The 144,179-nt window shown below is 36.8% G+C and overlaps 1 protein-coding gene across 1 annotated transcript; it reads right to left on the bottom strand.

The window, feature by feature from the left end:
• Window positions 1-48,735: 48,735 nt before the first annotated feature.
• On the bottom strand, window positions 48,736-124,778 carry SATB1 (SATB homeobox 1). Its single transcript, XM_033133067.1, is given in 14 exon segments — window positions 48,736-49,830; window positions 51,529-51,624; window positions 52,200-52,403; window positions 78,582-78,737; window positions 86,611-86,823; window positions 94,424-94,513; window positions 94,515-94,648; window positions 94,651-94,878; window positions 97,202-97,313; window positions 115,200-115,323; window positions 116,087-116,213; window positions 116,982-117,158; window positions 120,914-121,148; window positions 123,810-124,778. Coding segments are annotated over 13 exon segments (2,373 nt in total). The 5' UTR covers window positions 121,125-121,148; window positions 123,810-124,778; the 3' UTR covers window positions 48,736-49,329.
• Between the last annotated feature and the right edge of the window lie 19,401 nt (window positions 124,779-144,179).

Below are 144,179 nucleotides of genomic sequence, written 5' to 3'. Positions count from 1 at the left end.
TTTCCCATCCCTCCTTAAATGACTGTAGAGTTATCCAAATCCTGACAAGTTGTACATTGAACATTGCGGATTCTCCTTCCTTCATGCACCGGTACCTTTAAAAAAGAAAAAAGAAAAATATACAGTTATTAAAACAAATTTAAAAACTAAGCTTATTTTTAGAGCAGTTTTAGGTTCACAGCAAAATTGAGCGGAAGGTTCTGAGATTTGCCATGCTGGCTGCCCCCACAGACACACAGCCTCCCTCCCTATCAACATCCTGTACCAAGTGTTGCATTTGTTACAATTGATAAAACTGCATTGCCACCTCACTGTCACCCAAGGCCATAGTTTACCATAGGCTTTACTCTTGGTGTTACACGTTCTATAGGTTTGAACAAATGCAGAATGACACGTATTCATCATTTTCACAACCCCCCAAATCCTCTGTGCTGGGCTTGTTCATCCCGTCCCCTCCCCCAATCCCTGCAACCACTGATCTTTTTACTGTCTTCACGTGCCAGTACCTTTTACTCCTGTCCGTTAATGAAATGGAAATGGTAACGAAAGTCATTATAATGTAGCATTGACTCTGATTTTTGTGAGGATACTATTTCTGCCATATTCGGCTGATAATTTTCGAATAAAAATGTCATATTGCCAAGTAACAGAAGAAGGGTTGTTGTGTTTTTTTCTTCTTTTGTAGTCCTCTGACCACCAAAGAAATCAAACTGAATTGGATTAAGCCTCTAATATGCACAATATACTGTATGTACTAAATACTAATATACATTTTAAAAGAGGACATAAGAACATGTTCAAGGACACTACAGGGATGCAATTAGCAAAATCCAGACTGTGGGAACCTCTATACAATAAATAACCATGCAAGGAATAAATAGAAAGGAAATAGCAATGTGTGAATCATATTTGGATTCTGATTCAAATAAATAAACTTTAAAAAATCGTGAGACAATTGGAAACATTAAAAATGAATGGATACTTGAAGATATTTTTGAGAGAAATAATGGTATTATGATTATGTTTAAAAAATGCAACCAATTCCATATTAGGCAGTTGGATTTGAGCTGAAGAACAAAAGGATTTATGGAAAGTGCAAAGGAAAGATATGCTAAGGATGCTTTATTTTTTTAAGTTTGCAGGAGGGATATCTATAGAATAACAGCAGATGTCCTAGGGAAGAATGCAAAACCTCATTCTCTCTCAAGATTCTAGGGCTATTCATAAAGTGTTCAACTATTTTATGTCATCAGCAGAGTTCCTCCAGTGAATTACAGCCCTCTATCCACTTTGGGACCATTTATTATAAGATATAACTAGCAGCCAAGATGCAGTTGGCTCATTTCACTAAGTGTTTTCATAAACAGATTTATAATGAGAGGGAAATGCGTTTTTATCCATACGAAGCCGGGCTGCAGAGAACTCCCCCAAATTATTAGGGAGCTACAACTAATACAGGGGCAATTTGCAGAGCCTTCTTCCTACCAGATAGTAAAACAACCTCCAACCCTGCTAGCTTTTTAAAATCTACTAAACAATGTGAAGCCACAGTTTCATTTTTTTCTTTCTGGCTGGAGATGGTGGAAATGTTCATCACCCAGTGTGAAGTAATATGTGAAACAGGTGTTTTATTCCCTAGCAGGTAAAATGGGTTTGATTCCTGTGAGATGTAGACATTTCAAGGCTACCAGCAAGAGGTCCAGATGGTGTGTATTTTCATATCTAATATTATATAAAAGATTTCAAATGTATCCTGACTCTTAACAAAACCATAAATTTACAGCTTATTGCCATGCTGAACAGCTCTGGTAGCTACTAATTAGTATTACTGTTTTTGCTTTGCTCTTCCAGGGATCACTAGCATATCTGAGCCTTTCATTTTTAGCTTCCGGTAAAAAGACAAAGAATTCCAGGATAGGAGCCCATCTCACTTCAGGGCCAGCTGTGTGTAGAACAGTAGAACCTTAGGGGATACCCAAATGTTGACAGAGCCATGCAGGGAAATGTGGGTCAAGCTTGTAAGGAAAAGCACTTTCAACTTGGAGGGCAGAGGCCTTTGCCTAGTTGTTCCCTGTTTGGTCATGTAACTATTCCAAAAACATTACTGAACATATTTTAAGAATAATGATACCGATAGCAAACATTATTGCAAGTTTATCGTGAGCCAGGCATTTTTCGGATTATGCTGCCATATACTCTCTCCTTCAACATTCCTAATCAGCCTTAGAGATAGCAGTGGTAGCTCCATGGTACACAGGAGTCAGCTGCGGCTGAGAACTGCAGCCTCTTGCTCAAGAGCCAACTCAGGTCTAACAAGTAGCAGAGCCCCCTCTCTTAAACAGAACAGTTTGCTTCCTCTTTTCTAGGTTGCATGGCCGTCTAGAAGGCACAGTGTACATGCTGCCCATAAGGGAGCCCCTCGGTAAGAGTTCTGTGGGATTTGTAGGTAACACCATTATGAAGAGGGAAGTCAAGTTAGCGAAATAGTCGGTCAGAGTTGTCTCCAGTGTAGATAGCAGCAATCTGGGTCTAGGTGAAGGGTAATGAGACAGGGCATGGTTCCTACCAGCCGTGGACAGTGTTTAACCTCCTGATCTGGTTATCTTGCCTCCCACTCTGATGTGCTCATCAGTGTATCAATCACAGCTCTGAGAATGGAACACTTTGCTTCTTCTTGAGAATGTTTATTATGCTCTACAGAGTGGGGAGAAAGAGAAAATATAGGAGCTAGTATTCCAAGGGGAAACTCCATGAGCTCACGTGGTTCATTTCATGAACAAGCTCTTGTTTTCTTTTGAGAAGAATTTCTTCCATCCTGATACCTCAAGGTTTAAGCTTCCTTGACACCAATCTATGCAAATATCCCAGTTCTGCTTTCTCCCTGAGACCACAGAGAGGATGGAATGTGGAAAGGATCCAGGCTGCTATTTCTGCCTGTGGGTTTGGCCCTAAAATTGCTTTTGCGCTTTTTAGTCAGTCCTTTCACCTCAGTGGGGCTCAGCGTTCTCATCTCCAGAAATCTTTGTGTAAAATATGTCTGGGGGTTCATAAAACTTTGAAAATCAGAAACTTATGCACATGCCCATAGCTTGAAAGAGTGGGTTTATGAGAATAATATAATGATTATTTGGGGGGCATGATTGATTGGATAGAAATACTTTAAAACAAGGATTTTGGAATCCTTCTAAAAATAAAAACATGGGTACAATTCATCATAATCTTACCTGCAAGGCAGACCCTGATGTGGCAAGTTAACATAAGAGAATCCTAAAGAAATCTGACCACACGTCTCTGTGAGTTTTGTGGAATGAAGTTAATTGTTTTATACTCATGCTAGTTAAGCCTTCGAGGTAATAGAAGCATTGGCACCTTAAATTTCTAGAAAAGCCAAGGGGCCATCGCACGAAAAACCAAAGCCCTTAATTTTTAACCCTTACAGTGACTCTTACAGACAAATAAAGCTTGGCTTTTACTTACCTTTCCAGTCTGGTAATTTTTTTGACAAGTGAGAAAGAACTTGACCAACAAGGGTCTAAATAGCTTTTCCACCTTCATGCTCCACTGAATTCTGAGGGAATTCCCGTCTTCCATGTTTAGATGCACAGAAGTCAGCTGTGAACCAGATGGATGAGAGTGAGTTGCCCTCCACGAAGAACAAGCGATCTCCTGACATCCACTCAGTGTATGGCTCCAGATTCTGCTTCTATTTCTCAGTGATTCTGAGGGGTTTTTCTTGTTTTTGGTTTTTTGGCTTTTTTTTTTTTTTTTTTTTTGCCATATCTTCTCCCCCTTCGTTCCTGCAATATTTGTATTTCATGCTCTTATTCTCTTAATGCCTGAGCAATTTGAAACTCTCATAATATAGGCAATTCCCAATTCTCGTTCCTGAAGTATTGTGATTCCCTTTCAGCTTTTCAGAGGCACGTGTGCTGGGGAACGAACAGAGCCCTCCCTGTCAATCCAATTTGTGATAAGGATTTCCCCAGGTGCACCCATTCCATGGTCCCGGTGTTGCTTTGCGCCTGGTTGGCATCCTTTTGGAGTGCGTTTGTATTGCTTTTTCATCTCAGAAAAAATACTCTAGTCACAAACCAGTCATCTGCCTGTTAAGCTGTATTTAGAACAAATCACTCTGAAGCAAAACAATGACGATGACAACAAAAGAGCTACACTTATTTTTTTCTAGATTTTTAACAAAATGTTTGATGTTGTGGAGATTTCCAAACAATTAATGTGAAATTGGGGACTGTTGTTCACATGATTTATTTACCATATAGAGAGAACTCAGCTGGAGTGCTGCTGTCAATGACACTCCCAATGAAATTTTAGCAGAGTTGGAAAATCAGTGAACTCTCCTAAGAAGCAGTACATTTTTGTGGGATAAAAGTTAACAGGAATCGTAACGCTTAAAAATCACAAGGTACAGGAAAGTCTACGCCAGACCACCAAAGGGTATATATTTCTTTGAACACTTGATTTCATATTCACAATTGGTCAGTCATTTAAAACAGGTTGAGAAATAGCGGGTTGAGAAATAGCCCTGTGTTTTTCATCGCCTTTCATGTTATAAATCAGGGTTATATACTTGTGCACACATGTGCACATACACAAAACAAGGGAAAGAGAGAATGGTGAACAGCAAGCACATTTTATAAAAGTAAGACTCCAGACCTAGACAATCCCTAACTATCATAAATGTTACAAATCCAAAATGGAATACTTAAAAAGAGCCCAACCTGTTTCTCATGAGCAGTTTTTCAGATGCTCAGTACAGACCACATGAGGTCTGCTAGGTTTCCATTCCACAGGGTAGTGCAAAAATAGGCCAGGAATAAAAGAGAGCAATGGTACACACACAAAATAGTAAAAATGAAATAGAGAAGGTGTGAAGTTAGATGCTTGATTAATCTGTGGAAAACCAGCGCCAGGACTATTGTTATGGGCCTGGCTCCTAGAGGCAAGATTTGTTAGCAAAAACTGTCTCTAAATATTTATGCTCAGCTAAATAATTGCTAAATAATTCCAGTTCTCAGCTAGAAATCTAGGATCAGGACTAGCCTAAATTAGTAGATCTGTGAGATGGTATATTGGTATTTTATTCAGCAGTACTCTTGCTCAATGATACTTTTAACTTTCAGCATATAATTCACATCCTTTTATAAAAAAGCTTTTCATGTCCCCACATAGGAAGCCTTCCTTTGGAAATATTTCCCTAAAACAAACAAAGCACTTAAAACAGTCCATTCAATAGCATTTGTTTTAGGATTATTAAAGACATACAGAGTTTTGGCTTTCACACTGTGTACTAACATGGATTCTTTCATTTGCTGATCCTCGCATGTGGAGTGGATATGGTGGTGGCAGTGGCATACTTCTTCATCATCTTGGACATTAGTTTCCTGAGAATCAGCGTAAGTTTCTAGCATTCTTTTTATGGCCCTGACTGGTGCTTAGTGAACCCAAGATTAAAAGCAGAACTTCAATCTGCAGGGACTCTCTAGAAGAAATTATTTTGTGTGAACCAAGGGACACAGAAGAGGCGTCATCATTTAATTCAACTGCCAGAGAAACACCAAAATATTCTCACATTCTTCTCATATCAGAACAGGAGATCGTTGCTGGTTTTGACCAAAAATTGAAATACTCATTTAAAAGGAGTTAGTTGAAATGGAAGCCTATCCTTCTCTTTTTTGATTTTTCTCTTGGACACTGTAAATGTGTTTAAAAATCAACATAAAGGAAGCCTAGAGTCTAAAGTGGACTCTGCCATAAACAAGATCTGTGTTAAGGCACTTCTTCTCTTTGAGCTTCAGTTTCCTCATTCATCTTGAATAGGAGATTGGATGCGACATCTTGTGAGCCTTTCCAGTTGGTTCTACCCTTCAACAATTCATCTCTGACTTTTAAAAATCATGATGCAGAAACAAAGAATATAACAGAGAAAAGGAACTGATGAAAGGAGCAAATTCAGTTGGAGACTGGGAGGGGTTAATGTAAATGTATTATTGTCCTGGTGTATAGAAGAAACTTTGACCTTGGCCTTTGATGTAACTATCCAGAAGCCACATCATGAAATTTTGGTAAACAGCAAGAACCCCAGAGCCCCCTGCTGACTTCATAGCCCATCTCACCTGCTCGTTTTCTGGGCAAGTTTGTCAACCTCTCTTTGCCTCTGTTTCCTCATCTGCATAAATGGAGATAATAAATAAAGAGATCTACCTCTAAAGCTCATTTGAAGGTTAAACAAAGTAACATATATGGAAGACAGTACCTGTGACAAAGTAAAAACTCAATTCATGTTATCTGTTGTTATCGTTCTTTGGCTGAACTACAGGAAAACAATGTATTGATGTTACTCAAAGACATTTTGAAGAAAGGAAAAGAAAGAAATTATTTTGCTGCAGCAAATAAATGTATATGGTTTCCTGTGTTGTTTGGGGTTTTGTAAAAGACTAAAAAAGGAGGAGGTTTTCCTCTCCCTAACAGATAAGAGCTACAGAGATGGAGCTTGGCAATCTAAAACAGATCTATTTTGTCCACTAATGGAGAAATAACATCATGTGCATTTCCAAAGCTCTGGATCTGTTTAAATCAATTAAAGTATCGTTAATGTATTTTAATATCTGAGCTCTTTCCTTATCAAGATAACTCTGCAATGTTTTCTCCTCAGAGCCCAAGGTGATGAAAAATAGACTCATTTACTCTGTTACATCTTATAACTGCGGCTTCAGGAATTTTGTTTGTTTGTTTTAGTTGTGAAGCCACAAGAAGACTTTATGTGGCTCTAGAACTGCTGTCGATTTTCATACCACAATACACAAGGGCATTTCTCTCCTTCAGGCTGCTATTGTTTCCAATCTCGAGATAAATGTGCACTTGATAAAACCATTTTAATGATGCTAATATTAATACTTCAGTAGAATACTTTATCTGCTAGTAATAGCTTTAAAGAGTTTGTTGAGATTTTATCATCTCATACATTTTAATAGAGTATTAGGTTTGTAAATAACAAGAAAAATACAGTAGATCCACCTCTCACTTCCTTTCCATCCCATGTAATGATCACCAGTGGAATATGTGCTGTTTTGTACCCTTCGTAGACCAATCAATATTTTGGTGAATGAAGAAGTCTGAAGCACAGAATTATAGTGTAAACAAATGAGAAACATTAAAAGTATGCTAAATATGATAGCCAGTTGATTATGTAAATTTAAACAGTGGAGGGGAAAGAAATTGCTTATTAAATTAGTCTGTTTTTAGTTCATTCTGGCATTGTTGATTACACACGATCGCCAGATATTTCATAAATAGATTCCTTCGGAACCTGGAGGTTTGGGAATGCCAGCTGATTAATGGAGGGGTGCCCGGGTTTGGAGGCCGTAGTGGAGACAGCATGTCGTATGACCATTGCCATTGTACAGCTCAGGCCTTCTGTGGGGGTGCAAACAATGGAGAGGGAGGGAGGGAGAGAAAGAGAGAATGATAAGAGGCTTTGGTGGACTGTTCATCTCAATAAGCGCTCCTCATCCATCCGTCTGGGAATTGGTCGATTTTCAGCTACATCCTGTTAATGGTCTTCATAGAAGCAACAGTCTAACGTTTTCAACTAAGAAGTAAATGAATACATTCCACACACAGTAGATTTGATTATGTAACTGTAGGAATATCCACAAGTTTAGAAATACCTAAAGAAATCTCAAAGCGACAGAGTGACCTGGGAAACGTCTTAGAATGATAGATCGGAAACTCAGCTGCAGTGGAGGAAAGAGAGACCTGATCTGGTGTGCTGTTTCCTGTTTGAGAACTGATACTATATGGAGAATAACTAAAGAACAATAAATGGGCACTTCTGTTTTGTGAAAGTCAAGAAGGGTGGCCCCTAATTGGCTCTTGGGAAAATCCATCTTCTAGACAGAGAAATCCTAATTTTGAAGACTTCTCTGTCTACCAAGCGGGATGCCGTTAAACCTGAACATCCCATTGCTAAATATCTCAGATTTCCTATAATTCTGATTTGCATTTGGCATTCACTCCTCTGCTTCTTCTCTACTTAGAGGCCATACCACCCAACAGGCTGATCCCTTGCACTCCCATTCCTTCCTTGCCATCTGTCTATAAGAACAGAAATTTATCTGTGTTTTCAAAGTTCTAACTCCAAGCCGGCCCTGTGATACATTGCTCCTGTTCACACCGGCAATCTCGCTTGGGGTAATTACTTCCCATCTGCTTACGGCTCCCTTTCCTTCATATGAAAAGAGGGCCTTCCCTGGTTCCAACTCTGCTCTTACCTGTTTTTCTTACTTCACCCCTGAAACTATTGAAAAGGACGTCACAGTACGGGCCTTCGTTTTCTCGCTGCTCACTTATACTCAAACCCCATACATTCTGATTTGGGTGCCTACGGTGTCAGAGAAACCATAATGTTGAAGGTCACCAGTGGCATTTTTGTGAGCAAATCCAGTGCCTTTTCTCATCTGGACTCTCCAGTATCTTTCTGAATCACGTGAGTTTATGTCCCACTTCCTATTCTGGAAATTCCCTCCTTCCTTGAGATTCATGATACTGTGCCCTTCTTGTTCCTCAATCTCTGATTGCAGTCTCTGATTGCTGCTTTTATGTTTCCTTTGCTTGTCTTTTCAAAAGTACTTCATATGTATATATGCTTTGTATATATTATCCAGAACTGCAGCGGGCTAAGTATGTGATAATTGCCATTTTACAGATGAAGAGGCAGAGGCTGAAAGAATTTAAATAACGTGCTCTAAGTCACATGCCTCATAACAGATGGAGTCAGGATTTGATACCAAAGCCCTGTCCTATGCATCCTCAGCTGATAACCTCAGAGGACTCCCAAATGTTTTCTTTCCAGAGCCCGAGATGATAAAAGAAGAGATGCATTTGCTCTATTGTATTTTATAACGGCGGCTTTGAGAATTCTTTTTTTTAATTTGTGAAGCTGTGACACCACCGGCAGTGTCACCAGAGCTCTTTCACCTTCCGAGCCACTTCATCTACAAATCTGCATCTGGACACACATTTTTGGCTCTTCCTCCCCTTGTACAATAAAAGAACAACTCCTTCCACTTATACTCTGTATTCCTCTTATGTTGCTTTCTTACGATCTTCCTTTCTATCTCCTAGTTCCATCATTCTTTTCCCTTGCTATTACATCAGTTTCATTCTAGAAGAGGTCCTCTTTTGTGTGTATGTCCCATTGCAGCTTCTGCCCCATTTCTCAAAAGATTATGCACTTAACTGTCTCCATTTCTTCACATCTCATTTATGTTTCAACCTTTCCTGTTCTTATTTATGTCCCCAGGACTCAACTGAAACTACACTTGACAAGGTCTTCAAAGACCTGCTGAAAATAGCTTCAGTGACACCTTCCTGTCCTCATTTTACTCGACTGCTCAGCAGTTTTCTTACTCCTTACTTTGCTTGCATGCTGCCACTCTCCTGGTCTTCCTCTGACCTCCCTGGCTACTCCTTCGCAGTCCCCTGTGTTGGCTCCCCTCCCTCTCTGCCACTATTCAATGGTGGAGTGTCCCAGGGCTTGGTCTTTGGCCCTCTTTTATTCCTCTTTACCTCCATTCATCATTGATGATCTCGTCCAGTCTTGTGGATTGAAATACTATCTATTTGACGATCATTTCAAATACATCTGATCTTAATTTCTCTGCTCCAGATTTATCTATCCAACTATCTATCGTTTAACTTTCTGATTCAGAAATTTAACATAGCCAAATAAGAAATCACATTAATTTACCTCAAACTTGACCTTTGCTAATCTCAGTCTCGGGATATCAATCTCCTTCAGCAACTCAATGCAGAAATTCAGGAGTCATCTTTGCCTTTTCCCTTTTCATCACTCCAGTCATTTCTCCTCCAAATCGTATTTCAATTTCAGCCTAATTTACAATTGCATCGCCACATTTCTAGTTCCAGTGAACTCATTTACTTTCTTAATATCCTACTTTTAAACAGGCATCTTGCCTCCCATTCTTGCCCCCATCCAATCTCTGCCTCACACAGAGGCCTGTGTTTTAAAACATTAATCAGAACATATTATTTCTTTTGAATCCTTTCAGTGATTTCCCATGGAACTTGGCATAAAACCCTACTTTTTACCAAGGCCTTTTCCCCTATTCCATTTTGTGCCCCTTCCGCCCTCTCTCACATTCCTCCAGCCACACTCATCTCTTTTCTTTCCCTTGTACACATATAGTTCTTTCATGCCTCAGAGCCTTTGCACATGCTGTTCCCTTTTCTTTGACAGCTTTTGACAGAGTTGAATTCTTTAAGTTGCAATTAAAATGCTCTCTCCTCAGAGATGTCTATCGGATCATCTTATAAAACATGGCCATCCCAGTCTCCAGTTGGTCTCTATCACATCCTCTTATTCATTTCCCTCAGTGTTTTTAATCAGAGTCTAAAAATGTCTTCTTTATTCATCATTGGTTCTCTGTCTCCGCCTTCTAGAATAGCACTTCTGAGAAACTTTCTGCAACGTTGAAAATGTTCTTCTATGCTGTCCCATATAGTAACTACTAGCCACATGTGGTTATTGGTCACTTGAAATATGACTAGTGAGACTGAGGAACTGAATTTCTAATCTTGATTAATTTAAATTTAAATACAAATCGCAACTTGTGGCTAGTGGTTACCGTAACGAACAGAATAGCTCTCAAATGTGTATTCTATACAAGTCAGGGATCTTTGTTTAATTCGTTCATTGCTATTATCACTAATGCTTACGAAAGTACTTGAAACACAGACAATGCTCAGTAATATTTGGTTAATGATAAAGAAATAATAAGTGATTTCCGGTTGGGATGAAAATCTGGGAGAAAACAGAATGATTCCTAATTGTGGCCTGATTTGTAAGGGGTACATTCCTTTTAGAAATGTGCTTAGACTATATATGGCTTTCCTGAGATCTTTAATTAGGATTCTGAGAGAGGAACCTGATATTGTAAATTAAATTTTTGACCATGTTCAAAACATGCTTGATTCTTTGGCTGTGTTTTGTTAAGCGGTGATACAATTATGCTATCTATGGAGTTATCATATGTAATTAATGAATTAATCAATTTACTTAATTCACGGGCAGAAAGATATTCTGTTTTCTAGTGTTGTCTACTAATTATGCAGTAAATCAAGGCTTTGAAGAGTTTCAACAACCATTCATTTTTCATGAATTAATCTTTCTTTGGCTTTCTTCTCAAGGGGTGAACAAATAATGCAAACATAGACCCAAGGATACATGAAGTCTGAATGCTAAGAGCATGCAGAAGGGATAACTGAATATAAAAAATATATGGAATTAATTTTCAAGTGGTGTACTAATGTCGCTGGGCGCAGACAGGGTCAGTCTGTGTCAAGAGCAGGTAAGACCCTGTGGTGCAAATAAGTAAGGCCTTGCTTCCTTAGCAAAAGATGCTAAATGAAATGTATAATCAGTTAAAAAAAAAAAAAAAGAAAGAATAAGAATATGCAAGCAATGCATATAATAAAAAAATGGCTAAAGTATAATTTTGCCAATTTTGATATTAATACCAATCTAAGAATAACTACAACTATTGCTATTGCTATGCTACCATTTTTTGAGAGCCAACTACGTACCAGGAACTATACTAAACATTTCACATACATGGTACTAGTTACTAATCAGGTCAATTCTGTACGCAGACTATTTATTTCTCCATTTTTTAGCTAATAAAACAGGCTCAGTTTAGACTCATAGTTTGTGAGTGGTGGAGCTGCAATCTGGCCCCAAATAAATCTGACTCCAAAGCTTGAGCTCTTAAAAAGAAAAAAAAGTTAAAAGTCTGATATTCTTTATGGCATTTAAACATAGACACGTGGGAGTTTCTTAGGTGTATGGAATAGGATCCAGTTTTTAATACGACATTTTTATAAAGTTGTTTCTCTTTTTGTGATCCAATTGTCAATTAATACTTATGGTCTAGAGCAAAAGAAAAGCAGGTCATAGAGATTAATAAAGTAAGTTAGGTGTGAGACAATATGGAGTGGTGGGACCTGTGGCAAAATGAAAAACATGTGCCTATCCAAAGGCAGTGCAATTCATTTTAAGATGCTGTTATGGGTTGAATTCTATCTCCCCCCAAAAAGATGTTTTAAAGTCCTAACTCCTAGTACCTCAGAATGTGACTTTATTGGGAAATAGGATCACTGCAGATATAATTAATTAATGTGAGGTCATGAGAGGAAGTATGATCATGACGGAAAATGAAGTATGGGGGGCCCCTTATTGAATAGGGCTGGTGTACATATAAGAGAAGAAGAGACAGATAGAGACACAGGGAGAATGCCATGTGAAGACAGAGGCTTGGAGTGATGCATCTATAAGCCAAGAAACACCAAATGTTTCTGGCAAACCACTAGAAGCTAGGAAGAGCCAAGGAAAGATTTCTTACAAGTGTCAGATGGAATACGCCCTGGCTGACACCTTGATTTTGTACTTGTAGCCTCCAGAACTATGAGAAAATAAATTTCTGTTGTTTCATGCCACTGAGTCTGTGATACTTTGTGACAGCAGCCCTAGGAAACTAATACAGATGCACTGAAAGGACCATCCATTGTCTAGATGAGCACAGTTGATCTGAACCAACTTAAACCCTTGACACAATGATCTATAGGACAAATACAGCCATTGACCATGAATAAATAAAAGCAAACGAAGGAAGAACTCTGAATTTCTCTGATTTCGAATAACAACTTATAGAGCACTTAGTATGTGCTATATACTGTACTAAGTACTTCATAAATATTATCTCCTTCATTCTTCATAATAATCCTATTCGTTAGGAATTAGTACTACCATCTCCATTTTATACAGGGGAAATTTATACACATAGAGGTTCAGTGACACCCACAGTCACACAGCTAGTAAGTGGCAGAGCTGGGATCAAATCCAGGTATAGTCTGATGCTGGAGTCCATGCTCTTGACCACTGTGCCATGCCAAGGTACCTAAAGATGGACATCTTCATCATCAATGCTCTAACTCCACCCTTGGTTTTAGTGACTGGCAGGTGAATGTTACACTTCCCCTACATTCATCAAGTCTGATACAGAGGCTCTGATTACCATACTCTCTTCAGGGATGCTCAGTGCCTTTTGATTTGCTTCTTTGATATAGAGAGGGTGGAGCATCAGTTCAACTGGTCCCTTTCTGTCATAGCTATGACTTACTCAAAAATCAAGGGAAGGAATTCTGGTGGATGCTCACAACCTCTATTCCAACTGTATATTAAAAATCTGAGGAATTAACTCTTGGATATATTCAAGATCCTATTGGATTTATCAAGAGGCAGGTTGAGTCAAACACTCCCTAAATGTTTCCTTTTCACAGTGCAGTTACCTTGATATACAGGTGCAGAGCCCTTGCTGGAAAGGTTACATGGGAAGTATGTAATAAGCACCAAAAGTGTAATAGCAGAATTTCTCTTCCTGAGTTTCTACCTTTCTTTAATCCTTCGGACTCTGGGTCCATTATTGACTCAGGTCTGGAATCTGATGAAGGCTGTTGGTCCTAGGATGATGGCTCAAGTTGGACTTTTAGTCACCAGACGTGGAGTGTTTTTGATTGTTTATTAAATAAATCAAGAAAGACTTAAGGGTGGTTGCTGATTAATTTAATCGTTGCAGCCCATGTTTAATTAAGCACATCCAGAAATACCTGTGGGTTGAAGTAGCCTCAGAAGTTTAGATTGTCTAACCAGCCTTGATACCTGTGTCCAGTTGACCTCTGGTCTCTCTGCCACTATAGGATCATGCCCACTAAAGTTCGGGGGAGTTCCTTCTTATAGTCCTTTCTAGGAATGCCATCCCCAAGAGAAGAGCCAAGAGAGTTCTTGCTATGATTTTGTGCTCAAAGCCTTCCTGAATGAGAGACTCTTCTGGGCTCTCTAGCAGAGCATAGATAGGGAGTGAGTGAGCAGAAAGTACTTGGTAGAAACAAACCAGCATTTCAGCCTCCCCTACATTTGTGGTTCTTAAACCTGAACATGCCTCAGAATCTCCTGGATGAAAGATTAAAAGACAGTTTGTTGTTCCCCATCCCTAGAGTTTCTGATTCCGCATGTCTGGGATAAATCCTGAGAGTCTGCCTGTCTAACAAGTTCCTAAATGATGCTGATGATGCTGGTCTGGGAGCCACACTTTGAGAATCGTTGTTCTGCATCATGTCCCAGGGTTTCTGACCGTTCAATATAACTTACGGAGGAAAGCATTAGATCTATGTTTGCGTTAACCAACCTAGAGAGCTTTTAGAACCATAGCCAGCTATCTGAGCTAACACATTGAGGGCAAACATTCTTAAGGCACATTTATATCAAAGAATTCAGACCAAACATGCTTTCAGATCAAGTACCTTCAAAATCTATCCCCATGGATGAGCCACAGATTTTTATGATGCATGTAAGCAAGTTGTACAACTCCTTTCTTGGCTCTGACTCCATATTTTTCACCCCAGTGCATGCTGAAATCAGATCTGAATACTGGCCTATAACAATTGAAGGGGTTGGTGTGGAGGTGGATACGAGGTAGCAATTTATTATTAGTCTGCTCTCTGCTTCTTCAGGCAATGGTGGAAGTAAGGGAATATTTCATGGGAGTTTTTTCAGATGACGTTGATGGGTTCAGGGTATTGCAATCACTCTAAATTCTCTCCAAATATCACCACTCCTGTTGTCAGGAGTCAGGCCACTCCCTAACATTCATATAAAAAGCTTTATTTGGCTGTGAATTCAACTGTCACTCTAATTTGGCAACCTTGTGAATCTTACTTGGGGCTTTGTAGTTTGGTGATCTTAGCCCTTATCTATATGAGGCAAGAGATTTTTTCAGCATGGTCAGGACAGTCTCTGAATTTCATCTGGAGACTTGTGGCAAGAATTTATGTATTGCAATTTGTCATCCCTTCACCTTAAAGATAGCCAATGCTAATTTTACTCTGGTCCCAGAATTCCTCATGCCATTTTAAGTTGTTCCGTGACACTGAAACATGTATTGGAGGTTTTTGTTTTCGATGTGAATATGATGCCAAGTATTCAGAGATGATGACAAACTTGTTATTTTGCCATTGTGTCTCAGTGTCTTTTGCCTAATTACCAATTCCAAATATTACACATTTTCTTGGTGGTGTTAGCCGTCCCCTACACCGTTCCGATTTTTTGCATCGGGGTTCTTTGATTGCAAACAAAAGATCCTAAGTAAAAAGAATGTGTGGTTTTCCTAAATGGATATCAAAGTTACCTAAATGGATATTTAAGTCATTTTTGCCTTAAAATGAGAGGAATAGCTCATACTCAAGCTTTGGGAAGTACTAGACCCAGAACTTCTCTGGATAGCTAGGTAACAAAAATGAACATGCAGTCTCTTTAGGGGTGCACGGTCAGAATGAATGGCCTGCAGCTGCTCTTGATCTTTGAGGAATTAGGCTCAATATTCACACTCCAGAAGGAAGGAGACTAATGTCTCCTTAATCATGTGTCCATCCTTTTGCCATGAGGCATCATGTCTCCTTGATTAAGGCTCACCAATGTTGTATTCAATTAGGAAGGAGGCATTTCCCAAGGCAAAATTAGGATGTTATTGCCAGAAGAAAAAGGAAAATATGCTGGACAAGTAAAAGCCTGCAGTATCTACCCAATGACTGGTTACATTAAATATCTCTGTGGTATATATAGGTGAATGGGCTTTGTAAGTAATGATTTTACATCTACCGGAGTGCCAAAAACTATGTATACAAGTGGACACTTTGGTCAACGTTGCTCAAGCAGTAGTTCCCCACAATCAGAAGTGTCTGGATGCTGATGGTAACCACTCTGAGCACCTCTTATAGTTGAAGAAGTCAAACTTGACTTGTATTCATTTTTTTGTTATTGGTATGTATTGAGTATTACAATTTTAATACAATTTTCCTTTCTCAAAATGTGTATACATGTTTTTGGCACCTTCTGTATTTGGGATCTTTATTTTACTAACATTTTTGGCTTTGGTAGAGCCTAGTTTCTGGACTGTCTTTGTTCTTATTTTGGCTACTGTTAGCGCAAAGTTATACATACTTTCTTAATAAATCACAACATCTTTTAAGGACAGCAAAATGTAGATGGACACAAGTGGGTTTTAATATCCAAGAGTGTAATAGTGTAAATCTCCCTTTAAATTTCAACCATATGGGTTTACAGAGCAGTTAAACATAAGTCTGAAGGCATTAATGGCCTTGACTAAATAGAAACAGACATCAGGCTAAGCCCATGAACAGCCAGAAAACCAATGGGATGATAGAGACATACAATAAATACAATCAAAAAGACTCAGTCAAATGTGGAATGCAGCACATCAAAGGTAAAACCTTTACCTATTATTAATTATGACAGTAATTTCTATCTCATAACATTTCACATAGCAACTGTAACCAAGAACATCTGCATTTTAAACTGAAGGTGCCTCGTATGCTAACAGGAGGCAGGATAGAAGCTAAGGAAAATGGCAACATCCAAGGTTTCTTGCAAACCACCAATTGCCTTATTTGATGGCAGAAAAACAACATCTTTTGTATTACACAATGGTATATAATTCTAAATAGAGTGTAAACAAGAAGGGCCCTCAGGGAACTGTAAGGGTCCTAAGTTTCTTTAGTTACATATTCTATGTTTTATATTTCAACAGTGTCATTAAAAATAATATCCTCTTTTCATAACTACACTTCAACCAAAGTATAAATAATCAAAAATACCTTTTATCTAGAAGTAAGAGAACAGAAACAGTTACAAAAGGCCAAGAATTCTTTCATAAGCAGGATTTTATTTGCATTCAAAGCTCTCATGATTTCTTCATGTCTATTCAATCAAATTTCTCCTTCCAAGGCTTACCCTGCGTCTCTTCACATGAATTTACAGAATCCTTGTACCTGCTTTTCAAGTATTTAGCCCCATATCTAGGCTCGTGGTCTTCATGTTCATGATTAATGCCTTCTTCTTGATCTTTTCAATGTAAATACTGAGTTAGTCATATGAGCTAATTTTCTCTGACAAACCATTAGTTGGTGCTTAGTTTGCATATCTGAGTCTATACCCAGCTTTCTATAGCAATTATTAATAAAACTGCTCCTTTCGTTAGGGTGTTATTGGAGGCCGACCACCTACTAAACATTTTATGTACATCACTTCAGGCGTCCCTTACTCCAAGTATATTTGGTACTGGCAGTGGACCTCTATTGCTTTGATAAGTCCCTATATGAGTCCCAACTTCCCAAGGTATACACAAACAGTGGTTTTCCCAGGCTCCTTTGCAGCTGTGATGGATATGTATCATAAATTCAACCTAACTGATCGACCCATGCAGGTCTTCATTCAGGATTGAGTTACCTGAGCTTAGAGGCTCTGCATGGGTGAGAAAGGGGCATTTATTTTTCTGGTCTGGTGGAAGCAGAAACAGGTGGCACTGGTGAATTCAGAAGAGTTTCTTTCAACCTGGGCACAGGAGGCAGCTGTAGTGGTAGCCTCCTCATTAATCTAATTCTGCCTCATGCTTTAGGGTATTGTTCATTGTTCCTGAAACTTTAGAATTGAGCCTGTTACTTGATTGCTCCTACTGATTCTGTGAACCGCCTAATATCCTTAAAATTAATTTCGCTTTAAAATAGCCAAAGTAGATTCTGTTCACTGCAACTGAAAAAACCCGAGCAACACAGTACTGCTAGTATTATCCTCCTTTTAAACATGAAATAAATTGAAGCTAAGTAATTTGTCTAATATACTGCAAAAAGGATAACTAAGTATTGGAGGTAGAATTGAAATCACTGGCTCTTTGCTACTTCACACCTTTAAACCTCTCCCCAGAAAAGGCAGCATTTTGAATTGTTAACAATCATATATTCTTCAGGACATATTTGTGCCTGATCCTTTATAATGACATATTTTTTAAAACCTGAGAACATGATATGTCGAGACAAGAGAAAATATGTCATAAAAAAGACAGTGCCTTCATGGTCTCAAGAATTACACCACCACAGCCTGAGAAGAGAGGGAAAATCTGAAGTAGGCTGGGGAGGGCTCGAAGAAGGAGAATCAATGTGCAAAGCAAAGTTTTATAGGTTAAACTATTTTTCATAGAAATTTCCCTTCGAGGCATATTTATTCTGGTCATGTCTTTTGCAAAGCATAGTCTGAAAATCAGAGGATACCATAGAAAGGTGACATTAAAAGTCTTTAAGCTCCTGTATTTTCATGAAAGAGATTCTGGTCTACGTCTTACGGTATTTGGTTCAGATAAACTTTTCAAAGAATGTGTTGTCTAATTGTTTCCAGTTTCCTCATGACATTGTCCCACCCTCACACACACCCCCCCCCACACCATTGTAGCTGCTGTTGCCTAATGGAACCCACAACCCTACTACCTGGTATGATGAGGGACTTTGGGGGCTTGTATCATTAGTGAAGCCTTCCGAATCCCTTCTGCTTGTCTTCCCCACATATTGTTTGCAGTTATATAGCTCTCTCTCTGTTTTGTTCAATGTCATTTGACTTAGAATTTGGCTTGTTTTCAAGGTTCAATAAAATGAGTTTAGAGATGTCCACACGCTGTGAAGAGGCGAACATTCTTCGTTGCTCAGAAAGCTGTTTCTGTTCGTGCTCTCGGGGAATTGCTTTGTGTTGCGCCTTCTATGGCGCTTCCTTGTTCCTGTAGTAATTAGATACTTAAATGGGTCTTTTAAAAACCAAAGTTGCCATTATTAAATTTAAATCATGCTTTCATTATTATTATGTATGAATTATCTCACATTCTTAAACTTCAATTACTTTTTTTCAATGGAGAGTAATCATTAAGTGCCTGGAAAGAATATGGTCCAAGTTGGTGGAGATGGGTTTTCTTTTTCTTGAAGCGTCTTGAAAGATCATAGGTTCAGAAATTAAAAATAAAAAATTCCCAAACGAATATCTACTAGGCTATTATAACAATAAGCGTCTACTCAGGACGAGAGGACTCGCTCCAGATCTTTCAACAGAGGGAAGTTTATACAGATGGTCCCTGACTTATGACGGTTCAACTTACAATTTTTTTGACTTTACAACGGTGTGAATGTGAGGCACATCATAAATTACATGAAATATTTAACACTTTATTATAAAATAGGCTTTCTGTTAGATAAGCTTGTCCAACTCTAAGCTAATGTCAGTGTTCTGAGCACATTTAAGGTAGGCTAAGCTAAGCTATGACGTTTATTAGGTTAGGTGTTTTAAATGCATTTTCAACTTAGGCTATTTTCAATTTATGATGGATTTATCGGGACATAACCCCATTATAAGTAGAGGAGCACCTGTATTAGGAAATAATTAGGAAGATATTGTGAGAACAAAAAGAGAAAGAGGAGATGGTGAAGTAGCCTTGATAGTAACAACAGCAGAAAGTTGCTCTCATCTCTGGGGCTCTAAGGACAAATGGAAGAGTTGGTGTACCCAGAGCCCAGATGCCAGAGCTTCCCTCCAGATGGCTGGACCAGAGAGAACATGCAGCCACTGATGGAAACACAGCTCAAAGCAGAGAAACATGGGGAGAAATACACTGCATTTTCCCCTTCTACCATATCCTGCCAGGACCTCCCGTTGATGGAGTCTAACTGAAAGCCAGTTGGCAAGGGAACCTGGAAAATACACGTTTCAGTCCTTTGTGACACATGGCAGGTTAGGGTAAGTGTGGGAAATCCATTGCAGAGCAAATAGTCTGATGACTGCCACAGCAATCTAAGGAAAAGTTTGAAAGTAGAGCAGGATTATGTCTGAAACTGCTTCCACTTATTCTTCTGCCTGTAAGTTATTTAATGGGGCTTTCTGGAGGCAACTGTTCCATGAGGGCTCTCATTGTAGAAAAAGCTCTTCTGATAATACACACAAAATATTCTTTTATGTCATCAGATTATGGTTATTTTAAAAATATTAGTTTATTTGCCTTGCCTTATGATGAGCTATTTATTTTTCTGTCTACTATATATAGAACCAAGATAATATCAGTGCTAATGAAGTCTTATAATAATAACAATTATTATTAGCGTACTCTTATTCCAGAAACTGGCAAGTTTCCGGTATGTCTTCAACTTCATTCCCATTATTATAATCCTGTAATGTCTAGCAATAACATCACATTAAAATTTCAAAGATTTTTTTCTCTGTTCCCTGATAAAATGAAATCTTTACTTGTTTATAGATTACAATTCCTATTTTTAGTCATAAAATGGGGCAGATACAAGGAACTTTCTGATTGCTAATGCTGAAGATAGGGAAAAATAAAGTGTGGTAGAGGATTATTTCATGAAAGTGCTGAGTGATGGTCAGTGACCAAGGTGAGCCAAAGCCAAAGGGGAGAAAATGGTGGAGAATATTTAACAAGCACCTACCACATCCCACGCACTGTCCCAGCTGCTGGCAATAAAGGGAAAAAAAGTGAGAAACACTTTGTGCTTCTGCAGCTCTTATATTCTAGTGGGAAAGAAAAACAAAACAAGTTTAAAATTTATGATCAATTCAGGTAGTGGCGTTATAAGGAGGAGACAGTATTTGCTGAATAGGTGACTTGGAGGGAGTGGCCAAGAGATTCATCTCTGAGATGGTGGCTTTGATACTGAGACCTGAATGAGGACCTCAGGAAAAAGCATTCCAGGCAGGACATACCCCTGGAAGCCATACGAAATTTGGCATATTTGAGGAATCAAAAGGCAGCCACGTGAGGGAGGGAGAGATGATTTTATTAAATCCGCAAATTAGGATGAAACAATTATTCCAGGATGACTGTTAAACAAATAACACTGGGATTGTAAAGAAGGGATTCCATTCTGCATGGCATGGTGTTCGGTACCTCAAGGACACAAAGATGAATAAAGCAGAGTTCCTGCCTGTCAGGATGCTCAGCTAGAGAGGGAGAGACCAAAATCAAAAATGATTCAGGACAAGAAAGACACGTACAAAGTACAATGGTTGCATAGAAGAAAAATGTTCAAGTAAGGCAGCAAACCATTAAAGAAGACATTATTTTCATTATGAAATTTAAGATGGATTGCAATGCTTCAACTGTGCAACAAGTAATTCAACTTTGGGCCATTGTTACAAGGGACCATTTCATGTCTTCAGCCAAACCAGAATTTGGATCATAGAGTTTTAGAGCTAGAAGAGACGTTAATTATCATTGAGTTTAAACCCTTTACTTTTCTTAGGAGGAAGTAAAAGAAGCTAAATTACTAGCCCAAGGTAAGTCAGTAAACTGACACCTTCCCATGGATGTTTCTAGAAACATATCTTGCTTTTTTTGCATATAATAATAACACGGTCATAGGTGTCAGCTTCAATCAATGCCCACACTTCTGAAATGCAATTTAAAAGTATGGTTCAGCTGATTTTGTTCATTCATTCATTCATTCATTCATTCAACAAATATTTATTGAAAATATGCCTGTAATATGCTGTTGAACACCTACTATATGCTGAGCACCTACATGCTATTGAACATTTTATGCTAATCATTGCGCTCCTAAGAGAGAATCAAAAAACGAAGTTAAAAGTGTACAGTTGTTATTTCCCACTAGCTGGGTGGAATGGAGAGTAAAAAGTCATTAAATGTAGAACCATAATTTTCCCCAAGTCTGACAGTAATTCTGGGCTTCCTGTCTATAAATAGGTTGGTCTACTCTAAATGGACCCCACTGTACTTCTTTAAATCACAATTACTAAGTAACCGTCCACAAACAGCTGATGTTGGAATTGAATGATCTAGATAAGCAAACTTCATCTGAGGGCATTTAAAGATATGTCTGTGGGATGACTAATAGCCTATGTGGAGAGTGAAATGCTCAGCTGCTCAAAATTCTTAGCAGGTCTCTGAATTCTGTCTAAAAATATTGGCAGCAACATCTGCCCTCATTGTCAACACATGCTGAGAAGGCTTTAATATTCACCCAGAACAGGTAGGCTCTTGGTTTTCAGGAGGTTGAATAAAGATCTTCTACCCAGCAATTTATGTAGACTGCATTTAAGCTTCCTTGGAGATACTAAAAACTGCTAGAAATTTAAATTTTAGTTTCAGAGTGATTGGTATTTGTTAAAGAAATCATTCGTTGGAAGTCAACAGACAGGTTCTGACACCTCCTGTGCTATGATCAAGTCCGTGGCTTTGAATATCTTCCTGTCCATCCACTATGTACTCTTTACTATGCACTAGGGTTCACCTATGGACCATATATGAATGATGCTCTGATCCCTGAACATATCATATATTTTCTAATCCCTGTGCCTTTGCTCATGCTATTCCCTCTGTCTGGAATCTCATTCCCTGTTTCTGTGCCTAAAATAAAACAAAACAAACCTCTGCTCATCCTTTAAGGCCCAGCTCAAAATTTACTTTCAGTGTTCATCGGGAAAAGTGATCATATCTTCCCCAGTATTTTATAATGTTGTCATGCACAACATCTTACTATGTGCCATATGCTTTATATGATTTACCTAAGTTAATTCTCACAACTATTTTCCCTCGTTTATAAAGGAGGGAAATGAGAACAAAAGTCAAGTTGCTGGCAATTAATAGAACTAAGATTCAAACCCATGAACATTTGATGCAAGACACCATGGCTTAACTATTTTATTTTCTAGCTATTGGGCCTCTGTCCGTCAAGCATATCAGAACTAGTTTTGTAGATTTCTAATTATGCTATGGAATGTGAACTCTGAATGGAAAGACCAAGATCAAATGGGGCCAGGGGTTTGAGGACAAAGATCAGCTCATCCTACAAACTTGAGTTGATGTTCTCCCATGTTGATGACACAATTGAGATCTATTACAATAAAATAAAATTAATTGGGCAGATTTGGAACTAGAAAGCAGTTTCTGTTATGGGCACACAATTTTCTGTACTTCTGTTCCTTAGTTTTTCTATTTCTAATCCATAGAGCACACGTAGAAAGCAACAGATCTGTGAATGATTATCTCCCATTTTTCTAGAATTATTCATTTATCCAGTTAATGCTTAGTGAACATAACATCTTGAATATAACATCTGTTATGTTCAAGGCACTGTAGAGGGTTCATAGAAGTATCAGGTAAAATCCATGTTCTCAAAAACACACATAAGTGAGAAAAGACATGTACACATGTAACTATAATGGAACTTTGTGAAAATATTCAATTTTAGGAGAAATACCATTTATATTTCATTAATCCACATTCACAATTTTAAGCTGTCATCAGTTTGAATACATTCTGACTCTCATGCCTAAGAGGAAGTAGATTGAAAATGGAGGGAAGGGAAAGGTACAAAGGGAGGGGATGATAATGTATACAAAGAAAAACAGACATAAGACATCCTGATAGTTCTGAATAATATCTCAAAAACTCATTTTCACTTTGTTGCAAATGACAAGTTTTAAGTCAGCGTAGATATAGTCAAATGGAACCCTATCCAAAACATTGCCCCAAACAATAATAATATAAATACGCCATGTTTCCTCCTCCCACATACATATATAACTACAACTTGCATATAGTTGAGGTCATTGGTATATCACCAGTCTGGGAGATTTTTCTATTCTTATAGCTCTTAACTTTAGGCAAATTAGCAGAGCTCCATCAAAATGCATTCTTAATTCATGAGCAGATAATACTTTGAGCTGGCAAGCCTCATAGCTGTGTACAGTGCTGGCATCCATTCGTTATCCAACACACCAGCAACTGCTCCATAGCCAAATCCCCTGTTAAATCCTTCACCACACTGTGTATGTCTCCTGTAAGGGACTCCAGAATATATTTTGTACATCTCATCTTTGTAAGTCCAGAACTAGAAGCCCAATAATATTAGTTAGAACAAATGCTAGTTTGTTAATGAGCTATTTCTTCTCATATTCCATATACGTATTTATTCCTGACAATGCTTGCCTTGTCGTACCATCTAGAAACATTTGGTGAGTTAGTCTTCAATTGTCATTCCTGCACTAGCTGAAAATGACACCTTTGTTCTTTTTCAAAAGGAATTTAGAGGTAAAGAATTACAATTTCATGAATCTTTATGTTTCATCTCTTAGTTGTAAATGATATTATAGATTTCAAACTGAATTCATATTAAAAATGATCCCCAAGACTATAAGACCCTCAGGAGAAGAAAACTATGTTTATTCCTTGCACCTCACATAAAGCTTCCAGAATGGGTGCTTGGTGCATTTGTGTTGAATTCAACCAAATAAAAAATTGTGGTTCATTTTGTTTACAGTTCAGATGGAAATCTGATGATAATGTTACTAAAGTTCAGGGGAAAATTCTTGGATTTTAAAGACCCTAGGTAGCAAGACAAACAGTATGTGGAATGGTTGAAAGAGTTTTGCCCCAAATTCCCAAATTTGTGGGAAATCCTTCAATCAACCAATTCTGCTTTGCATGTCTCCCAGTGCTATGAATTCTACCCAATACAAACACTTACCTATTAAGGGGACACTTGGATAAATAAACCATCTGATGGAGAAATAGGCAGAGGACATGAAAAGACATTTCTCCAAAGAAGACACACAGATGGTCAATAGACAAATGAAAAGATGCTCGACATCACTAATCATCAAGGAAATAAAAACCACAATGAGATACCACCTCAACCAGACAGAATGGCTATTATCGAAAAGTCAACAAATAACATGTGTTGGCAAGGATGTGGAGAAAAAGGAACCTTTGTGCACCATTTTGTGGGACTGCAAACTAGTGCAGCCATTATGAAAACACTGTGGAGATTCCTCAAAAAACTAAAAATGGATATACCATACAACTCAGTAATTCTACTTCTGGGTATTTATCCAAAGAAAATAAAAACACTAATTCAAAAAGGTATATTCCCTGCTATGTTCATTGCAGCATTATATAGCCAAGATATGGAAGCAACCTATGTGTCCTTTGGTAGATGAATGGATAAAGAAGATGTGGTATACGAAGTTGTGGAGCACTTACACAGTGGAAAGTTCACGAACTTAATCGTGTGTGTGTGTGTGTGTGTGTGTGTGTGTGTGTGTGTGTGTGTGTGAAATGAAATATTATACAGCAATAAATAAAAATAAAATTTTGCCATTAGGGATAACATGGAGGGACCTAGAGGGTAATATGCTAAGTGAAATAAGTCAGACAGAGAAAGACAAATACTGTATGGTTTCACTTGCATGTGGAATCTAGAAACAAAACAAAAACAGACTCACAGAAACAGAGACCAAAGCAATCGTTACCAGAAGGGAGGGAGTGGGCGATGGGTGAAAACAGGAAATGGCGTATTGTCAATAATATTGTGATAAATTTGCGTGGTGACAGATGACTAGTAGAATTAATGGGGTGATCACATTTTAAAGTAAAAACATGTCGTCAGTATTTTGTACACATGAATATAACCAATATAAAACTGTATACCAACTATACTTAAATAAAAAAAGACAAGTAAAAGTAAATACATATATATATATATAATGGAAAATGTTGCTGCCTCTTTTACTCTCTTTATAGTGGAGCATTTGACCTTTGCTTATACTCCCTTCCTTAGTCTTATGATTTAAATGCATACTTTAGAGTTAGCTTGTTTTGTCAAGAATATGATAACTGCAGGAAGATACAGCAATTGTGTTGAGTGCGGAAAGGGTGAGGTCCTGCTGTTCCTTTATGTATTCACTTTATCAGCCAGAGGAGTAAGTTTTCCCCTGTGGCTCCCTTCAGCTTGGTCGTCATTTTTCAGCGGCGAAAGCTCCATCAACAGATAGCAGCCTTTCCAACAGAGGAGAAAGGATCTGCCACTTTAAATTTTCAGCAGGCAACTGGCATTTTATTATTTACGTATTTCATGTCATTATGTTGGATAATATAACAAATGATGCAATCAGATCCACGGGAAATTTAAAGTGGTGTACACCTGTTCTCACCTGGGAGAGGAGCAATAGCTCATACACAACTTCCCCAGCTGAAAACCTGCAGTACACAAAGCCTTTGCATAGAACGTGCTCCCAGCCTGACAAATAGGCCAAGTTGAAGAACATGAAATGAATTCCTTTAACCTTCTTTGATGAGCTTCAGACTTGATTTTTTTAAATAAAATGGCTTTTCCTCTTATTAAAAAAAAATGGGGGTGTAGCAAAATTGGTTCACTCAATTGCCACTGAGGCAGAAATGTGAAAACCAAGTATAAATCACGAACGCTTTTCTGAGCGCCTGGCTAAATTTGCCTGCTAGTCCTAGAGATGGACCCTCTTATCATTATGTGATCGCTTTTATTTGGAAATTGTATGCAGAGGAAACATAATTGTGTTCTTGTAGTGAGTGAACCAGGAAAATATGCTTCTTAAAATAAATTAATTATGCATCATGCAAAGAGCAAAGTCCCACCCCTTATCTCTTTTTAACTCCTTGAGAAATTTGGAAATTCTTCCAGAAAAAAAAGAAAGTGACTTAAATATACAGCAAGTCTGGTGTATAACTGCTCTTTGTGAGTCGTGTTGAGACAGTGTCAGAATGGATGGGGTAAAGGAACACTGAACAGCCAAATTCACAGCTAGTCAGTCACCTGGTACCAGGCCAGGTTCCTGAAAGATGATGAACGTTTAGGCAAAATCTTTCTCTTACTTGTAATGTTTTTGTCTCAAATCCTAGTGGAGTCTCCTAGCTAGCTAAGTTTACCTAATAGGACTGCCAAATAAAACATAGAACATCCCGTTAAAGTTTAATTTTAGATAAACAGATAACCTTTTAGTATAAGTATTTCCAAAATATTGCTTCTAGAGATATAAAATATCATCCATGTCCCCCCAAAAACATCCAATATAGTGAGACAAGACATACAGACATGAAATATTAATTATACTAAAGTAACATACTAAATAGTATACATACAAAATGTTTTATATTAAAATAATATATGCAATATATTTGTATTGTATAGTAAGTCCCAAATATTACATAGGACATATTTATACTAAAACATTGTTTGTTGTTAATTCAAAGTTCAAATTTAACTGGGCATTGGGTTTTTTGTTTGGTTGGTTGGTTTGGCTTGGTTTTTACTAAATTGGGCAACCATAGTAAGAAGAAAAGCACTCCCAGTACCTGGGCTACCTATAAGCCTAAGGCAAGTGTCCTGCTTGGCCCGTTTCACCTGGATGCACACCCGCATCCTAGTTATATACCTCATTACTAGCCCACCTGCCAGCAAAGGACACCACAAGTAAGGAGGTAAAAGAATGAGATTTCCTCCCTAAAGTCTACAGCAAATGTGTTGAATCCTCTCTGTCAGGTTTCCCCCGGAAGATACCTCCTCCTAAATGTGAGACGGTCCAGGACCCTCCATCATGTCAACCATGTATAAGAAAAAGGGAGACTAGAAGGGGCCAGACTACTTCAGGGTCTCTGAGTTCGAGGACTTTTAATATTTACACTCAGACTTCTTCCACCAAGTGCTATGATCCAACAAATGACCTTAACAAATGACCTTACATATGGCGTATCAACATCAGCACCCTCTTCTACCCAGTTGGCAAAATATTTCCACCAAAGCACACGGTACCATGATTTGGGCCTCTGCTAATTTTTACCTGATGATGGTATGCAAGTTACATCGATGGGTTCACAAGAAGTTTCTAGTACACATGATTTTTTTATTCTTTATGTTCCTTAGTAAATATATGTGAGATATCAGAACAACAGAGAAAATAAGACCAAATTCTCACTTTCCTGTTGTTCAGTCAGACATTAATCAGGAGATAAATCACATCTTTTGAGCAGTTAGCCAACTGAGTATCAGAGATGCTTCTGCCTCTCAGGGTTTTTTTTTTTTTTTTTTTTTTTCATGACCATACTCATAAAAGCCTTCTGTTCTTTTGGTAATGCCCACTTTAATAGACATTAATTAATGCCCATAGCCGTGACTTTCAAATTTGTATGTTTCGGAATCATGAGGCGGGCTTGTTAAAACACAGGCTGAACTTCTGATTCAGCAGGTCTAGGTCTGGGATGAAGCTTGAGGATTTGCATTTTAACATGAGCCCTGGAAATGCTGATGCTCTGGTCCAGGGACTAAATTTTTAGATCGACTGGGCTATAGATTAATCTTCCTTATTGCAGCCAGATGTTGTCCTCTCATGGATGCAAGATACTAGTATCCTATTAAAGTTGCCATCAGATGCCTTCACATCAATTTTAGAAGACACACGTGTACGTGTGTACATGCACACATTATAATACGTATATATCAATTACTTTGAAGGACAACAAAGCCATACCTAGCTTGTGTTACATTAAATATAGAACCCTGTGGTTCTCACATATCTTTGCGTTTAGAGGGATGGAAAACTTCCTTCTATATCTGATAATACATTTCCATTCCCACCCCCAAACCAGGATGTATAAAATATTAATACTTAGTAGTTTTGCAAATAAATTAACTTGTAGCCATAAACTGGTAATTACAAAATTCTTTTTTTTCTTATTTTAATAATTAATACATATTCTAATAGAAAATTTAAAATAAAGAAAACACCTTCAAAATAAAACATAGAAGCTACCCCTAATTCCACTGCCCAGAGAACCTCTGTGAATTTTATATATCTTTCCTGGGTTTTTCCCCCCTTTTTTGTTGTTTTATGAAATTGGAATCTCATTGTACATACTGTTTTGTAATTTTTTTTACCAAATGATAAATTGTGGGCATTTCCAATGTGCTTCAACAATATGATGTCTAAAGACTGCAAAGTGTTCTTTTACAAAGATATGCCATAATTCATTTTGTTTATCCCCTATTGCTGGGCATTTAAAGTATTTCATTTCTTGTTAATGTAAATAATGTCAAGAAAAATTTTCAGGTTACAATGCCATCCTGTCTAGTCACGGCACAACAGTTCATCTAAGTTTCAATTAAAATAACTGTAAAGACCAGAAAACAATGAAAACTCACAGCAATTCTGAAAACTTTGATTTATGAACTATTTAATGCAAGAATATGGAAGAACAAACTGCTAACTAGAAGACAGAAAGAACTAAATAGAAAAACAAGACTACTTAAGTTTTAGCTCATAAAATGCCTAACCTTCACCCCTATGAAATATATTCCATGTGGGGGAAAAAAAAAAAGAGATACTGTATATTCTCCCACTATTTGTCCCCTACTCAGAATCCAAGATCTTCACCAAACAGAAAAATAGAAGCTCTTCTTTGCACTACAGCTGTTTCGCTGAAGGATGCCACTCTTTCCTTTCAGTTCTCCATTATTCTGCACCGCTGCAGAAACAACTCTACCCAGAATGAATCTGCTAAAACCACCAGCATGCTGATAGTAATGTCTCATATCCTAGAAGATGTAGACCCATAAACAAGCTCTGTAAGTCAGGAACACAAAGATAAGCCAAAATCCTGGGAAATGTGTATGAAAGAGTATTGTGTTCCAAGTATTCTGCTTGTTCAGATCATCATAAAACCAGACAGTAGCAACAGCAGATGTCATCTCAAAGCAGAGTTGCAATAGACGAATGCCTTCCGGAAGGTAGGCATAGCTCTTGGAATGAACTCAGCAGCTTACCCTCTAGTTATCATAATAAGTAAGAAAATTTGCCATCATTCAAGTGGATAGAACCAAGGGAAACCATACATCTTGCTTGTTTATATATGCCCAAGTATAACAAAAGTGAAAGGAAAGCACCGGTAAGCCTATGAGAAACGAATGCCAATAGGAAAGTTTCAGATGAAGAGTGTAACTATGAAAATTATCAACTGCTAGTTCCAAAAAAAAAAAAAAAAAAAAAAAAATCATGAAACTCTTTGGCATCATCAATTGATACAAGGAAAAATTACTTCAATGAAGAGGAGCTGAAATGTGTTCGGTGTGAATAACCCAGGAAGAAAGCCAACAAGGTGTCATGAAAAGGCAACAGTAAGAGATTAAAATAGATGTGGATGAGATGTGGAAACACTGCAGATGCATTAAAAATATAATAGCAGAATTTAAAATGCTATTGGTGGTCAAAAAGAGCAGAATTGATGTAAACTACAAACTTGAGGTCCTCCACGTGAGTGCAGAGAAATAAACAGATATGAAAGTCACAAAAAGATATATAGCTACGTAGAAAAAATAGGAAGCTGAAATAGCTATTGTACAATAACTGGAATCCATGAAGAAAAGCTAAAGCAAATACATCAAAAGAAAATATCAAATGATATTATTGGGGGAAAAAGTTACAAACTAAGTGAAGATCAGATTTCATAGGCTAATACTTTGTAGGAGGAAAAACATCAGTGAAATTATACCCACAACCAGACTTACTCTGTGTTTAAAAAATACCCTCAGAACCTCTTATAATCCTCCCTTCAAGATCCATCTCTTGGGCAAGTTGTGAGCTCATTAAAAAACATAGAACCTGAAACACATGTTCTAAAAGGAATCCATTATGGCCCCAGGCCAGTGGAACTGGTTTTCTATGGAAGGTTTCAACAAATATAAAGCATGTGTGGTATACCTTGTATGTTCTGCTCCTTTCACCCCCGACTCAGAAAGATTACACTCAGACCCTGTTTCTTTGACAGAGAAGCAGGTCAGGAGAACTGCTCAGCCCCCAAGGAGCATGTCTTCCCAAGGTATTTATATGTGGCCAAAGGGAGAGATGGAAAAGAAAGGATCTCCTAAAGGTAGAACAAAGGTAGTCATGGAGAATAATGGACTGGACAGCTACTGTGGGGGAAGAGCCAGGACCGACTCAAGGAACAATTCCCAGGGCATGGTTCAGGGTCCTGGCTGTGTATTAGGCTTTCAGCATTGTTATGGATCAGAGGCTGCTGTGGACCTCCCACATAAACCCTTTCCAAAAGTCTGTGTTTACCATAGTTATTCTGTCACTGATTCCTTTTCAGTTGTACATCTCCAGATCAAAAGCAGCCACCTACAGATCTGGTGTAGACAGTATCACAAGAATTCTGGTTCTTTGAGTCTGATAATACGATTGGAGGACACTTGTGTTGTCTCCCTTAGGGAGCCACTGAGTGTATTTTGCGTGCCAAATGGAAGGAAGAAAATATTTGTGACCAAGATAGAGGAGGACTATAGTAAGATTGTATTATTGTTCAAAATATTTGTTGTCCTTCCCTGTGGTTGAATTAAACATTTATATTCCATTGAAGTCAGTTTTGTCGTGATATGTAAGCAGAAGACACACATGTCACTACTGCACAGAACTTCTGAGAACCATTATATTGTTCTGCCATACTCTCTTTTCCCTATGCCAGGACCCATCTTCTAATGTCTACATTATCATCTTGGGGATGGAAGTGAGGGCACAGACCTGCAGCCAACTCACAGCATATAACATAATTTCAAAATAAACCTTTATCATTGTAAACCAATAGTATTTTGAGTCAATTGTTACCTCAACATACCTTAACCTAAAATGACAGATACAGGATACACATTATCTGATTAAAGCTATTTAGGGTCTCAGCAAATCCTCCTATCCCCTGGGTTAAACATCTACTTTGTGTTTTTAAATTCTTTCTTATCTGAAAAGGAAAGCATATGAATTTTCCTCAGAGCATACCTTTGACCACAATGCATAGTGTTGTCATCACTGTTTTCTAAATGCTTTTGTAATTCTACTTTTTATTTCCATTTTGGCGTGAAAGTTGAGTTTTGATTTTTTTTTGAGTAGTTTGGTCTTTAAATTTTAATTTGAAGTACTAATTCCTATTTTCTCGGCATTGAAATTGAGAGTCTGTATAACTTTAGCCTTTCAGAAGTAGTAAAGATCTTTTTTGACACATAAATTTTATGCATGTTCTACAGTTTCCTGAAACATATTTTTGGAAAAGTCTAAAGATTAACTTTATTCAATTATAAAAATTATATTATTTAAATCCCATATATCATTATTTACTTTTTACCTGTATTATCTGCTTAACACTGGGTGGGTTACGTAATTTGGTAAAATAGGGTTTTATATATTATGCCTTGTATTTCCAAAACTTTTTTGCTCTATGTAAGTTGATCCAATGTTTTTCAATAACACTTCACACTAGTGATACCTAATATTTATTGAACACTGATAAAATACACGGCATCTTAGTTTTATGCATTCTATTATTTGTGATTTTCTCCCTTTTTTCTTCATTCTTCTATATGAGCTGAGTTTTCTTTTCAATCTCTCTCTTTCTCTCCCTTCTTTTAAGAAAATATTCATCCTGATTCTAATTCAAATTGACTCGCCCTTAAAATTTAATTGAAATTTCTCTAATTTAAATTCAATACTCATATTCAAAAATATATATGAAATCACCAGGGTCAAGAAAATCCAAGAAGAAACACTGGAGAGGGGACTCACAGCTATCAAGCCTTATTATATTAAAATTATCATTTAGAAAAATTAATAATAATAATAAACAATAGCAGCAGGCACAATTTACTAAGCACTTGTTAATATGCTAAACACTTTACCTAATTATGTTCTCTAATAATCATCTCACCCTATAATAGTGCAGCAATGACTATCTCTAGTGTCAGATAAGAAAACTGAGGTTCAGAAAAGTTAGGCAACTTTCTTCAAATTTTATGCTAACTAGTGGTGAAGTCAGGATTTGTACCCAAGTCTGTCTGGTTCTTAGACAAGCGATTATAAGACACTGAGCGTCTATATTGAATACACGGAGTGACCGGATTGGGGAAAAAAAGAAAAAAAGTAGCTTTGTTGTCATGATCTGAAGTAGTACATCATTGATTTATCTATCTAAGAAGCCTCTAGAAGAAAGTGTACAGCATTATAATTCATCTTTATATAAAGTGAGTGTTTCATAAGAATTACAGACTTTTGTCAATTAGAATGAATAACATTTACAAGGCTCTTTATAGTTTGCTAAATACAAACCTTAAACATTCTTTCCTGAATTCTTTATCTAGCATTTTACCACCTGGTGGAACCATCAGTTCCTGAGTGAATATTCCTAATTTTCACAAGTGTAAGAATACGTTAAAATGTTTGTGCAGTATTCTTGTTGCTCATCCCCCGCCCCACCTGCACACACTTATCTTCCAGAAATTAATTTGAATAAAAAAGATGGTTATTTTTTCCCTTTATTTTTCTAGTAAGCTGCTTTAGTAGAAAGGTCTTGCTTCAAAAACATTGCCAAAAATAGATTTTCTCCCAGTTTCGCCCTGTCCACTAACCTGTAGCTTTATAAGCATGTGCGTCTCCCTCAACTTCCCCTTGCTAACAGGATAAACTAAATGTTCTTCTTCTTAGATTTTGGGTCCAAGGATATTAAATGTGAGTTTTGGCCTAACAAACATTTCAGAAGAAAAGAACGTAAACCCCCTACATTTTTCTTATGATACTTGAGAAAAGGAAGGGAAATAAGGTTCACTATGGTTATATCAGATGTAATTGGTTCAGCTTTGTAACAGAAACACCCAAATAACAGTGGCTTAACTGGTATAGGAATTTACTTCTTTAATATATAATAGTCAGAGCTATCTTAGCAGTTCTGCTTCATGAAGCTGTCAGGAATGTTTTCCAAGTTTGTTCTGCCTTCATACCTAAATGGTACTTTCATCAGCATGGCCCATGATCCACATTTATTTTTAAATCAAAAGAGGAAAAGAAGGACACATTCTTCCCTATCAAGGATACAAGCCTGCAGGCTGTACAAGTCACACTCGCATATATCCCATTGGCCAAATGTAGCTGCAAGGGAGGCTGGGAAGGTAGATTTGTTTGGGGTAGCCGCGTGCCAGCAATTGTACTATGCAAAGTACCTTAGCCTAAGATGAAAAGAATTCTGGAGATTCCTTGCACAACAATGTGAATGTACTTAATCTTACTGAACTGTATACTAAAAAATGCTCAAGATGATAAATTTTATGTCATGTATATTTTACCTCAATAGAAACTTTTTTTTTTAATTACCTTAGGCTAGAATTAAGAGACATGAGTTCTCATCCCATTTATGCCATAAATAAATCTGTGTCCTTGGGTGATTTTAATTTTATTGAACCCGAGTTTACTCACCTATCTATACAGTGAAACCATTATAGATTACCTTTTTTAGGTATAACTCATTTAACTCTACATTAGTTATTCATCTTTAATAAAAATGAATTTATTGGAAAAATGAATAAGAAACAAGAAGATGGACAAGTAAACAGAGTAAAAGAAATACCACTATATTCACACACCAGATTCATTCTTGCCCACACTACCACTGTGGTAAGTTAGCTCTAACTGTTCCCTGCCTTCTTGACAATTGCATTAAGAGTTGTTAAGTCATGGAAGAAAGCATCCTACTGGCCCAGCCTAGATATGTCTTCCCAGGGCAGGAAGACAAAGGAAATGGACCCTTTGGCTTCATCATAGAAAATAAGCGATACCTCTCACCAACACTACTCACAGAAAAGGAAACCCACAAGGAGAATCGAATGCCTGCCAGTCAAAACAACAATATCCACTTTACTCTTTTTTCGAAATTCTTTGTTCTCTGTCATCCTATTTTCTCCTGCTTTTTCTCCTGCTCCTGTAACATTCTTTGTTTCCTCAGGCTTTGCTTTCACTTCCTGATTCTGAAATCTCTGAGTTCTTTAAGGCTCTTCTATGAGGCCTTGTCTCTTCTTTATCAATACACTCCCACATCCTTGCTTAATATTTTCCCTGATTCTGCTGATGGTCTCCAAATCTCTATCACTTATCTGACTTCTCTTGAGGTCGACATGCACTATTAGATCTATGATCCTTAGTGTGGATGCCCAGAACCACATTTCTCATCTTTCTCCCATGTTGTACTCCTTTTTTTGGTTGTCTACCTTGGTAAATGGCATTGCAATCCACCTGGCCTCCAAGGCAAAAACAAACCAAGCAAATAGACAAAAGAGGAATTATCTTAAACTTACCTCTCTTCATCATTTTCCACAGGAACCCAGTCATCATGTCTTGTGAAATGTACCTCTGAGATATTTCCTGTACCTTCACTTGCTCTTTATCTACACTGCCAAATCCCTTGCCATCTTTATAGAGGCTACAGGAATTGGGATCTAAATCAAACCGGAGAAACTGACCATTATTGTTACTTATAATATGTTTTGGAGCTGCAATGACAGTACAAGTTTATAATTTATATTTAAGAAAATTCCCAGTGCAAAATAAATTGTTTTACTGTATTACGTGGTCACGTTTAACATTTTGTGTATTTCTTTTAGCACAGTCACTTAAAAAAAAATAAACAGAGCAAAAGTCATATTAGATGCTACAACTTTGTTGATACATTGGTTTAATATATGAAATCAGTTTTGGATTATTACCAGTTTATAAACTTGGAAATATTCCAGTTCTACTGATTGGGACTTCATAACTTATTTGAAAGACTGCATCATATTTAATTGCTTAAAGGAATTTTTGGCGTAGAATTTGACCAATATAATTAAAGTTTTCAACTGACCATGGCTCAACCAACAGTATTTCCATTCTATTACAGAATTCATATTTTAAAACTGGAAAAAACTCAAAGGTCAGACTTTTATTGCAGCCCTAAATCTGAAGATGTTGGTTTATAACTTAAATTTCTGCCATTTAAAACAAAATTAAAAGATACTGATGCATTTTTCTGCCCTGAGGAATTAAGAAGAAAGTCACTTCTCAGTAGAGATAGAAGAGTCTATGTGTTCAATAGGCAATGCTTTCAATAAATATCCAAGAAACATCTATTTCAATATAAATGCTCCAGGTGGTTTCATCTCAGCTTTCCCACCCCTCTGCACTCTCCCTTGTTACTTATGCAAGTCTTTTTATAAATAGTAATGTGCAGATTTATCCCTCCAAGTGCTGATGCTCTTTAATAAGTGTAAAGGGGTACTCTTCTGACTTGACTTGAGATCCACCTGGCAACTGGTGAGAACAATACTCACTCCCAAGCCACCACAGCGGCTTTCACTGATATTCATGGGGACTTTCACTTTGTGACTAGTTTAGAAGGGAAGAATTTGGTTGACAGCAGAGTCCAGAAAACACAGAGAGGAGATGAGCACTCTGGAAGGATGATGAAGCATCTCTGACCTCAGTCTTGAGGCTGAGATTGGCTCTGTCTGGTGAGGTGTTTGAGGGCCACAATCAGGCAACTACTTCCATGAGGGACTTTGTGAAGCGGTGGGTGGGAGCAAGTCTGCTTCAAGATCTAGGTGACAAAGTGTGGCATGCATTGTTTTGAACCAAGAAATTACTAACGGAGTAGCCCTTAAATAACTTTAGCATATGAGCCAGTAAAATGTTTAATAAAGAACTATATGCGATGCCAAGAATACATTCCTTTGTAATATAGTGGGATTTCATCGGCCAATTCTGGCAAGCAGACCAGGTATTTTGTAAAGTTTCATAATCAAAATTAAAGCACTGTAGGACTAAGAAGACTCATTCTTTCACAAAATCCTTTTCCTTGTGAGTTATAGTCTATTGCAGAGGTTTTGAATAGTTTTATTTTAGGACATTTAGAAATAACAGCAAAAATGGAAACTTGTTCCTCAAAATTTTCCTGGTGTGGTTTCTCAGTAACATTTTTGGGGGTTGGTTGTCCCCACGTACAGAACCTATTTACAATGTGCATGCGTCTACATTTATTTAGGCATTGATTTGGGTAATGTTTGTGTCAGGTTCTAGTTCTCCAGGCAATGCTCATTCAAAATATGACCCGAAGTTTGTCACTCAATCTTCATTTCATTTTTCTCTAAAGTAAAAAGAAGAGCTTCCATTTGTACCTCTGACTCAATGGAAAGATATTATGTTGTAGAATATATTCATGGAATTATGATCAGCTGAGAATTTTTGGTGGCAGTGTGAGAGTATTTCAGCCAAAATAGTAAAGGAGATTTTGGGAGAAGTTCTATTCCTGGAAACTTATTTATAAATTCTGGTCTGGATTCTGTCATAAATTAACTGTATAAAGTTGAGTGTTAATTAATGTCTCTGGGCCTCAGCTTTCTGATAGGAAAACTGATCTAAATAATGTCTTGTAAAGCACAAATTATGTGAAACAAAAATCCTATGAAATGCTCCTTTTCAAAAGGGGCCTTCAATCAAACAGGTTGGGGAAAATATGTCTTATTGAAGTCCATTTTCAAGTCTATGTGACCATTATCACAAATCAACTGACTTATTTAATCATGGAATCCTTTTATCAGGTTAATACCTATTAAAATGCAGAAAAAAACACTTTAGGAAAGGCTGGATTAAATGCTCCATATGTCTGTTTCCAACTAAGAAAATCCTTAAAAATAATAGTTTTAGGCCTTACAAAAACTATTCAGAAATGACAAAATCATAAAACAAAATTATAAGTAAGCTAGGACTTCAATAAAGTAAATAAATCTTTATTCTTATGGACCAATGGTAAATGCACAAAATGCAAACAGTCCAATTAGGGTGATACATTAGGATTTCAACTTTCAAGATAACTTTCATCACCATACTGTTTTTACCAATTAAAAATAATTTTTGTACAGACATAAATTTTCTGTGTCTAGCAAATGGTGTCATTCTGCTCATTTTTAGGTCATTCTTTGACTATCAAACATTTGGCTATTCTTTGGAAGGGTGTAGCAAACATAAGTAAATGGACATTTCAAACTTTCAGTGACTGTTCCTTCAAGACATAGCCATTCCCCTGTGAGAGCAGGAAATTATTACATACACACACATTTGTGTATATCTCTTGCACTTGGACCAACTTCCTCAGGGTGTTTGGGCAAACCATTCCACCACTATATGGCTTTGTCCACTGAACTAGAAATGAACACTACTGATCTTATCATCATTATGCCCCATATTTATAATCTGTACTGTCTGCTAAGGCTAAATTGATTTGTGCGCCCATGTGGATGTGCTGATACAATCTTACTGGTTCCTCTCCACTTAGCGAACTTCAGACAGAAAGATCAGTTTTATTTTTTCATGTGTTAATTACAGTTGACGTTCAATGTTATTTTATATTATTAATAGTTTCCGGTGTACAGCAGAGTGGTTAGATAGTTATATAATTCATAAAGTGATCTTTCCTGGTAAGTCTAGTATCCATCTGACACCATACATAGTTATTACAATATTATTGACTATATTCCCTATGCTGTACCAGAAAGACGAGTTTTAGATTGTGCCTTCAAATATAAGGTCAAACAATTAAGCTCACGAACTCATCCTAGAAAAAGTGCTACATACCTCACTGCTGAATATCACTAAGGTCACCTTCAAAGTACTCCCCTTGGGAAGCTATCACTAACGCCAGTGCCCAGTCCACCCTTCAAAGCAATTTTGGAGCTCTTTTTCTGGAATGTCCATCAGAGCTGTTGTCGTATTACCCTTGATGTCTTGAATGTCATCCAAATGTCTTCCTTTCAATATTTCCTTTATCTTCAGGTAAAGAAAGAAGCCATTGGGGGCCAGATCAGGTGAGAAGGGAGGGTGTTCCAAACAAATATAGTTGTTTGTTTACTGGAGGTTTTCTCCCTCACAGACAGTGCTGTGTGAACTGGTGCATTGCCATTATGCAAGAGCCATGAATTGTTGGCGAAAAGTTCAGGTCGTTTTCATCTTTTTCACGCAGCCTTTCCGTGCTTCCAAATAGTAAACTTGGTTAACGATTTGTCCAGTTGGTACAAATTCATAATGAATAATCCCTCTGATATAAAAAATGATTAGCAACATCGTTGCAACAAGTTCGCGAACTTAATTGTCTAACCTCATATATCCAGGTTCTGGGATCATTGTCCAATACGGTTTTGCAATAAGGTCCATGAAGAGGACTGTAATAGCAGAAGTTTGTTGCTACTTTTGGATTCGTGTTTACTATAAGTTTTTCTTATGTTTTTCCCCAGTTTTTCTTTTTTTTCACTCAGAGGCTGTTGTGATAGGTGTGCTTAGCACTAAATAAATAAATGAATAAATAAATCAAATATTGGGTCCAATCCAGACAGAATTAGGCTCTGCATCTGTTTTCCCCTAGGCACACTGACAGCACTAGTCAGTTCCTGCAAGTTTCAAGAGCCCAAGAGTTAAGAGAGATGAGGGTGGGGCCCTTTGCTCCTCCTGGGTTCTCCAGTGGTCAGTAGAACATTTCTCGAGAATTTGGGTCTACAGAAATGGCTTTTCTGACATAGTCGACGTTCTCTATGTTAGAAGGAATCACTTAAATCGCTGTGGTCTTGGTTTACTTCAACAGAACTCCCTAGACTGAGAATCATTTCCTGAAGGGCCATCAAGCCAAGTGCCAATTGAATCTCAAATCTTCAAAGGAAAAACTTACAGTTGACAGTGGCATGTCTCAGGATGGAAAGGAGACAGATCTAGCTTTCTGCTGGGAGAGGAAGCATTGATTGCAGGAAAGAACAAATGCTCTCTTAGTCTAATCAATCTCACAGAACAGATGGATATGGCAATTAGTGCAAAAACAATTTTGCCAAGAATATTAACACTTCTTGAGTTTATCAAGAAGAGGTAAAGTTTCTAGTCAATAATTTTCTAAATTTATAGAATAGGTACTGGTGAGCAACAGGGTATAGGATCTCTGGTCTTACGCTCCTGTGTAGGCCAGTGAGGTAATTAGTAAAATGAATGAATTACTTTCTCCATACACAAGTAAAACATGGACTTGAGGATGAAAGAGCTTTGTAGGTAATATGTGCTCCAACTCTTCTAAAAAATACTGAATGATTATTTTGTTTTGACACATGTTATCCAGAAATTCTTTTAATTCTTTACCTTTGCAAACCAAGGCACAGCTTAACGATCTAGGGAAGAAGTTGACAAACATTTTCTATAAAGGGCTAAAGAGTTAATATTTTAGACTTGGGTGGCCATATGGTCTCTTTCACAACCACTCTAATTCTATCATTGTAGCACAAAAGCAGCCATAGAGAATAAGTAAATGAATAGGCATAGCTGTGTTCCAATAAAGCTTTACTTACAAAACAGGTAGTAGGCTAGATTTGGCTCATGGATCATAGTTTGCCGACCTTGGATCTAAGACATTGATATTTGGTCCCTTCTAATATTATATATAAAAATATTTTCTTTGTTCAAAATTAGGGCACTTATTGGAACTACCAAATTTAAAAATAGGCAGGGTTTCTAAAATAATTAAAAGAGGTTAGTTTGCCATGTGGTTTCCATATTTTTTTTTTACTCATATAGAAATATGCAGAACGTATGCATATGCTTCCCCTTGAGTAATCTCACTTACCAGCCGAAGTCTTGCTAATTCCTCCCTAACATTCATCCTTCTCTTCTTGTGTCCCGTTATTTCTCCTGCTCTCTTCTTCCCTTACTTTTATTCTTTTGCACAGCCCTTCTCCTTCTCCCTTTCCATAGTTCAACTTTATTTTGGTCAAATAGGATTTTGTGGCTTAGCATGACCATCTGTCTAATCAAGATTTGAATGTTAAAGCTATGACCCTCATGACAAGTAAGGATAAAGCAGTGAATGCCAAGGCAAAACCTAAGGCTACATTTTTAGAGGTGAATTACTGGGAGATATATCCACTGAGGCCAGTTACATAAACTCTCTGTGCCTCAGTTTAATTACCAATATAATAATAATAACATAATAATAATGTATCTACCTTAAATGATTGATATTTTGATTAAATGAATTTATATTGTAAAGGGTTTAGAACAGTGCTAGCACGTAAGTTTAGGAACAAAGCAAAGATATTGCTTTCACCGTTTCTATTTAACATTGTACTGGACATTCTAGAAAATAAAATAAAGGAAAGAAAAAAGGCATTTATATTGGAAAGAAGAAATAAAGCTATATTTGCAGATGATATAATTCTCTATAAAATCTGATGATATTCAAAAAAATACTAGGAACAAACAATTGGAAATAAAATTTTTTTAAAATACCATTTGCAATGAAATAAAAAATATGAAATAATTTAGAGATAAATTTGACAAACATGTGCTATAACTGTACACTGAAAACCATAAAACATCATTGAGAGAAATGAAAGAAGACCTAAATAAACAAAAAGATATATCATGTTCCTGGATCCAAAGGCCGAATGAATATTGTTAAAATGCCAATTTTTTCCCAAATGATCTATTGTGTTAAAGCAACCCCAATCAAAACCCAGATTTTTTTTGGTATAAATTGATGAGCTGAATCTAAAATTCATAGGGAAGTGAAAAGACCCAGAAGCAACAAAATAAGTTTTAGGAAGAATAATAAAGTTTGAAGATGTGGACCACCTGTAGATTATTATGAAGCAATTGTAATTGAGACTGCACGGTCTTGGTGGAAAGTCTGATAGAGCAATAAAATAAAATAAAAAGTCCATAAGTGACACACATACATCTGGTCAGCTGAGTTTTGACAATGATGCAAAGGCAATTCAATGGAGATAGAATAGTCTTTTTAAAAAGCTACTGGAAAGCTTGCATATATATATGCAAAAAAAAAAAGAGAAAAAGAAAAAAAAATTGATCCGTATCTTGATACTTTGTGCCATATACAAAAATTAACTCAATATGGATCACAGATTCAAATATAAATTCTAAAACTATAAAACTTCTAAAAGAAACAATAGGAGAAAATTTTGTGATCTTGGATGAGGCAAATATTACGTATATACAAGACATTTAAGAGGAAAAAAAAAGTTAAATTGTACTTCACCAAAATCAAATAAATTCTTTCTGTTCTTTAAAAGACACTGTTAAGAGAATGAAAATACAAGTGATAGACTGAAAGGAAATACTTGCAAATCATATCTGACAAAGGACTTTGTAACCATAATATGTAAAAAACTCTCAAAACTCAATAATAAGAAAACAAACAACCCAATTAAAAAAATAGTCAAAAGAATAGAGACTTTATAAGAGAAGATATATGGCTAGCAAATCATAGAAAAAGATATTCAATTAAGAAAATGCAATTTGTTATGGAAATGCCAATTAAAATCATGATGAGCTATCACCACACATCTACTAGAATGTTCAAAATTTAAAAAGACTGACCATATCCAGTGTTGGCAAGAATGTGAAGCAACAGGAACTTAGTACAACTACTTTGGAAAACTGTTGGTCATCTTCTTAAGAAGTTAAACTAATACCTATGATATGAAAAGTTATTTTACTCCTAGGAATTTACCCAAGATAAATGAAGTATTTCCATGCAAAGGCATGCATATAAAGGCTTATAGGATCTTTATTTGTAACAGCCCCAAGCTGGAAACAATCCAAATAAACATTCAACCACTTAATAGATAAACAAATAACACTATATCCACATGAAAGGTAGTATTTCTCAATAATAAATGAAATGAACATAGATAACTCTAAAAATAATTAGGTTTAGTGAAAGGAGCCAACAAAAGGAGTATGTTCTGGATTATTCTGTTTATATAAAATTCTAGAATATGCAAACTAATCTATAGTGACAGAAAGCAAATCAGTGGTTTCATGGGGATAGTCATAGATAAAGATAGGAATGGTGGGAGGGAGGGAATATTAAAAAAAGGCACAAGGAAACTACTGAAATGATGGATGTGTTCATTATGTTTCCAGTCGTGTGTGCGTGTGTCTGTGTGTGTGTGTGTATTTGTATGTAACACGTGTCAAAGTTATAAAGTTGTGTACTTTAACTATGTACCATTTATTGTATGTCAATTCTACCTCAACAAGGCTGTGAAATTTTGGTAGCCTACTTAAATAAAATGTATAGAATCTCATGATCTGCATTTCTGTCAAATATGTTTCATTTTGTATTATGTTCCAATCAAATTTTGCATACATTTGATTTTTTATTTTTTGTCCTATGTTATATGAGAAAGTCTTAGCAAATTCTTGGTGTAGTAAGATGGGGTATACAAACACACACAAATACAACAGTGTCATATTTCATCAGGACCAGGAGATGTTTAACAAAAGCCTATTTACATTATGTCAATTTAAAATGCAGTAAGAGGACTTCCAGGGGATATGGGTTCATACTATATATCCAACATTTCTTCTAAATTGCCTGATCTCATTTATTCATTCATTCATTTATCAAACATATTTCTGTGGTAAAATTTGAGTAATAAAAATACATATTTGAACTGATCTTATATGGTGATTAGAACTGTGGTTTAAGCATCACATGGAAAATATAGATGAAAGTTACACTCATGTTAGATTCAGAGTTTCATATCTATGTTATTGTTTTCTTAGATGTTCAGAACAATTCATTTTCAGACTTGTCCTTCCATAGTCTGACATTTGAGTGGTTGAATTTTATTTGAAGTATTACTCTTTTTAAAAGGAAAAAAAAGTAGGATAAATGCCAAATGCCTCTGTGAACCTCAGGGTTTATAGTACAGAATTATTGATTAAATTTAGTTCTTCGTTTGAAAAATAAGTTTACTGGACTGTACCAATTGGAGTGTGAATTTAATGTAGTTTAAAATATAAGCATTACTGAATCAGTTAACTTTTTATGATGTTATTTCTATTTCTTGAAGCACACCCCTTTGTTTAGAAATTTTTTTTTTCTCCCCAGGGTAAAAATATTTCTGTCCTTTTTAATTTAGCCTTCCTGGGCATGTTGCAGATATTCTACCTCACTATGTTTTTCAGGTCTTTTGTCGTTGAGCCAATTCTTCATTTCTGTGCTTCTCACCTGTTTCTGTCTATTTATTTGTGTACAAGATGTCAAAGGAAAATGAAAAGTAACACCTCAAAATACCACCTTGAAAAAGAAAATGCCAACAAATTCTTTTCTGCACCTGAAGCGTTTAATTCTTTAATCCACCATGGAATGTTGCTTAATTACATATTTTATTATGCATAACTGAAAATTATGTACTTTAGTTTCAACAATGATATGAAAGCGCATGTATTGTTTATAAATAAAGAGAGGCTGGTTTGTCTTTGTTTTTTATGTTACAAATATTTGTGGAATTCTCATAGGTTCTTCTTCTAAAATTGACTTTTTGAAAATTCCCTGAGGACTCTGAGAAAAACTTCAATTTTTAATTTTTTTCCCTGGAAAACCGAAAGTTCATTACTTTTCAAAAAGTAAGATTTAGTCCTAACATCACTATGGACCAAAACCATTGAACAGGATGAATATTTTCATGAAAGTTTCATCTTAATTTTAACAAGTTTTATAATTTATTGGTGGGAAATGTTGCATTCTTGAACTAGGTGATGAATCCTTAGGGGTTCATTATTTTATTATCTTTACTTTTTCATGTGTATTTGAAAATTCCTATAATAAAGATTTTTTTTTTTGCTTTTTTTAAAATTTTGTGTATATGGAGCTTACACCACGACAGCAGAGTTTGGGGATTACTATTTCATGATGAAACATTTCATACACTTGATTTCAGTTACTTCAGTGATGAACTCTTTACATTAGCAAAATGCGTTTATTACAGTTCTGAAAATTTTGAATTGCAATTTTTTCCTGTATTTTCTTCATTGAAAGGTTTTTAAGGAGAAAGTAGAGAGAGAAATCTGTACACAGAAGACTTGGTTGGGTTTAAGACCAATGTGGCCACTTAGCTGAACACATCAGTTACTGTTTCCCCTCCTTTGTCTTTCAAGTGGGAATTTCGGTGCCTGTCTTACATATGCCTTGTAGTAGAATGGAGGTATGTTTATGGCACTGTCTTTTCAAATGAAGCATTCCACAAATGTTGTTGCTATTATAATTTTAAGCATATTTGAGGGTGATGTTAGGAAGGGAACCTCAGAGGGTGGGAAGGCTTTTTATGAGAGATCTGGTAAAACAAATATTTGGAAATTAAAACTGGAAACAAAGGGGGAGTATGTGAAACCTGTCCCCATATTAAGATGTTGTTGGACAGGTTGTGCTCTGGACAAATGCTCATTTTGCATCACATTGCCACAGACTGAACAAATTAATGGACACACATATTTGAATGTTGTCAACATTGTCAACTATCAGGCACTGTTGGTTCTTCTGTGAGTGGCAAATCAGATCATTTCTTTGGGGGGCACACGGGTATGAATTATAGACTGTCACTGGAATGAAAAAATTTTTAAATACCATAGAGAGCAAATACTCAGTAACAGTAAAAAGAATCAACTAGCAAAAGAATCAAAGAAGTCTTCGGCATTTAACTTACTGCAAAATATGTCATTTTAGTTCCTTTGTGAGTGTTTATTTTGCAAGGCAACAAATATAACCTACTCCTCTAAGGCATTCCCAGAGAACACAGCTCAAGTCATGTGCTTTTAATAACAGCAGGAATATTAGCAGTTGAGAATAGTTGATGGAAGAAAGTGACAATACACAACCTTGGTATAAAGCAAGAAGCCATAATGGAATTGTTGTAGAATTATTTTTGATCAAATTAAATTTGGAAATATATATGACCCACCTAAGTAGGGTAATATAAGAAAGGCTTAAAAATGTTGCTCGTCATTTTAAACATTAATTCCAAACTATTTTTATTTAACATTTGGTACTGTAAACAGGTATAGTATTCTGGACATACACCTTCACCACATTTCTTTAATAAGGGTACTTTTATATCAAAAATGTGTATGTTAATAGATTGTAGCTTAGCTTTTGTCAAAAAGACATGCAAGTAGTTAGTATTTACATTAAAAGGATTACCTCAGAAGAAACACTTAATCCATAATGCACTCCCTTTAAAAGTCAAAAATATTTATTTGTAAGGTAGACTATAGCATTAGTATCTTCTGATATTCTAGATATGATTAATATTTTTGGACCGCCGTTGGTTTCCACACTACCATGCAAATTTCTCGCTTAACAAAACAGTCCTATTTCTATAGGCTGTTTAATAGGGTATGTACATTTTAATTGGTTTTTGAAAATATCACCAGGCAGTTTAGAATACCTCATTTATTGATAATATTGTGACAATCAAGGAGCTTAATATCAGCTGATAACAATAGGGAATAGGGCAGAATTTAATAATGGAATGTATGGGATTGTCATTTTTAATCGAACCGTTTGAAAATGTTTTCTACTCAAGCTATATATTTTAAATAAACACAGATATAGATATCACTACTTGAACAAAAAACCGCTTCGTTTAAGCTCAGAATTCATTAGGACTAAATGTTAATCTATACACATTTTATACATAATATGTACAGACTTTGTAACCAAATGCCACACAACTAGGGCACACACAAACATATTAGTTACCTTGGTTTTCAAAGGTTATGTGTCAACTCTGCATATTTTGTGCCAAGGAGATATTATCAACATTATTTTTTGCATAATGTGCAAGTATTATATGGCCACAGAGTGTAATACAAATTAGTGGCAAAGTGCTGAGGAAAGGAATCCATGACACATTCAGATGTACAAGGTTGAATATTACCCGTAAACTACCTGACTCTGCTAAGGTCTTAACAGCACGAAGCGCTATGTCATGCCCAGCTTTTAAAAGTCTCTGAAATACTTGGACACAATGAAACTTGTTCAAGGAACTGGACCATCGCCACTGGCAACCAGAGGACTTGTGCGCGATAAATGACATTGGGGTAGCAATGTGTTAAATCACCCAGACAAATCTTTTCCAAAATATGTCATCTTTCCTGAAAATAATTTTGCTCACTCCATGATTGTTTAATGACATGTGCTTTTTTTTTGGTTTAAAATATCCTATTAGCAGAATTTATGCTGCTTAAGTTATAGGGTATAAGCAAGAATTTTGTTAGTATTGTTATGCTGATTCCTTACAGAGACTCATCAATTCATTGAGAATGTTACTTCAAAAGTTAGGAGGTTATGGGGAATGGGAAAATCTTATTTGCAAACCAATTTCTCCTTACAAAAAAAAAATTATTAAAGTTCATACCTCACACCTTATGTTAAGTGTTAGTCTGGTTTAAAAAAAAAGTCTTCTCTCTGCTGTAGCCTTTTCCTTAAACTCAGAGAAAAGAGGAATAGGGTTTTCTTAAATACTTCATGGCATACTAGTTTCTATTTATTTCACTTTTTTAATACATGACATCTAATTTTTATTTTATTAATTCAAATTCCTTTTGCTCCAATGAAAGTCTGAGCTCCAGTGAGCCAGAATGTTTAAAAGTTGTTTTCTCACTTAAAAGAATTTAAAACTTTCTCAATTTTAAGTTCGCAGCAAACCAGCTGCTTTCAGAGTACTTCAGCTGTGCTTCAGAAGTAAATAATACTTTTAAAGCTGAATTGGGAGTTTTCAATGACCCCATTTCGGTTTCCTAACTAAAAGTTGAACACTAAAGCAGCACAGTTGCCTACCAATGAGCTTAGCAGGGCCTGGGGTAATGACAGGAAGAGAATGGACAATTTCTGACCCAAGTATGAAGGAACCCAGATACCCTTATTAACGTCTAGGAAACCTTAAGAGGAGGAAGCAAAAGATAAAGTGAAGGCAAAGAAAATAATAATCAAAACCTGCAACATGGGCCTCAATACTTTTTATGGCCATTAGCACACCTCATTTTGTATCTTGGAGTTGACGGAGTTTAATTTATGTTGCAAGAATTTTGACGACTGTGTTTCATTTCCAGGTGTGTTCTTATTTTCTTCATGTAGTTCTTCTAGTTATGACATACACAACCAACTGAACTAGTTATTAACTTATATTCCATTTATAACTTTAAAAAAATACATTGCTTATTAAGGAGATTTTAATACAGAAGACCCATTTTTTTCCTTACTTGTTTTGTTAGAATTAATGGCCTTTAAAAATATTTATACATTAGCTTTAAAAAAAAGTGTTGCCATAATTGAAGTATTGAGAAATAAATGCAGATGAAGCCATTCCAAGCACATAACTGCTAGAGACTGGATTTCTGTTTTTGTTGGAGAGTCTTTAGACTATCGTGCTATCTCTGTTTATTAAGCAAAATGTTAACCAAAAACAAGTTATCGTCCTCAGAAGCTTTAAAAATGAGCATGTGTTTGTGATTTAAATTTACAGTGTTTCAAGGGACTTTTCAATTGTTCTTTTTCAAATCAGTAAAATATCATCAAGGAAGTATTAACATGCACCTAACTGAGAGGGCCATCTTTGACTCTTCAAAGTTACTTCACATAAGCAGACAAACCCTACCATGTCATACCATACAAACAATTTTAATTGTGTAGTTACAGTCAATAACCACTCCTAATCAGAACATTTCTGCATAAAGAAAATTGTGATACACTTATAAAAACAGCCAGCTGTAACAAAATAGCTGGTGTTTTCATAGCCATAAACTCATAAAAAAGAAATACACCTTTATACAGAAATTTTATACAGATGTAGCTTTAAAATTGATTGTAAACCAAAGGAAGACACATTGCAAACATCAATTATTTTCACATTAATTGCATAATTTTCTAAGGTGATCTATTAGTTTTATTTACCTAAGCTTATTTGCATGATAGTAAAAATTGCATACAACAATAAGAGTGAAGCTTATAGTATGAATTGCTTGGATAACATAGAGCACTTTTTATAGGCAACTGTGTAAAGCACATTTTCTCTATTTAAAACTTTTAAGACACTTTGTTTTACTGCCCATCAAAATACATTTATAAATAGAAAAGAATCAGTATGGTAACAAGAGAAGCAATATTACATTTAACGGAAACTTCCAAAAAATTAATTACAACGTGATGCTGCAGGATCTACAAATAAATAATGAGGACTAAATTGTGTTTCACATTTTCTTTTCATTTAAAAAAAAATTGTAACAATGAGAATGAAAAAAATTACAGTGAACTTTTATTTCCAAAATAAAAACAAATTTGAATTACGGCAGTGCCATATAATACAAGGCATTTGTTGGCATATGTCATCTTTAAACTGCATTCCACAGTCTATAGTTCTTTTGTAACATACATAGAGTAACAAACTCTTTTTTTTCTTTTTTCTTTTTAAAATAAGGGGCGAGTTTCCAAGATCAGTGTGGAGTGTTACAGAAATAATTAAAGGAAGGAAATAATCACAGAAGTTATAATGCTTGTTTGAGGCTCCAGAATAATAATAATTAAAAAAAAAAAATCACTGGTATCATGCTTATGGGGTACACACCTGGGTGCATCCCATGAACAGAAATTTGAATTTTTAATACCAAACAATCCTCGATGCTTCACCTGGGGCTGCCAAGCAGTTTGTAAAACAGAGTAAAACATTTAGTGCAGTCTGTACTATCTTTCTTAACTTTCCTGTTTGTGCAAGTTTCTGAAGATTCATTGGCCAAACCATGAACAACACAGGTTTTTCTGAGAGAATACAGGTGGACTTTTCATTTTGTTGTAAATACCAGTGGCACTGTTGAATGAAAAAAATACTTCTAGTTCAGTCTTTCAAGTCCGAGTTAATGTCTGTGTTCCCTTCCACTGCTAGCTCGTCTTCTAGTTTCACCGAGAAAAGGGTGTTAGCATTTTTATCCTGGACACTCTCTTCTAAATCCTTAAGCAACTCCTCTTCTTTGTATTCGGCCACATCCACCTCTAGCCCGGAGTTGTCCTTCAGCTTGCCGTGGTGCTTGAGATAATACCGCTGGTTCTGAAAGAACTTGATGATGGTGTACTTGGGAAGGTCAAGTTGGGCAGACAGAGTCTGGATGGCCTCTTCATCCGGGTACAGGCCTACGTCTTGGATGAAACTCTGGAGGATTCCCAGGGCCTCCACGGAAATCTTCGTTCGCGGCCGTGGCTTTTGGCGGTTGTCGTCCTCAGCCTCGGCGGGCGAGGCCACGGTGGGCTGCCGCGGGGGGAGCCGGGGGCCTGCCGGCTGCTGTGCCTGCGGCTGCGGGGTCGGGGGGCCCGGCTGCTGCTGCGGCTGAGGCGGCTGCTGCTGGAAAGGAACAAGCGGACAGTCAGCTCTGCGTTATCCTCCGCACAGGGGCGCGCGACGCCGGCTAGAATTAGCCAGGATGCGCTGTGAATCCCACAGGCAGCTGCCCGGATGGGGACATGGGCTCAGGCCCCAGTGGCAGGCCCGCAGACTGGCCCACAGCATCAGGGAAAAAGTTAAAGTGATAAGAACTAAAAACGGGAAAAATGAACAGAGTCTGGGGAGGCGACGGGTCAGTGGAGCGGCCCTACCCTCGATTTTCAGTCTGCCTCACGGGAAGTGATAACTCCGCGCTCTGCAAATGTGAGCCGTCAACTTCACCCATAGGTTGCGCATCAAAGGTGCAGACAGCAAAGCAAATTATGACATCAATGATTAACAAAGATTTAAAAGCAAGATCGAGGAGGATGTCAAAGGCATTTTAGAAAGGCGAGCTGCAGAGCCGGCAAAGCAATGTGTTATGCCCCATGTCATCGGATGGCTAAAACATGGAACAAGAATAGCCAGTTTTATTTAAAGTCCCAGTGAAATTGGATAAGCCTCTGCTCTTCTTCAGCATGATCTCTTAGGAGTCCAGAGGACTTCTGAGATTCTCACATTTGTGAATTTCCTACCAGACAGTTCCGATTTAACACACACACAGTTTCTTACCAAATTGTACCAGGCTGACACTGCAAGTTTTTTTCTTACTGAAAAATAAAGGTTCAATCCGCTGCACAATGGCTAGCGAATTGTTTTGTCTATAGTAAACTCAGATGTGATTAGGATTTAAATTTAGTGTATACAGACACGTTTTCATAATTAGTATCTGTATATGTGCTGTAATTTCCATACATAATGACACATAACAAACGGCGACACATGCACATCCTGTCCTCGATACCCATAATTCTTACCAGCAAATCAACTTGAGGAAGTGGCAAAATAGTAGAACATTTATACTGCGCCTAAGCATTTCCTTTTATCCCCCTAAGAAGCAATTTTGTTAAAAACGATTTACATTTTCAAACAAGTACTATTTTTATTAAGGTGTATCTTTCTCTTTTTGTTTTTGCTAAACAGTAAGTTTCTCAGGCTTTCACGATTATTTTAGTGCTTGATATCCTAAGGGATGCTCTTTTGCAATTTATCTTGAATACACACTCAAGCATTTTTTCCCCTAGTGGATGGATAACACTATTATTGTTTTTAGCTATATATGTGTGTATATGTGTGTCTGTGTATACATATATATGTATATATGTGTGTGTGTGTGTGTATATATATATATGTATATATATATACACATTTTTTTTAATAGCAATACTCAGAAATAATGCAGGTGATTCACCAAAGATAGACATTTAGGACAATGGAAGGCAATGACATTTTCCCTTAAAGAGGAAAGGTAAAAGCAGCCCCTTCGATTTAATAGAAACTTCCTAAGCAACTGAGGCCTTAAGAGCAGCCACAAACTACCTGATCCCAGAGATTTCCAATCTAATGCCTAGGAAAGTGCCCTCAAAGGATGAATGGGGACAAGTCCACTGACATGACAAGCTAAGCACAAGGCTGAATCTGCTGGCACAAGGCTCTTTGGCCACCACCATGGTTAGTGTGCCCTCTGAAAGACTGAATATCCTGAGCAAGGGAGTAGGTCTTGACGCCACCCTCTCTGTCTCCCTCTCTTGCTGGCAAAGGGAACTTGTGCCCGCTCACCTGAGGAGCAGCACCGAGCCATGGTGCAGGGGTCAGCAGGCCTGGTAAGAAAACGCCTCTAGACTCTCCTTTTCCAAGGGTGGTGGGAGAGGGGCTCTAAAGGAAAGACAAACAGACATGACTCACGCCTAATCTGTGTTCTGTGAGGGTGTAGGGAGATAGGTACAAGGTGAAGGAAGGGCCAAGGAGTCAGAAGAACGATTCCAATTAGGTTTCCCTCCCCTCCTCCTTCTGGATAGAACCCAAGGCATAAAACTGTGCTTCTACATAATTCCTCTACAGAAGCAACAGTAATTCCTTTCCTTGGGGGCAATGTTGGTATTAGTTAAAAAATAGATGGTGTGTTTTAAATTCTGATTAAAAAAAATGTTTAAGCTCTCACACGCAAACAACCAAATTCTAACAGAGAAAGCCTCGCCAAACCATGAAGTGTAAAAAGGGTTCCTGCCACTTTGGGGGTGAGGAGATGAGGAGAGAGGAACGCGAAACACATGTTGGAAAAAGTGGGTTCATTTTCCTTTTATCCCCCTGAGCAAGATGGCAGTGCATTGCTATCTCTTGCTTTAAAAGCCTGTGTTTAGAACTGCTGGGAAGAAGAAACATTAATTTCCCTGCTACGTTTAAAGCTCTGTTGACTTAGTGCTGTATTGAATTGGCCAAGGTAAACGAACCTGAATCTGCTCTGCTGGAACATGGATGATGTGGGGCGGCCTGTCACCATGGTGATGCACCGCATTGCTCTCCTGCTCATATATGGCGTCACGTTCCGGCTGCGGAAGGCTGAGGAACCTTCGGATCATGGAGAGGTTCTCCCACAGGGTCCTGTTTTCTGGAGAAGGATCTTCTTTCCAACGTAACAGCTCACACAACCACCCCTTAGAGACAAGAGAATTACAGCTCACTTCATGCCAATGGGGGGCGGACAGCTTCCATTAGGAGCTTGAAAAGGAAAGACCCTGTGAAGTTAACTTTTTTTATAAACTCAAAACACTCCACTCCACTTCACAATTTCTTTCTTTCTTTTTTTTTTTAATAACGTGTTAACAAGAGAATAGCTGTGGCTGTCGAGGAGGCAGCCTGTTTCTAATAAACACTCTGACTTGCATCTTAAAGAAGGGTCATATTTTTCAGACTCCAAGAGCAAGACACATGTCCCACGGACTCTGCAACAGGTGACACAGGAGAAAAATAAAGCTATATTCTTCGAGTCTTGCCCAACTTTCTTGTCTGATGAGTGGCCACCTAAAGTCCTAAAAGTATTTAAGAAGACATACGATAGGGTTTTAGAATAATGTTTTTCTAAAAGGATTCCCTAAGCTCATAGTTTTTGTATTGGAAAGGAAACTGTGTGTGAATATTTGTGTGTATATATGTGTGTCACTGTGTGTATGAAAGAGAAAGAAAGGACATGGGCAGTTCTGTGAGCAAGAACACTGTCCAATGCATGGCGTACATGATTAGCACAGGCGTCAGAAAAACTCTCCAAGAAAGAACTTTCCTAAAAGACACCTTGGAGTCCTGTTTTTCTGCCCACTGCAGTGTACACATATGACTTGTCAGGCAATCATCTTAATAGATTTCCAAAGCAAAGAGAGAAGGAAATGCCCAATGAATGCCAAAACCTGAACTTCTCTGATGCCTCCTAAGGCCCAGGTTTTGTTCCTCAGATTATTGATCAAGAACTGCGTGGTTCAACACTGGACACTGTCTAACATTTTCTAATCACCACCTCAGACCTTCTTCATCTTGGCTGCCATGAGGATGCTAAGTAATCGGATGGAGAGGAAGGGAGGGGAATCCATTCAGACCTCCTTCACCAGCCAAGGCGACCACCCCCAGCTGCTGGGCTGCCTGCTAATAGCTGACAGCCACACTCTTCTCTGCAGAAGTGTCTTGGGACCATCTCACCCAGGGATGCCTCAACGGTTACTCCACTTCCTCACTGTCCCCCTCACCCAGGTGGCCAGTAACTGGCTGACCCAGTGGTACAAAGTCTCTGCCCTCTTGCTCCAAAACATCAACTCAGTCTACCCTTCAATTTACTCTCTAGAGATGGCTCCCCCATTCTTCCTGCTCCCTCCGCCCATCAACAGATACTTTACCTGACAACCACATTCTCAGTGGACCCTTTCTTCCCTATCCTCCCTTGCTCCTTCCAGGTCCCCTCACTTAATCAGGAGCATCTGATTCCCCATTTTAGGCTCTACTTCAGGGAACTCGACCTAAGACAAAGGGGCTTCTTGAAAATTCCAAGTAAATTAGTTGGATGTGAATGGAAAGAATACAGTTTCTTATTTATCTGATTTTTAGAACTCGCCAAGGAGAAGGTTTTGTTTTTTGGTTTTTGTTTGCAATGTTACCTCTGGGGTGAGAATGGTATAATTTTCCTCACCTTCTTTTCAAGTGAACCACTGCAGAGAAAATTCTCCTTCCAACTGCAATATACAATGGGCAGTAGCAAGGCCTATGCTCCCCAAAATGGCCTAGTTGAGAGATTTGAAAAGAAAAGATGGAGGACTGATATATGAGCTTCCCATGGCCCAGCTACTAACCAGCCAAGGGTGGCTGCTGCTAACCCTCATGAGAGCTACCAAGTTTTCTAAGGATGCTTTGATTCTTTTCATTAAACGAGCATGTACAAGGGGATGGTCACACAATCATGCATGAATTCAATGCCACTGAACGCATAATTCGAGACTGAGAGAGCAGGCAGTAAATCGAAGGTTTACCTGAAAGACTATTATCTAAATAAAAAATAATTATTATTGCGATTACAGTGTCATCGAACATGCTTCTCTTCTAACCAAGACATTTCTACGTTTATTTCCAGAATAATATATGTCATATTTAAGATCTATTCATGAGTATAAAATTAACTACAAAACTGTATTTGAGTATTTGAAATATGTGAGACCCACTTGTATATGGTGCCCTGAAGATGGTTATTTAGCTCTTATTGGCAAATGTTTAGTTATCTAGAGTAAGCCATGAAAATACTTCATATTTTCCTAGGTCTAAGCTATTTCTTTACACTTGACCTCTAAGTTTTGATGCGGTGAGGGTTTTAGCTATATATTTTAAAGCCTATAGGTTTGAATATTAACCATGGTTAAGATTACTTTCCTCCTCTCCCTTTGTGTCCAGTCATCAGCTATGGCAATTGACAGGCCCCCATGCCTAAACACAGTAAATACTGCAATTTTATTTACCTTTCAAGAGATGTTAGAAGGTTCATAACAGAACCTTTTTATTTTTTTTTTAATTTAGCTAGTCTTATACTATTGCAATAAGTGCTAAACATGGAGCATCTAAGTATTTTTTTTTTAGAAATAAATGCTTGTAACTAAAAACTGCTAAAAGTTAAATTAAGAACGATTCATGTAAGAAAAGCTTCTTGGAGAAAGCTGAAAACTCCAATAATTTTCAAATCCTTTAGAAACTTTTTAACGCAGAGATCAGTTAGTACTCGGATATATGTGAAAAAAAACATGTGGATCACAGATGTTCTTTGGAAAAGAAAATCATTAGTTCTTTTAAAATGGCTAATAATGATAGCTAATTCCTAAACAATCACACTCACACTGGTTTAACAAATATTTCAGGAAAAGAGCCCCGACTCATTCAACAAATATTTTGTTCATATTGTCACTTCTGTGTCTCTATACTTATGAGATAGATCCTTATTTTTATTAATTGCCCATGACTAACATAACATTTCCAGTAGTTTGCTATTAACCTCTGCCCTTAAATAATACTTCTAATTCCTTATCTAAAAATAATTTGATGAATTATAAGTTTGAAGCATGTCTCTGCTAGCCTTTCAAGAAACACGATGATTTTAAGAGACTGAAATCAGATGCTTCTTAGAAAAATATTTAACGGTGCAGCTGGGAACTGTTAGTTCTACAAGGGTATTCCAAAAAAGACAAAAAATGTGGGGGTGGGGGGTTGCTTTACTTGATGTGCGTATCTCTTAAAAATTAATGCAGAACAGATATTTTGACATGTCAGTTCTTTGTCAGCAGAGAAATAAATTGGCTTATTCCCAATTTACACTGGCAAAAATAAGATTAATTTATTCTAATACTATTTCAATGCCTTGGAATATTGTGACTACCTCAGATTCTATCGATTGAAACTCTATTAATGATGACAGTAATCTGATCTATGTCTTGCAGAAAGTTACTAAAAAAGCCAAATGCTTTCTAATTCCTCAATACCATTTTCTAGGTTACTTTTGCATAAGTGATAGATACTCTTAGAGCATATAAATTTGGGAAGACGAACATGTCAGAATATTTGTAACATTTAACAAATAAAAAATAATGACTCCCCTAAGTACTATATTGGTTTTTAAATGATAAATTTATAGATTTACTGGGTAGAGGAGAAAAGAGGAATGAAACGCAATACTCTGTTGCAAAATGTGAACATAATTACATTTTTGAGAGAGGTCTCTGGGACTTGAAATATTGTAAGACCACAAGCAGGGGTAGGGACCTACTCCCAACATGAAAATTGGATCACAACTGTTCTGAATAGTAGAAAAGACAGGAGACTAACAGCGTCAAAATAATGAGACGGATCCATTCTCAGTAAACTAAAATGGTACAAGGAACAACCTAAACTTTAAATGTAGTAAATTTGCCAAGCAACATTACACTGCATATAAAGAGGGTAAAATATAAACAGTAGCCACATGTAAATAAATTAGTAAAACTTTCAGGATGTTACTACTTTTCAAACTGACAAAGTTTAATTTGACACCTTCTGTTCTAAACCCTTTGTTTCTATTCAAAATCACGCCTTGAGCTGTTGCTATCAATCACAGTGCTCCCCCTATTACTTAAAAAAACTGGCATGGACCCTGAATAAGCTGAAAATGCCATGCAGATGAATTCTGAGATAATATGTTCAAACCTGTTATATACAACACAAATCCTGTAAAGTTATGTATTGTAAACCTACATTTATTGAGAACTAAAAGTCTTAAATCCATCTGCCACAAAGGAAATACTGTTATGTACTTTGGACTAACCAAGAACCATCTGCAAATGTCTTGCCACTGTAAGCAAGAAAATGGTGCAAAAGATGCTAAACCCAAGACTGCATGAAATAAATAACATTCTTTTGACTGGTTTTGGTTAGGGATCTATTAAAGAAATGTAAGATCTGGGAGAAAAAAAGGAAACGAGAAAATGCAGAATGACTGCCAAACCAGTACTGAAAAAAAAAAAGCAAAACAAACTCAATGACAAAACAATGGCAATTTATTATGGTCCATGAAACACATGACTGTATGCTCATTTTAAAGGAAAAATTAGCAGTTCTAAACTCAATATTCTAATGATGTGCTTTACTGACAGAATCTTGTTGTACCACATTTAAATAAAAATCCTGGCACCTTCCTTCATCTCTCAGCTGCTAATTTCCAACCAAATTCGATCTCTTGATTTCAACTCCGCTCTTTTTATACAGTTAATTCAAGTCAATTCACTTCTAACATTTTAACAGATAAGGGGTGCACAATGATTTTAATAGTCAGGAAAGTAACCTCATTTTATGAATGAATTTATTGTACCTATATAGTCTCACACACATAAAAAGAGAACTCTTATAGGGCCAAGTCTGTGACAGAGACGGGAGCATGTAACACAATTAGTTTTCCAGGGGAAAACAGACCAGTATTCTCTGAGAAAAAAAGTCTTTTTATACACTACACAGACACGTATATATTACCGTTATATACAAATACATTCTAAACCCAGGAGCTATAAAAAAAGAAAGAAAATGACAAATAATTCTTGCTGCAACTAAGAAGGAAAAATACATTTTAAAAAATAGAATGGTAATTTGAGTTCTAAAAAGCAAAACATTTTAGAGTCTGTGTTTATTCTCCCCCCCTTCTTTTATGTGTTATTTGCAGGAGTATTTTGCTCCAATCTCTGAAGCATATAGTATAATAATATATGATATTAAAAGAAATCAATCTAAATAGGGAGGTATTTGATACAAACATTTTAGTGGAAAGCATGAATTACATTTTAGCAAGTAGCAGGAACAAGGATTAAGTACATAATCCATTAAATAGTACTTCTCACACAAAAAATTCAGTATTGTAGACTAAACTACACTAGGCATTTTGAATGAGTACATTTTGAACAACAACTAACTATAAAGCTAGCAATTTATCATTCAGCAAATAATTTTCTACTTTTAAAAGAATCTGTAAGTGTTACTTATGCTAATGAAGACAGTTTTTAATCTGCCCACAAACATGCTAATAGAGGGCAATTTTTTTTTTATTTACAAAGCTGTCAGCACTCAAGGGTAATTTCATATCAGTGTTCTATAAGCTGGGGACGGGGAAAATGGGTTCTAATTGTCAGAGCTACTGATTCTTTTACCTTTAGCATAAAGGTTTAAAGATATCACAAAAGATACAAAGTGACTAATAATGTTTTAAACAATCCCTTTAACATTCCAAGGGTTGCATTTTCATACTTTTTATGCTTCATCTACACTCTACCTCAAATAAGGCATTAAATAATACTCCTTTTTCCAGGGCTCTAACACAGAGAGGCCTAATGGAAGTACAACCAACCCCAGACCTGGGTGCTTCACACAGCAACTTTTAACCTTTTGTCGAGAATAATCATAACACTTTAAACAGTGAGAAACAAAACAGTGGCAAAGCAATACTAAAAGCATTTTAAATTATTTACTAGGTTAGAAGGGTGAAATGATACTTTAAATACATCAAATTTCATCATCTAGGCCATTTTTTGGTGGCAAAGTGGTATTGATCTTTCCAAATGCTTAAAATTAACTATTTTCCAGAAGGTCATTATTTGATTAAAGGCATTAAAGTTGAGGGCAAGAAGCGATGCACTTTTTCTTCTTCCCCATTCAAATCATCATGTAATTTAATAAAAACCACCCCATCAGGTCCTGTAATAAAAACGCTTATCTTAAGATATTGTTCTTTACCTCACATATTAACCTTTAAATGCTATGAAGTTCTTTAGAAGAAAAGCCTTTGCTACAGCAGATTATTCTATAACATAATGAGAGGCCGCCCATCAACATCAATAAAGATACATGTTCTCCTCTATGGAATTAGCAGGAAATACATTAATCTATCTCCCCAGTTTAATAACATCTGCATTGTGTAGAGTGAAGAGAATCTCAGCAGGTCTGCGAATAACTTTTCCTGCTAAGTTAACATGGGTCTTATTAAAGAAAACATGGGAAATAAAGTTGAACAGAGACGTAGCAGGATATGCATTTCCCACTCTAACAGTATCATATCACATCCATTTTACTCAAAGATGGGTTTTAAGTATATATTCCCAAATATATTTATTTTCAAGGTGTGGCTTATGATACTTGTATATGCTAAAAATAAAAATAAAAAGATACTCTTAAATTATGACTATTTTTAAACTTCTAAACTGTTTCTCTTTTAAACTCTCTCCAGACTCTACAGTTTATTTAAGGGACTAAATATCTTAGCCCAAAACCTGTGGGTTTCCATATTGTGGTCATAAGAGGACATAAAACAGCTATCCATAAATTTCTCATTTGTAAATTTTTGCCATTTTGTCTTTAAGAGGTTAAACACATCTAGCAGAGTTTCTGGAGGTTTGTTATCATAAAAAAGAAATGTTTATACAATCTGGGGGCAAGTTCCCATTAAAATTTAGTGAATTTGAAAGGCATACTCAGAATCCTTAGTAAACATTTATTTTTCAATTTTGTTTAAAAATTAATCAAGCAAAAAGTTGAAAATCATTGTGTGTGTTTTTTTTATGGTTTTTATGTTCCCCTCTTTTCTACCTTCTCATAGCCACTGACTTTAGGGAACACATAAATACGATGTTTTCTTTTTTTTTTTTTTTTTTGCTATAGATTGTTTGGCCAGATGACAATCTGGCCAGAGTAGATAAAAATGGTTCTCACTTAAAAAGGTTGTCAGGCAAGGAGATCTCACATTTTAAAGAGAATTTTCAGGAGGGAGAATCTGAGAAGGGGCATGCAGGAGAAATAAAGATAAAAGTATGAAATTCTAAACATATTAAAACTAGCTAGCAAGAAGATGATCCCTTAATTTGATTAAAATAGAGAATTTCCAAAATAGCCTCAATTTTATTTTCAAAACATTTGATTTTGAAAATATCTAATTTAAAAGTTAATTTTTTTCATATACTTCAAGTCTGCTTTCAAGATGGTTTCTTCAAAGCTTAACCAAAATTAATAAAATTCTGGCTTATCAGTCTGATAACAGTACCTGACTCTGCAAAAGAATTGCTTATGATTTTTCCCCTTGATCTGTCTTTTTGACATTACATAAATGTCAGTGATATGATTTGACTCCTATTTAACATTTATATACTCTGCCTTAAAAATTTACTTAAGTTTTTATTCTCTCCTCATTGTTCATAGCTAGTGTCACTGGAAAACTCAATACTCCCTCCCAAGGTTCATGCTATAATACTTTTCATCAATTTTAGCCTCTGCTTCTATCACATAAAGATTGTTTTCTTTCCATTCTGCTCACCACTGACTTGTCAGTACTGGGGCACCTTTACCTTGAATTAGGTTCTTTGGCACCAGTCTTTTTAATTACTTCCCATGGACAATTATTTTGACTTCTGAACAAAAGAACTTTTAAGCCCTCATTCCTTTTCCTTTCTTAACGTAGGTACACCAATGATGACTAGAGCTTTGGTGAGGAATGAGAGAACAACTGCTATCATATAGAGCTATGATTCCTACAAAAAGCACATAAATACGATGTCTGCTTTAGCCTATGGAACTTCCCGATAGGTAAATGTACAGGTTTAATCAAGCTTTCTTGAATCCCCTTAGCCATCTTTGAGATGCCCTTGGAAAAAGGATGCTATGAAAATCATTGCTTTGGTCTTCTGCTTTTAAATTGCCCAAAGATATCCTACTGCTCAAAATGACCTTCAGAGGCTTCCCATGGCAGAGAAAAAGTCCACACCCGCCAGAGCTGCACTGAAGGCTCCCCCCAGTCACACTCATGTCCTAATTCACGGGACTATTTATTAGCTGTTACCCCACACTCCCTCATATTCTAGTCTCCATTCTTCTGTTCTAACAGGAAAGCCCGTTCTCCTTTCCTTCCTGCCCATCCAAATACTAACTCTCCTTCAAGAAGTCATTACCTCAGTATACCAATAAAGGGTTCTATCCTGTATAGGTATTTATGTATGTGAACTTGAGTGAATTACCCTTCTGAGACTTAGACCCTCCTCTACCAAGTACAGATAACAATAGGATTACTCTCACAGGCTTGAGGCTGGTACAAATAAAATAGACTATGTTCGGCCCAGTAACTACAAAAACAGCTGATGAACTTAACTGAAAGTATTTGCCTTAGATGACTCACAGAACATTGGGGAAGATTTGACATTCAAAAACACCTACTGGCGTAAGGCCATATGTGATAAAGGTCAGTGGTGGGCAGGCATCAAATGGGACCCAAGTGGAGGGAGAGGAAAAAGAAATGTGCTGGGATGGTCAAGAAAGTCTTTACTGATGAAGAGTGACCTTAGTTGGCTTGACTTTGAAGTATGGGCAATATTTACAGTGGGGAGAATTAGCAATATGCTAGGAAAACTAGGTAGACCAGTTACTTTCTGACTATGCCTACCACTTTTTTGCTATTGCTCTTTACTATACGTTCCTGAGAATACAGCTTACTGTGACCTCATCCCCTATATATACTGTACTTCTAAGATGTATTTGTTAAGAAAACCTGGGTATTAATTTGAATTCCTGTCGTACTACTTACTAGCCCTGTTATCTTGGTCAAGTAACTCAAGTGCTCCAGACTTCAATTCTATAGAAGAGAATTCTATAAAATGGGGGTAATTTTACCAGCAATAAGGTTGTGAGAATTAAGTGCAAGGGGCTTAGCACCCAGGGTGATGGATGTCAGCTATTATTAGTTTTAGTATTGCTATCATTATCACGAAGATAATCCAAAGGAATATGAATATCTAGGGAGTTAATGAAAATAAGTCAGTTACCATATCCCAGCCTGAACCCAGTCTTTTCCTCCCACAAACTAGATTTTCCTCCGATGTAGTTTAACTCAATCAATAGCATCACCACCCACTCAGTCACCTGTGCTGTAAGGCTGGTATTTGAGGTATAAATTGGTATAAGCTTTCTGAAGGGCAATGTGAAAATGTTGAATGCAGAAATGTCTAGCAATCACCTTTGAAACACAAATGCCTTTTTTGATCCAATAATTCCACTTCTGAGAATTTATCCTAAGGAAACGATCAATAAAGATGTATACAAACATTTAATTGTAATAATGTACACATTAGCATTATTTGTGATAGCAAAAGTTGACTATAAATTAAATATATCTTAATAGGGAACTCAAAGGTATGTATAACATGAATGAATATAAGATATATATGCCTATACACACATAAATATGTATACATGTCTAATTTAGCCTATGGAATTTCCTGATAGGGAAATATACAGGTGTAAGCTTACCCATCTTTGAAATATATTTATATACATACATATACTATATACCGATGTGTGTGTGTTATATAAAGAACATAAATCAGGCTATCTCTAGTTAACTTGCATTATGTATATTTTTATAGTCTTCCTTATGCTTGTAAATTTAAACTAATTTAATTTTTTTCTATAGTGGCTATGCACTGTTGTTGTTTTTTTAATTAAAAAATAGCAAAGAGTTTAAATTAAAAATCTGATTTTTCTTGTCTGTTTCCTCCATAAGCGAACAATCATGAATTCCTGTCCATTGCACCCCTTTAGAATGTCTCTTGAATTTGTTACTTCCTTTCCATCCTAACTGTTCTGGTTCAGGGCCTCGGCATTTCCTCCATGAACTAATACTGATGGGTTTCTTTATTCCAGTCCATCCACATCTGTGCTGAGTTACATTTATCATAAACAAATGTCAACACAAATAGCCCTTTGAATGGCATACTCTTCACCTTCCTTCACCCAAGGAGCTGGAGCCACCCTGAGGCTCACACTTCAATGAGTGAATGTAAAATTGTAGCAAAAGATTCCTTGCAACACACTGAAGAGGCAGGAAGTTAGGGGGACGGGGGAGGGAGCGGACAGAGAAAGACATAAAAATGGCACAATTTGGGCCATTTAGTTAGTGGCAAGAAACTGTACACCCCTTTGAAATTCTTGAGGGCATCATGTATGGTAGCAAAGTCCAATGATTTATACAGTATTCATACAGATGTTGCATTTCAAGAACTGAGATGCAAATTGAGCTCAGCTTACTAGCTTTAAGAAGGCAGGGAAATACTACTCAAGGCATGTATCAAAGGCAAATACATTTGATTATTTAAAGAAGCAGCTTAATAGGAAACTTCTCTTTTTCCAAACCCCTCAACCCGAATATGTATGTGCTCTCATCCTGTAATGTTATGAAGCAAATTTCTTATCATGCCACATCCTAAAATCACTATTAAAATTTTACAATATTTCTTTTTCTGTTCAAAATTATGAAGCTCACAAAGAAAAACACGTGGCTGAATATCCATACATGCCATGTGCAAAAAAACTGTAAAAATATGAACTTACAAAATGAATACTGTTTAGGTGATAATTTATCTGATACAGTGGTTTGTTTGCTTAGAAAAATGATTTACTACCATGTTATTTTCAACAAATATTTCTGCCACTGCATTTTAATTGATTTGTATAAAACTTTTCAACATTGCAGATAGCTCCTAAGAGGAGCTATACTCCCAATTATGCATATTTAGCGTCTGGGAATTAAAATGTTAAATCTTCCCTCTATGATAGTCTAGGAGAAATAACAACAAAAAAATTTTTTTAACTAGAGAAAGGCAAGTTGGGATTGTAAAAGTTATGGGAGTCACATCCTAAGAGGAACAAATCAATTGGGTCATTATGAACTCCCAAGTTGCTTATGATTTTGCTGATAAAGTAACACCTATTTTGTAGCCAAAAACCACATCATTTTATCCATTATAAAAGCTACGAATCAGGGATTGGCTTAACTGAGGGATCACATCTTGTGATTCACAAGTAGGCATTTTAAAAAAACCACATAAATACTTCTGGAGAGATGAGGTGGATCCCACTGACAATGACCAGTTTATAATTTTACCAGTGAAAGGAGACAAGGGAGGCTGAGGCTCTCTGCATGGGCCATCTCAGTGAGTCCTCACAACCACTGATCCTGTTTTACACCTGTTTTATACCGGAGGGGGTGGGGGAAGCAAGCTCAGAGAAGACCCCAGGGTGGGGGAGGACAGGAGAACAGCAGTGGCATCCAACCAGACTCTGCCTTTCTGGGCTCAGAGACCCCTCTCCTCTAACCTGGACTCCCTGAGGAATGCGCTGCCTTTTGTAAGAGCACAACTGTGAGCAGATGAAGTTCTGCTTTTGAATCATTCCAGCCTTCTACAAATAATTACACTGTCATGTATGGGCCACCCACTGTGCAGGATACCAGGAGATTTGAGGACAGATATATGGGGAGTCATTTCTCCCAAAACATACTGTCCAGCAAAGTAAGAACAGCTTAAACTTCAGGTGTAAGTTGATATTAAAGGTGTCGTTCAATGGGCAAAAAAAAAAATTCTAGTCTAAGGTCAAAGGTAGTCTCTCACAAAATCCGGCACTTTATGTGGCATTAGAATGTTGAAGAAGGAAAGATTGCGCATAAGGTTTAGTTTTGGTTGTCGTTCTAAATGTTATTGCAATGCTCATAACCCCTGTGTACATGCTGGGGGAGTGAAGGGTGCTTGGAAAAGAAGCATACTGAAAAGTAATAAATAACAAACAAATGTTTCCTAGGTAAATTCAAGAATTCCTCAGCTAAGTATTTAAAAAATATAATTACTTTTCCTATACAAAAATTTATCTAATCACTGACGTCATCTTTTTTGTGTCCTGGACTCTCTAGCACCCTGGTAAAGCCCATGGATGACACTTTTCCAGAATAATGTTTTTATGTGCCTGAAATAAAATACATAAGATTATGAAGAAACCAATTATCAAATTGATTATGAAATACAATTATCAAAAATTTGTGATACAGTAATATATCTGCTTCTTTATTAACACACTAAATAAGATCTAGCAACAGATCTAATAACTACTGTAATTTCATAGTGATGAGGAACAATAATATTTTGAGATACTGCATAACTTAATATATGAAAATATTTGTGATTTTTATTGGTGATAAATTCATAGGTATTGCTAAGACTATTGTGATTTGTTTCCTATATTGATAATTGAATAAAATGTCAAATTTCAGTAATATGTTAATGAAATTTTTTTTTCTGTCCAAATTCATGGATTCCCCTGGGGGCACAGATTAAGAAATGTTGAATAGGGTGCCACTCCATAGGTATGTGTGCGTATAGATACATGTATGTACTGAATGTATATATTTACATATTTCAAACATTTTTCCAGAACTACCTTATATAAAAGCTCCTAGTAGGCTAGAAAACTTTGGCATTGATAGATTCAAAACAGATTTCCTTATCACGCTTCTTGGGGGGTGTTTTGGCCACTAAAGAACTGTGCCTCTTAGCGATGAGTTGGAGGGAAACAGGTACACTAGTTGGAGGTAGTCACTAGTACAATTGTTCCCAGACAGTGTCCCAGGTTTCCATTAGGAGTGTTTCAGCAGTACCCTGGCTATGTTCACGAAGGATAGAGTGTTGAGGAGAAGGCCCTGCCCCCACCCAATCTTGAAATCAATCAAAATGGGGGAAGATTTTTATCTGATATATATATATTTCAGTTCTGGATGAGATTTCATTCATAAAACCACCATTATCCAACTTAAAATTTTTTGATTGACAATCACACAAGTACATATATACATCACTGTTTTTTTCTTGGTCCTTTTACAAACTCAGAAAAATAGGTTTACAACCTCTGAGTAAAGCATCCATATTCTACCTTAGTTCACTTCATACTATAAAATGACTATCAAGTTAAAGAATACTAGCAGAGTATCCTCTGAAAAATATCTATCTGCCCGGAGAGGAACACTACTAACAAGCTTTCCTAAAATGACCTGCATTCCCAAATAGAAGGGGATAAGGAAGCCAGGCAGGTATTGGATGGAGACAGAGAAAGGAATGGAATAGTGGCATGGGCATGCTTCTGGGGGGCGCTCAGAAGCTATGCAAATACTAGGAAACCAGAGTAATGAAATAATGGTCCTTGCCCTTATCACCACTTTTTAAAAGAACAAAGGTTATAAAGTATTTCCCTTTAAGATTTGAGGACATGGCGGAACGAAGCTAGTCAAATAGAGGAATAAAAAAAAGAAAAGAGGGGCGGCCGGATGGCTCAGTTGGTTAGAATGCGAGCTCTGAACAACAGGGTTGTCAGTTCGATTCCCACATGGGCCAGTGAGCTGTGCCCTCCACAACTAGATTGAAGGACAACGACTTGGAGCTGATGGGACCTGGAGAAACATACAGTTCCCCAATATTCCCCAATAAATTAAAAAAAAAAAAAGTGAGAAGGAAAGATAGTAAAATGTGGGGGGTAGGGGGAATAGATAGAAAATAACTGAGCATGTAACTGTTTCATAACTTTGTATTGTATGTAGCTGAATGCTAAATTTATCCAGAAATATAAATATCACTTTCTGTCTAGAAATACGCTTGATGGATAAGGCTTTAGAGTCCTTATGGTTATCCAGGGTCCAAGTTATTTAGTCTCTTTAATCAAAATACTAAAATAAAATTATTACCTATTAGGCTGTTACCCTTCCCCCAATCTGCAAACACACAAGCAAAAATTAATTGCAATCCAGCAAGAAAGAAGGCAATTTAGACAGTAACAGCTTGGCATGGACTGAGCTGGGATTCCTAACAGCATTTGTCTGTTTGTGAATGTATATGTTATTTACAGCCTTCACTTCCTTGACCTCACTGAAAGTAATTTATTTTTACCTAATCTGCATTTCATATAAACTACCAAATACTCCATCAATGAATCAGCTAAGTAGCACCCATGACAAGTAGCACTCCTGTTGGTACCATAAGTAAAATGGGTAAACATTTAAAGTAGACATTTGGGGATGGGCACCCCTCAGCAGCTATTAAATGCTACAGGCACCAATTTATGAATTTGCAAATATGGGCTTCAAGCTACTCCCTCAGATCAGCTGTCATTCCCTGCCCCTTTTTCCTTGTTTACTCCCTATTTCACTAAACGTCTTCTAAACCTGTGATTTCTCATGGACCGAGTATATTTTTTCCTCTTGACTGTGCTATTCTTCCCAGAAGAACTTATATCACGCCAAAGAGAGAGAGAGAAGGGCAGGGGGAGAGAAGTTAGACTTTAAGGCATCAGTTAAAAACATACGTTTGAGGAGGAAACTCTTCAGCAAACGTCAAGTCATATATCATGTTGGCAACCACTACCCTACTCCATACTAAGCCAAGCCCATTCCCCAAACAAACTGCGCTCATCTCATCTCTACACTGTACTGACTCTGCTAGGTCCTTGATAATAAGAGAAAAATCTTCCAGTTTTCTAATAGCAAGTCTTGGATGAGATTATATCAATCTTGAGCTCATCTCACACTATAAAATATGGAGTTCATACACTGGATTCCAAACAATTCCATTCTTCTCACTATATGCCACTCATGAACAATCCTTTTTGGCCACAGACCCCAAAATAGCACTTCGTTCCCCCAAACTGAGCCCTTCCATTATTCAAAATCTTACCTCCTCTATGACTCATTCCCAGGCTAACACACCTGTTGGCAGTACCTTCAATGAAAACAGCACCCTTTTTTCACACTTGTGCATCTGCTTCAGCAACAAACTCACAGAATCTGGAGCTGTAAGGGACGTGAGACATAAACTGACCCAACCTATTTTTCCTTCCTGAAAGGGAAGTTCAAAACCTGAGAGGTTAAGTAACTTGCCTGGGGCTACACAACTCAGCAGCAGTGGAACTGAGCCTAACGCTGCAATCCTCAGTGCTTTCTCTGAAAGATGAATTTTACGTACAAGTTATATAAGCCATCTGTTAGTTTGCAAGTTAACACTATTTCTATCTGACGTACATAATCAGGAACCATGCCCTCTCATTCCTTTCAGCTCAGAATAAAACCATGAGCTACACTGAATGCGATACTGATGAATTCAACCATGATGATGAAAAATGCAGACAGTGGGTCCACAAGAAAACAGGACAGAATATTAAAAGGAACCAGTTCTCCTTCCTGTACATTTGCGTGAGGATGTGAAAGCAATGAAGAAGAGTAACTGTAGAATGTCTGAGGAAGGTGAACAGAGTGGGGGCAGGATAAAATTCGTGAACTGTATTTCTCTTCAATCTTCAACTGTGACTTACTAACAGATACATGAAAACTGTCCTTTTCTGACACAGGGGCTGAGCAGGGTCCATAACGAAAATTAAATATGTTTTCCTTTAACAATGGGATTCCTGTAATCTAAATTGAATGGAAAGACATATTCTTCCCTCACACCCAAAATACTGAATATTCTCAAATTCCATACAGAACACAGCATCTCTCAACAACTCTGCTCTCTTTCCTGTTCCCTTTTGTGTCAACAGGTGTGCTAGGCACAAAGAAATCCTCACACAAAAACTAAAGTTCACAAACATGGAAAACTAGGGATGGTTTTTCAGGTGGTAAATGAAATGTTGCACATTCGTAAAGGAACAAGTCAAAGTTCCTGTAAGTGGCAAGCTCTGCCAGTGACTGCAAAATGTGATTCAATTTGCACGCCGGCTTATCACTAACGTATCTTGAAGTAGCTGTGCAAAAACTTCAGGGTTATCGAAGCAAGTAGCAATGAAGTCAGAAGCTGTATTTTTTAGCCTCCACTTTTCTTCCTTCCTAAACTCATCCTAAAACGCAACTGTAGCAGCAGTGGGTTGATCTCACTAGTTAGTAATGGGTGCTTTCACCTCTGTGTTCAACACTCAATGGGAAATGATGTTGTGACAGACAGGTCATGTGGGGATTGAAACAAATCTTCCACAAGGACTGCATCTCACAAAATGACTATAAAGGCAGATTAACACTGTGAAGAAACTGACCTAATGATTTGGTATTAACCATGTGAGCTGCTTAGCAGCTGAGATGGAAAAATGGTTCTGACTAAAATGCAAATACTTTTTTTTTTTCCCCTCTAAAGTAATAGTTAGGCCAGAAGAAAGTATGAAGAGACAGTTTAGAAATGCTGGATTTCAAAGTTGGAAGATATTATGGAGCAAACGCAAAACACACAGAAAATAGCCAGGGTAAGAAGGAAGCAAGTTCCAGTGAAAAATTGTAAAGATTTTTTGTAAAGGTGAGAAAAATAACTAAGGAAGAAGGAAAATGGATAAAATAAGGGAACAAAAGGGGGGACACCCACTATTCTATCGGAAATGGCACCTCTTATCAGTTAGATAACAGGAATCACCACAGAATCCTAAGAGGCTTCTAAGTGAGATTCATAACTGAAGTTATGACAAAGTAAAAAGTAAAACAAAGATAAAAAGAATGTATTTTATTTGGCATTAAAAGACATTTAAATAGGCTACCTCTATGTTTTAAATGTTCTCTTAAGTGGATTGTTGTGAACCTTCTCCAGAGGTATGATTCTAAATCAGCACTGCTCCTATTTCCTTCTCCTCTCTTAATTTTAGTTTCTCACCAGCTTATTTGTCTTCTTATGGCTCCAATACCTTAATGTTTTTATTGCTGGATTCTTCTGAGACTGGTGATAACTTTGGCCTTATATGGTTACCTACTGTGCCTGCACTTTCTGCCAGGTTATCACCAATATTTCTACAGAAACAGAATTCGCTGGTTTTCAACTCTACTTTTCAAAAGGATTCTGCAAATCCGTAAATTTCTGTATGAAATAAATTTTCTGATTGTTCTTGGATTGTCTGAGATATGACCGTAAAGCTTACACTAACGACTTTCCACTGAAAAACTAGTAATAATAATAAGGTAAACTGTCTTTTAAAAAACTACATATGCTCAACCGTAGAAATTCTTTCAGAATTTATGTTCAAATGAAAGGTTTAACACTGAAAAAATAAAAAGGCATAGCTCAAAGGGCTAGTATCCTTCCCATTAAAAAAACCAAACACACAAAAAAAAAACCTTACAGAAAAAATGGAAAGCCCAATGGAAAATACAATCTTTTTCCTATTCGAATTTTGATGAAAGTGGAAAAAAGGGATTTGATGAAATTTTGATAAAATAACGCGGAAACTCCATTTTTCTAGACACAACTTCTTTTCATTGCATTTTACTTTTATTTAAGTACATCGTCAACACACACACATATACATACCCCAACTCTTTTTTTTTTTTTAAAGGGCCTGAAATTTTAGTTACACCACATGTGGTTTTCATTTGTGAAAAATGAACAAGCTGTTTGTGGTTAAACTGTCTAATCGCCTGTTATCAATCTAGCGCTGCATTCAAGATTTACAGGATACATCAGCTTCTGTGCCACATTAGCTGTAAAGGGGGAGGGGGGAGGGAAGGAGGAGAGAGTTTATCCTGAGGAATAATATTTCCAATGCAGCCACACTCGCACTACATCTGGTTGTGCTGGTAGCGGCAGTTAAATTGAAATATTTCACAGCGTGTGTCAGAAACATGCAGAATGGTAATTATGACAGATCTGATTAAGCCCGAGTGCCACAAGCTCCCTGGCCAGCGCCGGTTGTGCAGGTGTGACCTTGTGCGTGCCTGCGTGTGTAAATAAAATTAATTACAAGCGAGAGGGTGAAGGCTTCAGTGACATCACAAAGCGGAGAAACTCCCAAGGGGGAGACCTAATGGAATATTTTCCCTCAGTCTAATAATACAGTTCATATTGACTTGAGGTAATTAGTGGGATCATTAAAGCAGTTTTCCCGGCGTATTTGGCTGCCTGATCAGATTAGTGAAAATGTTCTTCAGAACAAGCCCTGTGTGGTCTGCCAGAGAGGAGGAAATAAAAAGCAACAAAGCATATTTTGGAATGATAAGCAGCGCTGGACTTTTACTCCAGCAAAAAATCTCCACTTCTCTCTGGAGTCTACAGCTCTAACTCTCCTGTCCATTTTAATTCTTCTATTCAACTTGTGTATTCCTATACACATTTGAAACTATTTCTCTCGTTTCCCCTTTCTCTCTGTTAAATCAGACTGCTTTATCACCACGAGCCATCCCAACGTCCCAGCAAATCTCTTTTAAACAAGGCAATTTTAAAATTGGGGTAAAGTATCGTAAATGTCGGCTTTACTGATAACTGACAATATGGGGCAATTAGGAGAGGCCAAAAAAAGGGGGGGTGCCACTTAAAATTCACCTGCTAAACAAAAGATTCCTTTCTTATGTAACACCTAACAGAGATTTAAATATTTATTTGCATTTGGATCTCAAAATGGATTTAGCGTAGGACAAAGTTGGGGCAAACATTCTTCCAGTTGAACAGAACACAGAAAAGGGCCCTCGTCAAGGAAAGGGCCATTTGTTTGAAAACACTCTATTGAGCATGCTCTACCTTGCCACTGGAATATGCCAAGCGCTGTCACAGATGGCAGGCTCTGACAGTTCCCATCCGTAGCACCGATACTCGACAGTTCAGCACAAGATCAGTGACATTCTGTCTCATTAGAACCACGCTAATTATCACAGCTAGTTTCAGGGGAAACCATGTGTTGCAATGGTCAATTTGAAGGAGTCTGTGCATCAACAAACTGGTAATAAGGATCAGACACCTTATTATATGACAGCATGCTGCCTATGATCTGATTTGCAGAATCAGAGGCACCGAGGCGGCCGAGGAGGCTGGCAGTTTATGAAACAGTGTGTTTAAACCCAATTCCTCAAGCACACTGGTTGAAGAGGGAATTATTAAAAAAAAAAAAATACACAAAGACAACTGGAATTGTTGAATCAAGAAATCAAAGGAAAACAGATTCTCTATTAACATACAACAGAATTAGATTAAGACTTAGAAAGAAGACAACTTCATCAGTTTAACAATTGTATGGCAACTCCACAAGCGGTCTGGTGCTTCTGTTTTTACAAGGTATTTCATGATAAATTCTAGAATGGCTATATTTCTACTAATCTCTAAAATATATACCATACATATATTTTTAATGGATGGTCTATGATTTACCTGTGTCATTTTGTCATGCAAAAGAACTGAATGTGTAAAAGCTTAACTATAGTTAAAAAAAATGAGTACTCTCAAAGGTTACTTTTAAGATACTAAAGGTATTCTTTTGGAAGGGCAGACAAAAATCTACATTAGATTCGTATTACCAACATAAGTTCTTCTATCCCTCTCTAAGCACCTTTTATTGATGTGAAATTTTAATGGTGCAGTTTCTTTCAGAGCTATTTTTCTATTGTCATTTTGCATAAATGCATTTTCATAGCTCATTCATTTCACAGGGCCTTTATTTTCATTTCTCATACAAGGGAAAAAGGAGCTAAAGCTAAAATAAAACCTACCTTTACTACCAAAAACATAAAAGACAACTGTTGAGACTTCTGAGAAAACTCTTTGTCTTTTAAGTTGGTTCTTGTTAAAGGATTGTATCAGTATTATCGTTATGTGCTAAGTTTAATTGAATGACATTCAGTTTGAAGATTAATTCCTATTAAGAGTTAAACCCCAGTGGTTTAGTGTCTTCCCTACTCCCATTTTGTAGCTAGCTGATCCTGTCCTTAAAGTGCTAACGCTTCAACTGTCGAAAGCTGATTATAGAGGAACGTCCAAAAAGAGGAACTTGCACAGAATATTCTTAGCCCACACTTTTCAACTTATACTAACATTTTAAGACAAAAGGTGGCCTCTAGTAATGCAGTCTACAAATACAGAATTGGTACACTCATGCTTTAGTAAGTACACACTGACCTGCTTTAAAGGGGACCACTCCTGTGGGGACCGTCCTTGGACTTCCTCACATCGTGATCTTCTTTAAAGAGTTGGCCCAATATTTATAAATTGATTCTTTTCAAATCTTGTCTAAAATTTTCTTACGACATTTTCTAAAGATGGAGAAACTGGGCTGAATGAGTTATGACTATATTCGTAACAGTGAACTTCTTAAGTGGGTCAATGAGAAAAAATGTATTTACATGACTCTAGTTAATTGATTTTTAATTTAGGGGTAAAGAGCGAAACTTTTAAATGATTTGAAAGAGGCAATAAGACAGCCAAAAATCTTCTGTCCAACTGGTTTAAATAGGTAACATCAAGTGTCTGGGGGGAAAAAAATCATTCCTTTATGTGACTTTTTTAGCCAAAAATACAATGAGCAGCTAAGTAAGTACTCTATACGATAATTCTGGACCTCCTTGATCAAACCCCAGATTTACTAAAACATGACCATTTTTATAATGTAAAAATGTGAAAAGGTCTCATATTCAAATGCACAATTTAACTAGATCTTACAACATCATGTAACATACAATCATGTACCTTAACTGTTCGAGTATGTCCATATTTATGTATTTAAAGTCATTAATTCCAATAGTCCTGTTTAGCAATCAACTACATAGAGATATAAAGAGAGGTCTGCAACTAAATCCAATATGGATTCCCAATATTTAGAAGAGATTTTTAGCGATCGGCAAGCACAGAACACCTTAAATAGGAGACCGATGGAACTCCATATCCTTTTTACTCAAGAATGCAACACAGGAGGGGCTGCCAAAAATGTGTGTCAAACAGGGACACAGCAGATGGCTGAGATGGCTGCACCCTGAGTGTCTTACTTTTCTCCCCTCTCTCCTCTAAGTACTCCTCTTGTCCCTTTCTCCTCCAGGGAAACCTAAGTTGTATCTCCCCAGAGTCTCCTCTATCCAGTAAGAAATAAATAATAAATAAAGCATGAGATGGAGAACGTGTAAAAAGGCTGTTTTCTCCTCAGACCCTGGTGGAAAAAATAAAAAACTCTATTTGCCAAGAGAAAGTGCTACGAATAGGACACAATGTAAAGCTCTTCCCACAGACTGCTAGAAAAGGGTGTGGCACCAGAAATAACAGAAACGGTGATTCTCAAATCAGCAGGGGCCTCCTGTGTATCTTAAATCAGAGACTACACAGGTGCAATCACGTTGCAGCAGTCTGTCACATGAACATTCCAAAAGAATGAATCAGCACTGAGCTTCAAAGTGTAGCTTCTATGAAGTGTAATTTAATTTTAACCAAAGAAAAGATGCTTTCACTCATATGCTAGAATACAGAATGCAATCACAGTTCCATGATTTTTTCCTGGATTTTATCACTACAGATTCCTATTCCCAGCAGTGAAAAATTACATTTTTAATCCTACTTCCAACCCATTTTATGATATATCTTACTTCTATTTAAGAATTCCAGTAACCATCTAAGAATGGCCAAATCCAGAGGTCAAAAAGACGATTTTTTTTTTTTTCACCTACCAACCCAAGGAGCACTAAAGTTTTCTTTTCTCTTTCTTCCCCCCTCCCTTTCCTCTCTCATTCTAGAGGTCTCCAATGTCAATGATAAAAATATCACAAAAGGAGATGGAAGAAAGTGAAAGTCTTTAAATTACTTCATTTCTTTAACTGATTGTGCTATCCCCAGAGAGGCAGAAATCCTTTTTTTCTACTGTTTGAAAACCACACCTATCAACCAGCTGAAGTTGTAGCAGCCACAGAGTCCTCTAACTCTAGAGGACTGGTGGGTAGCGATTGTAAAAGATTATATTGAAAGCATGTTCAGTCAAATACAATTTTCATCATCTAGTAGCTTTACCTGCAAGAAATACCCTGTTCAATAAAGCACGAGAGAGAAATCATTTTCTAAACACAAGTGGAGCTACAGAGCCGCTCTGTAAAAGCCCTTCACTCTTACTGCATCACTGTATCTGCAAGCTCCACCTCTGCCAACATGAAAATCAATGTAACAATCCGATGTACAAAGCAAGGCCTACAGCGCTGCTAATGTCCCCTTGCTGGACATACACCTTAAGTCTCAGAGCTCTCAGGGGGTTTGCTGTGGAATAAAATTAGATTCCAACATCTGCCACCATTAAAGAAAAAATTCCATTTCCATCTCCCATATGAAAACACTATAACCAATGAACAGTAACTGAACCTTGATACTGTAATGGTTATTACCCAAATCAACTATTTTTTTTAAACAGTAAAATTAGCGAATTCTGCTCTCGTAATTATTTGAATGTTATCAGACTAAATGTTTGATAAAATTCCAATATGATTCACTTGAAAAAACTGCTGCTTATTTAAATACCCAGAATATAAAGTGTATTCATTTGTAGCTATTCACATTATGTTTAAAGCATATCATCTTTTTAAAGTTTGCATTAGCCTGCTTTCCTATCCAAGCACAAAAGGTAGCCTACCTTCAGTTTGTACCTGCATATTTTATTCACACATTTCGATTAGAGCTAAAAACAATCTCATTTCTATTACTCATCAAAGAGAAGCGATAATATAATACATGTGAAATGGTGGAATGTACAGAGTTGGTTTCTTTTACTGAAAATATTTTGTGCATTAGTCACTGCATAACACAACTATGATGTGTCTGGTTCCATAATATTCTGGAACTACAGTAACTTTAAAATAATTATGCTGCCTGTAATTCAGGGTAACGACCTAAAGCTTTACCTTTTAAAATGAAAGGTATTTGAGATACATGAAGAGATAATAATAATAAAGGTCTCTTGTACAGGGCTGAGCCTCTTGCTTGACACATTATATTAGCCATTTGTGTATAGGGCTGTATAATTTAAAAGTTTTTCTGTATACATTATAGCTTGTGATCTTCTCCCATGTTAAAAGAATCTTGGGCTCAAACAGGTTACACAATTTTGCAATATTATCATACCAGTGACACAGCCTGGACCATAGCCTCCTGAGTGCTCTACAACCTCTCCCCTCTGCCCCTCCACTAGGCAGGAGTCTTTTTGAGACTCCAAGAGAGCCCTATATGTTAGTAAGAACCCGTATCCCGTGAATAAGTCAATGAAGAAAGGAAAGCCACCACTGTTTCCAGTATCAATTAGTGCAGTATCCCCAATTCCTCTTTCCTAGAGCAGGGTATGTAACTTCAGCACTGATGCTTCCTGGAACCCTGAGGAGACACCAACATAGGAGGGCAGATGCCGAGAATTGGGGGTTGGCTCTCTTATCTATTAGTCAAGTGACCCTCGGGTGTATAAATGAGGAAAACAACGCTAGCTCACAGGGTTATTCTGAGAATGAAAAGTAGATTAATATACGTGTATCGCACGATGAGGTCTAGCACAAAAAACGTAATGGATGTTAAGTCAACCTGGAGAATCAGGGCAAGATACAGACGCAGATGGAGAAGACGGGCTGAGATAGAAGTGACTAAGTGCTTCCCTCTTTATCCATCCTTCATTTTCAGGGACCTCTGCCTCATTCTGACACGCATCTAAAAGGTGTAAATAAGTCTTGTAGAAGTTAGGAATTTTGAACATGATAAAGCCTGAAGACTGATTATTTATTTATTCATTTACTTACTTACTTTGGTTTGTTTGCTAGTTTTGGGTTTTTTTGTTTTTACAAAAACCATGGCAGGAAACAGAAGTCAATGATTACCTTCCCTTGTCCTATTACCTCTTTTAGTGATACATACAGTTTTTGGACTGTCCTGTTTTTAAATAACCATCAATATTGCTACCTATTTTCATAAAGAGGGTACTGCTAACATCTAAATTGCGTAAGAGAAAACTACACAAATTAGGGAGTTATAGTAAATCAGGAGTTAGGAATAACCATCTGAGGGAATGAAGTTAACCGTTTGCTTGACCCCATAGCCATCAACCGGCCCCTTGGATTCTCTCTCAAGCTAAGGAGATTAGCTAAGAGTGTTAGGGTTTTTGGGAAACACCATCATGGCAGACACATAAAAGCTGCCAATGGACATTGTTGAAAGAAACTCATGGGGAGCTTCATAGGACAGGGGTACAAAGAGCAAGGATATTTAAAACCTCCCAGAATATCACTCACAAGACGTTATCAACCCATAGCAGCCACTGTCTGAATAGGTTCAAAATGAGTAACTCAGCCCAGGTGGGGAGAATTTGGGATATCATTTAAAAGCAAGAAGGTAGCAAAGGGGTTGCTAAGAAGCTAAGCTATATAGTCAGAAGGGAAAGGGGGGGGGGTAGATTAAATGACAGATGACAAGCAACTACATGACAGTTATCAAAAAGTTTTAATACTTATTTTTGTTTGCTTAAGGCTGACCCTTAATACAATAATACATGTCTAGTTTCTCTGTGTATCTATCTTGGGAAATTTGGGGAAAGTGTTTGGCCTGGTAAAAACATAGTCTGTTATTCTTGATAAATTGGATAGGTCAGAAAAGATGTAGGATCAGAAAAGCAAAATAATATACATTTAAATATGAGTTCCTCATCATCACTAGAGTGAAGAGCCAAAACAAGAATGTGCAGGGTGGGTGGGTGAGGGGTAAAGTGAGACCAGGACATTTCTCCTTAATGCATAGTCTTGGCATGTAAATGAAGACATCTGAAGAAGCACACAGGTTTGAAGCGGCTCTAACATTCTATCATAATTAGAAACATTTCAAGAGCCCTGTAATTTCCAATCAAAATTACAGTAATTTCCGATATACAAGCCATGATTCATGACAGAATTTTACATTCCATGAGAGATTACGGTGGCCTGATGTATGACACGCTGAGTACAGCTCTAACATAAACAATTCAGTTTAATGTTTAAACAGCACTGGATGTTTAGAATCTCACAATAAAAGAAACATATTATTGTAGAAATTATCACTTTGACAGTGATTGAAGGGTAGGCAGGCATGTGGCCTATAAAGCTATAATTTTTACAGTCCACAGCTTGAGTTTAATCATTTTTATATAACATTTCCAAGATATCCCTTAAGTATTTCAACCAGCCTATAACTTAAACAAGAACAACCTTTTCTAAAGCAAAACTCCTGTCAAGTACCACTATTAATGTTGACAGAGTGAATTTTAGGAAAAGTTAAAAAAAAGTATTATACTGTAAATACTCTCAGCATTGTATATTTTTATCAGAAGTTGACAGCAACCAGGCTGTCTTATAAAGGAGGGTTCATTAATGACAATAAAAATATTATGTGTTTAAAATTTCAAGTTGTGAAAAATCTCACCCAAGCCCTTGATTGTCCCTAAATTCTCACCTCGATAGTGTTATCAAATCTTTTTGCATGAGAGTTTAGTATTCTTCTGGTCCATTAAGAAGTATTCTTGGCTTTGAACAAAGGTTTATAGATAATTTTGAGTCTGTTCATATAGATGACTCTGCTTTTGATAAATTATCAATGTACGACAATTATACAGATAAATAACTGCATTATCTATCCTTTATGTTTTTATTTTGTTTTGTAAGGATTTGTAACTTTTCCAATTCAATTCTTTTCATTTATAATTCATCAGAAATAGACAATTTTTCTAATTGTAATTCAATTTCCGTGTCATATATCTATGGAAAAATTAAAATCATTAATACGCCAAGATATGTTTGTGTCAATTTGTTTTAATAAATGTGCCTAATAGCTATAGATGCCTAAGTTGGAACAGAAGAAACTACCATGTTTGTAGTATTTTAGGACGGAGATCAAGGGGATCGAAGTAATAACGAAACAATAGTAACTCAAGTTATTTGTTCCACTACAATAGACCAGATTGATAAACTTCCTATACGTTATAATATTCTTCTTCTGCAAATTAAGTACAAATTGACTCAGGGTTTTTACTAAGAAATGGTGTGGAGACTGGCTGTTGACGGAAACACAACCAAGTGTCTATTATCTGAATCAGAACAATTTTGCTTCATCCTAGAGCTCTGTAAACAATCCTGAAGACAGTGACCTCTCCGTGACGCAAGTTCATCCGGAAGGTAGACACCTCGCTGAATGAAATCTGCAGGCATCGCAGATAAACATTCTCAACGCCTAACAGACGCTCTACGCTCTTACCTGGCTTTTGGTTGCTGCAACCTTTGCAAATAGTGCTTGGGACACTTTAGCGCGCTTCATTTCCTGCTGAATCTCATCGTAAATGGAAGCATTAATGTTCATGGTATTGTTCTCTGCTTTCCCATTCCTCTCAGTGGCAACAGTAGCTGTTTTCACCTACGAAACATTTTGAACACGACTATCATTTTTCATTGGTCAAAATGTTTTAAAGCTTCTCGGGCTCAGCATCCACACTGGACATTGTTGCTCTTTTTATGATCAAGGTGATCAACAGTGCAGTCATTCAACATTAGTTATTACCCCGAGATCAGATTGCTTAAGTTAAGGAAGCTCCATTGTCACAGGTGATTGCATCTGTAATATGACAGCAACTGCCAGCTGACACCCAGGAATTATAATGCTATAAAGGAAGTTTTCTGGAAAACGGAATAGTTTCAAAGACTTGCAAACCCTAACCTAATTGTTTCCCAATTACCTTCCATTGCAATTCTAACAAAGAAAATCTACAATTAAAATCAAAATGCACACAGTGCTGTATCTTCACTGGGTGCCTGGTGCCTAATAGACAATTGCATCACTAATAGTTATTACATACTATGGCCTTTGTAATTTTAGACTTTTTTTTAATGCTTTTCCCTCTTATGTTTCATTTTTAAAATCTTCCATAACAAAGCCATTTGCAGAGCTGCATATTTAAATCTTCTATCCATCCATGAAACAGGTAGAGTGCCTTGCTTAATTATCATAAAGGCTGGTTGCGTTTTACACGTGCTTGTCCAAGCTGTTCTGTATAATTATTTCATCTTTTCCTGGCACCCCTGTATATAACTATTTCTTTTTGACTTATGGAACCAGACTATAAGAAAATGTTCCACAACATTGAATAGAACACTGCTGCAAGTTACACAAAATGTACTACCAGTGACTTTAAAAATATATTCAAAATGTATAATCTTGAGTGAAAAATTGGTATCAAAGTCTTTGGTAATAATGATAAGCAGCTATCAGCAGAAAACCGCATAAAATTTTAGGGGGAAAATTAAACCACATCCTCAAAATTTATTAATACTATTATTAACCTTTAAAACTCCAAATTTAATTTTCATTATGCAGTGATATTAACCAGTCTGGTAAATTTACATATGACCCTATGCAGCTGCTGTTTTACTGAAGAACTGATGAAAAGGTGAATGAAAAGTTACCACAGATACAGGACCATGTTTTTCCCAGCAAAGGGATTCATTAAAGACCTAATTTCTTAGGGGCCTTTACAAAACCCAGGTTTTTTGGTTCTCTAGAAGTTTACCATCTTGGACCATTTCTCACCTATACTGTAAGTACTAGAAAATGAAATGCATTTTAGGATAAATGAATGATTTGGGGGCATTAAATGACATACCCTCCTAATCATATTGCAAGTCTTCCAGTTTATTTCATTCACCCTGTCCCAAATATTTGGCATCAAAAGTGGGACAGAGGTTACCCTAGGCTTTGTACTTAGAGAGTAAATATGAGACCCTTTAAAAGCTGCCTCCTAATGCTTCAAACTTGTAGCCAGTTAGCAAAATAATTCACCTCTGGCTTGTCTTGAAAAGGCAGCTAGAGTCTTCCACCTTGACACTACCTAAGCACTGAAAGGAAAATGCTGTAAAATGGTTACAGGACAGGCCCAGAGTCAGAACACAGCCGATGAGACAGGACAAGTGACCAATGAGCTGGACCCCATTTGCCTCTTATAAACTATAAACTGGAGACAAGAGTGGCAAGAGTGTAGGCTAGGTTTCCAGAGTTTCCCTTCTAGTTCTGTGACTCCAGTAAGCAAGGGTACTCACAGAGGTATATTAACGACTGGAGGCCACTAAGAACCAACGCAGGGCTTTGAAGCAATAGTCTGCTAAACACCACTTTAGGAGCCAGAAGAGTTAACGCATTACCATAAATTGCCCAGAAAGTTCCTTTGGTGAGATTCGCAACTTTGCTCTGGGGTGGTCTTGCTTTGAGGCAGAAGGATAGATTTGATCACCCCACGGGGTCCCCTTTAATACCTATTTTTCTCACTGCTTAAATGAAAGAGAAAAGAAAAGCCATGTCAATCGCTTTGAAAATTGAATGTTATGGAAATGGGGGCATGAAGTCCAGTGCATTGGAAGAAACAGTTCCTTGGTAGCAATCTGCTTAGCAATAGTTAAGAGAACAGGCTTTGGAAACATGGCGTTTTATGTTTCTGAAATAATTTGCATTCTTTTGTAAAAATTATGTTTAAGAATTTATCTTCCAGGTGGGCTATAACCATTTGTCACAACCCTTGATTTTGGTTCTAAAAATTTCTTTGGTTAAATAATTTTTTAAAGCAACTACCACTTGAACCAAAAGGCAAGAATTTTAAATTAGGAAAACAAAATAAAAAAAACTGCTTCTTAGTAGCCAACACAATCAAAACAAAAAGTGGAAAAGAACTACACATGAAACATAAAATTTTTTTTTAAAAAGTGAGAGCAACAACTTTTAAAAATATAAAGAAAGAAACTGTATTACTCATTTAAAAAAGATTTAGAAAAGCTCTCTTTTATCATCTTGTTGGCTCAGATACGCATCTTATCATAGATAAGCTATTAGAATTCTGGAATCACATTTTTTCCTAAACACAAGCTATTGCTTAAGGGGAACTGACTTGGACAGCTTTTCAAAAATATGAAAGCTGAATTTTTCCCCAGGTAAAAATGGAAACAAAAATCTTTTATACCTCACTCTACTAAGTACTATTTTAGCTTAGTACAAAAAAAATCTTCTTTAATCCTGGTTTAGCTTTTAATATTATATCACACATTAAAATTCATAAAGTAGTTCATTCCAGGCAAAACAAACTACTCTTCAGCTCTTCTCCACAAATAGCACAGGAGGTGAAATAAATGCAGTTGCTTTCTGAATAGCTTTTATCAAGGTAGGGTGTGCTACTCCATCATTACGGTGGCGCCGAGGAAGTAGTTAAGAATTGAAGCTTCTACTATTAACCTTCCCACGTGGGGAAAGGGTGCAGTACTAAGGCCTGCTTTTTATTTTACTAAAAGTGTGAGGTAGAACACACATTTTTCCATGCAAAATCGATTTTGTTTCTCCATGTATTGCAGTATGCATTAAATCATTTTACAAAATGAACATACTACATAGGCACTACATACTACATGCACACTGTACTATATGAACTGTACCAGGGTCCTGATTGGTGATTATACTATTCCTTGTGGCAGGAGCAATTACCTGCAAGCACATAGCACACACGTGTGTGCATGCACACACACAAAGTTTGATGCAGTCGTAATAATAATCATGATAATAAACGCTGACATTCATTAGTTGCTTATGATGTGCTGGGCATCGTGTTAACAGACATTAACTCTAACCTGTACAGTAACCCTCAGTAGGTACGATTATTGCCCCATTTAAAAATTGAGAAGATGCTCTTAAAACAAAAAGGTTAAGTAATTTGTCCCTAGGCAAGGCTGAGAACTAAACTTAACGTCTGTCTGATGCTAATGCCTACCTCAGAAACCACTGCAACGATACTGATGTTATACAGAGCTTCTTTATTTGGAAAAATTCTTTTTTAAGACATGCTGGTAGTCCTTTGCTAAATTTAGCTCATTAATCTCTAATTTTTAGTAGTGAATGGCTTTATCATTAATTTTACAAATCCAATCTGAATTTAATTTTCAAGGTATGCAAACTATAAATGTTTTCTTACAAGTGTTATGTAAGAAATGTGCTATTTATTCTAAGGCACTCTGATTGGTGATGTCTACACACTCCACATTCTCAAATGTCTATATATTAACTCTGTCTTGAGTATCATGGTTCTATCTTTTTACTCTTTCCTTCCATTTGTAGACACAGTATTATTTTCCAAATCTGGCCTTTTAAAAATGCTCTAGCTTTTTAAAGATGACTATTAACGGGAAGCCTTTTACAAGCACATAACGAAGATCTTAAAATAATACTGGATTCCTAACAAATAAACTTTTAATCACGTATTAAGTTCCCCGCCCATAACTAGACCTGTTTCATTATATTGTAGAATTTGGTGTTAAGAGACAGAAGGGTGCAGCTACCAGATTAAACTAATTGTATATTGTTTATATGAACTTCGTACATTTTCTAAAGCATTGTTATAAAATATCACGTCTTCCATTAGAAGAAACTAAAGTATTGCATGAGATTTAAAGAATAAAGGAAAAAATAATTATATAACAAATTCAAAAGTTTTAACTTGACAATTATAGGCTTTCAAACAGTCCTTGTGAAAACAGAAATTGCTAATTTAACTCCAAAAGTCACATATTAGAACACAAATAAAACCAGAATAAACACACACCTAAACAGAAGTCATCAACTTAAAATTGATTTGTTCCACAGAAGAGACAATTCCAGAAAAATAATCATTGATTATTATTAATAAAGTTCCTCTAATAAGCTTATCTGGAAAAGTTGGTAAGCACAGTCAGAAAAGAAACCTTTAAAACCAGGGAGCTTTGAAGGGGTTGAGTTCTCCCAGGTATTTTCATACAACCAAAGTTTGGAAGGGGCGACTTTCTACACAGTCTCAGAAACACCCATGGATAATATGTCAAACATATCAGGAGAATGTTCTCATATGCTTTCCTCTTCCTACCCCAACAATAAACCTTCCATTTTCTATGAGAAACAGAAAAAGTCCCCAAGTTTCATTTTCCTTTTTCTAAAATGTCCGTGTGTATTTTCAGGAGATGGCTTGAGGTAGGGGAAAGAGCAACAGACTTAACCTGGGGTGAGAAAACTTTGACAACACCTTAGACTTGGTTTTCTCATTTTTATCTCATTTTTCTCCTACGAAAATGTTTGTCTGAGGAGTACGTGAAGATGTTGCGAAAACTGTGAACTATTATCAAGGGCAAGGTATTCTTATTTCTTGAGTGAGAGCATGTAAAGGTGTGAAAATATGCTGTCAGAAAACAGATCTGCCCAGAGCCGACTGCCCCAGTGAGAAGACGAAGCTCAACAGTATGACGGCCCCAACTGAAGCACAAGGGACAGGTCTGTAGAGGAGGCATCTCGCCTAGTCAGGGCCAGCCAAGAGCTTTGGTAATTCCTGAGGCTAGTCTGGGTTTTTCCAGGGGAGGTATTCCTAAGAATAAAACCAAGGGCTTACTAAAACCAGGAAGTCCCTTCTTGAGATGATGCAGAACCTGAGTCCCTCAGTAGTTTAGGTCCATGGTCTGGTATGAACCAGGGACATCCAAATCATCTTCACTATGACCTAAACTCTACAGAAGGAGCTGGAAAAGAATCCAGTCTCTCAGACCTAAAGACAAGCGGGCTCTCCTGTGAGCCAGGAGGGACTTCTGCCTGCAACATGTGATTCTTCAGAAAGAAATCAGGGTTCGGGTCTAACCCATGCAAGCCCAAGACTTATCTCTTCATTTGTGGGTGTGGGGGGAGGAATGAAATGCACAGTGATTTCACATAGACTCCTCTCTGGCAAAATATAAAATTAAAAAAGACAAAATTTTGCAGTTTGTTTTTATATCCATGGTATCATCCTTCCCCGCCCCCCTTCTATTTTCATCATTTGTAATAAGTATATTAAATCCTGACGGACGTGTGGTGTATGGGTTCCAGTTTAAGCAACAGATTTCAACTGCGCAAAACAGTAGTAATTCAACTGCTCTATAACACATTTTTCCAAATCGAAAGGACTCATTTGACATTGATATGCTTTTAATACATTAAAAATTTCTTAAAATTTAATTCATTAAATCATTCTTAAAAGATGAAAGGTCAGCAAACTGACTGTGAGCTCTATTATAATAATATTAAATAATGCAAAGGGATTCTCAGTGAGGCAAATAAGATACCGTAAAGATTTATATTATAGCAGTGAAATAAAATTATACACATATATCAGATAATCACTTCAGAGCTAATAATATCACATTAATAGAAACAATTTTTTTCTTTGAAAGAGATTCACTAAGAATCTATAGTATCTACATAGTTCATATGTTCATCATTGGCCGAATAGCCTAGCTAAGGGCTTCATCTCAATTCTTCTAAAGACCAAATATAGCTAAGGATGGCTCAATCAGTTAATCAAGCCAAAATAAACTATATTGTCTATTGTAACTTATCAGCAGTTATAGTCTTTAGACCTATATATATACACACACATATATATATATATATATATATATGTATATATATATATGAAAGCTACTCAAAAGGATCTTAATAGTAAATGAAAACAAATATCACTTAAGAATTAATGTAACTTTGGGTAAAGAAAAAAACAACTTGATACGTAAGAATAGCAGAATCACATTTGGAAAACAAAAACATTAAAATCCCAGCAAAATTAGAAACAAAAGCTGTATTCAGAATTGCTAAGTCAAATATTTGGATAATTTGAAAAAAGGAAGGAAAAAGAAGCCACTCAATGCTAAAGTTCGTTCTGGTCTTAAGCAAGCCACCCTTTTATTAGTATTGCCGGTTAAGTGATAAGGCGGACAACTGTCTGACCAGAGGCCTTTCAGTGATGACGACAGGAGCAAAGTTAAGTAAGGATGGCGTGTTAACTCTGAACACCATGCTAAGTATTAAACCAAATCCAAGTACAGTACTTTTTGTTTAGTCACTCTTGCGAAAATTACATCTATATAAAGAGTTCCTCATCCTTTTCCTTAAGAAATGTTTCATAGAAAGCTTTATAGATCAAATTCAATAATTGTGTGTGTGTGTGTGTGTGTGTGTGTGTGTGTGTAGGCAGGTAGATATGTATGTATGTAGATAGATGCCTTTCTTTTCTGCTAGAGAAACATGTCTTTCTTATTCATAATGACTTCCTCACAGCCGGCTCCTATAGAAATCACGACCTAATTGATTTTCCTCAAATAAAATGGAGAAAATGGACTTTGTGACATTCCTAAAAAACAATCATTTCGGAATATTATAATATGCAGGTTAAGATCCTCAACAGTGGCTAAAGATTATGTCTCTTCCTTATTTATCGACTATCAGTAGCAGTTTCGTTTTTAGTGTTGAATGAGCTTTTCCCATATTTTTATACTTGGAAATGTATTATTATTTTTTACTATTTTACTGTAACATCAAGATATAATTTCATTATCACATTAGCTTACAAAATAGTTTAAGTTTATATTCCATGTTCAATTTTTATTTAGTCTAAGCTGACCTTATTTTTAAGAGTTGTACGTACTGTAAATTAAATGTGTAAGACATATATTCGCTTGTGGGTTATAAGTCTAATCCGCTATCAAACTTTTATCTAATAGTTTGTATTGAAAATTAACTTCTTCAATTCTCATAATAGTTATGAGGCTACCTTTTAAACTTGATTTAAAAAAAATAATACAAATGCACATACTCACAGTTACCTGGCCGGCGAATGGTCCTTCCTAAAATTGTAAAAATTGGAAAATAGAAAATGTGCCCATTTCTGGGAATATGGATAGAATTCCTTATCAGCCTCATTTAAAGCTGCCTTCAAGGATTGTATTAAACTTAATTATGAAAGATTACAAACGAGATGATGTGTAATTGGTACCAGCTGCAGTTCGTATCGGAAAGCATAAATACAAATGGAGTTATTTATTTATTTTTATTTATTTACGATTCAAATGGCAGTTCTAGAACTCATAGGGATAAAATTGACTTTACTACTTTTTTCCCATTGAGTTTAAAATACTTCTACACTTAATAATAGGAGAGACAAATATCCATTTAAAGACTATTTTTCACCCACAAAGAACCCCAAAGATGAAGCAACACAAAGCAATTTTCTTTCCCTTAATTAGTAGCTTATTGTTTTTATATCATAATTAGTGATTTGAGACCAAATTCTCCTCAAGCAACAACCTGCATTTTATTTTTTAAAATCTCTATCTATCCATCTCTCTTTCTAATTTCTTGTCAAGATTCTTCATTAGATATTTTTTTAAAAAGCAAAAGAAGAAGGGCAATGTGGAAAAGTAGACTTCACCTGGGGAGGGCGGCTGGGTGGTGTGCTTATCAGGGGGGCAGGACCCATAGCCGAGGCAGCATTCAAGCTCCTTTCCCTTTCATCCTGGTAAATGCGATCTCGTTCAGCCTCCGGTAACTGCAAGAAATTCTGCATAGCCCGAAGGTTTACCAGCAAAGACTGGGATGCAGTCTTGGGGTCCTCTTCCTTTCGAAGAATTTCTGAAAGCAAGCCCTGCAGGGAATGAAAGACACTGGATGAGTGAGCTTGCTCCCATTCTCGGCCCAGCTAGCAATGATCCTTCCCTTTTCTTCTCCACTCTGTTTAGAAAATGAACAGTCAGAAGCATTAATTCTACATACGAATATATTAGTTACAATTGAAGTGGTAGAGAAGAGAGCCTCAATTGTATTCTTAATTTTATTAAGCATCTGCTTTACATATAACATAAACTGAAACTGCCTAATTGATCTCCTTCCTTTGAGTAGCTTAACATGCCATGAAATCTTTCACAGAGAGACGATGGAGGGAAGTTAAGGATAAATGAAATGCTCATAATACAACAGCATTGAACTGTATAGTTCTCAAGCTGCCTAGACAAAGGCAGTGGAATGCCAACAGCCCAACATGTAAAGATACAAAGCCAATTCTAGAAAACAGAACTTTCATAGAAAATGAACTGCAACATATTAGAAAAAAGAATTTAAGGAAAGCATCATCTAAGACTTATGCTGTTTCACCAGCAAAAATATTTTAAGTTATTCTGTAATTTTCAAATTACTAGAATCAATGACAAGTGATTCTTTCTATTTACCATTTAAAGAAACTATATGCTGATTACTCCAGGTAACAGGTTGCAATTTTGAACTTCAGAAACCATAGATTAAATTTGAAATACGTAACCCCTTTTTCCACATTACAAAAATCCATCATAGCATGCCAAGGAAACGAATATTATCAAATTCTGTAATTGTCAAATTTCTTGAGGCATAAAAATACTTGTGAGTGATAGAAGAAATTTACAAACCATTAGTAAACTCCTATAAGGTGTCTCTCTCCCCAAATAATACAGCTTTTTTTTTTTTTTTTAAGTTTTGGAAAAATGCTTTCAAAAAATGGGTGGTTTTCCCCAATTTTCTTTAAGGGATTATATAAAACAGAAGGATTAGCAATTTTTTCTGTCCATTGGATAGGGGCTGGCAGCACTTACCTCTTCAATCTTGTATATGAAATAATGCCTGGAATACCAAGGCATATTTGCTTTCTGCATTTGGGGGAATAGCTGTTTACCACAATGTAGCTACGAATACAATGTTGGCAAGACTTCTATACAGTTTGCAAATTTCCCTTTCCAATAACCCTGCAGAAAGGGTGAAAGGGTGTATTTGGAGAAGGGAAGGTAGTGTCATGTCAAAATAATCAAGCCCCAAGATTATGACATTTGGGTTTTTTTTATGGTTTTCCAGAAGTGCAAACCTAGTTTTGTCCCCAATTCCTCAGGGATAATGTACCATATTACCCAAATGTAACAGTTGGGTGCAGACAGTAAAAACACACTGTCCACTTTAAAAATGATTTATTGGCTATTAAAAAAAAAAACCTGCAATAGGCTCAGGGGGCTTACGAGTACATTTAATCTCTCACTGGTGTATGCAAGTGAAGTCTGGAAACTGGACCCAAACTTTCAGTTTCACCATAAGAAATGTGACTAACGAATGAAGTATATGCATCCTTTCATTCTTAATACTGATAACTAATGTTGCAACTGTGTTTATACAAGACAAAATATCCAGTCAATTTAACTAAAATTCAGTCAAACAGGCAGTCACCCAGCTATTTAATTTTCACAAGGCCAACTAATTAGATTGACTGTGTTTTTGATGTGTCACATCGAAACCAAAAAATACAGGTCTCAAAAAAATGTTTGAAAATAGGTGTAAAAAAATAATCTTTGATCTCACTCATCGCCACCAAATGTTATGTAGCAAAAAGTGTGCTTGGCAAAGTAATGTGTATTAACCAAACAGAAGTAGAGAGATAGAAACATACAATATACAAAAATAGAATGTTACAAATTTCTTGAGTATAAAATCTAATATTCATTTTTGTCATCCCAGCACAATGTCTACCATGTAAGTGATAAATATTTACTAAGTGGATTAATTATGTATATTCAGATCATAAAAGGAAAAAAACTGCAAATAGGTGATAGAAACTTAAAAACAAGATATGCTACCCATGGGTTAAATTCTATTGGTAATTATTAATTTACTTAAGGTCAGCTTTCAATGAAAAGTTATGCAGCACTCTGTAAGATTGTTTATCTACATTAAGTGTTCAATAATTTAAAAAATAGCTTAGGTCAAAGAGAGTCTATAAACATTTAGGATGTTATTATATTTGGGAGATTTGAAATTAGACATTTATAAATTTCAAATAACAAAATAATAACATGTCATCTCTTTCTTGAAAAATATTTCCTGAGACAGCAGAGAACTACAGTGAGAAAAACAAACGTGAAAATATATATAATAATATTCTCTATCAAATCTTGCTAATAAGACATTTGTATATGGCATAACGTAGAAGACAGTAGGTCGGTCACTTGGGAGAGAATTTAGAAATTTCTTTACCCATATTTTGATGTTGGCATAACTTCCCATTTGAGCATATATAGTGGTTTAGGGGCAAACATTTTATTTCCACTTATTCAATTGGAGCAAGTGCAGTTTTTCTGCTTGTAGTATGTTGAAGGTCTAAAGTGGTACCTTAAACCCTGTAACACTCAAAGAGCTCTAAGGCAGCCAGTGTAGACATCTCAGGTGTTTTAGAAATCTTCGGGGGTTTTTTAAATTTATTTTATTTTTTGGCCCAGGCTTTTCAATGAGGGAGTGCCCCCTGGTGGAATGCTTGAAATATTGTTTAAAATGTTTTGATTAGAATGTGTTAATTACAAAAAAAAAAAAAATCATGTCACTTGAGAAAAATTCTGGATGCAAAATGACTGCTATTAGAATCTGGATACGGGAATGAATGTTTTGGTCCTGTTGAGGTTACTGTTACCGGAACAGTTGCATTTATGGATTCAAGATGTATGTGGCCCCTGTTTCCCATTTGCCATAGTAGAAAATACAGTTCAGACTTGCCAAGTTAGGTCAGGTCATTTGTAGTAATCCCTCATGGAGGATATTAGAAGGATCTCTTACCAAAAATTCTTTTTCGTGTTAAAAAATAATATGTCAAGGTCATCATGTACCTACTTGCTAATTCAGAGAATATGCTAAAACACCAGGACTAAAACAAGTCATCAATATTGTGCACCATAGGTATTCAATACATTTGTTCAATGAAATTAAAATCATTAGCCATCTTGTTTCTGAGAAGAACGTGAGAATTTGTATGTTTGTTCTGTAGTAAGTTACCAGCTCCTCATGAATATTTATATTGGAAATGAGAAGCTGCTTTTCATTGGGACTTCACAGCTTCAAATAATTCGATAGGTGCTCTATATATGGAAATAAAAAAATGACTCTGCACTGTCATCACATGGTGGTTGAGAATTCTTATTTTTCCATTAAAAAGTGAACTTACTGATGAATTCCTAAAGCTTTTTTACGTTCCAAAAGAGTTTACAAGTTATTACAAGTAAATTCATTAGTAATTGTAAAAGAAAGAAAAAAACTTTCAATAAATATTATCAGTACTTCCAACTGCTAATTATGAATTCTTTAAAACAGCAGATAAGCAAAAGAGACTGCCAATCTGAACAAAAAGCCTGTCTGGCCTCCCGTTTGTCTCCTCTTTGAACATAATCACTGATTCAATAGATTTTATCAGTTTCATGGAACTTCAAAGCCCTCAGAAGGAAAACATGATTTGATAAAACCTCCCATCTAAAAAGAAAATATGTAGAATATTCTTCAAGGCTACCTGCCTCTGCCGTTTGGTGAATTTTTAATCACATGTCCAGGTGAAAGACTATTTTCAAACTCCACCTACTAGGCTGGACTCATGCCAAATATGTTATAAGCAGACACATTTATCTCTGTCATTTGGGAGGCTAAACGAGAGCTGTCACATTGGGGTAATAGCACCTTTTTACCTTTTATTCAATAGTGATATGGATAGTGGACTTTTCTTAAATTACACTGTGAAGAATTATAGAAACACAGTAGCAATTTCTGTTATACTTAAGCAGGCAAATTTCTCTCCACCACATAATTTACAGAACTCAAATTCAATAAAACATTACATGATGGTCCATTACTGTTATCAGTTTTGAATAATCCATCTTCATTCTTCATTTTACTGGAAAATAAAGTGTGCCAAAGACAAGGAGGAGGGGGAGGAAAAAAGCCACAGAATGGGATTAGAGTTAAACTCTGGGTTTTACTTTTTTTAAAGGCACTAAAGAATATATTTTCTTCTATCACAACCTTTAATAGCAATAATACAGAGAAGTGAATTGGCATATATAGCAAAGTATAAATCTGGAAGCTTTGGCAATTATTTTTAGCCACAGGTTTCCATTAAAAAGATATCAAGTAGGCATAACTGAATGAATGATACATGCTAAAAGCTGGTGTCTTCAGTAGCAATTAAAGAACATATGCCCATCAATTCAAAAGGGGAAAAAGTCCTTAAAACAAGTAATAATATAAATTTCACTATAAATTTTCAGAAAGTAGACTTTTTTCTTTAATAGTCATGTGTGAAAGTCTTAAGAGGGGGGGTTATGATTTAATTTAGGACACCCATTAAGATGATGAGAAAATTCTCCAATTAAGAGTTAAAAACATGAAATCCAGGATTTTAAAGTTATACAGAGCTGTCAACGACCAAATTTTCTCATCATAACAGCATTATGTATTATTCTTATGTTTTACCACACTGTTTATAGGGCACCAATGTCTTTACCTGACCTATATAACTGCATTTGTATGTATGTATTTTACATTAATTTTTTTAAACTTGGAATTGGAATTGCACATTGTAATAAGTGCACATAATGTGTGATGTGCGATTTAACTCTGCAGAGCTCCTTGTCTATACATATGCATTAGCATGCGTATTTTTCGTACTCCATACTCACACCATACACTCTCACTCTGCACCTGCTTTTACTGAAATGCATACACTTTGAAATAAAACACCTACATGCATTCATATGAATATGTAATCATTAAAATAAATGCAGCTGTGTGTGCACGCACATGCATGTGTGTGGTTTTTAGTATGACCAGCTAAAATACATGCACACTTGAGTGTTCAAAACCTAGTTCCCCAACAGTGAACAATTCAATGTGCATGGAAAATTACTTAAATCAAACAGCTTCAAATACGGCTCAACCACCCACTTCCACTGAGGAGAACCATTTATCAATATAAAGGTTTAAAACCAAACTCCTGTATCACCCAGGGTTCCAAACAGTATTTTGGTAATGACTTTTTTTAATTGGCTATTATTAATAAACAGAGATTGATATCAAGCTGTACCAGGTTTTCATTCTCCTCTCATCCTCTGAAAAATAACATTACTGTTTTGATGTTAACCAGAGATGACTGTCTTTTCAAAGAGATTAATATGGCATAAAAAGAGAGTTTGGCTTTTTATCTAGTAACAAATCCTATAGATATCTGTGGAATTTGTCAGTGTGAGAAAGGCAGAACAAACGGTCAGCTCTTTAGAGTAATGGCTGTGACATCATAACCCAAGAGAAGAAAAACAGTACCAAGGGGTGGCAACGTCACCCTCACACCCCTCAGCTGGACTTGTGTCATTATTCACCGTACAAAATATACTTCCCTCAATGCTTTAAGAAATAATTTGCTGTTTTTTAAAATGCTTATCAGTAAATCTATATGTCATCTGTGTCTATATCAATGTTGTCTTTGTCTGTGGGCTTTTAAAATTCAATTCAACAAGCATTTTATTGAACTTCTATGTACAGACCTGTGTTTTGCCCAGTACTGAGAACTACTAGCAGTGACTGCTTCTTACAAAAATAAAGAATGCTGCCAGAAACAGGAGTATCTAGAAGGTTGACTTTTGATTCATTCATTCATCCATCCCTTCATTCACTTCATTTTTTAAAATAATTATCCCCCCAGCTGAATTTGGTACCATATTAAATTTACCAGCTAATAATGAACACATTTTTTTTAAAGTTGTGAAAATGCAGAACTAGGTAAAAATCATACAATTTTAACCTGACATAACATTCTGCAACCGTTTTTTTTTTTTTTTAAATAGGCAAATTATGTACAAAAAAACAGATAAAGAAACTGAAAATAAACACTGAGTTAAAGGCTTTGTTAGGCCGCCTAATTTCAATCCAGTTAAGGGAAGCCAAAAATAAGTCACAGCTGGGATTCTCACAGGTATGGAAGCTATGCCAACAGGAATTAATACTAGATTATTTTGTACCAGAATTTTATTCTTTTAATCATGTAATAAGCAAAATAACATATATAAGAGGAAAGTATGTGTCAGGTCCACCAAAAAAATTGACAAAAGAAAGAACAGTGGGAAAACAAGTAAATTGAAAGTACATAATGTCCTCATTCTAATCAAAGTTACATGTTCTTTGGGGGTTTTTGCGTGTGTGCCTGGGCCAAAAATAAACACCACATATACCATACTAGTTTCCAAAAAAAGAAATTAGAAATCTTCTCATTCACAGTGAATAGAATTTGTTCAGGACTTTTCAACTATCTTTCTCTCAGGCTCTCATCTCTTATCACCCCTTTTTCCTTGTCCCTCTAACCTCTTCCAGGATGATATATCTTCACAGGAATTTGCCCAGGAGGACAAAGGTGTGGACCCAAGGGGTACATGCAGATCTCAGTGATGAGAAGTCTGCCAGACTAAGGCTATAGATCAAACTTACCCCAGGGCCTCTTACGAGGTTGGGAAGAACACTAACAATACTGTAAAGAGGGAGAGGACAAAGTTAAGAAACATTTTTATGCTGTCAGTCAGATATTTTTTCTAAATGGCTACTTAGATTAAATGGCAGAAATTGCTATTGAGTCCCAAGAATTTTTTTTTTTTTTAAGTTGTAGAGGAATTCAGTACGGCACATTTATATACTCATGTTTGATGTAGGTACCAACATGGGAAAGACAGTAGGCTAAAAGCCTGGAATCCTACCATTGGCCTTGACCAAGTGTGGGGACAGAGTCCAGGAGAGCAGTTTCCAGGGTCTCAGCCTCACATGGAAAGGTGCTGGCTCGGTTATTAGATGGCCATCAGCTGTGGCTGGGTGGCCATCAGCTGTTACGGTTAGTCATTAGCCACTGATATAACTGCCATGGCTACGCTGGGGGGTTGGTTGGCAGAGAAACGGATGGCGGATTGTGCATCTTATGGATCCTGCTCCCTGTGTCTCCAACCCAGCCGCCAGAGAGAATATAGTGTTATGACTCCCCTATCTATGGCTCCGTTGTCCTTTTTGGCCTCACCATATCCGTTCTTGTGCGGGGAGCGGGACCAGAGACCCTGCATGACACCAAGTCATGCACCTTTTCTCAACCTGCCACTACTAACAGTCTATGATTCCATTATGTAAAAGCACTGGTAATGCCAGTTTGAAACATTTTTTATATTTATCTTCAAAGCCCCTAAATTAGGATCAATTTGTACACAGCTTCCTCTTAGTAGAGGAGGTTTATGACAGAGAAAGCATGATAAAACTAGGCACCACCAGGAACAAACAATCTGATCACATGAAGAGAAAGAAGGATGTTAGCACAAAGTAAAAGAATAAACATTAGTATAGATGGGACCAAAGAAAGACCATAAAGAACTATTAACAAATAAAACAAAACTAACCTGAGTTCTGTTAAAAGCCACACGTGCAAATACTGCCTGGGAGATTCCTGCTCGTTTCAGTTCATCACGTACCCACTGGTAGATTTCGGGAAGACACCTCTGTGTTGGTTGAAACCTGTTGCTCCAAAGGCTTATTCATAGATCTACTGACAGGGGGAGGGTGGTTCAAGTATTGTTGGTTTAAGGACTGCTGGGCTAAAAGTCTATTCACTGCATACTGCTGGTCAGCAGCTGAGCCATCACCAGCTGCTGGTTGACCAATTGAGGACTGATGGGCGTTGACACAAGCCCAGGGTGCAGATTTGAGAAGAGGGTCCGGACAGAGGGCTGGCTGCCATGGGAGAGCTGCGCAGGGGATGGAGGCTGCTCGGCTGTGTTCCCTGGGACCGGCTGCGGGCCAAAGTTGACATGGTTGGCACCTTGCTGGGAAAGTTCAGAAAGACTATCCATCTCAACTAAAATGGACAAAAAGTAAAATTAGGTTAAGCCAACAATGATGGGTATTGATGAGATTTCTGATCGTTTTTTAAATAGAAACAGTAGGCACATGACACATCTAAGATCCACTTAAACTAAGAAAATTTCAAGATGGAACTCAACCCACTATGTTCTTTTCCCCTTCTGCACAAATCCACAAATTTTAAAAGTGGGACAGTGCTTCTGATCTAATTTTATAATGTGATTTAGATTTAAGGCATGAAATACATCTATTATTTTCAAATTCTATGTACTAGTTTTGGGGTCAAACTATTATTCATTCTCATTACCCCAAGAAGGCTTATAAGCAATATTAAAGATAGCTTCTAAAAGAATGCCATTTACTTATTGGCAGCTAGGGCGAAACAAATGAACTGAGCTAAGAAAACACATCATATGCAACTAAAGAAAAAAAGAAATATACAAGTATTTTCTCATGACATATATTAACTATTATTACTCTAGGCAAAAGGTTTGAAAGAAAAAAAGATGATATAAATGTTATTATGTACGTTCAATTTTTACCCAGACATGAATATAAAAAAGTAATCAATATAATAAATAATGAAAGTGGTCATAATGATAAGTAATAACATATGAGTGCATATTGAACACCGGACTTAGTATCTTATATGGCTTGCTTCATTTAATTCTAACCATCATGGGAAGCAGGTAGATCTGCAAATATTTCTTAGAATGAAGCATGTGATTTATTGGATTAGAAGCCAGTCTATCCAGTGTTGCTAAGACCCAAATGTTTCTTGAAGAAGCTATGGCTATCACCAGACGATAAACACAATCTTTCAAGGAAGGGGCAGGGAGTTGTTCTGGCACAATGGTGATACTGTCACGATTTTGCAATTTATTACCACCTACCCAAGATGAAGCCTTCTCCCTTGGATAGATTTCTCAGTGCTCTGGCTGAGAGTCAGCGCTAAGTGTGTCAAATGCTTAGCTGTTGCAAGGAGGAGACTGGTTTGATGCTCTTGACTGGAAAAGCTGAGCTGAGCGTGGTACTATATGGAAACAGGTGAGCCTTTCCAAATAGCACACCATACTTCCCGTTTATAGACTGGATTTTAATCATCATTTCTCTTTTCACTACATATTCAGATTTTATGTTTAGAGGAACTTATCATATTGCTATGATCATTGATGTATGCAAAATATAACTAAGAATTGGGAAAGAAACTTTCCATTTCTACCAGTGATATCAGCCCAAGTGGGCCATTCACAGGAAATAGTAATTCAAGCAATTATTCCAAAAATGATGCATTGTCTTCATTATAGCTCTAAGCTATAAAAGGCAAAGAATCTGTTTTGGTAGATGGATGGTTTTGCTTCAAATATTAAAAGCTAAAACATGCTCAAAATTCAGGTTCTCTTGTCTCTTAAAATCTTTAGAAGTTGTTGCTATTAAATGAAGGTTAATAGAAGTAAACAGAAACAGATTTAAAGCAGGGCATAATGCTATGCATATTAAACATCCCATTCCTATATTATTTTAAAATATTATTTGGAAGGTACAAGTATGTGAAAAAAAACATTAATAGAAATTAAAACATTAACCTTAACCACAGTGTTTGCTTTTGCAAACACTAACAAACTCAATAGGGAGAAAATGTCATAATCTAAATGCTAAAGTACAATACACAACTTTTATCTGTCATTTTACACTGTAGATAATTTTAACGTATTTTTTGAGTAACAAATATTGACGTAAAGTTACATGTTACGATAGGATGCTATATTGGAATTAAAAATTTAGAAATGATGCAATGATTTTTTCTGGCATGTATGGTAAAGCAGTATGTTCACTAAAGTGCCTACATGGGGGGCCGGGGATTAGGGATATAAAAAATCACTGGATCTCAATTGTGGAAACTATAAATACAATTTAATATCCTTAAAAATTGGAGGTAGAAACAGACACTTTATTTTTCTATGGAACAGAAACAAAAAGCATAAAAGCATGATTTATCTCTGAGAGAAATCACAGCTAATATTAGTTATTCAAGGCCTGGTTAGGTCTTCACTGAGATGTTAAAAAATGACAGCTCCCTTCCTCACGCCTCGATTTCCTGCACGTCTGACAACCAAGTCAGTTTGGCTGATTTAAACACAAACATTTATTGAATTTAATTATCTCATTATACTCATACCCACGCCCCACCCTCAAAGAAACATTCTAAATTGATCTCTAATTGGGCAATCAAAAGACCTGGCTTTAGATGTGACTTTTATAAACTTCCAAATGACACGTAATGGTATGTAGCCACCACTGCAACGGTTTTTGCTTACCCATCATATCTTTTGTCTTCTTGAAATGTTTGTACCACCTTCCAAATTCTTGACATTTTGCTGCTGAGACATTTGCATAGTAAGTGCTGTTCACAATGGAAGAAATCATACTCTGCATGAAGAGGGGAGAAACATTTGTAATACATAGCAGCACAAGATGGAACACAGAAAAGATTTCAATTGTGGAAACTGTATTTTTTTTTTAATTAACTGAGTACTAATACATTTTTGTTTCACACTTAATCTAAAGCGTCAACTTCTTAAAATTCATTAAGTAGATCATCAAATGCTTATTTAAATAGAAAGCAACTGACCACTGAGACGAGTATCAAGCTATCAGACCCACAGGCTTTGCTCTAGTATTTATGGAACCTCCATCAGTGTCATCTATTCCTAGGCTGACAATGTGAGACGATTCTATGATTGTAATTCATAAATAAGTGCTACTTAGAGGTTTAGTGACTGTACTCTACCATCCTTGCTGCTCAAAGTATGGCCCAGGGACCAACAATATCAGCATCACCTGGAAGTTTCTTAGAAATGCATAATCCTCAGCACCACCCCAGACCTAGTCAACCAGCACCTGCATTTTACCAAAATCCCGAGGGTATTTGCCTTTGCATTAAAGTTTGAGAAACACCACTTGCACTTTCCACACCTATTGTTTGGATTTCAATTGGAAATGCATTAACTGCTTTAACACTGTTCAAAGGTTGACCTTAAGGAGAAAACAAACTATTCACAGAGATTCTCTGCAGACCAAAAAAACATTCTACAATCTTACTGCTAGCTTCATCTACAGTACTGCTTGAGTTTTGAATTTCAAACCATAAAAATTTTAAATATATACTTTTCATGCTTACTAAATTTCTCACAGATACCGCAAAAAAGAAAATGACCTATTTTGTCACTTGTCTTCATCCTGCTTTTAACAAAAGCCCTGAAAGCAGTCAACAGTTTAACATATAAAAAAGACAAAAATGACAATGATTTTCATGTATTACTACAAATTTTTTTAAACTCATTTTCAACAAAGAAAAGTGTTTTCTTCCTAGCAAATTTTGGTTATGGTAATTTCAGTGACTTAATTCACAGTTATTTTGAACCATACCACCCATATTCTTTAGTAGCGGCTAAGTTAATTTCCAACTGAGTCTTAGGAACAATTCAACTTTGGAGCTCCAATCTATCCCCTATTCCTATGGTATAGAAACCTCAGAACTCACATTTCAGACTTCCGTTGGTCTAGGGTGAAATAGTTTACAGAAGGCAGCACTGTTAGGGAGGCAGTGAACAACCAGAAAAGCCAGTTTGGGGACAAAAATATTTTTAGACATTATCTTCTTTTAGCTACTTCTAATTTAAGTCCCGTTTGGTTATTACGGATTCTCCTGACATCTATTATCAGTGTTAATTTTGTAATATGAATACATTCCCATAATATGTAAACCTTGAAGAACTTCCAGTGAAGGATAAGCTACAGTTGCATTATTTATGTAAAACACGGCTATCTTTCCTAAGAGGCGTTGTGACATCTATTTTTTTGACACTTTCTACTTTATAGTCCTTTTCCCACTTTATTTCTCTAAAAAGACATTCTTAATGGGCTCATGATGCCCTGCCATTAATCCAGTAGCTTGCAATTTTACTAAGAGCCTTCTTCCTCAGTCCAGAGTACAAAAAGATACTTAGCAAGGTTGCCAGAACCAGAGCCAGAAGATTACCTGATCCAGTTAACAATCTGTCAGCTTCAATCACCCTTACTCTATTGTAATAATGGATCAATAAAGTCAGACACTAATAAAACTATTGAGATTGCTGATGGATAACGGTGATTCTGAAAATGGATGACAGTTGATGTTCTTCCACTTTGGTCCAATTTTTAAAAAATTATTACTCTTACACCTAGACATTCTGGCAGTTTCTTAAATGTTAATATAATAGTACATATAAATTTTAGATGTAGCTTAAGTCTTAATTTTCTGAAATGTTTGGAATATCTCAATTTTGCTGAGGTGTCTGACAAATATCCAGTCTACTTCAGTTTGCCATTAGTTCTACATATCATATTTGCTCTTTGTTGCACACCTACTATGTGCCTGGTTGGTACTAGGAATACTAAGGCAGATAAGACACGGCCTCTGCCTATAGGATATTTACCATCTATTAGGAAGACAAATATGTAAACAGATCATCTCAATTTAATGTGAATCAGTACACCAACAGTGAGCAAAATATATGGGGGTAGGAGGGAGAATACACAGTGTAGGAAACAAAAGTCTGAAATATTTTCATAAAACTAGAGCCCATATGTAATAGTGCTATGTAGTTCATTATCATCCATATGTGAAAAATAATACCCATATGTGCATCATCAAAGCTTCCCTTGCCCTTGTTTAATCCTAAATTGGTAGGCTCTGTCCTTAAGTGTCTTTCTGGATGCTCTCTACTCTTTCAAGTGGTGTGTGCTTGGACAACTCTGATTAATGTAAATACTAGCCTAAGCAAGACCTAAATAAAAAGGCTAACCCTACAGGTTATGCTGCATGCCAAAGCAACTTTTTAGATTATCTATCTTTCTGTGCTTTTGGGGATCTAATAAATATTCCATAATTCAGGTAACTTGGGGTCACTTCAACTTTTATTGGAATAATATGCAATAAATTTCATATGTAGCCACTGCCAGATGCTTTCTTTTCTTCTTCCTGTGATAAAATCCTTATTGAAATCTTAGGCATGGCATCTGACTTAGACTAGTGAATTTCAAGGGCAGGGAAGAGAGGTTTCAGAATCTTATGGGGCCTGTGGCATTTGAAAAAATAATATTCAATATTGTTATCTTAAATTTGGAAATCATAAAGAAACACCTATTGTTTTGATAGTACAAATGACAAAAAGTCAAAGTTGGTAATATTTTCCTAGGTGGCAGGGATGTACAGAGATACACGTTTTTAAGGATACAAGCTTAGGATTCTTATGTCAATCAAAAGGAGACATTAATTTAAAAAGATTACACATGGCTGTGAGTTCATGCAGGTCTGGGTTCCATATTCTTTTCCAGCCCAAATGCCTGGCATATATTAAATAAACACTAAATGTTCATTCGATGAACAGAATCAGCTAAATCTGCATTTATGTCTAAGATGTGCCACAGACTGGTCACGTGACCCTGGTCAAATTGCCTAAATGGCAAAGATAGTGGCACTCACCCCATGGAGTTATTCTGAGAATCTATTCATTCCAGCATTATTTTTTCACTCATTCAGCATGTATTTACTGAACTCCTACTATGTGCCAAGCACTGGGCAACTCACTACAAAAATGACTTAATGAGATCTGACCTCGGACAGAAAATAAATAAAATAATGAGTGTGACGAAATCGGCACAGTGCCTGGAACATACCGTGTGTGGACCTAAGAGATGTGAACTACTATGACAACCCAACCCTCTGCTAACAACCTCCTCACTGGGCTTTTACTGTATGATCACCTTTCAAATCAAAAGACTACGCTGTAAATAACTGAAAGGTATCAGATAAAATTTTCAAATGACATATTTTAAGTCAAATACATTTTCTTACGAAGAATGAGAAGTGTACTAATTAAATTATTAAGTTACAGTCAAGTGGTCAAGTGGTAATGAGGGAAAACACCAAGGAAAAAGAGTATTTCTACTTGTTGCAATATTCCAATTTGGTGGCTATCTTCTCAAGTTGGCCTGTATTTGGTAGCTGACATCAAGACGACACACATCACTGCCCTCACTTGGATGATTGAGCGGTGCCCTCTCCCATCTCTAGCTAACAGCTGCTCATCTCTGAGGATACATTTCAGATATCTCTACTTCTGCCTTTCCTGACTTCCCAAACATCACACAGATAGTACCACTATGGCACTCGTCATGCTGTTGATTTTTTACTGGACAGTGAGCCTTGGGTCTTATCTCCAAATAGTGGGCACTCATCACAGCGCTGGGCACATATTAGATGATCAATAAAAGGGCACTAAAATAAGCCATTACTGAGGCTACCAAAAAACCCTTTCTTTTTTTTCCTCTTAAAAGTCAAAGGTAAATGGCAGCTTAATTGTCAATGAATCTTTTAAATCCATCACTTTTAGTTGTCACAATAAAACTCATAGTTTAAAAATCCTATTAATTTGCAAGAGATCCCTTCCCAGGTTTTTCAAAATGCATCCACACAGATGTCTCAGAAGTCGCAGTTGCTCAGTAGTTATGTCATTCCAGTTCTCTTGTTGGTGCCTGTTCTTTTGAGCTCTCCAAAGCACTTTAGAAAGACACAACTGGTATCACAAGTTTTCCTACTCAGTGGCCAGTCTGTGTAAAACATCAATGTTCAGGGAATAAAGTAATCAGGCTGACAAAACTCAGTCAGTTTAAATCCCAAGTTCAAATGCTACGCACAACACCAAACATTGAATAGGCCACAGCTCCCAGCGCTGGGAAATAGAATTTGAAAGGCGGCAGAAATTGGCTATGGGTCTCATAACCCCAGTGTGACATGGTACTCTCATCCTAGGAGCCAAGTTGTAAGCTTTTCTAAGATCCATAAAGCACATGTCTGCTCCCTATGAGGAGCTTTGGTTCTTTCTGGGAGTCTGCTGAAGTTCCGATCTGAAAGAATGCCATCTTCACAGAAACCCCGGCACTCTAGAATACCATCTGCCACAGGCTGAGCTTCCTTTTCAGCCAAATACATTATTTATAACCTTTCTAATTGTGAAAAGGTAAGGGTGGAATTTTTCTAAAGCCTGACTTAGATGTAGTTAGAACATTCTGAACCTCTGCTCTAAAATACTGCAGGTCTCTAAATCTGAAAAACAAAAAACAAAAAAAACCCAGAAGGAATCGGTGGAGGTTACATAATTTTTGAAAATGTTATATCCTTTCAAACCACGGCTAGAATAGGACATACTCTGTAGGTATATATTTATAACAGATTCAGAAACTAAAGAAAGATGGTTTTATTTTTCTACCTGGTCATCTTAGTGGCCAACGAAGAGGTTTGGAGAGAGGTGAGGCCTTCTGAAAAAAAGGTTCATCAATTGGGAAAAGGCAGTGATCTGATTACCTTAAAATTGCTTTGTTGTGCCTTTAACAACAACAAAAAAAAACCCACCCCAAAACAATGCTAATCAGGTTATTCAATCATTTAAACCAAAACTGTTCATGCTTTTCTGCCAAATCAACCAACCACAGCAAAATCTGTTATCTCTGATTGCTCAGCTTCCAGTCAAAAAACAGTTAACCCCCACTATACCAAAAGTTTTCCCAAATACCCTCAATGCTCTGCAAGCTCATGGGGAATAAAGAGAAAGCCATGTCATCTTTAAAGGGCAACTGGAGTTCGGTACCATATTTGCATATTACAATACACTCTAATAAACTAAACAGCCTGTACCGGAAGCTAGCAGCTCCCTAGCATTTCATGGAATCTCCAAACTGGCATTTTGTGCACTATTTTTTTTTTTTTAAACAAGACTGTGATACCATGATCAAAACTTACTAAAGACTTGCTGTTGGTTTAACTGAGGTGGGAGAAGATAGCAAGAAAATCTACAAAATGGTGGTTCACCCATGTTTAAAGCTTTCAGGCTCCATCAGCAGAGAGGGCAAAGGCTACAACATCTTATTTACACAATTATCTAAATACGATTAAACAGCTGATGGACAAATATTAAACTGGAAAATGTATAGTCATTTCAGCTTAATGTAATCCTCTTTCTGTAAACACCCAAGATGATTTTTTTCAACCAGAACAGTCCTGACATCTCATAAGCCTAAGGGTGAATAGCAAGAGATTGTTTTTGATAGTTATAAATATTCAAAAGACATGCAGACCATCTGCTTTCATAATACAGGTAAAGCAAGACTGAAATGGTGACTGCTGTATAAAAATGATTCTTTTAACAAAGTCTTCCTCTCCTCGAAAACTATAAAGACAGATGTCAAAAACTGTTTACACAGAGCAATCAGGAGCGTGCAAAATGTAATATTCCTTTTACACACAGTGCTTGCTAAAGAGATTTTTTTTTTCTTTTTCTTCCCATCTGTGTGTTGCAACACATTTCTACAAGTTAAAAACATTTTTTTTCAAACAGAGATCTCATGAATACCCAAAAACATGCTATCTGGTTTCTGAATGCTAATTAATTTCAACTAAGGAATCTGAATATCTTTTTCTGTAGGAAGAAATATATGTTTTGAATTGGAATACTCTAGAGAGGCAGCAAGAGAAATAATCTTGCACAGGTTTAATTCTATAAGGCGATTTTCATGGTTCTAGCTTGTCTACAATATATGTATCGGTTATACCCATGCTTTAAATGAAAGCACATCACTTCTAATGTCTTTGGCATAAAGTCTAAAATAACTCTTTTCTGAAATAAATGTCCGCACACGCAAAATATACATACAGAAACCTTTAACTTCTCAGTTGATGCAGAGTGATGCATAAAGCCTTAGAGTTAATTTTCAGAACTGGAACACTAATCTTGACAGTAACCTTTTTATGTATTGTATTAATGGCACAGAGGCATTAAGCACCTTTTTGTAATTTTCAATAAAATGAGCATTTACTGAACAATCTGTCAAACTGCTGGCTCTCTATTCTTTTACATTTTTATTTTTTGGGAAGTGCAACTTCATACACTCTGATGTCTTTCTCCACATTCTATCTGCCTATGGCCTGAATTTTTACAGCAGTTTTTTGTATGTATATGGAAAACTCGAAGGTCAAACTTTAATTTCAGATCAGATGGAATCAACTCCACATTCAAATACAATTTTAATAGGGATTCTCAGGAACTGGGGTTTTCTTTTAATCCCAAAGGATATCAACTACTACAAACAAGCTCTAAAAGGCATCATATGAGATGGTGACATGGAAGGAATTTGTTGAAAATTAACAGGTAGTTCCCATCTGGTATTTGGGGGTGGGAAGGAAGGGAAATGGGCTTCAATTTATGAGAAGCAAATGGCAGGAATTCTAAGTGTAATATTCTGTTTGTGCATGCTAGCTTATGTTCCCAAATCTTTCCCTCTGGATCCTCTATTGCTTTCTAAGCTATTCTCTTGGGAGATACAACTGGGGCATATTCAGAATCTCAATTTGTTGAGAAGAGACTAATCACTTCTAAATTTTACTTAAACTCCAATTGTCATAGTTATAGCTCTTGCCATCTTGATCAATCCCAGTGACTGAAAAACGGCATTTTTCACACAAAGTAAACCTATAAGGGTTACTAAAACGTGCTAAAAATGGAAACTCAGTACAAAGCTCTAAAGGAATACAAAAGGAAGCACAAAGAGAACACATCCAATTTGGTTTTAATTGTCTTAGTACATCTCCTAAAAATGCAAATGTGATCATTTCAAACACAAATTTTATTTAATTATTTAAATATGCAATTCATAGTTTTTAAAGAAAATGTTGGTTTACAATTCATATGACTTTTCCACATAATTAAAGTAATTTTACGTAAGAACTAGATAATATCTTTTGACCAGATTCTCTATCTAGTCCTTTTGTATAAATACCTATCTAGATCTTTCTTACTACACTGAAACCCTCTTACTCAAACTAATTGAGTATGTAGTAAAGAGCTTAAATTAGAAAATATTAGTTAAAAGGTGTAGTAGTACTAAGAGTATGTACTATTGCAAATTAACTACACATGGAAGCTTACGTTGGTTCATTTGCAATATAAAGGGAACTGAACTAGATAATCTCCAAAGTCCCTTCTAACAGCTTTAACATTCTATGAAATCTATATGTCTTCCCAAAAAGAGGTCCTATAGGGTCTCCTTTAGTGACTAAAGAAGATTCCGTTGTGATACACATCATCCATTCTCAGGCACTCATTGTGTAAATGTCCCCAACTATATTTTTAGGATGGTTCAAGTCCCTTGGTATCTTGCTTACGATTATTAAAAATATACTCATCATTAAGTTAAACATTATGCTACTCCACATAGGATTTTCACAAGTTTTTTTATTAGGTAAATTGAAATCCAATGATTTGATTTTCTAACAAAATTGTTTCCTAAATTCTAAATCTGTATCAACTTGGAGAATGTTTGCTACTCTTTCTGATGGCCCTTCTGGGGTTAAATCTCCCATCCTCCACGGAGATTAAAATTTCTAGTATCTGCTTAGAAACAGCAGAAAAAAGATACCAAGTTTGTATCAAATTCTATGGGTCCTAACTAGAGCCTATTAAAAAATTTTAAGCGACAGAGTGGAAAAAAGAAAAAAGAAAAAAAAAAGCTGACGTAGTTTGAACAATCTGTTTTTCCAAAAGTATATACTAGAATTAGGATCTATAACTCTTCACAGATTCTATATTCCTTATTTGCATCCCTTCTTTACATGAACACTATTAGATTTTAAGCCATACTGCCTAAAAATTGGGGAGAAAAAGACAGTCTGGTTTTTAGCTTTTGATGGGACCACGGAACTCTCTTTTGGAATCTCATGAAACCTACGGAAACTCGCCCCACATATGCTCCCCAAAGTGACTTAAAATTTCAGGGTCTGCACAAACCCATAGAAGCCACAGGTTTTGTGGACCCCACTCAGGTCTGATCCAAGATTTCACAGGAGACTAAGGAGGCTAAATCATGTCCTCGATTTCTAAGTTTTATTATTAGCTGTTAGTCAAGACTTCCCAATGATTTAAATATAAATCATTGTTACCTCTGAACTCCTAGGTCATAGAGAAAAAACAAATTAATCTGACTCATCTCTATCAATATTATGAAACTGCTTCACAGTTTAGGAAAATGCCATATACTGGTGAGTAAAATCTTTAGAAGTTATGGTGAAATGGTAAAAATGTATTGAACAGGTTATATGTCATGAAATAATGAGCCCCTTCCGTAAGTGGAGGTTTGTGCTCCAAGCTGGGCTGTGCTCATGCAGAAAAGGGTGGACACACCAAGTCCCTGAAGCCCATTCTGGAATGGCTGAACAGTTATCTACACTTGCAGCTCTCTCTCAATTCAGGTGATTCTGGACCTTTATACAGCTGACTTTTACACATTATATGTTTATAGCCCTAAACGGTCTCCAGTGCCAAATGTAGACTTCAGAACATCAACTGAGGAATGGACGTTGTGAGCTCACATGGGCTGGTCCTATTAGCATTTCTGTGTTGGCGGCATCAGCATCTTTGTCTATACATCATTTGACCCTGTTATTGAAATTTCCCCTCTTTATTTTATTTTTAAATATGAGAAATAGACAAACGGAACTAAGAAAAGTTAGTAAAGATATTTTACTAAAAGGGATTTGAGATTCAGTAAAAAAATAAAATGTGAATTTCAAATATAATACAATTGAGACAAAAATGAACAGTATTAGCCACACTGAAATATATGTTCGATTATGGAAGAAAAATTTTAAATGTGCATAGAAATATGTTGCTAAAGATTGTGCTTAATAGTGATGTATAATTAGGTCTTTTATAGCTTTCTTTTTTTTAGATCTCTGGGTCCCTTGTATCCCCAAGACTATTATTCTGCTTACAAACATATAAGTTTTATACATATATTCAAGAACATTAAAATATAAGTAAAACTATGAAACAGTTTGTATCTTAGAAAAAATTCAGGAATCATTTGCTCTTGATTAGGCAATTAAAAATTCAGAATTAAGTTTAATAGGAAAAATATTTGTAAGGTAAGATACTATAGATAAGAGTATATATAAAATGTTACTAATAAAACCACTGGCATAGTTTATTGGTTCATAAAATTAACATGATGAAAATCCTATGAGGATATTTCAATTTTACAAATATTCCTGAGATCCTACTCTGTGTGCCAGCATCTCTGACTATGATGATGAATAAAACTTAGTCCCTTTGCTCCAGTCAATTACAGAGTACATGGAGAGCCTAGTTAGTCCACAGATAATTTCAAAACAATGTGGAAAGTACTATGATGGGTGCATAAAGGGAGAATAGAGCCTTGAGTGTGAGGAGTGGGAGTGAGAGGGAAGTTAAAGGAAAGGGCACTGGGAAAAACTCACATCAAACGACAGTCTCATAAGGCATCTTTCTCCTCTTCAACACTGTCTAGTCTAAGGTCCCATATTTGCTTAACTTGCAAATGTGCGTATTTAAAGCACAAGGCTTGAGTCTTCCCCTACTTCCATTTTAAAATACATCCAAACTTTATAATGATTCTGTGGGCAGTGCTAAAGGTGTCTCTTAAAGGTGAGAACGAGTTATAACACAATCCTCGAATTTTTTTTCCCCAATGAAAGTTTTGGGTTATTTCCATAAAAGTGAAACTTACATCAAAATCTTCACACATTATGTGTAGCAGCAAAGTTTCTTAGATCATACAGCATCCACAAGTACAACTTCAAACTCTTGATGCCCACATCTTAGAAAAACAACTAAAGTTACTCTACACTTTAGAACTGAATGCTATTCTAAATGTTTTGCAAGTATTAATTCATATAATTCTAATAACAATCCTGAAAAAGTGGTACTATTATCTTCCTACTTTACAGATGAGGAAACTGAGACATGGACAGTCAGGGCCCGAGCTTTCAGAGCTGGTAATGACAGTTCACATTGTTGACCCTTAGGTAACGAATGCTAGTATGGTAGTTCACTACTCAAAGTGATGGCAAAGAGCAATGACACATAAAGACTCACATAAAAAGTAACAAAATGAAATTGCTGAAAAAAATACGTTGCTTCAAGAAATAGTTACATTAAGAAACAAAAAGAAAACAAAGCTCTGTCCTACGTTAACATAACTCAGGAGTTTCAATATGTTTTGGAAAATACCTATTTGTGAAGTTTCAAATAGTGAATACTTGTTTCAGTTAGCTCCACATTTGCTGGATTGACAGTAAAATGGGACAAGCCTAGGACAGCTGGTGATACCCAATGATGGAGTAACCTGTCTTGTCATCTAGATAAGAATGTGATCTAAAATGATGCTAACAATTAAAGCTTTACTCTTTCTTAACTTTCAACATATCATCTGATTTGTATCTTTAACCTCTCTGAGTAAACTAAATTAGATTAGCAGTTTTGTGGGAAAATATTGCAATAATTTTTTTTTTAAAAAAGAAAGTTTGAGAGTAAAAATGAGAGAAAGAAAGAGACTATTAAAGGAAGTCAGCCACCATCTCTGCAATGAGGAATTCTGCAACCTTATGAATTGTCCATGAGGAAACTCCAGCACCCCATAATAATATTGTATATTAGAACACAATACAATCTTATATTTCTGTAGCGCCCCTCATACAAGCATCCCAGGGTGCTTTACAATCATTATGAGTTAAAATTAAAACTGAAGCACATACAATTCCTAATAGAATCATTTTAAAAATGCTAAACAGAACAAATAACTTTTAAGTCTAGATTTAAAAGTCCCAACAGCCAGAGCGTTCCTTACTTCAATTGGCAATGAGCTGCAGAGCCCCGGGCTGAGGCTCTCTCCTGATATGTTAAAGGCTCTCTTATGTTTTTTATGCTCAGAGCATGTTATGATCAAGCAGATTCCAATGAAAGGGGGAAAAAAAAATGGGTGCCTCTATCTGTTTGTTTTGATTATTCTGAATTTAGGGGTTTTTTTGTTTATGAGTTTGTATGCGGCCCAAACCTGACATGAGATAAAGCAGATTTTAAAAAGCAATCCCGGATAGAGCCCAACTTGAAATTTCAATAGTAATTGTGAAAAAAGACACTGACCATTGTCACCTCAATAAATTTAATTAAAAAAAAAAGACACTGAAAAAGCACTCTAAAACTAGCCCTGTTTTAGCAAGAAAATCAGATTGATTAGCATGATTTGGTTAGCTTAAAAAAAAAAAATTAGAAAATAGCATTGAATAGGCTTTTGTCCAGGCCATGTCTACTCCTAAGCCTTAGCAGTATTTATTATTCTGAAAATCAGAAAAAAATATGGGAAATGCTCTCATGATATGTTAATTTTCCTTGCATTAGTGATTTCTGAGGTCAAAGGAAACTTGTTCATATCTAAAACAAAGCATAGGTAAAAATCTATTAAGTGAAAATGAAGTACTTACACATTGTTCAGCACTCCTTAAATTGGCATGGCTTAAACTCTTTTATGTTGTACTACTGTGAAAAGATAGTGGCCATAAAATATTTGAAATCAATCCATTTTAAGTTAGATGCTTTGCTAAGTTTGGCTTTTTTGATTTAATGTAGCTAAAAGATTATAGAAAACTAATGTCAAGCTACAGTAAAATTTTTGTGTATCTAAACTGGCTAAAAATTAGTCTGATATATGAAATTCAAAAAGAAAAACCTGCAATTTAGAGGACAATTCTATGGTAGATTCCATATATTACAACATTAACACGGAGCAGATTATCTCACTAAGTTGAAAAAGGAACTAGAATGAAGTAAAATGGTTCAAAAAAGGAGGCAGAAAAAAACATTTGGCGTAAGTTGAGCAATTCACACAACTACCCACAGAAGACTGTGTTTTCCATTTCCTTTATGTATCTCACCATTAATACAATTGTTGGAAAGTGATAATAAAATCCAATTAGTATCAAGCACTTCAGTGCCTGGGAAAGTGGACATTCATAACCTGGGATTCTCATGGTCAGTGGGGTAAAGAGTGGGAAAAGCGTTGTAATTTAAAAAAAAGAAAGAATACATGATATTCCTCAAAATACATGATAATTAACAAGATTTATAATATTAGACGAGGAAAGCAGGGGCAAGTACAAAATCATATAAGCACACCTCAAACAGGAAACTTCCTATTTGTAAATGGAGCTGCCAGTTACGTCCTCATCCATCCTATCAGGCTAGGGGATGACTAAGATCTACACTTTCAAATAGACTCAAGAAACTCAACTTCCCACTGTCTCCAATGCAAATGCCTAACACTGTCTTGTGGGCTCAAAACACTGGGCTATTAGCTCAATTATATTAGGTTGGTGCAAAAGTTATTGTGGTTTAAAAGGTTAAAAATGATTGCAAAAACCGCCAACCTAATACCTACTGACCCAGAAGGATGTGAGGATGGGGGATACAAGTAACTGCCACAGAGCTGTTCCATTCAAACCTTTTGGAACCTCCCAAATACCAGATTATTCCAGAAGTCAGTTCCCATGGTCTACAACACACCCTCTTGTGCTCTACATTAGAGACATGAGATGACGGTACTGTGAAAGCAAGTCAGTGTACAAAATACAAAATCAAAGATACAAAAACAAAACACAAATGTGAAAGAAAAACGTCAGTAGTGAGAATAGGAAATTGTAAGTATTTATCAGTAGTTCAGAGAAATGGAAGTATTTTATAAAGCACATCGAATTAGTTTGAGAATGCCTTAAAAAAAAGTTCCTTTATCTATATATGTGACCAAGTAGGGTACTTGGTTAAGCTCTCAGGCTCCAGGTATGAACTCTTGCCCCTCTACTTTACTAGCTATGTTAAGTGCGGGCACTCACTTGAACATTCAATGCCTCAGGTTCCTGAACTGAAACTGGGGATATAAAACTATATAACACTTAGGGTCATAGAAACGCTCTTGATACACCAAAAGCACTAAATGAAAGTTAACTATTATTACTTCAACTATTAAGATGCAGCATACTTATTACTATATTGGAAATAGGAGTCTGCAGTTACACAGCAGACTGTCAATACATATTTTTTAATGAATAAATATGTGAATATGTGAATAAATGTCATGCTTGATTTCCATGAGAAATACAATATGTGAATATTGATGCTGCATATTGCCCTGAAAATGTGATTATTAATGCTTCCTAAAAAACTTTTAAAAATGTCACTTCAGTCCAAAAATTATGAATGATGGCACAAAGTGCAGTTAAAACAATATATATCTATAACGTAACAGGGCTTTTAAAATTGTTGCTCCAGTGTTATCTATAATCAGACTGAAAACCAAGTGAACACAGAGGTTTATTAAACGTCTATGGAAATGAACATCAAATTTCAGAGAATCAGCCTGGTTAAATGCTAAGCTTCAGGAGGGCAGGATTGTTCCCTTTTTTATTTGTTTGGCCAATGCATAATGAAAAATCTGACATATATTAGATCCTGAAATGCTGGCAAAAAAAGGAAAACCAAAAAATCATCTTTCTCAATATTACTTCTAATGGAATGTTCAAATTTAAATTCATTTTATACAGCTTTTGCTATCATAAAAATGAAAAAGACAATTTGTACTTACTTTATGTAGGACTTGGGCTTGGAGCTTACTTTTCCCCAGGTGAGAAACAGAAAACAATGAAATAGAAAACAATCCAGTCCCTTCAAAATGTGAAAGTTGTGATGTGAGTGTGAGTGTGTGTGTGAGTGTGTGTGTGCATGCATGATAGGGACAGGTAGTAAAAATGCACATATCAGATTAAAATCTCATAGGAATATCTGACCTAAACATTTTTAGAAGGAAGACATTAGGCTGATAGAAGCAATAACTGACCTTACACTTAAAATGAATCTATCCTGGTTGTGAATGTATATATTTTTAACCAGTGTTTAAGTTCAATTCCTAAAACTTCTGGGAAATGTAGTATCAAAAAGAAATGTTTTATTGTAAATCAAAAATGTTCCTTTTTTTAACTCCCAATTTACCTCCCGAAGCCATATTCTCAAAGTTCTTATGATCACAGGTTTTCTTGTCCCAAAGTCAGATTTTATTCTGTTCTCATTACTTGCAGTTCAGAATACAACAAACACCCAACTTATCTAACCACATCCACTGAAAAAAGCAAGCAACAACACAATACCCAACCTCAGATCTACTGAGCTAAGCGTTTCTTATGCCTTAGAACATTTTACAAAATAAACAAACACATGGTACAAAAACTTCACAAATGGATGTCAGTCTATCTGGGCCAATTTATGATAGCAAAGCAGTACCAGAAATAAAGGTATGAGTTATAAATCAAACCACATGCACACTGACGGAATTCCTGCAGACTAAGAAAATCTTACAAATGTTATCAAAGAAAACATTATTACACCAAACTGTAAGTATTCATTTTAAAATCAGCACTTACTTTAAAATTTATCATTGGGAAGGGACTTTTGGGTCCCATCACTAACCAGCATTTTGACTTTAATCTCTAGGGACACTGGCTCCTTCATCTGTCCAGGGAAAAACCAGGGAAAGATAACATCTTCTAGTTCTAAGATTCCAAGTCTGAACTGGACATCTGCTTACCAAGTGTGGGACAAACCTCCCAATAGGTTAAGGCTTGTCAGACACCACAGGTAAATTCCTGCTGGCTTCCCATGCCCCCAGCCCTCTTGGCCTCTATTCTGTAAAGGGAGTCTACTGCCCACAGCGTGGACATTCTTCTGAGCACAGTACTAAGGGACCCTGGAGCTACAATTGCTACTGAGCTCTTTTATCATATTAAACAACACAAAACCCTTAATATACAGTAAAAGGTATGCGTTGACTTGTATGCTGAAAGTTCTCAAGTGAATGAATCAAAACTCCATGGGGGTAAAAAAGTCTGAACTCTTAGCATTTCGTAGTGTTAGGTCCCATTTTGTATAATATTTATTCACTAGGTATTTTTCACCAGAGCATCTTCATCACCAAATCTCAGCCACTGGAGAAAAAGAAAGCTCAGCATATATTTTGGGCTTAGACCTTTGAGAGCCTGCATTTCACATTATTAGTTAAATGCATTTCAAGTTATTAGTTAAAGACTAACAACTTATGACAGAAAGGCAAATAAAGAACAAATAGAAAATAGTTCATTAGTAAGCCATTCCAAATTGAGTATCAGATTCATGGAGTCATTCTACAGAAAGAAACAGAAAATGATGGAACAGAGTATAAAATAAGTCCCTCATTTAGAGTATAGGTTGCACTTTTTTCATAATATTAAATATTAAATTAATTTCTAATATTTGATGCTACCACTAAAATATGCGTAATATTTTCAAAAGATTTTTTTAAAGCTAAGACGGCTGTAATTACAACTGATGTTGAAGTTACAGATGAGTTTCACCACTGACTGATGACAGAGGTGTCTCCAGCTACACCCAGCCACATATTCTTCTAAAGGCTTCTCTAAAGAAATTCACCAATGTATGACTCCAAAACCAAGTCCTGAATTTCATTTTGTCATTCTGTTTAATGTTATAATTGCCTGTATTCAATTCATTTCCCATGATAACATTAAGTAAATTCACAATTATATTTATAAGCTACAGTGAGGTGGAGTTTATTGGCTGACTGTTGATGTCATTTAACAATTAGTTCTCACTGCCTATATCAATAAATACTTGTACTAGCATCCTATTCTCCAGCTCACAGTAAATGCCTGAATTCACTTCCAAATCAATGGGACATTTAGTAACACAAGAATACATGAGATTCCTATCCTGGGTGTTTACACATATATTTTAACTCTGAATGAAAAATTTTAAGTTAATTTCTACGATATTTCAAATTTTCAAATGCTAGCAACCAAGTAACATATTATCTGAAGTTGTCTGTAAAACCCAAAGTCCCAGAGGTAAGAGTCACCTGCTTTATTATATCATCCTATTGATTTAACTGTGTTTAATTAATTTAAATTACTTTATTGGATGGTTATAAATTCACATCCTCTCTACTCCAAGGGTGAGAGAGGGAGGATAAAAGGAGATAAGCTAAAATGACAAAAAGAGTTTGCTCTGAAATTTCAAGAAATTGGCACTTAATGCAGAGAACATTTTACCTGTGGCTATAGCTTACCTTAAAAGAATACAAAAAGCCATCATTAAACATAAACTTAATTCATTTGCTTCGTTCCTATAATTGCTAACAAATATCAAAGCTGATGGCCTGTAATGCTGCAAACCTGAAATGCATGGAGTTTCCATGAAACAGTAGCACAAATGCCCACAAGCTTCCTTCCAAAGGTACCCAGTATCTTCACGAACATCACATTAGAAACACATTTTGAGACTCTCTCAGTTGCAGAAATGTGTACAGTAGTCATACAGTTCAAGTGAGTGACAGACTAACGTTCAGAATTACATTTTAAACTTGAATTAAAAACAAAACTAAAAATTTAGTAAAACTCCAAATCAGCATTTCAATTATACTATATCATGGAATGACCGTACAGTGGGGTTTGGGCACCAAAGGATGGCATTATAAACACAATTATGTAGTGACCACACAGGCAGCCCATTAAGAGTAGGTTCATAGCAGCCTTTCTTTTCATTTGAAATCAGCTGAGCAGTATCAAAAATGATGTTTGGTTTTACATTTAGAAACAGGAGCAGTCTCTATCTAGAGTTTCAGTTGCCCTCCAACCAAAATCATTCTAAAAAAAAATCAAGCACAATAATAATAAATCTTTGTCTCATTGCAAAAATCCCTGATGGTATGATAGGCATCTCAGGAAGGGGGTTGGGGGGGAGGTAAACCAATGCCCTAAAACTGGTGACAAAATCCTAATGAACAGTAACTACTCAACCTTTAGTTACAGGAAAGAGATTTCTGTTCTTACTTTTATAATTGTTTGTACTAAATGCTCTTTTACATTTATTTATTTACTTTTGTGGTAATGAACCAAGTATCCGAAAACTCTACCCTTTTTCGATTCAGGCAGCATGGCGAAATTTTCTACGTTAACACTCACCAAAGGCTCCTGGAAGTTATACCACTTACTCTTCCTTTCAATAAGGGCACTCAGGAGAATGCAGCTTCCATGCTCAGAGCACTCAGAAAAGGAACTGAAAAACAAGCTAGCATAGGCTTCTGCTAAGCTGGTTTTCCTTTGCTCTTTTCCCCAAGGGAGAAAAAGTGTAAAGGCTCTGTTCAGAATAATCGAGCATATTTTAAAAAGTCACCAGTGGTCAAGTCCCTTTGCATTTCTGGCAGATTCTTGATTCAGATACCAGTTGCTTTAGACTACAGAGCCCCATCAAACCTCAACTCAGGGCTGCCCATGATGTCTTATTACTTATTACATGCTATGCTAAGTACCTGTGAAAGGGGACACTCCTTGGCCAACGAACTCTGATTCATATCTTTCAGTAAGTCCTTCAGAGCATTCCTTACTGTGGTGTGCGACCATTGTTCAGGAGGCAAGTCTTCTAGTTTGGGGCAACTATTTGAGACATAGATTAGAAAGGGGATTATTACAAGATTGCATCCCGCTGCAAAACATTCCTTTAAGACAGACAGATTTCATTTTGCGCATCAAACAGATGCATCTGGAGATTGCTCTCGGTCTCCTGATTGTTCCGATTAGTTAATTACTTTATACAACACATCTGCTGTATCGATGCATGAATTATACATCAGCTGCCTGTGGTGGCGATTTTTTCATGTTACTTCTACCTTCCTGCTCTGATGCGCTTGGGAAGACAATTTAAGGTGTACTGCTTTCTCATGCGCCATCGTGAAATGCATTAACGTATTAACCATTTTCCTTTCATGACTCTGTTCATACGAATTAAAATGGTAAAAAATATATATATAAATAAATAAGATTGCGGCAGTAGTGAATAAGCCATTCTTTCACAAAACGTACACAGATGGCACTGTTCATGATATGCAAAAATATTTTTCTCTTAAGTAAACTTTATGTAAAATGCTTTCTTGTAATGCATCATTTAATTGACTAAATATAAAAAGTCTTTGTCTTTTGATAACCTGCACAAACCTACAAACGGGGGGAGGGCACATTGCTTTTAAATTCTACTCTGAAGTTAGGAAAATAAAGCAGAAGGGGTTAGGTAACAAAATCAATTTGGATTAACCTTTTTGAAACACAGAGAAAATAAAAATTAAAGGTTGACCAGAGATGGCTTTATTTCAAAAGATCAGGTAAGCAGAATGTTTGGCCCTAGAATGCTGTCCTGACTCACCTGTGTAACTGAATTTTCAATGTGACCACATGATACACGTCTTGAAGCATATCTGCTACCGTAGCATCAGGGGCATCTGTCACGTAAGACAGTGGAACTGGATTCCACTTTCCAACCTGGATTAGCCCTATTCCAGATAAAGAGAATATATCATCAAATATTTTACCCTTCAGATAATGTATCCAGTAGTGGTTCTTTTTTTTTTTTCATGGCCCCCACCACAAGCAATATTGTTATTTCTGTTTGAATGATTCCCTTCTCTCTAAAAGGCAGGTCAATGGAAATATTCACAGCTTAGCTTTCCAAATTGTGAAATTATGTAAATGACTGTAGGGTTGTTTATTATTTTGGAAATCAAACCCCATCAATAAAACCTATACATAGGCCCCATTTTCCTAACTTACAGGAAGTTCTAATAAGACATAGCTGAACCGGTTCTAAATGGCTTTACGATTTAGATAAGATTCTCTATTGCAAAGGGAATCAGCATTGAAAAATACTTTACAGCCCATAAAACCATCAGAAACAGAATAAAAGAAACAGAACTAGATATTCAGTCATAAATGCAAATTGACTCTCAACAGTCCATCTGCTCAAATACGCTCCACACTTCCTTGTGGGTCCTCAGTGGAGCAGATTATTAAGGTCAATAAGCATACTAATGATTCAGCTGAAGTAATTTAAAAAAAAAAATCTACCTCGACATTCCACACAAGCAAAATGCGTGTTAACTAAACCAAACTGAATTAAGGCAATTTTTTTAAAGCCATAGTCTATATGGAACCAATGTAATATCTAAGCTACAGTTCTTTGAATGAAAATATCCAGTGCTTTCTCTGCAAGGTAAACAAAGGATGCCAAACAATTTTTCCAGCCCCATATACGCATTATTTACCTTTGGCCTGGGCAGCAGAGCTATGCGAATAACCCAGAGACAGCAATGCCATTTCGATCAGCTGGTTGAAAAGCATATCCTTTCTCACCAACACAAATTCCGCATGCTCCTCCTTGCAATCATATTCAATGGCGTTTTCATAATGTTCCACCACGCAAAAAACTGGTAGCATGGTTCCTATCAAAGAGACAGAGAAAAAGAGATGCAAACCAACAATCTTCAGAAATACAGTCTGGGGGGAGGAAAAACTAAGCCATGAAAATAAACCTTTTTACAACAGTGAGACTGTTTCCAAGGCAGACAGTGCACAGATACACAGGCACGCACACACAAACATATATAGTCTTTTATTTTTTTAAGATGTAATAGGAATATTTAAATAGAACATAACTTGGTCCTATGGTAACTTGGGCTCTGCTTTAACTAAAACCAGTTAATGCAGAATTACCTTTCTGATCAAATAATAATGCTGATGAGAGAGAAATAAGTGTCTTGTCTGATCTGTTGTGAGTGGTGTACAGTGTGCAAACGTAACTCACTCTACTTGTCTTCAAAAGAACCACCTTCATGCTTTCTACATGCTTTTACTATTAAACTTTTCCTTTTGGTGTCCAAACAAATTATCTTTGACTAGAAAATTATTAGTCAAATAGTAATTCTTTGAGGAATTCATCTTTCTTCCTTTTTAAAGATATGTACTCTAATGCTTCCATAAAAGAAACACAAAACTTAACCAAACTGATGTTCGAAATATATGATTTCAATGTGTGCATAATGGAGATAAATAAGATTTATTTTTATGGCTACTCATTTAATCTACCTGACTAAAAATATATCCCAGTAACCATATGTCTTTAAAATGAACAATCTTTGTTATAGTAAATGGGATAAAAATGAGAGAGAAAAAAGGAAGCTGGCCTCATCATGACAGATTAGGATAAAGGAATCTGCATAGACTTGAAATGTGCTCTCTTTTTATTTACTTTAATTCAATGTAATAACTCAGTAGTCAGATGATTAATAAGCGCAGGCCATACCACTGTTAGAAAAGAGGCTTCTAGAAACTAAAATCATGGAATGCTGTAGTACTCAAGGTGTTTATGCAGTGTACTGTCAGACTTCCAATAACAAACGGAAAAGGGTTAAAAGCAGATGCATCTGAACTGCACTGTGGCAAACTGCCAGAAGGGTATCATCTTTAGCATAAATGATGACAAGGGTTACTTTAACAGGGCACCCAGGATCCCCAATTAGTCCTATAACATTAATGCCTCTATAAGCTCTGCCCTCTGGACTCGCAGAATCCTACCAACTTCTGAAAATGTCTAGTGCATGCCAACCAGAGCTAAAAAATCGGGATTTCCTACTGACACCAGAGATGCCCTTTAAAAATGCTCTATTTGCTTGTTTCTGCTGAACAGAAGCTGGTGGTAAAACAGCTATATATTTCTACATGTGCATCTTCACCAAAGCTTTAGTGAACTGTTCACAAGAGATTCTAGCTCTGACAAAAAACAAACAAACAACAAAAAAATAACCCTTTAGGTTTACTAAGAAAAGCTCGCAAACTCATTCGGAGGTACCCAACAGGCTAGGCATTAAAAAACAAGCTGCAGAGCTTGCCAATATTCTTGTCATTCATTCAGCTCTTTTATACCAGAGAGAGAACCTGTCAGGGATCAGAAGACGACTTGGGGAGACCACAGCAAAAATAGCAATATGCAAACTGGTGATTTCTTCCTTGGCTTGGAGATACTTTGGCAAAATCTCCTAAGCAAATAAACAAAAACATTCAACCCCTTTTTCTTGAGTAGTGCTTTCTCATCTCAGCCACAATTTTTATCTAGCACCTGTCAAACAGAAACCATGCCCAAAAAATAAGGTTTGAAGAAAAAAAAAAGCCACCACTAAAAGGCTTTAGTAATTTTGTTGTTTGAAGTAAGCAGAGAACCTTCTACAATTAAAAACTGCATTTTGAAAATAAGTCACTATCGATGCAGTGCTTTAAGGAAAAAAAAAAAACACATTCGAGCAGGAAGTGAAATTACTGTACTTTGGTTTCTCCTCCTCCTGTCCTGATGTCTTCAAAGAGTTGGGTTAGTACAACAAAAACATACGCATTGATTTTTCCTCTTATGGGATGATACAGACTTGCTCTATATATGCCGTTCCTTAGACCTATGAAACAACTGGAGGTTTTTCAAACTGTTGAAATATATTGGATATATTTTAGACTTTACTTGGATGTATTTACCCTGTAGATAATTATGGTGGCTATTGCTAAAGTGACAATAGTATCATTTCAGTACAAATCTAGCTGCTAAATCTTCCAGCAAACTGTCACAGCCGTCCTCCTGATACTGGGAGCAAGGCTGAACAGGAGCCTTCCCTGAACTGTCTGATTATTTGTGCTTGCTTGTGTTTGGCGAGACTTCCAACTACAGCAACTTCATAACCTTCCAGCATTAAAAGGGGAGTGCACTGGTCACTGCTGAATGCTAAAAATACCACATGATTTAAACCTGGAGGCAGTCTTAGAAGCTTTTGCTGAAGGTTTATGAGCCTGTGTAAACAGCACGTCTGCCATAAGGAGCAGTGAAGTCTGTAGAATCCTTGTCTAAAACTGTCCTGGCATTAAAGTTTGCTGTGCAAATATCACATAATACCAGAGACAGCTGAAATCTCCTATTTAGGAATTTATGGAACTTATATGTTTGCAGGCGTCAGAAAGTCTTTTTTATAGAGCCCCAGTGCTTCACAGTACAATATTAATGCACTCTGTTTGAAAAGCCATAATAAATTATATTTTTAATGCTCTTACCCTGGCTTTCTTAAGATGCATACATTCTTGGCAAACAATCAATAAATAGGGTAATCATGAGTAGAGGCCAAAGAATTTGCTGAAGTGCTGTTTTTCCATTTTTAATAGATAAAGATCTAACAATACGGACTGCTGTGTCTGTTCATTTCAGGATCAATATATTCTTTGTTTTCGCCAAACCAAGGAAAAAATAAATGATTGTATGATAAATGTTATGCATCAAACACAATGAAATTCCTCTGCCTTCTAACTTTATCTACTTAATATTCTTGGTTGCTAAAAGATGGCATTTTTATCCTGTGCTTAGCAAATGTAAGGAAAATCTGAACCCCATACACAGTTATTCACAGACAAAATAAAGACCATTATGAGGCACACACATTACACCCAGTATAGGCACTGCCTTACATAATCAACAGTGTTGAACATGGTCAAAGTTATGTTCAACTTCATCAATTCAGTGTAAAATGGATAGAAAATAGTCACAGTTACACATACCCCTCCTTATAAACTTGCCTAAATATGCCCTTCCTTTATCAAAAATACCCAATTATAGCAAAGTCAAAAACTAGAATCGTCAGGTTTTTCACTGCTAAATAATAAATTTGCTCTTAAGAAAACACACCACACACAAAAAAAGAACATCACAAAACGTTTACATCATATCATATACGATTTCCATTACCTCTGAAGCTGCGTTACAACTAGTCATCTTATGAAAAAGCTAGGGCGGTACTCAAACAATCTAAGTGTCTTATTCTTAATCAGGGTGAGTTTAAGCACTAGCCACCTACATGTTCTCTACTACAGTAACACCTCCTCAATGGAAGCCTGGCATAACTAAGACCATTATACTGAATTCAGTCCTTATCATCCAAAAATGTCCAATGATTCCAGTCTGTAGTAGAGTAAGATGCTCCACTCAGGCACAGAGCCTACACTTCAAAACGGGACTGCCACTGCAGCCAGGAATGGAACTAATTTCAGATCAGAAAGAGAATCAAGGAAAAGAACATACAACGACATGTTCTGCATCTCCACCCCCACACAAAGTGGCCTTGGGTAGACACAGGGCTCACAGCTTTCCAGGATTTGGCTGGAAAGTATTTACCTTTCCTAAGGTTGGTTTTCATCAGATGGCCCGAATGTTTTAAAGGCACTCCCTGCATTTTTGCACCTGTACTCCCAAGCCTTCCTCTTCCTAGCGGGCTCCCGTTCTGCTCCAGGCGGGCAATCTTGGCTGGTGGACCCTTCGGATCGCTCACATTGTTAGACATTTCTGAATGTTCTTTCCCCTGAGTTGCCTCGTTCAAATGATCCATACTCAGTTACCCTCTAAAGATCACCTGCCAGAATTTAAAAAGAAGACATGTTACAATTGGGTGAATGGGGACGGTCTCTTTCTCTCTTTCTCTCTCCCCACCCCACCCCACTCCCACATAAAGTAACGTTTTACCCCGAGATACCTCTCATCACAAATATAAGGTATTTGTAGGATTACCTAGCTAGATATATAATTCAGATATTACTATATTTCTACATAACAGTGTTACATTTCCACTCAAGTTAACTGAATAATTTGTGAAAACTGTACCAACACACATGAATAAAAGGTAATTTGTCACCCACCAACAAAACTGAGTGGGGGGAAATGGGCTTAATTTAAAACAAGAATTACTGCAAGCATACCTAGAAAAGAAAGTAACAAATTGTATTTATGTAGTCCCAATTTTTAAAAATTAGAAACTCATTACAGAACAGCAACATTTTAATCAAGAATGGAAAAGTTACCACACCCCAAAATATTATTTAAATTTGATGTATTCTTTTACATATAGCTTAATTATTATGAGAAAAATATACATATATAAATATATATACACACATAAACCACCTCAAAAGAAGGTAGCAAACATCGCTTTTTAAATTCCCCACTGGCTTTGTAGGTTAATTTGTAGAAAAAGTTTTCTACTGTCTTTAAAGTTTCAAGAGTTATGTGACCTGCTATAGATCTCGAGTCTTGGCTCAAATGTGTGATTGGGTCATTTCACCTCTAAGTAAATGGATAGAAGTGGAAGATTTCTTCAAATATCCCAGGTACTGAAGCATAACTCACATGTTTTGGAGTTAACATTTAGGAGTCCATTAGTAATATAATGCCAATTTATATAGCAAAAAACTTGAAAATACTTTGTGATATACACATTAGATTCAAAAGCCAAACTGGCTTTAAAAAAAACCACCTTAATGATTTTGATAAAACCAGTGTTCAAAAACAATCTCAGTATGCAATGAAGTCCACATCTTAATTAACTTCAGAAAAAAATAATAGATAACTATTTTCACTTATACGATGTACATCAATTTTCACACCGTTTCTGATAAAGCAATGAGCACATCAAAATCACTTCTAAAATACATAGTAAACTCGAATTGATAAAAACAGATGAGTAGAATTATTCTATGAACTTTCCTAGTACTTGAAGTATTGAGCTTACCAATATTAACGGGGAAGGGATCATATTTAGGAAAATCAGAATATGATAATTACTACATTCTCCTAGCTGCCTAGTAATCTGACATCTCTTGTACTTTAAAAACAAAATATTACACCAGAAAAGCTATTTAGATCCGATTTATTGAAAGCCAGCTTGTATCAGCATGGCCTTTCTATAAGCATGTTTTTCTCTTCAACCATAGATTACTTTGTCCATTATAATCAAGAAAAGAAATGAATGGGGAGGAGGGAGCAATGGTCATCTGTAAGCTTAAAAGCAACCTTAAGAATGCCAATTGAAGAACTCTAAAGTTTGAGAAATAATGGCTATTTATCCTTGTACTCCAGGGTGGCACGCTGAGAACTAAAGGTTTGCCGTTGATAGAGGTCCCATCTGTTTTTGGTTATGAGGTTCATTAAGAATAAATGTGCCTCTTTTAACCACTTTTTATCAACATTACTATTCTCCATTACATTAAACTAAAGCCAAAATTAGAGAGTGATGATTATTAACTTATTCAAAACACTCTTTATAATGTTTCATGCGAATGTATAATACAAAGCTGCTTTTTCTGAAATTGGTTGCCTTACCCTAGAGCAGAAAATGAATTTTAAAACATGATTTGAAAAGAAAATACTTAACCCGTGGGGCAATTTAAGGGAAAAAAAAGGGGGGTATGAGTAGACAACAGCATCAAAGTTAACGCTAGAAAACATACTAAGTAGTCATGAGGCTTAACAGCATTATAAACTGTACAGCAAATGAAACTGATAGATGATAATTTAGTTAATGTATTGACAATCAAAACATCATATAGGTCATGCAAAATTGTCCTTTGAATACCCACCTAAGCGTCTATTAAACACTCAGTCATCTTGTAAAAAGCTTTACATTATAAGCAAAATTACATGCACATAAAACACCCAATTTACTCATTTAAACTCTATGCCCAAGGCTCAAGTTCACCAAACCTCAGTTTGGAATTGCAAAGAGCAGTCTCCATGGGGCCTGCTGGACTGACAGCACGGGAACTAACTATGGTCTCAACAGATGCCAGGCTGAAGAGTTTCTTTTGAGTTACACATTTTAAAATACATTCTAGTGTAACAGTCTGGTTGTCACACATAAAGCAGGCTACTTTCTCAAAATCCCATTTCCCTGTCCATAAACTAAGTCCGTAAGTGATAATTACTGAATTAAAACAGTAAACTCAAACACAGCAATTATTTCCCTTAAAAAGAAAAAAAAAAAGCTCGAAAATCCAGTTTCAAGAACCTATTTTTTGCATTATGGGATCCTTTTCAACGAGTTCCTTACTGGATTGCCTCCCTCGCCCCCACACAATCACATTTTAAGAGATTGTGCCCTTATCCATTCCATATGGCCGGCATGATCCAGGCCAAGCTTTCACTGTGACCTTTTAAAGAGACAAAGAAGCAAAGTACTATCTAGAAACAGAAACACTGCAGTTTTACTGAGTGAAATTAGCAAAACCGACCTGAAACTCACCACTTCAAAACTTGACAGCATATAAATAACAAAAACAAAGGAGATTTCCTTTGCAGCCCGGGTTCTTGAAGAGAAGTTCAAGACTGATGTTTTCTGTCTTTTTTTAAAATTAAAAAAAAAAAAAAAGGCAGCAGACCTGAAGGCGACTTCCCCTGAAATTGTATTATTTTCTCTTCCCCTACCCCCGCCCCCCTAAGCGGGGGAAGGGCAGAAATAAACGTCTACAAGAGTAGCCATGGGGTGGGGTGGGGGCTGTTAAAAAAAAAAATCACAATTCGAAAAACAACATATATGGTTTCTAAAATGTCTAACCTCAGAGAACGGGTTTTCGATGGGGGAGGAGGGGAGAGTGGGACGTAGGGAGGAGGGCGAAGATAAAATTGATCTGACAAGTGATTCGTTGGGGGGGAAATCGTAAAAACAAAGCAAAACCCGTTATGAGCTTATACACTGTCGTGGTGCTGGGCAGGCCAGGTAGTGACTGAGGATTCTCTTAAAAAGAAAAAAAAAAAAATCACTGCGGACAAGGTCTCCAGAAAGGAAAAAGACTTCCCTCCCTCCCTCAGCTCGCTCTGGTTCTTCGGTGGGAGGACAGAAAGTCTACTTCTGGCTGTCACTTGCAATATTATTCTCCAAGAACCCCAAGAGAACGCAGAGAGGGGAAGGCCACCTCTCCTCCCTTCCAATCGCCCCCACCGCCCTCCCCAACAATTGCGACTAATATTAACAAACCTTAAACTTTCTTCCCACAGCCTCGCACCCCCAACGAGGGCATCTACCGGGGGACAGCGAGGGTGGGGGGCAGAAGGTCGCAAAAAAAGCCCCAGAAAAGCACTAAAATGCCACTTTTGATTCGGCCCTCGCTGACGACAGCCCCGAGGACCCTCTCCCTACCCATTGACGCGGGGCTGCGAGCGTCTGGGGAGCCGAGTGAGTGGAGGAGGGAGAGAGAGAGGGTTTGGGGGGAGGGGAGGAGGAAGAGAATCAGAAGGCACCCCCAGCCACCTCCACTGCCTCAGCAGCGACCAACTCCCCGCCCCCTCCCCCCAAAAAGTCGCCACGCTCTCACTCAGCCAGAGTCCGAGGTAAACAACGGGCACCACAATAGCACAAGGACTTGGGGGTGGGGGGGAAGGAACCCAGAAACCCCCACAAAACTGATGAGGAGTTTCCCGAAATGAAAGAGGGGGGGTGGGAGCGTCCTCTGGAGTCGCCCAGGCTTTCTGCTCGGTCCCCGGGCAAGCTCGGGGGCGGCTGTTGCTGTTGTTGTTGTGACGAGGCCGGTTGTTGCTGGGTGGCACAGGGAGAGGTGTGTGTGTGCGCGCGTTTGTGTGTGTGTGCGTGTGAGCGCGAGTCCCCGGACGGGGCTGTTTCTCTCTCTCTCTCTCCCTCGCTCGCTCTCGCTTTCCCCCTCGTTGCCGTCTCTGCCCCCATTAAATTATTAGTTGACTCATCCCGGCCGCTGTCGCCGCCGCCGCCGCCGTGCCCAGCTCGGCTCCGCGCGTCCGCCCGGGCTGCAGCCCCGTACGCCGCTGCTCCTGCTGCCGCTGCTGCCGCCGCCGCCGCCGATGTGGCTGTCTCTTCTTCCTCCTCCTCATTTTAATACAAAATCACCCCGCTCGCAGCCCCAGCCCCGAGCACGCAGCCTCCTCCCGGCCGCCCGCCGCCGCCCCGAGCCCTTCCCCAGCGGGGCCGGCTCCTCCGCCGCGTCCGGGGAGCGGGAGCGAGCGAGAAAGTGGCGGTGGCGGTGGCGGCGGCGGCGGCGGCGGCGGCGGCGGCGGCGGAGGAGGGGGGGGGAGCGAGAGGAGAAGGAAGGGGGTGCGGAGCGGAGGAGGAAGGCGGCGGGGGGGGCAGGGGGGCGGGGGGACCGGGTGCACCGAGAAGGCGGAAGAGGGATGGGGATTAAAACCCGGGCTGGAGGGCCGGGATCGGGGGAGGGGCGGGGGCGGCGAGTTAAAAAGCAGAAAGACAAGTAACTAGTGAATGAGGGAAGGGGAGGGGGGAGCGCACGATTTCCGGCCCCGGGCGCGCAAGAATTTGTAATGAGCTTGATTAGAGTGAGGCGGCCCGACATTTATTACACACAATACCCAGAATAACAGGGCGCTGTGCGAGGGTTAGTGCCGGCCGCCGCCAGGCGCGCCGGGGAGGGCGCAGGGAGGAGGAGGAGAGGGGGCTTCCCTGGCAGCGGTCGCCGCGGCAGGGAGGGGACCGCGCGGCGCGCGGGCGGCTGGGGCAGGTGTGCGAGAGTGAGCTGGGAGGGAGGAGGGGCAGGACTGGAGGAGGGGGCGGCGGGGATGAAAGTGATGAGGAGGAGGGGGCGAGGACCAGGAGAAAAAGCTAACCAACCACCCACCCACAACGCCACAAAAGCCACAAAAAGGAATACGTCGGGAGCGTCGCAGGCGGGCACCCAAGGGACTAGCGAGGAGGGGAGGGCGCACGGGCCCTGCGGGAGAGGGGCCCGAACACACAGGTGACTGGCACAGAGTACTGAGCTAGGGGGACTTCAGGAAGTGGCTGAAGGGGACAACCGGGAGGAAGAGCTCTGCCCGGAATCGCGGAGGGTGCTGAAACGTTTGCAGAGGAATAAAGGCCAGGATTCTTAAAATGCTCTCGCGAATATTTATCCTCAAAGGAGGATGAATCCAAAACTATTTCGAGCCAACGTTAAAAAAAAGATGCGTAAGAGCTTTATATACAAGTCAGAGGTAGGTTCAAAACTCCCTCACTTCTGAGCCATAGAACACATTGGAGGAAGAAATACCTGGCCCACAGTGGCCGAGTTAAACAAAATTTGGGTCACTTTGAAAGAGACCTAACTTACTAAAAAGGAAAAGATGCCACCATTCTTAAACTGATTTACACCGGGCGAAAGACGGGAAAGTTTGGGTGGGTCAATATATCAGTTGTAGCAATAAGTATTTCTGTAACCTAAGGTAGACAAATGATCATTAGCACAGAAGCATGATCCTCTTATTCAGGTAATCTATTAAATGTAATTCCTGTAAAAATGAAGAACATTACTGTCTCGCCCAAAATAGACATGCAATGTTTATTGCCTAGGTTTTACTACAAACATCTCAGTCCCTGAAGGCTGTTTATCATTAAACAAAAACAAAAATGTAGTTAATTATTTTTCAGAATACACTACTGGTAGGGAAAAGACAAAAATCAGTCAGATAAACATTTTGTTACACGTAAAAAAGCAACAAGTTAGCACAACTACTGAGATAAGAGGGAAATATGCAAATTAAGCTCTTTAAAGCTACGAATACACTCTTAGAGACACTGTTTACATTAGAAATCTAAGAAAAGCAAAAGATAAAGCAGAAAATAAAGTATAGGAAATAATGGCCTCCTGGGGATGACAAGTTTAGGAGAGACACAATGAAAATATATCACTCTAATGGCACCCAGGTTTCACCCACAAACCGGAAAGGTTAGTCAAAATCGAGGAAGGCAGCCACGAATCTTGGCACAGATAAACCCAACCCTTCAGCAAAATAAAGAACATGTGAGAACAGAACTCAAAACACAGCCATCACAAACAAGAAAATAAATATAAGGCAATCCAAACGATGTCACATTTTTAAAAGTTGAAATGTGGAAAAATATATAGAAAAGGATATTTTAAAATATAAAATAAAATCAAAAAGAAATATTTAAAAGAAAAACAGATAGCAGTCAAGGATCTCTATAATGACTGATGTTTGCAATATGATACGTTCATTTCCAAGACGTATATTTTAATAGTTGATTCAAACTGGTGATGCCTGACATGTTTCCCTGAAACCTGCCCGGTTTTCAGTAGGGACTGTGTATTTCAGTGACACTATAAATTTACAAAAATAGCAAAATATAAAAATTAAGAAAAATTATAGTGGACTACAAAAAAAATTATCCATGAAACTTCACCTAAAGTTGAATGTTTTTGTAAAAAGAGGAAAGAAAATTGTTGGACAAAACAAAATTTGAGCAAAAAGACTAAAAAAGGGTTACTGAAAATACCAATATTAACACACACTGGAATAAAATATTGTTAATATGTTTATGTCCTCATTTACACAAATAAATAAGACAAAAAGCTTCCTGATTGCCTTAGCCTCCTAATGACTGGGCTAATGCTAATATAATGTGAGAATTAAAATAGTAATCTTTAAATTTGAATAGCACCTTTTATCCAGGAATTACAAACTAATTCTCAAATACAAAACATAAAACTGTATAATAAGTATGGACATGGCCTTGGGAAAATGATAAACAATAAATGAAGATAAAGACACCTAATAATGACTTTATTATAAAGACTAATGATACAGTATAATTATGAATCTGTTAATCATATATACATACTAATTTTCTCCCAAGCACATCCTTTATTTCAGAACTACGGTATATGATTATAAGAAATGACATAAGTAAAGTGGCACACAGAGGTTTATGCCCTCCAAGTCATATAGTACACTGATAATTACTATAAATTATCTACTCCTTAGAATACTCATTATAACCACTGAGCATTGGTCAGTGTAAATGCAGGTTAAAATAAAGAAGAAAGAAAAGAAAGATAATTAGGAAAATACCACCTTCCTGAGCATATGTGAGGATAAACTAGCATAGTGAAGGGGGGAAAAACCCATCAATTTATTCTACACAGGAATCATATTTGACAATAAAGATGCAAGCAAGTATTAAAAAAAGTTAAAACAAAATAAACTTTATACATCTAGATATCAAAATAGAAAACTTTAGTAACATGAAATATTGCAAGTCAAATCCATGAACTATTTAACATGTGGATGTACAGTTAAAACAGGGTGCATCAATCTTTTATCACATGAGAAGGCATTCAGACTGGCTAAAAAAAAAGGTAGCAAAGATAAAATACTGTAACAGTTATACAAGATTTAAAAAAAAAAATTATGAAAGGACTACTGCATGTTTTAGATGGCACCATATTAAGATAAATATGCAGGCAGATATCCGAAAGCATTAAAACACATTCAGAGTTCTGAATAGCACATACATTTGTAATAAACAGAGAAAGCATTTAGAATTTAAACGCTTTTAAGATATGGCAACTCCGCCAGTGACTGTTAGCAAAGCAATGCTTACCACCATAGCACTTTCTAAGGACATTTTTTTTCCATCTTTTTAAATTCAAATACAGTTGGCTATCTCTCTACACTTTTAAAGCAGCACAATTTACGTAGCATCTTGCTCCTTTTGTCATGTCAACTCTTTGTTTTTTGGCTTTAGCTGCAGGTGGTGTTTTCCATATACGAATTTCTGGGAATATGGTCTATGTTGGCCATATAAGGATGCCTATTTGAACCATATGTTTTGCTGTCATGTGTCTCATTTTTGTCTGTCTGAGATGTCAGGACTGATTCTTGAATAAACCAAATACAAATTTGTAAGAGCAGAGAGAAGAAGCTGGGGCTGGAGCCCAAACAACTTTGTCAAAACATATATCGGAGAGGAAATGCAATATCCTGTAAACATTTGCACCCTTCTTCTCACATCTTATCTGTGACTGACATCATCACAACTGCATAGTTTAGGAGAGAACCTACTTGCTCAAGTACAGAAGTTTGCAGTATATGTCTGCACACAGCTTAATCTGACAGACCCCACATCTTTGGAGGTCATGGCACAGCACACTTAGCTGCCCTACTCTGAGCTACAGCCAGACTGACCCAGCCTTGAACTTGGGGAAGGGAAGCTGCCTCATGCTTTTCTTGTTTTAGTGAATAAATGAAACTCTGATTAAACTTTCTGACTAATCTTACGAGAAGGTATGGCCACCATTTTAATACTCTATAAACCTCCTGAATCTCTTTTGTAACAGTCATCAATTAACAAATTGGATAACTATTGGTTTAATAAATGTCGCCCGTACTAGACTGTAAGCCCTATGAGAGCAGAGGCTGTCTTTCTCACTGCCATATTACCAGGAGTCTCTACACCGTCCTTGCAATATTTACATCATGAATAAATAAATGAGAGCAAAAAGCTGTGTCACTTGCAACCAAGTTCCACTGCTAATTGCAATGACAATTCCTTTTAGAGCCTGCAGAAATGAGAAGGAGGTAACAGTGGTTGTATCAGTTAAATTTGAATTAATTGAAATAAAATTTACAATTGAGTTCCTCAGTCACATTTCAAGTGTTTAATAGCCCCATGTGGGTATTGGGCAGTGTAGATTATAGGACCCTTCCACCATTGCAGAAAGTTCTATTGGACAGCACTTATCTAGTGAACTTCAATAAAAGATGACAAAGGAAATCCAAGACCTGGCCAGGAGTCTTAGAGGTGCTGAATGGCTTTCGGACAGTCTAGTGTTGTCCAAATTGAAATCATTTTCCATTTTAGAAGTAGCCCATAGATCTGTAAAGTTGCATGCAACGAGGCTTGCGTACTGCTGCACACAAATTTATGACGACTTTCTAGACATGTCTGTATTTGAAAAGGTCCTGTATTAAATCTGGAATAACACACATCTACCCCAAATGGTGCTTTCCGTGAGCATTTAAATAGCTCATAGGTGAAGCTAAAAAGCAGCCATTCCCACTCCTCACTCCCACCCCCACATTAAATAAGCATAGTTGCCATTAGAAATGGCTCTTTTGGAAGCTTTACTGTAGGTACCTATTCAAACTGGGAGGGCATCCAGATACCAAACAAATAATGGTGTACTGCACAAAATAATAACAAAAGCCTTGAATGTGTTTCAGGGGAGATAAAGGAGAAATGATAATAAACTCTAAATATGGGGCTTAAGGCTTTTTGTTTTTGTTTTTTCCCTAGTAAGTGGGATTTCAGTTATAGCCAGATTAATAATGATCAAAAGTTGTTTCCTAATTACATAGGAGTGGCTGTAAATACCCACTGGTAATTTGTGATATGCTTTTAATAGACAAAGGTCATTATGAAAGGTGAGCAAAGAAAGGCCAATGTTGATGCTAGTTTGGGGAAAGATGGATAAGGAAAATTAATATCCATAGTTGGCTTCTAGAACCTGAAAGGATATCCAGGCCTTATACCCAGAAATTTTACTTCATTTTTTTTTTTTTTTTTAGCAAGAATATATTGGGCAAAAAAAATCTAAAAGCCACCTTTGTCTTCCATACATATCATAACCTTGAAAATACACAATGGCAATAATTCCATCAAAATTGGTATCTCTATCTAAACACAGATCCAAAAATTGAGTGGGGAGGGAGAAGGATTCCTATGATGACTGTTGAGTCTTCCAGTGTAGATATTGCCACTAAAATACTTAGTTTCAGGTTGCTTCATTTTTACCCCCCCTGAACAATTTCTGGAGTACCTTTCCTCCTTCTCACCTGATGTATCTTTTCATATGCAGTTTGATTACACCTCGTCTGTCCAAAGCCTTCTCCAACTGTTAGTTATTTTCTTCTTGATGCTCCATCACACTACCTGTCCCTTCAGTGTGGTATGCCATATTTGCATGTCTGCCCCTCCGAACTGTTAAGTCTGGAAGCATCTTGAGGGTGTATTTATGTCTGTATTCCTGGAGTCTCTCACAGTGCCTGCCCTCAAAAGGAAAGGAACCCAAGAACTATTTTTATGAGTGCGTGCTTGTAAGAAATTTTAGGAAGATTCTTGCAATCTTAGGAAGTAAAGCCAGGTGCTGGGATCAGAGGATAACTCACTAGCTCCCCAAATGCGCTGCATATAAACATCACCAGAGGAGCTCCTTCCACAATCTAGATGTCCAGGCTGCAGCCCACTGCAATTAAATCAGAATGGCTGAGGGTGGGAGCCAGACATTTGGTGATTCCAATGTACAGCCAAGTTTGGTATACACCAGTTTAGGCAATGTTTTGGATATAGGAAATCAAATGCACAGGCTAGGACATTTTCAAGTAAAGTTTTTAACCCAATCCTGAGGTCACTTGGAAAAGTTAAGGCCGTTCTAGGAACCAGTACTCACCCCAAATTTAAGAATTATATATGCAGGAAAGCCATTGTTTCAAACAAAAAAAAAAGGTGGAGGACAAGTTATTAGATCATTGATTTGTCAATTAAAGGTATGCTGTTTGAGGAACCATGATAAATTAGCATTTGGGCACTTGCTTGAGATTTACTGGGGTGCCAGAAATCCTGTGCAGCTATATGATTTATCATTACAGACATAAGCAACTAACCACAAAATTACACATGGAAGTAAAGTTCTAAAACCAGTCTATTACTTACTGGAGCCAGAACCATCCTGATTTCCTCTAATTCTTTTGTCAACATAGTTGAGCATGATTTTTCTCCCAGAAAACTTCAACCTTGAGTGGGATCCTCCTTGAACAGTTGAACTGTTCAACTTATTTCCAGACTAAGTCACTGCACTTAAGCAGAACTGAAGTATTCGCATTGTCCATGCCAAAGAGCCCATGACAGGGCATCACAGCCCGAGCTGCTTTGCAATACTCTCGGGAAGCTCAGGGAATATTAATTCCAACAAAGTCAAACAGCAACCGTTCCCAATCAACCTTTTGCCAGGACATATCAACCAAATCTTCTTAGTGCTGTGAATGTTATTGCTAATCTTTCCTGGCTTAATTGGAGGGGAAAACAGTTTGAGGTTACAGTGGATCTGAATCCCCGTCCAGATCATTTTGGGGGAATATCAGCCATAGGCAATATCTGATATTGTCTGCTATGTCCATCGCCACAGGCACTGGACAGGAGTTGTCCATCAGGAAAGAAAAGCCACCACCAGCAACAACTACATCAAGCCTGGACAATGATTAAATATGACTATAATGCTTGAAATGTTTTGAAGCAAAGAAGTTGAATGCAAAAGTAAAGCGCATTCTATTTGGGATGGTGGAAAAGATGTGGAAGCCGACTGTGGTGATGGTTGCACAACAGTGTGAATGTAATTAATGCCACTGAATTATACAATTAAAATGGTCAAAATGCCATATTTTCTGTTATATATCTTTTATCACAATAATTTTTTTTAAACAAGAAGCTAAAGCAAAAGAATCTTTCACCTATTCTTAATATTAGCAGATACATATTATCACGAAAATATTATGCCAAGTAGAAAAACGAGTTACAACACACTGAACAACTCCATCCTCGCGGCCAACCATCCATTGCTTTGTCTTTATCCGCCAACAGACACAGTCCAGTCTATGCTAGATGATTAATTCATATGATGAATACCTGACCCAAGGATAATTAACATGGATTGGTAATTAGAGACCAAGATCCCACCCAAAGTAGGTAATTTGATGGTCCTCTGATGCAAGAAAATGGTTCTCTTTTCAGATTTTATTCTATACTATTGTATCTTAGCAAAAGAAGAGAAAGAAGCAGAAACAAAAACAAATAAATAAGAATACCTTAAGTCCAAAAATTCTTTTTGAATGTTTTTCAAATGAGTGAAAATTAACTATACTCATGAAATAGTAGACCCTTTCGATCAAACAGTACTTAAGAGTGTCGGACATTTACATGCAGTACAGCCAAAGATGTGTAAAAACTGTGTAAATGCAGTCCATGTAATAATTTATAAATTATATCTGTATAAAGACTTTAGGTTCTAGTTTTTAAATACATATATAATTTTTTTGTTATACGAAGCTCAAAACTCTTTCAAATTTAATTTTATCAGTCACTTTTTAGTAATACCTAATATTTTAATTAGGATTAAAATATTTACTTCTGCATGCAATAGTTTGTAATCAGCTTTTTCTGTATTTCCTATATTCTTACTGATTCTTACTCTCATCTATTCTTACTGATTTTATATTTTTATTAGACATTTTTATATTTGTGATGGAGTTTTTAATGTATTGGATATTCATGTACAAATTATGTCTTACTGAAGTTCACACTACATATGTATTTTTTCTGGTGCATGACTAAGAAATATGAATACATAGTGAAGCCAAGTTAAAATTACATATTTATTACATATAAAAGCATAAATAAAATACTTAAAAATAATTTCATAGTACAGCTGTAGCTAGAGCATATCCAGTTACCTATTTTGCAGGTGACTCTTTCTTTATTAGTGTGTTTACTGTGGAATTTAATTCATTAAAAACTGACATGAATTATAAATATACATGCAAATTTCCAGTTGATATGAAGCAAAAAGTTGATAAACAATGAATGCTACTGTATAACTTTAAAAACAGAACTAGTGAGCCTTGAGGCTGTTTTTTAATCACTTATTTTTATTTATTCTGTAAAGACTATTTTCATTTGTATTGTCTTTTTTAGTATACATAAATACACTTGGGGGAGAAACAAACAACATACTTATGAAAAATTCTGATGGGGACCAACTTGTAACAATTTTGAGACTGTATTGCTTTAAAGATGGACAATACCCTCTGTCCTATTACTGCTACAACTGAAAAAACACTACATATTCACACTATTGTTGATGAAAATTAAACATATATCTCATTGAGGATAAAAAGGCTCTCAAAGATAACTTTTTATTTTGCTTTGCACATAGGGGTTTTGTCACTAAGAATTTACAACATTGCAAGCAAGTGTAAAGGCTTATGCTGCCGTTGAGGAGATAAACCAAATCTTGGGGCATTCTCTATAGATTTGGGAAATCCAATTGTTTGACATCCAAGTATATAATATACATATAGCATAATATATGTTCACAGATACTATTTGCATGTCATACAAGAGAATATTACACAATTTAAAAGTAGTTTATCACAATTTTCATTAGAAATTCTTAAAAACCCAGAGTTAGTGTAATACCTCTATTATTAAGCGACTCCCACAGAAGAGGATAAATGACATAGTGGGAAAAGTAGTGGAGAAAACAAATAGGAAACCTAGCTTTGGGTTTTGCTCCTTCCTCTACTAGCTGGCTGAGTGAACCTTCATAAGTCAAGCAGTATCTATAAAGTGAAGGAAAAGAATCTGATCATCTTTAAGACCACATAAACAATTCTCTGCCCTTAAATGAAAAAAACCAAGTTCAATTTAAAGGGAGTATCAAAATATAAGGGCATTTCTCACATACTACATTAGATGTGTATCTATATATGAGACAGGTGTCAAACAAACAAATAGTAAAAAAAAAGCCACTAAGGCAAAGAGAAACTTTAACTCACCAGATTCCATCTGTTACATTTGAATTCATGCATAATTGATTATCCATGACTGGTAAGTTCTTTTCTCACTAGCCGACCACAGTTTTCTAAACATTATATATTAAATCACTACTAAAGTAGACCACATTTCAGAAACAGCAAGGGCAGAATAAGAATATTTTAAATGAAAAATTACATGCTGGTTAATAATAATACAGCTGACCTATGTTTAAGGGAGAGAAATTTTAATCATGTGCATATTAAATATTAATAACCTATTCTGTTATTGTTATAATAAGGTTAAGTAGGCTTCTCCATGCTTAAGGAAAGAGGGAGAAGTAGGAATGCATAATGGTGCAAAAAGACACAGAGAAGGAGGCAGACATTAAGGAAAACGTGTCAACAATAAACAAGAGGAAATGAGAAAGAAGGAAAAGATGAAGGTGGAAACTAATCTCTATGTGTCATTATGACTGCCAGAGTACTGGCAAAGAAGCAGCATCCTTTTATTTCAATTTTAATCATTTCTGAATTTTAATACCCGGCTCCTTTTGTAATTCTCCTGGCATTCCCCATAGGCCTCCATCCCCGCCAAAACACCACTGTAAATTAAATGGCAGGCAACCACACCACTGATGTAGCCTCCCCAAAGAACCTACCAGGTGACCAAAACAAAAAAAAACACTATGTCTACCTTACATCCCTGAGGACCTCTAGCCGATTAACTGGCTGAATGTTCTCTACTTTCTTTAATTTTGAAAAGAAGGACAGTAGTTAGGTAACCTACAGATAGAGAATCATTAAAAAAAATAAAGCAAGCCAGTAGTAATACAATAATCAGTGACCATCAGGGCCTGGAAAAATGAGTTTGCTCTCACTGGCACTAAGGAGCATCACATGATTATTTAATTACAGCTCTAATTTTTGTCTCGTGGATGGCAACATATCAACAATTAATAGGGCAAATAGAGGAGACTGTTTTTAAAGAGACAGAATGTGCATGATAATGTGATAGGTCACACAGCAGTGTACCGCTTAAGAATACTTTCCTTTCTGTAACTAAATATGACTGTCTTGCAAATAGCACCATACATGTTTTTAAAAGAAAATAAATTTTAAGAGGAAGTATGTTTTTAGATAACTTTCATAGAATGCCCAGAACTTTTCAGAATGTTTTAGATGCAGCTAACACAGCCTTATTGGAACTCTAGTATTAATTTCCAGGGATGGAGTGAAATCTTCATTAATATACATACCCTAAATCTTAAAACATTTTAAAAACATATTGCTACAATGAACAATATCTTTTTATACAGTAATCATGGCTGACACGTATTCAATGGGACCCGGAATAAATCATTATCGTAGGAAAGAGTAGGGAGAGGTCAATCAGCAATGGGCCACTGGGCCACAGTAATTTTGGTCCCAGAATATCAAAAAGACCATTACCTGGTGGCCTAACTGCAAGGACGTAGGGGAGTGCTCTGTTTTGACTCTAATACAGTTTGTTACCACAACCAAACAGCAAAGAACCATGAACGTGAGCAGAGATAGTCACCTCATCCTTGAGGTCAGACAATGAGGATAAAACAGACCCCAGTGCTACAGTCAAAAAATGACAGAGCACATAGTTAAAGAAGAAAAACATTCGATTACCCAGAAAGCTGGGACATGTGAAGATTAAGTATTCAGATAACCCCAGTAAAAACAGAAAATTATAAAGAAAAGTCTTTTTTTCCCCTTAAATCATTATCAGCACAAGGTAAATTCACAATTTTATTATTAATTTAGCAGACTTTTACTGAGGATTCACTATGCAAGGCACACAATGCTAATTGTGAACTTTTATTTTATATAACAGACACATGCACCTGACACAGAATTTATTGTAATTTAATACCTTATAGAAATAAATATAAGCAGCACCTAAAAAATTCATAAAATGGGAATATTTGTGCATTTTTAAGTACTTTATTACAAAGTTACAAGGTCTACATATCCATTAACCAAAGGAATTCAAAGAGTTAACTAATTTGATAGAATTGTCCAAGTAAGGCTGAGTTCACCTTCAGCTTCAAACTCCTCTAGTTTCAGTCATCCATTGTTCTGTCATGCCAAAAGCCAAAGCAAAAAACCCAGATTTGAAATTTGGAAAATGAAATAGTCTTATAACTACTGCTGTGATCTACTGCTCAAATGTATCTTAAACATCAGATTATAGAAAATTTTAAGAAAACATAAGTTGGATAAAGGAATAGTGACTAAAATTATTCCACAAAAAAAGAAGTATGATGAGGTGCTAAATCAACTCAATAAGCTTTTAATGGCTTATGCTGGCCAAAATAATCAGAAAACAAGAAAATGTGGGCCTCTCAAAATACAATCTCGGGAAGCTAAAACTGCTGAGGGGCAACAATTTCTAATGCTACTGGCAAAAGTGATCAAGCCAATACTAACTATAAAGAAAGCGGGAAAAAGGTTGAAAATTTTATATCCCAATGAAAAGTTTTAAAATGAAGTTGTTTTAATAGAAAACATTTTGATGATTCTGGACCAAAATGTGACTCCAGAGATTCTAAACGAATATTCTTAAGGGTCTAGCAAGTTGCAGCTTGTATGTAAGCATATACATCATTCTTTTTTTTAACATTGACTGTTAACATACAGTTAACGTGTCTCAGAAAAGGCTGTAATTAACTGTCTACTGCTCTAATAACACTAATAAGCGTACAGTATTATTAAAATACAATGACTGCATACAAAGTAAGGCTCTCATTTTTTAACTTTTAAGATAATGTTCTAAATTGTTGTTGAGTCTTCTTAAACCACCCAAAAGACAGCCCACCTCTAAGATTGGTTTTATAAAGCACAGTTGTAAAATATTGTTCTTTCCTCCGATAGTCTGGAGAAATCTAACATAAACAGGATATCTAGGTATCATTTTAATTGGCGAAAATACAAAGGGGGTAAAACTTGGATTAGTTTATCAATTCTATACATTCTTTTAAAATTTAAAACTGTAAGCATTTAAGTTTAGTACCTCATTCACTGATAAACTAATTGAATGGGGAAAGAAAGGTTAACTATATCAAGAATCACATAGCCATGTTGTTAATCCCCAATGATTTCCATTGTCTGGTTCACTGGAACGGGAAAACTCAATTGCATTCAACATCAAACAGCTAATTATGGATATGCTATATTCAAGACTATCTCCGTTTCAAAAGATATCTGTGTATATTGGGTTCTATTTTATTTATAATTATTACAATAAAATATTTATAACATAAAACCTCTTTTACCTTAAAGTCCTTAACATTATAAACATTAAAAGGCCAAATTCTCATTTACATGCTCTTAACTGCATATCAGAAACCACGGAGGTAAGACTAGAAAGGAACCTCTAGCAATCAAGTTTACTATATGCCTGGCTTCCTGGAAAACTGCATCTAAAGAATTCTCTTTTCTTTAAATATCTTAAGGAAAGATGGTCTAATAACTTCCCATGGGAGCTTCCTACCATCTTTTACTACCCAAAAAAGAATGCCAATTGAAGAATTTTTGTTGGTATCTAGTCCCAAATCATCTAGAGCTGAGAAAAAAGCAACATCCCAACACAGAGACCTTTCCCGGACACTAAATGCCTCTCTCTCTCCCTGGCTGTAGCCCTGATTCTCCATATGGAATTGATAGGAACTTTTCTGGCACTTACCCTCTAAATAATCAGAGGCTGCTCTCTGAATCAAGCCCTACAGGAGAGCTCTCAAAGAGTAGTCTTTGATGAGGTGACAATGACGAAGTTCTTTCTGGCACTGCTAGCAAGGCAGAAGCATCTCCAAATGAGGTGGTTACCAGTTGCCTGTGAAGCAGCTGGACCATTACTGCAGTTCTGAGGGTGCGTCACAAATCAGGTCATAGCTCTGGGTAGAGTCCACCCACTTCACCCTGTACGACGCCCTCCACTTCCTGCACACCTGGGGGGAAGGGGTGCAGAGGAGGAGGGCCAAAGCAGGTCCACTGACATTCTAGTAAAGGCACAACCAGGTGCAGCCTGATATCTGCTTCTTCTGCAAGCATTTCAGCTTTATTTGGGGGACCTGCACCCCGAGGTACCAAAAAATTTGTGCAACCATACGCGGGTTCTGAAATGAGTGATAAGTGTAATAAAATATTGCACAGTTAAATGCTTTATCCAGCAAGATCTTTCCTCCACTGGAAACCGAACCAACTCAATTTCTAATTATAAGACACTTCACTACCAAATGTCAAATAACTGGACTGAATAAATTTCAGCAGAATCTAGGGACATAAATGCTGGGTTACCAGTTAACTAATTTTCATATCTCATAACTAAACTAGGTCATTACATAAACTATGTCCTTGAAAGTCCATTGAAACAGGTGATTACAATTCCTATTATGAACTCCCAGACAGCAACAACTGTGAAAGTGATACAGAATAACTTGAAAGAATAAAAATAGCCAATATGTTAGAGAATTGCTACACTACTACATCTCACCCTGGCTGTATCTACACACAATCTGTATCTATTTACTCAGAAATAAAATATCTGATCTTAAAAAAGACTTTAAAGAAATAAACAGCAAAAGGTATCATTGGCATATGTTCAAAAGTACTAAATAATACGTGTTAATGTGTTGATCACACCCTATGAAGATATCAAGTTTAAATAGACTTACCATTGAAAATAGCACTTAGGAAAGATATATAAATTACCATAGTAGACACTTTTTCTTTGGTATAGTGAAGCAGAAGAATCTTGTGTAACAGATTTGATTTATATGCTGTATTAAGACCACATTCTGCTCTGATGTCAATGGAATATGTGATTCAAGATTGACAACTGTGTGTAGACAATGAGTGTAAGAGCTATCTATAGAATGTAAGTGAAAATAAGCATTTTCTAAAGTTAATCGTTAAGTTTTAGAATTCAACTGTAACAGTATTTTCATGATTCCAGGACTTTGAAAGAGAAGGGACTTTTAATTTAAAAAGAAAACAACAAATGCATTTATTATTATAGGAAAGTTAAAATCTCCCTTATCTTAAGGTTGGCAGATTAACAAGAAAGGAGGTAAGAATATTTTCAGAGGAAAGCCATCAGTACCAAGCAATCAGTGAGTCCCACTTTGTATTAATATTTGCAGATCTCCATTAAAAACTGTAATACTCCATCTAAGACTTGGAAAGGAAGACACTTTATCAAAGTTATTATCTAAGTAATCAAAGAATTTAAATAATCTATTTGAAACTTTGTAGAAAGTTAATTTAGCAAAAACACACTTGAATGTGTTAAAACGTATTTGTCCTGAGGTTGCTCTAAGATGACTATTTTAAGTGGCATGCAGATTCTTTGGGGGGTTTGATGTTATAGTTGAGGTATGTAAAGTAACATTTCTTCCAACTGGTTCTCACATGACAGAAATGAAAAAGATGAAATTGCTCTTCTTTAAGTTTTTGCCTCTGGGAAATGGTAAGAAAAACTCCTTGCGACCCCTACCCCCAACCAGGAAGAGTCTGAAGCCCTGGATTACAGCACAGGTAGATATTAAAATGGAGACAGAGCCGTTATTTAGTGGTGACAGGAATATAAATACGTGCACTAACCTATAAACTGGTATTTACTTCAGGAAGGTAAGTAATATTTTTCCTCTGATTGCTGAGCTGTCAGTTTAATGCAGCGTAAATAAACAGTAGGTGCCTGCTAGCTCCAAGTAGGAAGTGTTCATTCCACACGAGGAACAGATTACTGAAGCCTGATGCTCATCATGCTGAAACATAACTTTCATTTTACCAGAAAGTACACCCTACCGTGGATGATTTTTCGTGCCTGATCTATTAATTAACTTAACTCTGTTCTGTCAAAATGTAAACCAAGTTGTTAAAATCATCCCAGAGTTTCGGAGTTTGAAACCCAAATCAATTTGAAAAGCAAAAGTAATGACTGTTCTGTAATCTGATCACAAATGCTAAAAATGAATACTTAACATAATAAGCATAAACTATACAAAACCAAAAACAGAAAAGGAACAAATTTAAATATAGAATTTAATAATCTGAATTACAGAATTTACTCAAAATTGTCCTCTTTTGCTAATTAAAACCAACTGACACCTTCAATATTTCTCAACCCTGTGCTACTTAAGTCCGTTCAATATGGATGCTTATGCTGTTCTCTAAAATATCTAAAGGTAAACCATTCAAAAAAAATCAAATCACACTCCTTAATTCTAACAGAAATTTTACTGAATTCTCCTGAGAGAAGTGGCAAGTTTGAAGATCAAATGATGATACCCTTCCTAAAAGCATTTATACAAAATGTGGTTTTCTTCCCATTTTCTATATGCCACAAAGCTATGAGAGTATGTGGCATCTAAATTTCTCCTTATATACAAATAGCGAGCAAATATTTCATGGCATCATTTAAAATGGGATCTCATCTTATCTAAAAAGTATAAAAGGCAATTTGGGGTGGTTTCTATTTAAAACATAAACAAATGCTGATAATCAATGGATTGTAAAGGGAAAAGAAGGGTTTAAAATATTTTAGCATTCGACTACATGTCTAGACATGGTCTGAAGATTGATTTAGTCATATGCACTTATTTTATGGACTTCATCAATCCCAAGTACTAATATAATAAGCATCATCCAAGATAACACATGTTGGAAGAAATGATGTGTTTGCGTAAAGGGCGCATCTATGTATGGCCCTTTTGGAAATTTACAGAGCAGATGAAAAACCACTAGAGTACTTTATAGAGTCCCTACTGTATATCCATGTTGTGTTTGGCTTAATAGTGTTTGTAACCAAAAGATTTTTACAATAATGAGGAACAGGTGCCTGTCACCTGACCTTTTAGGCCTAATTTACAATCCACAACCTGTCACATAAAAAAAATAATTGAAAATCTCCACATATTTCAGTCTTTGCCAACTTAGCGTAGTCTTTCTTAACCATCACTCAGCATATCATATCTTATTCACTTGCAGGTTCATATAGCTGGCAACAGACTTCTTTGCAGAAATAAGGCAATATTCATTTTGTTGTTCTTGTTAAAGAGGCTGGGAGACAAAAGAACTACTTTTGTAGATTATCAACCAAAGAATATATTAATTTATTACAACAACTGAACAAAAGGCATTCCTTTCGAATACTTTTACATACAAAGAACTATTATTTATTACATATTTCAGCTTGTGGGAAAATGAGGAATGCATTGATTCTGGAAATAACTATTCAGACTTTTGGAAGTTCTTTAGGTCTTCTTTCTCTTTTTTTCCTCTTCTCCTCCAGGCTCCCTCTCTGCCACGCCACACACATTTTAAGGCATTAGTACTTTAGGAGGGAAATCCCTATTTGTTCTTTTTCATCCATCATTTGTATTCATTATTCAGAAGGGAATACAAAACTAAGCAGTGATTTTTATTTCTCTGGTATAATCTTGCTACATGTAGCCATACTCAAATTTAAAAATGCTTTGTATTTTATAGCTACTGTTTACATATTACATATGACTGAACACTGCATTTAAAATACTGTTTCCATTAGGAAAAAACGATGAAGTAATAAGTGTCAAGTGGAGATGAAGAATAAACATGCTTGGTATATTTATAAAATACATAGTCATTTAAAATGTGCACAAAGAGGATACATATTTTGCTACTGTTGCATAGTATATACATTGTTTAAAGTGTATTTAATAATGTGCCTAACCAAGTTAATTAAAGTATTTATGTCTGGTGATTGTGTTAAACACTTGGAGAGGTAGTGAAAGATACAGCCAGTTACTTCTGCTAACTAAAGTTGAAATTATGCACTTATTATAACCTTTTCTAACAATGTGAGAAAAACAGAGTAAATATATTAAATTTGTTTCACAACAGATGCTTAGGTTGTTAATATTTAAGATGCCTATTCATGCTATTCCTGTCTGCACATTTGTCAAAAATGTAAGCTTGAATGCTAATGTTTGCCAGCAGACTGGAGCAGCCAGTATATGAATGTACTACTGTTCTACTAAAATAATATGCAATAGAAATAAAGAACTGCTGCTAAATCATAGCACTAGTACCACACAGCAGATTAAAGGTTTGTAGAGCAAACACCTCAACCTTGGCTTTCTTCAGTCTTAAAGTATGGGGTTTTTTTTGCAGTTACAATTGACTAAAGAATACATCTTGCATTCCTGACATCTCAGAAAAAATCCACTTTAGACAGGGTGTAAATTTCAATAAAGTTTCAACGGGATGAGTTAGTCAGCAGCACAAATACTGTAGATTTCAGGGACTGCTTAGGACAAAACCTGACACGTAGCAGTCGTGTTTTACTCATTCTTACCCCTTCCTCTGTCCTCTTGGGAAAGTCAGGTAGGTCCCATGGCCTCCCAAGGTGCAGGCATGGAACCCCAGCCAGTCAGGGTGGAAAGGTTTTCTCCTGAGAATAGGACGTCTTTCTGTTTTCCCTGTCTTTTACAACCATGTGGAGGACAAGTCGTACAATATATGCCTGGGAATCCGGAATGCCGCTGAGAAAGTTCACTAAGGAAGGGCGCAGAGGTCAAAGTTGCCAACCGGGGCACTTTGAGAGGCGATCCTGTGGTTGACACTTGTGAGTGAAATTTGCAAACGCCCTAGTGGAGGTCCGGGCCAAAACCTCCAGGAAGCGCCCTAAGTCTCTCTCGGTCTTTTGGGGTCACCCCAAGAGGCCTGCTCAGTGAATTTCCCCGGTAAGCGCGTGTCACTCCCAGGACCTGCCACCTGCCTGCTTCGTTCCTCTCCTCGTGGTTGCCTAAACCCATGCTCCGCCGCCCCGGGAGCCTCGACAGTGCAGCGCTCGGAGAAGGCCGCCACGATTGGGTCGGGACCGCAGGAAGGAGACCCCGAGTCCGTCTCTGTGATATTCTCCGTCCCTGCAAAGAGGGCAGCACCTCTTCTGCCTTCAACCCAACTCCAAACCCACATTCACTCCAGGACCCCATGAAGGACTATTCTCAACACAGCCAGCGAGGGGTCGAAACGCGGAGTGCCGCGGCTTTCAAACTCCCGGCTCCAACTTAGGCGCCCCGGCGCCCGAGTCGTTCCCGGGATGGAGAAGTTGCCTCAAACTTCCCAGGCCGCTCTCCGCCGCGGCTCCCAACCAGCCGCGCGGGCGGGGGTGGGGGGGTGAGGGAGAGGCGGAGGAAGGCGGAGATGGACCCGGGAAGGATGCTGAGCTTACTTGCGATGCGACCGGGGAACGTTT

This window comes from Rhinolophus ferrumequinum, chromosome 17, assembly GCF_004115265.2.
Source record: "Rhinolophus ferrumequinum isolate MPI-CBG mRhiFer1 chromosome 17, mRhiFer1_v1.p, whole genome shotgun sequence".
Classification (NCBI taxonomy): Eukaryota; Metazoa; Chordata; class Mammalia; order Chiroptera; family Rhinolophidae; genus Rhinolophus; species Rhinolophus ferrumequinum.
This window is presented reverse-complemented; position numbering and strand designations above follow the sequence as displayed.